Source organism: Durio zibethinus, chromosome 26 (assembly GCF_047325235.1).
Source record: "Durio zibethinus cultivar Kanyao isolate XHJ-2024 chromosome 26, ASM4732523v1, whole genome shotgun sequence".
In the NCBI taxonomy this organism is placed as follows: Eukaryota; Viridiplantae; Streptophyta; class Magnoliopsida; order Malvales; family Malvaceae; genus Durio; species Durio zibethinus.
This window is the reverse complement of record NC_143187.1, coordinates 6,563,179-6,694,917: the sequence shown is the minus strand read 5'-3', so window position 1 is coordinate 6,694,917 and position 131,739 is coordinate 6,563,179. Positions and strand designations below refer to the sequence as shown.

Genomic DNA, 131,739 nt, shown 5'->3' with positions numbered 1-131,739 from the left:
TGATTTTAAATTACACAATGAGGGATGAATTTCTTTCAACGAAGGATTCGGACCTGCATTATTCAGATCATGAGCCTGAGGAGCCGACATATTCCTCTAGCCTGCTTTTTCCCCTTCTCTTTCTTTCACTATTCCCACCTAGCTACGTTCCTGACTTTGGTTGCTTGGTCTTGATAGAACCAGCACTTAGCAAGCGACGATCTTGTATAGGTTGGAGTCAAAGTAATGCATAATATATTTTGTGTTAGTTTACACATTTCATTTAACATTTTAAATCAAGAATAAGCCAGAGAACTGATTGATTAGGGAACCATGTGTTTTACGAAAAGTCAATTCTTCCTATAAAATAATCACCGAAGGTAGTTAGAACTTAGAATATAGAAAGGATAAGCACGTTAATACCATCAGTCTTGGACTTGAGCTATTAAGAACCTTATTTCTCCTAAAGAATAGTCAGTAATCGTGTTGCACGGTTTCTTATTTAGTTAAGGTAAAGATTTTATAATTATAAAAAAAGATTTGAGAAGATTTTGAAAGGTTAATTCAATTGACCATGTCTTACCTTCCACATGGAAATGAAAATGTTGTATACGTAAAATTTAAAATTCCGACGTTTATAACTTTTTTTCTTCATAACATACAATTTTGGTTGGAAAAAAAAAAAAAAAAACTTTGAAGAGTCCACTAAATTTCTACATTAGATCACCGAAATTATACTGCAATTTTAATGCTTGCTCTGCATGGTTTAATGAAACTGAAAATTAAATCCCAAAAGTGGGTGTGATGGTCATGGGATTCCCTCTGGAGACAAAAAAAAAAAAAAAAAACTAAAGAAGAGAGGAGGTGATGAGTGGAGGCAGTGTGACATCGGATCAAACAGCCTTTTTATTAATTTTGAAGATGTGCTAAGTGATTTCTGCCACTCTCTCTCTCTCTCTGTGAATGGGTTTGCTTTGTGACAAGAGCATGATTTTTCTTTTTGGCCATGCTTTGTTTGTTTGTACCAACCAGGGCAAGGCAATAAAGGCTGAAGAGGGCCCCCATGTTTTTAGAATTTTATAAATGATCTTCTATGAGGTGTCTTTTCTTCCTTCTTCCAAAACATAATCTTTTGCTTAATCAATAAAAAATAATAATAATACGTTGATGGAATTGTGACCCTTGAGCACTTCGTACGTACCATTAAATTTTTTGGGTGAGGAAATTTCTTGCAAAAAAACAATCAATCAAATATACCTTGCTTCAACAAGTTAAAAGATGATGAGATAGAGAGAATTGTGGGATTTCTTTTGATAGATTTGAAGTCCACTAATAGTTATACTTGAAAAACACTTATGATATTAAGTCAAACTCATCATGCCTTTATATCAAGATCGACCCTCACTTCCTCCCATGCTTTGCTTTGCAACCTCCAAAGAGAAAAAGAGAATATGTATAAACCATTAAAGTTGTAGTTCAAAAAGATTGTGATTAGGGCTGAGAAGAAATGATTAAAGATACCCTTTGTCCCCCTCACCGCACAAAAATATCCCGTTACTTTGCTCATATACCTTTGAACACGAACTTCTAATACAAAACAAAAGACAAGATAAAATGATCATGTAAATTTAAACAAAAAAACATATTGGATGTGGTGAAATAAAGTATAATAATTTTGTGATCTATTAGTAAAATATTAAAATTTTAATTTTAATAATCATTATTTAAAATTTAATAACTTTAAATATAAGAAAAATTAAGACATTAAATTTAGATTTGATTATGTTATTTGAAAGCAATACAATAAATTATTAAAAGAAAGTATCTATAGAGTGCTAATGAGTTAAAAAAGTAGTCTTCCGAGGCATGCAATGGAATCTTATCGTATAATAATTTTGCCTTAAGATTATAAACATCTTGTCGGTTAAAAACATTAAAAACGGAGACCTCCTAATCACTTTTGATTAGTGGATAGATGGACATTGGACCTAAAAGATTTTGCTTAAGCATCAAGGCACACTCTCTGTCAATGATGTTATCACCCAATAAAATTTATTCCCTCCAATATCAGATCATCAAACATTGGAAGGGAAAGGGAAAAAAAAAGGCTCTCCCACCCAATCAAAGTTTTCAATGATGATAAATCTTAATTATTATATCAATACATGAGCTTCTGACTTTAGGTTTTTGGTTGCTAGATGTTAATAAGAGCCTTCAAAGGTCAGTGTCATCAAATCATTTTTTCTGATTTTGTTCATGTCAAGATCCAGGCAGGATCTAACCATTGTAATCAAGAGAAAATCTTTGCTGACAATACTCACCAGTACTAGTATTATTTTTCTTCCTGCCTTTCCCATTAAAAAATTGTATAATGTTTTGATAATTTGATTGCATCACTGTTATTTTAATTATATTTCCACCTAAGAAAACTATTCCAATAATTTTGTGCCGATTATCAATAATTATATAATTTAATTGTTGGGAAATCAATACATACATGCAGCATCCACACAAAATAGTAAGTTCAAAACAAAAATAAAAACATATAAATATATTTGTTTTGACTTAACTCAAAATGATCTATTTCAAACTTAATCTACTTAAAAATAAATTTTTACAACTGTAAGATTTTTTGAATAAATAAAGTTATCAAAAACTCTTTATTAAAAATTTAACCAAAAACTTAATTATATTTTTTTAATAATCTACTCACTTAGTTAATTTTTTTTTGTGTTTAATTATTAAAGATTATCAAACTAAAATCAAAATATCTTATTTATAAGGGTAAAACCCCTTATACATTTACTAAACTCTCCATATGAATACAATACAAACTCTTTAACTTTTATAACTTTACTCAACTTTTAATATGAGATTACGAGATTCAAGGTAAACCCCAACAAATCTTCCTTTGACTTGAATTTTCGAATACTTTAACAATATCTATAAAGCTGACATGCTTGCTATATTTTTTTCTTTTGTCTCAGGAATCCCAACAATTGAATCTCCATCAAGTATGCATAAGTGATTTTTTACCCTATTTCTTTGTAGAATCACAGTACCATTCTTATACACTTTCAACCGATCATTACTACCATAATATGTGTACACTCGATAAGCTAACTCACTCAAAATAGTCAAATTGTAGTTACAACTTGGTACATACCTTACTTGATGAAAAGTCTTAACAATACTATTGCAAGACCTAAGACGAACACTCCTAATACCTTGAATATGCAAATTTTATTGTTGATAACTACAATATCTCTATACTTCTCATTCTCTTTTAATCCCACAAAATAATTCCTATCATTATAGACATGGAATAGAGCAATTAAATCTAAAACCTAACTTTTATCACCTTTCAAAGTTTAAGTCTCATCACACAAGTTGTTAAAATGACTTCATCATCATCATATACAATAGTAGCAGTATCATCATTTTCTTCATTTGATTTCTTATCGTTATTCGTTTTTTTAAAAGCAATCATATCCCCTTTCAGCTTGTTGTAGTACATTTAGATATGTTCCTTTTCACTACAATAATAACATTTTTTATCTCTTAACTTGGATCCTCTTTTTGATCCATCAAACCTCTTATGAGTTACCCTCGATCAAAATCATTTACATTTAGTTTACTCCTTCCAGATGATGAGTTGTGTGTTCCTATAAACAATTCATTCTTATGCAATAGAGTAATTACATCACTAATTTCAAAGTAAATTTATCCACCAATAAAGTTTAATCTAAAAGTTTATAAGACTTAGGCAAAAATGACAACAAAATTAAAGTATTTTTTTCATCTTCTAACTCATTAACAGAAATAACCAATAATTGAGAAACTAATCTATTAAACTCATTCAGGTGATTATAAAGACTCGTACATTCTTTCATCTTTAAAGAATATAGATTCATATTTAAACATAATATGATAATCAACGACTTCAATACATAAATACCTTCAAGCTTATACCACAAACTCTTCGGAACACTCTCAATCAACATATTGTATTTTATCTCTGGAGCTAACGTCAATCTAATAGTACTAATAGTTTTCTTCTAAATTTTATTCTAATTACTATTAAATATTCCCTCAAGTTTACTACTCTCCAATGCCAAATCCAACCATTGTTGTATTAAAAAATCTTGAATCGTACTTTATCATAATATAAAATTATTATTTTCATCAAATAATGAAATCTCAAACTTTAGTATAGACATATTAGACAAACTTTTTTCAAACATTTTGAAATACATACAATCTACACGATCTCTTGAGCCTGCCCCTTCATATTTATTGAACCTCATACCATTTGTTGAGAAATCAACAACACAAAATATCAAGCTCAAAATAAAAATAAAAATACACAAATATATTTGTTTCAGCTTAATTCAAAAATAATATATTTCAAACCTAATTTACTAGCAAATAAATCTTTACAACTGTAAGAACTTTTGAATGAAAAAAATCATCAAAAACTCTTTACTTAAAATTTAACTCAAAATCTAATTACAAAATTTTAATAACTTACTCACTTAGTTATGTCTAACTATTTAAAATTATCAAACAAAAATCAAAATATCTTATTTATAAGGGTGAAACATTTTATACCTTTACTAAATTTTCGATATGAAATATAAGACAAACTCTCAAACTCTTATAATTTTATTCGACTTTCAATATGAAATTACAAGATTTAAGGCAAATCTCAACACTATTGATAGAATGTTGGATTATTACTTTTAATTATTAGAGATCAAATCTTAATAATTTTGAATAAAAAAATTTTTTACCGGCTAGCTATGGTTTTTTGCATATAATAAAAGATCATTTTTTGTAACGTAAATTATATGCTATTTCCTGGTCATAATCCTTATTCACTTATTTTTTTTCCTTTACAAAATTTGATTCTATTTGATTTTGCCTTATGCATGTCAATGTTGACCTTCTCATTGAAAATTAATGGGGTTATTGAAGGGCAGTGTCCAGCTTTTGTTAATTTTATTGGAACTTGATCGCAGTAAATGTTGTTTTTTCTTCCTACATTCTGGGATGGATTTACTGTCATCATTAGATTTATTACTTAATAAAGTATTGAAATCATCAAGTTTCTTTATATTTTACACCAAATGAAAGGCAAAAAAAGGAACAAAATTCTCAAAGTTTATTTTAAGACATGTAATTCATGACAAGAATTGTACTTTTGACCTGGCTCAACATGCATCATGGGATTGATACTAAAACAACTTTAATAAAAACTAGATACTAGAATGTTCTGTTTGAAATTAATTACTATTGTTGAACAGTCCCAGTAAAGCACAATAATTTATTCAACAAACAAAAATCAATTACCGGAGTGGAAAGGTGTTGGAATTTAATAATACCCTCACTTTTTATTATGAGAAAAATGTAGTATTAAGGTTTTTTAAGTCTAAGAACACTTTTTGGAAAATAAATTTTTATTTTGATCTAAAAATAAAATAAAAAATTCAAAATTCTATAAAAAAATCATTCATTTTTTTTTATTACTAAACCTTTGTTGCCATTACCTTGAAACTATACCTGATAATTTGTATTACCATATCGTATAAAATATTATGTGTGTCGTGTTTTATATAAAAATCACGTGTCATAATTTGTGTTAACACGAAAACATAAAATATAATTTTTTATCTTATTAAATCTATTTATGATTTTTTTTTAAATTTTAAACTGTGTTATTTCTGTATCTTTCATTCGTATTATATTTATATCATGTTTTAAATTATTAAGTTTATTTGAAATTGAAGATTGTTATGAATTTAAAAGATAAAAGATTAAGAAATAATGTCTTCAAACACCCAATGAGACCGTAAATTTTAGAATATGCATAATTTGCAGTTAGAATAGGCAGGGTGAGTTAGGTGTTCAATAATCATGCAAATTGCAAACACAATCTGATTCGAACCCACACTTTTATGATGTAATTTTACAACTTGGGTTAAAATGAAAGAATGAAAATGAATGAATTCAATGAACATTTGGATTTCACTTGGATTTGATATATATCCCAACATCAAATCTATTTGAATAAATCTTTTGATATTTGGTGTTTGTGGCTGCCAGCCTATAACCTTAACACCCATGTCCAAAGTTTATCTCTGGTTTGGTAAACATTCTTTGGCCTCACAAATATGGTATAAAATCACCTAATTAATCACCAACTGGTTGGTAGAGGAGTGGAAATTGATACCGGAAATATTGAGAGATCTGTGAATTAGATTTGGACTCGAGATAAGCAAAGAGAATAAAGATAAAGGAAAACAGTATTGCCGCAAAATCAAATACAGGAGTTTATGGATCTACACCAATGATGTTGACATAAAATTTTTGGTGAGAAATTGGATAACTGATCGCGGGGCCAAACTTCTGACCCCCCAATGTCTCAATTGTACGCTGCCAAATTCTTCAAAAATAACCACAAATTATTTGGTTTATAGGTGGTTTTACAAGGGAATCCTATAAAAACTGAAATGGAAAGTTTAAAGAAATGTGAACAGCCATATAACATTATTCACACTCATTTGTTTAACTTCTTTACAATCCATTATAAAAGATTAACTATGATTTGTTTGCATATTTGGCTCTAAGTCCTTTAGGTAAACCATAAGTACTGTGAGTGAGATGCCTCCAAAATGATATTTTTCCAGTGTCGTTTGAGGGTGTCAATACAGTGAGAGCTGCACTGATCGCTCTCCCAAATAGACTATATGACATCTATGGTAATTGGTAACTACAGGCTCTTACAAACAGTTCTAATTTCACATTTTTGTCTTTGGTCCTTCCTCCTCGTGACTCCTCAGGTGTTCTAATGGCTGGACTTTTTCATACAGCATCATCATATTCCGTAAGACCCTAAAAACGTGAAAACAATGGCCTCAAACAAGACTTAAAATCTGATCATAAGTACTACTTTAGCTATTTCTCTTTTATCTATGACTTTTGGCAACCTCAGACTTTCATTTTCTGCTGACAGACAACATTCCTGCCTTAGTCTTATTAAACATGTTCTTCTACCTCGAAAAAACCTAATTATATTGACCTGTTTTCCACATGAATTATATTAGATTTACAGAAAGGAAAATTTGCAGGCATCCACGTGATACAGTAGAAATGTTGTTTAAGGAACCCAAAAAAGTGTTCACTTTCTGCTAATCTGGGACCCCTTTGCTTTGAATTTATCGCTTTAAATTTTCATTTTGTTTCTATACATTTCGAAATTCTCGTTGCTTCCCTTCCTTCTTTGCCAACCGAAAGGGTTAAATTTTTCTTTTTTTTCATTTTCCTTCTTTCCAACGGTCGAAGAGTTGTCCTATTTGCCTATATTTTCATCAATTATTGCATAGCATGGTGTCATAAAAAGCTGAAACTTTGACGAAGAAGATTAGCATTTTCATTGAAAATATTAATTTCCATTTCTTTGACTAAAAATAGCCTACAAAAAGAGAAAAATGATTGCTCACCACCTAATTAACTGTCCGAAGGGTTCTGTTTTTGCTCCTTTAAACGCAGCAAAGTGCGGTTGTTGCATTGGACCAATCGCATTTTATTTTCCAGCTGTGTCTTACATTATTATTGCGCTTGACTTTAAGCAGCAGTGATTTAATAATATATTTATATAGCTGCCTGCATTTTTCAGCATTTTTTTCTATCATTACAATATTTGCAATTTACCCATATCTAAGTTGAAAATTTTACTGAAAATAAAAAAGGAAGATTTTTAATTAATTAAACTTTAAACTAAAAATAACCTAAATCTCACTACATTTAAAAAATTATATGAAAGCACATAAATATAACAAAAACTTTTTCGCTTATCATGATTAATTAATATTGAGAGATTTAACATTCATTTTAAAATTTAATAAATTCATGTTTAATTTAATTATTATCGATTACGTATCGTTAGGTCACATAAAAATTTTCTTTGATTAGACACATTAACATACACATTGGAAGATCATTGCCTGTTTCATCAGGTCTTCGAGAAAATTGAAGTAATACTACCAACTAATAATTTTTCTGCTTTCCAGAGTTTTAATTTCTAGCACTATCCTTAAATATTAAACTTTACAGTTAGAAAAAATTTTCCTAAAGGGGAAAAGAATGAACCCCATAACCGATAACCCCCCTGAAAAGTCCCCTAAACTGACAGATATGCCTTTGCCGCCATGAAAATAATGGCTTTAGGTAGGGAAGAGGACTCAGTGGAGATCTCCACTGATTTTATTAACACTAATCTATGACTAATATTATTCCACGTCATCTCTTTTATTTTTGACTAGAACACTGAGTTTTAGTAAAACTTAACTTCGGTTCCCAATATTTTCACCCAGCTCGGTGGTTGTCTTCCTCTGTTAATTATTACAAGGAGGTTGGTGACTGTCTGAGTGATGACTCGGTGCAAAACGAAAAAAAAAAAAAAAATCACTGTTTGTCTTTCTCTTGTGCTCTATTTCCCTTCGGAATTTGTCTAATATCTCTACAAATTAATAAAAAAAAAAAAGGTTTGAAACCACCATAGTCCAAAGCAGAAATTCATTTTCTAATTAAGAGAAAGGCCATTAATGTTGCTGCACGATGTGCTTCCTTTTTGGCCTGTGCTTGAGATAGCAAGGTAGAAATAATGGATGCTTATTTGCTTGCTTTGTCATGCTGTTGAGATTGGTTTCATGGTCTTGAGAGGCAAAGAAACTGCAAAGGCAGCATCAAATGCTCTATCACCAATTCCATTTATAGTCTAGAACCCAGATTTTTATGTCTTCTTTTCTATGCAAGTCCTTCAAGGCTTTAGTTGTAAAGAGTTAATGCTTTGTTGAACGGTGGTATTCTCATGCTATAGTTCTGGCCTATGGGCAAAATTGTTTCTTCAGTTTTGAGCTCAAGCTAGGGAGAAACTTATACACCAAGGCTTTTCAATTTGGGTTTCAGTAGTGAATTGGGTGAAAGGAAAAGGAAGACGTTAGTTTGACACTATCCCCAAACTGCAACATGTAATGTAATAATTAAGGGGATTATTTAAATTAAGCCATCGAAAAGAAAAAGACATTACACCAAATGCAATATATATAATAATAAAATGGTCCTAACTCCGAATCTTTAATTTCCATGGAGGTTCTTGGACTGAATCAATGTTCATCTGTCATTTGAGGTTTGTTTCAAGGGTAGTGGAGCCCTAATCAGTGATCTTTGAAGGATAATTCATTGACCCAATGGGAGGAGACCAGAGTTGACCAAATTATAATTATTGGATTCATTAACTCGGAGATTTTGGCATTGAGCACTTCATTATGAGTTTTGCTTGTCACTGGCCCCATCTGCCTTTCCCGTCGATGTTTTTCTATTTTATTTTCTCTCATTTTCTTGTTTTATTTATTTTCTTCCCTTCACCAACTTTCTCTTTTGCTGGCATAAATGATTTGGGCATGCACCCAGAGTAGAGCAATTTTGCAATTGATGTTGTTCTGCGTCTACAAATATGATAATCATGCCCTTTTCTTTTCTTTACTTTGTTTTGTTGCTATTCTTAAGGCAAACACAAAGCATTCTAGAAGGTAAGATCACAGCGATTCACACTCCAAATTAGCAACTGATAGTTTTTACCAAAAGAGTAAGATATAAAGCTTGAGCATTTGTTTCAATAATAAATATATATATTTTTAAAGAGTGGAATTTAAAATATTTTAAATAAAATATAAGATGAACTTTTATAAAAAAAAAGAAAAGAAAAGAACAAGATCAAATGATTCAAAAGTTCATGAAACTTTGATCAATGGCAAAAAATTAACATTTAAGAGGACCAAACTATGCAAAAAGAAAACTAGATTAAGGTGCTGTAGCATCAATACAAAAATCAATTTTGTTACAAAAAATTTATTATATACTGAAGCTTGATTATACTGAAAGTCAAATTTCATCAATAAAAAAAATTTTATTGACGGATTTTTAATATCATCAAAATATATCATACTTATACCAACACTTTATTTAACCATCGGTATAAATAAAATTTTTTAGACGGTATATAACTATTCATCAATATAAATATGTTATATACTGATAGTTATTAACATCACCGTCAGTATGGGCTCAAAACAAAAAAATTAGTGACTACAAAAAAATTGAATAGGATTATTCAATAATCCATTCACAAAATTTTGGAAAGAGATTGTTGAAGGCGTTTTCAACCAAAAATGCTTTCAATAATCTATATAAAATATTTTTTGTATAGATTATTTACTGACGGTCAAATTTTGTCAATAAATAAGATTTTTACTCATAAATTTTTAATACCGTCAGAATATACCATAATTATATAAACATTTTATTTAACCGTCATTATAAATAAACTTTTTCTAATGGTATACGACTATTCATCAATATAAATATGTTATATACTAATGATTATTAATGTAACCGTCAGTATACGCTTAAAACAAAAAAAAATTATTGGCTTACAAAAATTAAATAAGATTATTGAAGGCGTTTTTTTGTCAAAAATGCCTTCAATAATCCCTCTTAAAAATTTATTGAGATGATTATTGAAGATATTTTTGACCTAAAACACATTTAATATTCCCTTTGTAAAAAGTTATAAGGAGATTATTTAAGGTGTTTTTGGCTAAAAATGCCATAAATAATCTCTCATAAAAATTTATTGAGAAAATTATTAAAGGTATTTTTTGTCAATAATCCCTTACAAAAATTTTAAAAGGGATTATTAAAGGTGTTTTTGGCTAAAAACGCATTCAATAACCTATATAATAAATTTTGGGATGAGGCATTTTTGGCTCACATAAAAATTTTTTAGGATTATTGAAGGTGTTTTTGGTCAAAAACGCTTTGAATAATCCCTACTCAAATTTTTCTTTAACTCCACCTCTCATCGACTCTATATACTTAATCTTCACCTCCTACCAACTTTCTCCACTCGTCTATACTCATAACCTAATCTTCACCTTTCACCAACTTTCTCCACCTTTCACCACCTTTCACCACCTTTCACCGACTCTACAAACTTAAAGCTATCGACACCCATTTTGTTTTAAAGCTGAATTAAAGTTGAAGCATCAAGACTTTCGTTATTTTTTAAAAGTATTTTTTATTTTTTGCATTTCAATTTGTGTCATCAAGTATGCCTATTTTTTTGTCTTTCTAATGGCACTGGCTTTGATTTCACTATGTGGTCAAAATTTGTAAATGATGGCAAATATGTGTGGTTTCTCCAAAAATTGCTTACCCATGTCTAGATAGGATGAACTTAATATTTTCTTCAAAAAATCTAGGTAAGTAAACTTTATTACCATCTTTATGAACTTTGTAATTTGTCTATTTCCTAACATTTAAACAGTTAGATGAAGTTTCCTTTTAACTAGATCCAATGCTTTTTATTTTCAACACAGGGCTATGGTCATTTTCGACTTAAATGTACTAAATTGGAGGACTGTAGGTCCAGACGTTTTTGCCATGGGAGCTTGAAATTCTAGTAATGCTGAATCGCTCACTAGATACACTATCAACTAGGGCTATACCATTCATAAATATAAATGTTCTTTTTTTTTTTGGATTTGGTACAATGACGTTAATTCTTTAGTTATTTTAAATTTGTGTATTATAAAATAATTTGGTTGTTACTTTATTTCAAATGTTGTTAAATATTTTTATTTTTTTGTGTATTTTTACTTTATATGAAATCATATTATATTATGATTATAAATAAATTAATATTAATAATTAAAAATATAATTAAAAAAATATTTTTAACGACGTTTTAAAATTTATACCGATGTGTTTTACTATTAAAATATTTTAGGTTATACTAACAGTTATCATGGACCGTTAATAAAAGTTAAAACATATAAGACTATATTGATGGGTATTGACTGCTGGTAAAAGATATATTGACGGAGATATTATCGATGAAAGTTAAAAAAATTAAAACATATAAATCTATATTTATGAGAATAACCGTTGGTGAAAGGTATAATGTAAAATACACAATAATTATTATATCAACAGCTATATATATAGTGACTGACTAAACCTATCAGTATATCTTTGTTACATATTTTGATAGCTTAAAAACTGTCGGTATAAATTTATCATAATAAGAGATATATTAACAATTAAAAATTTATTAAAATAAATATTTTGATTGTTAATATAAGATTTATTATATTATATCGACGAATTTTTAAGTTTTACTTTTGATTTTTTGAATGTCAATAAAGAATAATTTTTTTGTAGTGGTAGTGCATGCAATAATAACAAATAATGAATTAAATGTTGTCACTGACAGCCATTTGCCGCCTCGGTTTTCATTGGATATACATCTTTGTCTTCGTAATACGAACATTATGCGCACGTTCTATTTGAAACTGAGAAAAAACCAAACAAAATCTTGCTCCGGTGTCGGCACAGTGCCAAATCTTTTTCATTCTTAAAGTAAGGAAAAATAAATCTCTGACTGCAACTCCCATGTCTCAAACTGCACCATTCACTATTGAAAAGAAAACATTCAACAGCCAATAGATTCATGCCGAATGGTGCCGAATGGTGCCGAATACAGGCCCACAACGCCTGGACCAAAAATGGGTAGAGACACGTGGGGTTGGGTGAACGATTCATTGAACAAATTCATGTTTTTTCAGAACATAGAAAAAATGGAAGAAAGGGCGCAATCTTAAATCTGCCGACGGTACCAAAACTCAACTGCCCACCTCTCCCAAATTAGGATTTAAAAAACTACTGACATGTGCACGTGCTTCCTCTCCTTATTCCACAGCAATAGATGGACTGTGTTTGCTTGTTTGTCTTTACAACACCATCATAAATAATTCATGCTTAATTGTCTTACCTAAAGTTTTGGTTTCTTATAATAATATGCAATAATTAGATAATTTTTATATTATTTCATTTTTTTATTATTAAAATTGATTGAACTCGTCTTTAGTTTTTTGATCTAATAATTAAGAAATGTTAAGAAGACATGTAAAAGTGAAGTTTGAATTTTATCATCTTCTATCCTCAATCTAATATATAAAAATAAAATTGAACTCAAAATTTTTAATTTTCTTTTATGATATGTATGCGAAATTCATTATTTAGATGCTTTTTTCCGTTTTAGAAAATCTATATATTATATGGTTTTTTTTCCATTTCGGTAATTTTTATATATTAATTTCTTTTAACTTTGAATTTCAATTATATATATATGTCACAATATATAAAAACACAATGAAACTTTATCCTTCCTATTTACTTTTTGAAAGGCAAAAAAGTTGAATTTTTATAGCCAATCAATTTTCAAAGAGCATTTGCGAAGTTGATTATTCCAAGTTGGAAATATTATACATTGGCAAAATCCACCTGACTGCTCCCAACTTCAGTAAAATATATATTTACAATAACCAATTGTACTATAGTAAACTATCTTATCCATTCAGAAACATATACGTTAAGGATAATGAGTAGATACCCATGATTATGTTGGTTTAATGATAGTGTTAAGGCACTGATGTCTTCAATTTGGTCAAACCCATTAACACATTAATGATAACAATTAAGTAGGTATTATTTTGCAGTTGGGGTATGTACTATAATTCAGTGTAAGTCTTTTTACAAAGAAACTCACAGTTTAGGGATAAGGAAAAACATTATAGATGTTAGGATTTGAATTTTAAATTTATTATATATTATTTTTTAAGAATAATTGTATGAATTAATTGAATTAAATTTAAAATTTTAATTCAAAGCTTTAATTAGTCATAATGTAAATACTATTTATTGTAAATAATATAAAATTGAAATAAACAAAACAGAGTTAAAATACAGGGAAAAAGTTAAAATACAGGGAAAATTTTTAAAAAATAAAAATAAAAAATCAATGTTCAAACCCTAATTATAGTTCAAAAGACAAAAAAAAAAAAAAATCCAAAAAACTCGATGTTTTCAATTCAAGATCAACTATGGCATTAAAATCTAGATTGGAGGTCGATATTCACGCATAGCGGGAATACTTGCAAAGATTATAAAGGCAATAAAGAGGAAGGCCGAAATCGGTTCATTGATAATCAAAGTCAATAAAAACCGAGTCTAATATTGAGACTCAATAGAAAGTCTAAAGAGATAATAAAGAAGACTAGCGTGGTTTAGTACGAAAGGATACAAAACTTTATTAATATTCATAGCCGTATTTTCCAACAGACTTATATTATATAAACGTACTCAAAAAGTAAAATTATCATATATGATAATATTTAATTCAATAATTAATATGTAATTTTTTTATTTAAAAAATTGAATTCGAATCTCTCAATTTAATAAAAAAATTTATCATGTATGGAAAAGATAAAAGCTGTAAGTTACAGAAAAAAGTTGTTCCATATATATGCCTAATCTAAAAAAGTTGAAAATTTTGATCCTCTCAAGTTGAAAATATTGACTCTTTTTTTGGTTATATCTTGAAACGAATGAGCCGTGTGAGTATTGCCCAGACGTACGCATGTTTGTACTAAAACGGGCGATTACTTTTTAAGGCATAGAACAAACAAAAGAAACATAGAAACAGGTGAGATTAGTTGGTGTTTTTCAAAGGAGAAATTATCAAATAGTAAAGTTTTTTAATTTTATAAGCTAATAAAAAAAAAAGTAAATCACTGTATAACTAACAAAACTTCCTGTGTAAACCAAAAGAGAAAGTTCTGGTTTCTATTAAATTAAACCCATATTCCCCTACATGTCATGGCAAATTGCTCTTAATTATTGTGCTATTTTATCAGTTAGTGCAGCATACAATCAGCAATTTTATGTTTTATTAATTTTTATCTGAATTAATTATTCAGAAAATTCGAGCATGATATATATATATATATGGTTTGATCTTATGAAGAAGAAATAAGAAATATAATTAAAATAATTAATTAATTCTAGTAAATTCCAACTGACTAACCAGTGCATAAGAAGATGAAGATGAAAAAGGAAGAATTTTCTATGCATGCATTGGATCCACAAAAATGTATATATAAATAATTTTTTTGGTTGGCCAAACTCTAGTATAATGATTAATGTTGAAAATATTCATTAATTAGCATGTTATGATCCTAGGCATGCACATGCATCATTTCCACATTAGTTAAAGACTTAAAAAGAGTGCTAACATGCAATATTGCAATGGAATTTTAGGGACCCCACCAAATAAAATAACCCATTTTGACCAAATCTTAGAAGATAAAAAATCATATCTGTATTTTCTCATTGCAAAATATTTATCACATGAAATTAAAATCCCATTTGTATAATCCCAAGTTTAATGAACTTTTTAAGAGGATTACTATGAGCTAGTAGTGTTACTGGTAATATCTTTACTACCACAACATGATCTAGAAGAAAGGGATTAAATACAATTATGTAGAAAAGTTTATAATAAAATGTATAAAAGATAAGGAAATGTCGAGCCAAATGCGTCTTATCAATGGAGAGGTGTTTTGTCTACCAAAATCTAAAGGGGTTTCTTATATGGGGTCCATCTCAGACGTACTAACCTTTTGCTTATTTAATACCACCTCACTTCTCCCCTCCAAAGCCCCCCTCCCTACTCAACTTTTCACTGCTTTTCTTTTTCATCTTCTTCTTCTTCTTCACTTCTTCTCTCTTTCAATTTCTTGTCCATCTAGTTATTTTTACATCAGCTCCAAGGGAAAACAAAAAATACTCCACAAATTAAAGGAGGGGTGAGCTGTTGACAGTAGTTACTAAAGTTAGTATTGAGGGTAGCCCTAGGATATATAGATAGACAAGTGGGAGGCATGAAGGAGAGTGGTAGGAAGCAGGGTGCATCCTCACCATGTGCAGCATGCAAACTTTTAAGGAGAAGGTGTGCCCAAGACTGTGTTTTTGCTCCTTATTTTCCTGCAGATGAGCCCCAGAAGTTTGCTAATGTGCATAAGGTGTTTGGTGCTAGCAATATCAACAAGATGCTTCAGGTTAATATTTCTACCACCACTTTTATTACTTACTAGCACTGACACACTGGGGGTCAGTTTGGGAGCCCCTTCTTCATTCCCAAGCTTTAACTTGACAAAGATTCTCTGATTAAACAATGTGAAATTTTATTTCATTCTACATTCCTAGAGTGCTCAGACACAGCTATGGCTTAATTGGGCATATAAATATACATAATCGTACTTATTTAAGTGCTTCTGAGAGAAATTTGCTCACTAAAAAACTAAGTTTTGATGAGTTTTTTTTTTTTTTTAAATCATCTGTTCTAAGGAGAAAAATATAGCTATTTCTTATTAAAGGATGAAGCATTTCCCCTGTAAATTAATGAGGTTGGCACTCATTTAGTAAAGCCAATGATGATTGTGATGATGTCTAGACATGATGCAGTTAATTTCCTGTTAATAGTCTCAATTTTTGGCACAAATTAGTAAAGATTAGCCTAGTAATGAGTTGTTTCATTTCATTTGTAGTAAGTAGGTGATATCTTTTTGTTTAAGATGAAACCAAAAATCAATCAACAGTTCCTGTCCCCTATATATAGAGCCTCTGGGTAACTTGTTCCATTGTTTCCTATTTGAAGTTCTCTAGCTGTATTAGGATTTAGGACCTAGCTAGAAACTCAAAATGTCTAAACATTGATGAACCCAAAATCACTGTGAGGGCTGTTTGGAGATCACGTGAAGGCGTTTCCTATGTTGCTTTTCTCATTGAAAATTACAGAAATAGGTTCACCCCCAAGTAGGGAAATTTTGTCGCAGAGAAACAGATCATTCATATCCATATTAAAAAAAAAAAAAACTAGTAATAAAGAATTGAGGCACCAAAATCTATTGCCCCAAAAGCAAATTTGGTGGCATATGGACAGAGGCATCTAGTAAAATACAAATCAGAAGTTGGCGTCTTGGAATCACCTACTAAAAATAAAAAAGTAAAAGAAAATGCCTTTTCATACTTTTTTTTCTTTGAATAATAGTTTTTATTTATTTTAAAGGGAATACTTTTGATAAATTCAATTATACTGAAAATGAAGCAGGGCAAATATATAAAAAAATGATGTCACCATGAGCTCATATTAGTTTGGGTTTCAGGCCCATGGGCTACAACTTTGGCCCGTTTTCCCTTCCTTTTGGGCCCTGCAAGCTGATAAATTGAGCTATCAAATTTGCAGGAGTTGCCACTGCACCAGCGAGGCGACGCGGTCAGTAGCATGGTCTATGAGGCCAACGCCAGGGTTCGTGACCCCGTTTACGGGTGTGTCGGAGCCATATCTTCACTACAGCAGCAGATAGACGCCCTCCAAACCCAATTGGCCATGGCACAGGCAGAGGTGGTGCACCTCCGGGTGAGGCAGTCCGCATCCTTTTCACATCATGGGTTCGGCCCTGCAAGCCCAAGTAATAGCGGTTCACCTGCATTCAAGCTCATGGGTTCACAAACCAAGCCCATTTTTGACATGGACATGGTGGTGGACCAGGCTAGCTTGGGAGAATCCATGTGGTCATGCTAGCTTAATTTTATATATATATATATATATATATATATGTCTAGGCTACATTTTTGTCACCCTACGCTTAATTTCCATCTTAATATAATCCCTAAATCCTTTATATACAGCAATTTAATTAGAGAACGAGAGAGGTGGTGGCAGCAGCGGTGGCGCTGTGGCGGCTGGAGTGGTGGTCAAGGTCATTTAGCTTACTTTGGTTTGAAAAGGGTCTTTGGTCATTGACTATTTATAATGTACATATATAATTTTAACTTTATATAATGGACTTTAAGCTGGTGCATGAATTTCTCCATTTCTTTCTGATTGATGGTGATGACCACTTATATTTTCCGCATTTGCTCAATACTTTGGTGGTGTTGGTTTACCTACCACCAGGTGCGCAAAATTTCCTTATCTGTTGTTCTTTGGATGAATTGCTTTTTATTGACCTAATAGAAATGAATTGTTATTCTTTGGATGAATTTCTTATCTCATTTGGTTTGGCAAACTGAATCTTTCAACTCAAAAAGAAGGGAGAAAGAAATGTGCAAGTGTTTCCATTGGTTTAATTGATAGAAATGTTATTGCAACTTTTTATCCAAGTTCAAATTTTCAACAGAAACCAATGACTTGGGAAACTAGGTATGGTATTATGTAGGAAAAGTCTAGCAAACAATTGACAAAAAAAATTAAAAAATAAAAAAGAAGCATATCCTGCTGTTTTCATGATGCAAACGAACTTTGGTTTCTTGAATCAACACTTTTGCAGGGAATGTCTTTTAACAGAAACGGAACTATCTCTCTTTAAATATAGAGACATACTTGAAAGCCTTGTCATTTGTCAAGCATGTGATTTATCATAATTGATCAGTTGGTTGAAGACTACTCAGCATCAAGCTAGGCTCCTTTTTGTGACATTAATTCTTTCGGTTCCCCAACATTAATCAAACCCATAATGATGAAAGCTTGTTGATTGAACTCATGGAAGCTATATCTACCAAAAAGGTCAGCAGTTTAGGGTGGTTAGTGTGGCTAATATGGATTCCCTCTTATGTAGACCTGTTGCCTACTTTTAATAATTTCTTTATTTCCATCCAATAATCTATGAAATAAGTGTTGGATATGTGGGTGCTGTCAAATAAACCAATCATGTCCATATCCAGTGTAGTTTAGAGTACTGAAAAATGGTGAAATGAAAGTTTCCCAGTTGTTTACAGCTTACCTCACATGGTGGGAGGAAAACACAAGCCCATTGGATCTCCAAAATTGCAAACCATTTACTATAGTCTCGACTCTCAAAGAATATTGGTAGCTTTGCACATTTTTAACACTACATATATACCATAAGACATTATTTGCCAGTAATATCTGATAATTGATTCATTTTTCAAAGCCAATGCTTAGAAAAGAGATCAATTTCCTAGTCATTAATGTTGAAACAAAAGCTAGCAAGAAAGTTAATTGGCCATGGAACTAAGAGAATCAAATTTAGGAAAGAGGAAACTTGTAAAGAATGCAGTAAAATTCAAATGTTTACACTAATTGATCCAAATTACTATGAGCTAAAAAATGTTGAAAACTGACCTAAACCAAATCACTACCTGTACCAGTTTCCTTTTGCTCCCCATTTGGGTTACCAATAGTAAAGTGGTGGGTGTATTTGACAGGAGGAATAAAGAATTAATACTCACTCTTCTCTTCTACCCCCTCTCAACGAAGGAATTTAGCTTGGGTTTGGTGGAATACACTTGCCATTATAGACTTCTATAAGTCAAATCACCCTCTCATTATGTCCCTTTGCTATGATTTAGACAGGCTAATTAACCCACAAACGCACTTTAATTTATTTGGACTCCAAAGTCTAAACACTAAAGAAGGTTATTATTATTTTTGAATTCAACAGAAAACTTTCCATCAAGTCAACCCAAGGGAAAAGGACATTTTTCATGCATGTCAAGGCTGCAATTCTGATTCCATCAAGTAACAAATTAGATTTGTTTTTACACTTTATTTGAACTTACTTTACTTTCACTGTTCTTTTCTCAAATAGTTACAATTGTGGTATCAAGGGTGACTAAAACTAAAATCAAGAAATTATTAGGGTGATCAAGGCCCAACTTTTATGCAGTCCAATATAATGTGGAAAACTGAACTGCAAACAGAAAAAGAAAATTGCAGGTTTACAACTCAAGTCAGGGTCCAATACAGAGGGCTCTAGACCATCGGACAACGGCAAAAAAAATGGGCTAACAATGAGACCCAAGTTTGCCAATTTCAACAGGATTGGTTTCCCACTTCTTTCTCTGTGAGGTTGCCAATGCAAAGAAGACTGCTGCCGTGCTGCTAATGTATTGGGTTTATATTACCTATAATCAATTAATTGTATCCGAGTATATAACAATCTCGACCATTTTTAAATACGAAGGTTTATGAATGGACTTGCCCTGGACTCAATGGCCCTGTCTGGTATACATGAGCTTGAAGGGTCAATCAGTTGTGTTTTTACAGGACATTGGTATTTGAATAAACTAAAATTTCCAATGATACTCAACTGGTCAACTCTAGACATTGTTCAAAACTAACGAAAAGACGATGTCCCACATTTATGTACTTCAGAAGAAATTCCGAGATACATGAAAACACAAAGAGCGGCCTCAACTTTTCCTTCACAACTATGTTGAAGTAGATTAATGATCATAAACTTTCAAGATGTTGATGATTTAGTTTGTAATACTTAGGTACCAGAGGAAGTTCCTGGCTCTCGATCAGTCAAATTGGTTTTGTTTGTGCCATAACAGGGTGAGAGGAGGAAACCATTGCATTAGATTTACACCATTTTTCAGTTCTCTTTTGGTGATTAAACACCTAAATTAATAGTACAAGATTTCAGGTATTCTAAGATTCCTGTGTGTAGCACATATTGTCACATGAATTTGGATAACAAAGATTGAAATGGAAAGTTGATCAGCTCCAAATGTTTCAATACCAGCATTACATACACTCAGAGTACAAGAAATTTCCCCAGGCACCTGTCTTCCTCTAACAAATATTCAGTCAAAGCACTCCTATCTTCCTACGTAGCTATCCCATCGAGTAATTCCATTCAGTCTCCGTACCCAAAAGGAATCAGAAAAAATCAAATCAATACAGCCAATTAGTTAATATTAACAATCATACATTGGAATGTTCCAATATTACCGGAAATGAAAATCACGTAAAACAATACTTCAATATTATAACAAAAATCAAGCCAAAATTTCTGTTTTTACAATTTCCTTGCGTTTTATCTCATTAATTTCACCATTTTTCTAAAATTTAGAATATTACAAGACAATAAGACAACCTATATCACAAGTTAGATCTGAATATGGTTAACATTTTAAAATTTCCTACATCCTAATTATATTTACATAACTGCTAACAAAAAATAAAGAAAAATTGTTGTTGACAGTTAAAGAGAAATAATACTATAAGGCAAGAACATACATAAATTAATCTAAAAAGACAAGGAATTTTTTAAGAGAAAGAGAGGAGAGACAGACCTGAGGAGATTACACATCCTTGACAACAAGGTCACCATTGATAAGCTCTCTGTAGGCAGCGACAGGCCAAATAAAGCCTCTAAAGAGAAGACTGGCAGCCAAAGGAACATCGATGATGATCTCCTTCATGGCTGGCTTCTTGTCATCGCGTATAGCAATCAGGTAGCTCCTTCCAACCCATCCGATCCATCCAGCGATGTACAAGAACAACAGACCTGGTGTGATGAACTCACCCCAGTGCCTCTGGTCACCATTGACTATCAAATGGGGCAACCCATCAGAGCCACAAAGCAACCCGTATTTCCCATAGTTGTCAAATCTTCTCTTGGTTTTCTCGATGGTTGCTTTGATAGCGAGAGCCGGTGCGCTGTCAGGGGCGTAAAGCTTCAACGATGATTCGAGCTTCTTGATCTGCTGCTTCTCACGTTTGGCGAATTGCTTGGACTCTTTACATGGTGTCAGCCCTGAAATGTCAGCTAAAGCAGGCAGTGGAGCTGAAAGAAGAATGGAAGAAAGAGCAAGAGCAGCTGAGAAGGCTTGGAGTGGTGAAGCTGATGGTGATGAACTCTTGTCTGAGGATGGAGTACTTGAGCATACCACCAATGATCTTGAAACTTTGGGGGTTACTTGGGAGTTTAGCATTGGCTTCAAAAGCGATTTTGAGAGATTAGTAGGGATTGTAAGAGACATCTTGGGGTTACTTTTTCTTTTTTTTTCGGTGGTTCCTCTGTCTTCTTTGTTGATGAAGAGAAATCAAGGAGGATTTGACAGGAGGGAGAGATGGGTTCTAGATTCTGAGAGGGAGAGACTAGTGGTGGGAGAAAGGATAAGATACAGGGATGCAAGAAAGCTGAGTTGGATGGTTGTGATTGGCTAAGACTGTTTGGTTGCGAGTTTCAGATTCTCCCTATATCTGTATGTTTTGGATAGATTGTTGTCGTCGGTAGGCGCGCTCTTCATGAGCCACGGCTACTGATTACTGTTGCAATATCTCTACACGTGTGATGTTTTTGAAGTTCAATAATAACAAGAAAATAAAGATTAGAGTTAGCAGAAAGAGGAACTAGTTCAACAGTGCATGCTCGAAAATGCAGCATAACTAAAATATAGAAGGCAGTGGGGGAATAATATGACCAAGGAAATGGAGTTTTCGGAGATTGTCTACGCTCACTATATTTTTTTTTTTTCTATATATTATGAAGTACATAAATGGACGGCCTCTTTACTTTCTCTTGATGCCCCTGCCATTGTGGCGACTTAAGTAACCCTTTTCGTTTCCAACATTCTGTTACATCCAACATAAGCGCCATTGTTAGGCAATCAAAATCAAACTAATTTAAGTACGATTCTAGATGTTTCAGTTTCCAAATGGATCATTCTCTGACCATTTATGGGACCAAAGTTCAAAATTATCAATAGCAACGGTCTAACATCAGTCTCACAAATGATTCTCGTGTGCATGCCTTCTATGCTCTTTATCTGCATAACTACTTCGACCCATTTTATGCCCATCTTCTATGGTGTCATGGTTGTAACTTGACATGTACTCATGACGCTTCTTCCCTTCTGGGTGCCTGTCAGGTGGGCTTCCACCTTTTCTCTTTCTGCTGTTCACCATCGGAGAAGTATCATCCAGCATTTCTCCTTCTTCAGCAGCTTCTGTTTCAAGCCCCCTAGATGACTGCCCCTTTGCAACAACAAAGTGGTTCCCTTCTCCCATTTCCCCATGATCCTTAACATGATCTGGATTCTCGGGCCTAGACCAGCTCTGTCTACGTTCTCGCTTGATTTTCTCACCTTCTACAGCCAATTCGACACCATCCTCTAGCTCCTTCTCAATAAGATCATCTTCATCCATGAAATCCTTTTTCTTCATTGTTTCCCCACGAGACTTCCTCCTTTTCTCAAGTGCAGCCTTCAGCTTGTCTTTGTCAATTTTGATAGCTTCTTTCGGGGACTGGCCAACTGGTCCTTCCCTAACGTCCAAGTTTCTCCCAACCACCCCACTAGCCTTACGTGACGCTCCATCATCTCTCCACTCACCTGTTTCTGCAATGTCATATCTTCCACCAGTTCTTTCCTGTTCTTCCCCAACTGTTCGCTCCATTCCAGACCTAGATTTATTTGAAACTTCCCTTATGTTCTCCTTCTGGGGCAATTGCTCAGGATGTTGATTATCCTTGGTTTCTATATCCATCTTGTGATCAGTAATAACACTGCCCATCTCCCCACTCCCATTATCATTACTTTGATTTTGAGCACTTCTCGATGGCATCCCATGATTGTCCGCAGATGAGTAGTCAGCTGTTGCCCGTGAGGATATTTGTTTTTCTTCACTTCCAGAAGGATGTTTAGCTGGGGCTCGATAAGACATACTACCGCCGGCACTTCCTTCTACTTCACTGCCCTGAGATGGGGGTAGTCTGTTTTGCTCATAAAGTTCCAGCATTTGATTGCTAACCTCTGCAAGATAAACACAGTGACTAAGTAGAATATCCAACTAAAGCTACAAAAAAAAAAAAAAGACACAAAAGGATAGCTAAGATTCACAGCAGCATCCATGGCATTTCACACTAGATGGCAATAAGCAAACTGCCTACCAAATCCAAAAGAATTACATTAAATAGATAGCTATAATCATGTATTTGGTGGGCCAATTTTAAGAGAAGCAACATTCAACAAATGCTATAAGCAAGCAAACACAAGCAACATCAGTTCCATTGGGGCCATCTAATAACTATCTAATTGTATTAACCAGATCTTTATTACAAAGTTATGGAGAGGAGACCAACCCTCTAATTGGCGTGGGGTGACATCAAATTCTTGCCACCAGACCTTCTCACCATCTGAAGGAAGCTTCACTTTGAGGAACTTGGCAGCAAGGAAAATGGCACCTGCCGCAATATGATGGGGCTTAAATTGCAGGCAGAGCGACGTCCTCAGCCTGCAAGCCGCTTTCCAGTGTGTCAAATGAAAACACAAGGAAGAGATCATAAACACTTGAAGAAACACCACTTAAACGTACCCATCATTGACAAAATTCCATGCAACCTGAGCAAGAGCATTCTGTGCAACCTTGAATTTCTTTATAGCCTCAACAAGAGGTTTATACGGGTGATGAACATTGAGGTCAAAACCCAAAGTGGCAAGTACAACCCTCTCCCCAAGTAAAATTAGCTCTTTTTGTTGCTCATACACTTCCTGCAAGAAATATTGAGGCTAATGAGTAACTCTAATAACTACAATTACAAAAACAAAAAATTAGAATAAAAAATAACTAGGATAATAAGAAATGCTATATTTTAACAACAATTAAAAGAAAAGTGACGTAGCAGGGAGATAGTTTAGCAAGGACACAGCTGTTGGAGGAAAAAAGTGGATTCTGAGAAAGAATTTTGAGTTCAAGAGGAACAGAAGAATAAATTCTGACATAAGCAAAGAGAACACACCAGAATACTGGCAAGGTATATGTATCAGACAAATTTTTTACACAAATTGGCAATATATCACACAATAACGGTGGAAAAATTTTACAAGTGACTAAAATCTCAAAGGTGAAGTCCTCATACTGTACCTTGCAAGGGAATTTTAGGTCATTAGATTTTATAAGAAGAAAATATAACTAGTGGGGTCAGTCTTATATGCCTATGGAATAAGAAAATGAGTGAAAAAGAAAACTAAATAAACACGAGAGCAAATGAAATGAAAAAGATTATACAAATGGAATGGAAAGTGAGAGCAGGTTAGGGAACCATCTCGCAAGTCAGGGTGAAAGAGACATGGCATGGAGGACAAGTGGCAACTCAAGCATCAGAAAGAGGAATGCAAATAAACTGGTTAAAATACTATTAATTTAACGAACACCTTCTGTTTGATCCTCTGGGCTGCAGCAGGATCTTTTTTGTGTATTATCTCATAGGAAACAAGAATAACATCCTTTAATGGACGAGGTGTCTCTTCAACCTTCCCAGCAAGGAACATACACACTGTAGCAATGGTCTGTCAAGCATGGAAATTAAGTTAAGCACAAGGTCATAAAAATGTTCTGACTCAATGCTCTTTCTTAACAAAATTTTCCATCAGAAATGAAGTTAAAAAGAGGTATTATGTTCACAGCTTATATTATAACACTTTTCACAGTTTTCAGTGTTCCACCATTCTAGTATGCAGACCGACATTATTTCATCCAAAAGAAATAATAATTGAATTAAAATTCATAATGAAATGGAATCAAAACATAAAGACTGCTCAGATTTCTAAAAGGAAATATCTAGAGTAAACAGATTTAGCTTAAATAAAGAAGTTTTAACAAGATTAACCATGATTAGAATAATAACTCACCCTTCTATCATTCTTCGCATGTGATTGTCGAATGAAGAACCTGTGACAAAAGATTATTGCTGTGGCTATTGTTACCTGGGGCCTGTATCAGGTAAGAAATTCAATCTGAGCCAACAAATATTGATGTGCTTATGAATACACTTAATGTCAGAATTGCAGATCTCTGTGTGATTAGAAAACAGAATGTCACAAGAACTCATTCACTCATAAGATTGTAAAAAGTAAAAGAAGAAATAATAATTACATAATATGCTTTCAGGTTTGATAAACTGTTGATAAATAAGACCTAGTTACATATGAAAAGCCCTACTGTATTAACACCCATTGTTTGCTGATGTAGAACACTTTTCCAGAAATACAATGCCAAACCCAGGCAAAAAATGACAGATATTCACACACACACATACAAAACACACAAAAACACAGACAATGAGCTTACACAGTTATGTGGATTAGCTTTTGCTAACGATAAAGCACATGAATATCAAAATAAGGCAAATAATCACAAAATGACAGACTGACAGACACACATGCATCAGTCTGCTTGCAAACAACAATCCGTCAAGATTCTTTCACTATAGAAGGCCATATAGATCCAAGTATAGCATAGCAAAAGGCATCCCATCCAAACCAGGAAATGTTGCCTAAAATGATCATTAGTAGCAGCTATGAACACTATTGACAGGAAAATGAAATATATATTATATTTTTAAAAGCATAATGCTAACATTTAGACCATTTCTTTGTTATAAAGTTATGATTAAGTGATTTCAAGTTCTACTTTCCATGCACCTACCAGCATTGAAACAATTAGGTAGTTGAAATAAATAATATCTCAATGTTTTACCATGGCGATATAACCATGTTAAATACACAAATTTAAGAACTTTCTACCTAAAATAAACATTAGAAGTTACTTCCACTTTTCTTGCTATAAACTTTATGGAAAAATTGAATACAAAAACTGATCACAGATGGCTCAATATTTTAACAGCTATCCTCCAAGATTCTTTCACTACAAGAAGCCATAGAGATCCATGGATAGCTTACCAAAAGGCATCCTATCCAAACCAGGAAATGGTGCTTAAAATGATCAACAGTAGCAGCTATGAACACAATTGACTGGAAAATGAAAGATGTACTACAATCTAAAAACATAATGTGAACATTTAGACCATTTCTTTCTGTTATAAAATTATGATTAAGTGATTTGAAGTTCTGCTTCCCATGCAGATACAAGCACTTAAACAATAAGGGAGTTGCAATAAATAATATCTCAACATCCGATCATTGAGGCATAACCATGTTAAATACAAAAATTTAAGAACTTTCTACCAAAAATAAACATTAGAAGTTAGTTCCATTTTTCATGCTATAAACTTGAAATTTAATACATAAATTGATCACAGGTAGGACAGACATGCATGAGCACACTCACAAACCATGCGCAAAATTACATTAACTTTCTATTTCCATTATAAATGATGCTTCATGATCAGAATGGCTACTAATGAAACCCAATATTAAAGTTCAACAGGGCAAATCAGTTCATATGCAGCATCCAACCAAAAAAAATACTCATCCAAATGTAAACCATGAACATACACTTTCAGCCTCATGCCCAAATCCTGCAAAAATGTACAGTATGATTTGCGTAAGTACGTCTCTTTCTTCAAGTCAATAACATCCCTTCTTGATGGGGAATTTTCTTCTATTTCTTTTCTTGAAAAATACCAACGAGCTACTTCCTCTTGCTTTTCTTGAGAATTTCTAGAAGGCCCGCTATCAGAGGTTGAATGATGCGAGGAGTCCCCAGGTAACATCCCTGCCATATATATATCTCTCCAACACTACCAAACCACCGCAAAAAAGACAACTCCTAATAGGAGCAAGACTTTATTTCTTCATAACCAACCTTTAGTATTATTCTGATCAAAGATATAACAACAATGTCAGAGATCATGTTGACATGCAGAACTAATTACAGTTTAATGACCAACAAAAGAAAAAACTCAACAGTGCCTTCATTCCAGTTTAATGACCAATTACATATCAAGCTAAACCACAGAACTTGTCAACAAAATAGCAAAGACATCATAACAAAAAACTGCAGATCTTCAATGACATAAAAAACTAGAATGTTCAGCATTGCCTAATTACATATCCCATCCTATATTCATGTCACAGTGCCCCGTACTGTACCAAAAACTAACTTCCCATAAAAGTTGTAGAAACGGTTAAAGCCAAATGGTTTTTGAGATTGAAACATACTGTAGAAGAATCTTACAAGATTCCATCATATTACTAATCAAATTCCTTTTGAAGGCATCCCAACCTTTTCTATGACATTACTTGATGGAAACCACAAAAAACCTCATTCTTCAACACTTAGGTAGCAAAATGAAGTTAATTAGAAAAAGCACATAATCTAATGCCATCATTCTTAAATACTTTCATTTGACACACTTGAAAAAAGAAACCTTATATTATTTACTATCAACAATAAAGAACAGGAGAAACATTGCATTATCGGTACATAGAAATTATAAATTGAAAGTGAAATTTGTGGGCATTTAAATAATGATTATCTTAAACCTATCTGTATGCCCATTAGTTCAGAATAGCATAAGCACATAATTTGGAAAGACTAGTAAATCTTTTATAAGAATAAATGGTAGTATCTGACAGTTATCAATAAATATTTATTAAAGCAATTAAAAGTATTAGGACGAACTTTGAAAATAATAAAAGAAAAGAAAAGGCATAACATTATCATCACCAACAAACATATACATATATATATATATATATATGAGTAGAATGTTAAATTTCTAGGGAATATTAAACATTCACAAAAGGGAAAGGAAATATCGCCGAATATATAAAATAGAGAGAAAATGTCCGAAAGATATAAAAAAATGAGATTTTGAATCGCAAAATAAAGGGAAAATCTGTAACTGATCTATAATTTTACAATTTTTGCTCTTAAAACATGATATTTATCATTTATCACTTACAGTAAAGCTTTAAAGAACAAAAAAGAAAGAGATGAGGGAAAAGCCGTGATCCAAAAACCTAGATCACGACGAACCCACTCGAAGGAGAACCAAATTCGAAGATTGCGATTTTGGAATCACTCAAATTCGGATATCAAATGCTGGGACCATAAAATTTTTCGAAATTTAGATCCGAAACCTTTATCTCTCGAATAAACTCCAAAATCAATCTTTTTTTTTTTTGCTTTTTTATTTTCTACATTTCTCTAAGATAATGAGATCACGAAAAAGAAGAAGCAATGACTGAAATCTAATAAATTTGAGAAAAAGAAAAAAAAGAAAAAAAAGAAAAAGAGAATAACCTGGAGGCGGAGGCCGAAGCAGGCTCTTCGCTGCTCTCTTACTGCTCGCTTCTTTTTTCTTTCTTTTCTTTCTTCCTCTTTTCTGTTTTCTGCTATATTTCTGCGCGTGATAAAAATCAAGCAAAAAATACGCAAAGAAATTTGAGGTTTATAGATTAAAATGGTTTTACGAATTTACATGATTATCCCCTTTCTTTTGGAATAAAGAATGCCCCTGAAATAATTGACCTAATGCAATTTACTCTTCATGTTAATAATGTAAATATACCCTTCTTTTTTCTATTGATCGTAGTAGCTACTAGTAGTAGTAGTAGTAGTAGTGTACTTTTGTGACCTATGATAATAACGTGTTTGTGTTTCCTCTTCTAAGTTTGCAATCCAATAAATAACTTATTTTATTTATTCTATTAAAAAATTTATATTAATAATTTGAAAATTCGAATTCGACATTTCCAATAAAAAATCATCAACCATTAAATTAAATATTTGAATAATTTTTTTATTTTTTAATTATAAAAACATCAAATAAACTGCTTTGTTCATTATAGGGAAGTATGAAAACATTGCTATTTACAAAATTGGGAAACATATCTATGTAAGAATATAGTATATCATTGTTCCAAACATTATTTGAACGCCTTTCCCCACCATTCTATTTATAGTCCAAATTCTCCTACAACATATCTTAATATGTTTACTTCATACTTTTTTTTTATACTGTATATATTAATATATAATCATCAAGTTATGATTTTATTGTGGAGGAGGGCAAAAAAAAAGCGTGAAGAGTAAAAAGAAATGAGATTGTTAAGCCAAACAATGCAAAAGCCATGGAGTGCCACTGTTTCGGCTTTACTTCAGTATACACAGAATTTCCAGTCAAAATGCTAGCCAATGAAGTTTATCCATGACTGAAGCAAGGAAATAAGAGTAGCATGGCATCAATACAACATTGTGTCCCAAACTTTCGACCAGTCATTATCTTCCTGTGGCTTAGCGGGTAACCAGCCATCCAGGTTTGAATAAGACATCTTGCTTAAAATCACGGCCAGTGATGGAAGTTGACTCGCCTTGTCGACGGAAACACTGCAGATAAAGCAGACGAAGTTTTTTTAAACAAACAAAGCTTCCATGTAGATGTAGCTTCCAAATGTAAATGGAAACTGATGTCACTTTGAACAACTAAAAAGGCTACATCAATATGTAACACTCTTTCACACCAAACCCTAGCTTACATTGGTTTGCAATTTATTTAGCAGATGCAGATGTTTCTTGGTAGAAATTTAAAACTAAAAACCATTGGAGTTTCAAAATGATAATTGTAAAGAGTTAAAGAAATAAATAGTCATTCATTCCTAGGAAACTTCGTATAGAAACATCACAACCCCACTTCTGATCCAAACTTTGGAAAGATGAAGAAATATATAATGGTTAGTCATCACCAACCTTGTAACAGACAACTGTATCATCTGGATACATGGCAAAAAGCTTGGTTCCAAGGCGGGCATGACAAGAATCACAAAGGCTCTCATCATTAATCTGCACAAGCCTTGATCTCTCTTCCAATCTAGCAAGCCTTGCATCAATGTGTACAGCACGGGATAGATAATGAGCAATCTGGGAAAAAGAAAGATCAAGATGCAGCTCAAATCATAAGCAGTAGGACTAGTCCAAAATATCTTACTTGTCCTTGACGGTGATGATGAAGTCGAGCTCTCAACATTCTCATTATTGTATCAGATGCAAGCTGAAGAGGCATGTCAGGGGACAGAGTCTGCAAAATAAACACTCAGACTACCCAAATCAAAAAGCCATATGAGAAAAGAAACAATGTACTATAATTCCAGCACAGATAACTAGTTAGGCCTGGCTACATGATAACATAAGAGCATGTTGCACACACGCCTGCAATGAATTATGCATGTGGGAGACAGAGAGAGGGCTAGACCTCTAATACTTGCAAAGGGTCCAGTGACTCTCCATGATTATGGAGAAGGCGAACAGCAGCCTTAAACATAGGCTCTTTACCATCTCGTGGATCCAAATACATATCAAGTAACCTGATATGATCATGTCACAAACAGATTAAATAATACAAAAAAAAAGGTTCACATGCATAAGCAGAGAAGTAAAGGAAAGAAATTATAAGGGGAAAAAAAACTAACTGCATATAGGCATCTGGTCGGCCAATCTCAGCACAATACTGTTCTGCTGCGTCGCTATCCTCTAGTTTCCTGACAAGTCATTGAACGTTAACAATAAGAACGCAAGAATTATTTCTATTATGTTTATCATCTGCATTCTTGATGGCTAAAGATTATATTTACAAATTGCCTACTGCACCTAACATCCTAATTAATATTCTGGGACTTATTTGAAACTTACAGGGCCAAGATTTGGAGCGCCAATGTCTCTTGTCCCAATCTTCTGTATAGAATAGCCTAACAAACCAAAACATAATCTTAAATTAGCAAATGCTAAATGCAACAACTATTCATAAAAACATTTGAAAAAAGCAATTTAAAAAAAATAAACAGTCAATCTAGGAGTTCTAGTTGAGTATAGCATTAAAAATTCAGATAACATAGTCAACTGAACAGTTCACGACAATATACAAAGTTCTAACAGACCTTTTCCAACCATAACTCTGAGCTTTCTATCAAATCAAGGACCTCTTCTGGATCATACAAATCTGAAGATTGTAAAAATATCTGCAATCGCTCCCGCACAGGACTTTGAAAGATAGAATTTCTTTGAATATCAATGGTTTTCACTTGCTCTTCCCTTCCAGCATCAGGGCTTTGGGAGCTGCTTTCTGAATCAAATGTTTCAATAGCTGACTTGGCAAGTGAAAGAGCATAGAATGTATGGAACCGAGTGTCATCAGAGTCTTGATCTTCAATTAACCACTGAAGGTACCTACATGGATAAGCAAGCTCAATGCAAAATTGATGCAGTGAAGGTCACATCTAAAACTAATAAGAAAGAAAACTTGTATATTAAAAAATTAAAGAGCTGATATGAACAAGGAGAATACTATGACCAAACAAATAGAAGATGTTTTTACTATGAATATAGGAAAGAAAGGTATAATGATAAAAAAAAATTGAAATATTTCAAGACAAGCTGAATAAGTAAGAGCTGCCAAAGCATAACCCTGTGTATGATATGCCTACAATGGTGAGAGGTCCTAGAAGCCAAAAGTGCAGTTGCTAATTATAATGCTTCAAAAGTATAATCCATAAAATGATTTATGCACATACCGTTGGAGAATCTCAACCTTTTTTGGATCAATTGCTGCAATCACTTCATCTGCAACAAGATACTAATTAATAAATTGTGCATCATCCAGAAACAAAATTTACTGCTGAAACACTATGTGTCACTGCACAATAGTATGGCTATTGTTCATGTCAATTCCAAAAATGCAATTGACCATGTACCAGAACCATAATCCTAGACAAATTATTAACTTAAAATGCAATCCACCTGGTGAAAGCTGATCTGTTCTTTTTTCTGATGTCAAAACCCGAAATGCAAGTATTGGATTTATTTCTGCAATCTGATAAGCAATTTTCAACGTCCATAATTAACCATTAAGTTAAAGGAGCAGAAAAACTTCAATTTACAAATAATATGATAGTAAAATCTATCATAAGAAATAATATTACATACCCATGCAAGATGCTGCAGAACTAAATCCTGATCAGATGAATCCTCAAGAATCTTTGATGCCTCAGTTGCAGCAGTCTCCCTACCAGTTGTTACACTTGCACTTCCATCATGTACACCATTTTCCACAGCAGGGTCTTGCCAGAGACCGGAGGAATAATTTCTTGCCAAGATGCGCCAAATAGCAAGAGCCTTTGAGTTCATCCCTTGACTAGCATATAGGAAGGCAAGTGTCCGCAAATGCCCAGAGCCATCTAATAAAGTTTCTAACTCCTCCTGCACTGCCCATGCAAGTTGTACAGTCATCCTTCAAGCAACCTCCTGACAACGGTCTCTCTGTTTTCCAATGCATTGGAATACTAAGATTCCACATTTTATCCACATTTTTTGCACACAGGGCATTCACTTAAGGCCTATAACCATAATTTGAACTTGATACAACTAACCAAGAAAATATGTATTGAAACCTGAAAGAACTGGAATTGTACCAGTCTTGCATACCAGTTATTGCTCCCACTCCAGCTTAAGAGTATATGTTAAATTCATGTTAGAAGGAAATAATTGTCTCTTAGTGTCATTTGTTTAAAATAACAAGCAGTTAAATTGATGAAAGAAAAGCCCTAAAAGATGTTCAACTTGAGACCAGATTTTCCATTTATTTGACCAGTAAATCTGTAAATGTTTTTTGTTTTGACAAGGAAAATTTTTCTTGGAACACAAATTTTAACCTTAAACATAAAATCATGCACAATAAATCTCTTTTTACTATATATTCAAATAAGAACAACAAAATCCTTACTCCTGTATTTGATATATTTTCTTCTTTTTTACATGTGAAATAAAAGGGTAAGACCAACAATGCTCTATGATACCCAGTGTTGAGTAATTAAAATACATTATATTTATTAAGAGTTTCTGACCTCCAAGAATATCTTCTTCTATTACCTTAAAACAATCTGTGCTTAGAGGTGAATCATTGATTCAACATTTTATTCATGCATATATTACCAGTGGCTTTAAGTAACCCACTCCAGCAGGCAGCTGATTTAATGCAGAAAGGATATGATTCCAAAACTAATGCATGATTACCAAATGAGATAAGCAAAGAAAGAAGCACATACCACAATACAGCAATTTTTGGAAGATGCCAGCTTCTCCATATCATCAACATAATCTAGGGCTCTATATAGGTACATTAAAAGTGTATCAACCCCCTCCTTCACTGACAAAGTCAAATCTTTCTGATGAGACACCTCTAGATACCTGTAGCAGGGAACAACAACTTAGATAATGTTTAAGGATATTCCAAGCCACAAGACAGCGCTGCAAAAGAATACTAAAAGAGGAACAAAAGAATTATCAAATTTCGATCAAAATTGGAACTCAAATAATTTCAAAAGCCCCTATCATCTCATCTTGGCAAAGAGAGAGGAAGCTGAAAAAATGCAGAAATTATATGAGTAAAGCACAAAAACAGAGTAAACTGGAAGGGCACCTGATAATGTTCTTAATTGCAGACTCCAGCAATTCAGCCCTGGTTGGTGGATTTGATAGAAAACGTTCATCAACCACAGTTTCTACACCTGCTTTTCTGAGGAAAATAGCCCTTTGAATAGCCAACAACCCATTATCCACAACATCTTCGAGAGGTACAGGAGGGGGATGCAAACCCCAATACCGGTTTCGAGGTACCTGAAAAGGTCAATTCAACTCCTATGACAACAAACCTTCAAAAACATTCACAAGGAGTTTCAAACAGTAATCAGAAAAGAATGATCATTCAGCAATTCAAACCATACCCAAGCCAATCAACTCTTCTTTCTCTTCCTTGTTCATTGACCAGCATTACAAGTACTCTCATAGATGAAATTGGAGTAAATAATTTTATGGTGACATGATTAACACATTATCACCCAGAATCACAAGCACTACTACAGAATGTACAAAATCAGACTGTCAAAAAAATGCACTTATAGAAGACATACCAGGAGTGACCAGCGATTTGGGTCTCTCATTATAAATGGAAATACTTCAGCAGGCTGCATTGTTTCTGACTGCAAAAAGTGATCCACTGCTTCCTCAAAGTGCAAGTCAAAAAGTAACAGGAAGCCCACTTGAGCATGAAAAATGGAAAGCATTTCCGTAGATATTTCACCTTCACACTCGAGCTCCTCCACCAAGGAGATAGCTTCCTTGAAATTCTTTTTTCTCAACAGATCTTTTAGTTGCTCTTCTGAAGGCACTTTCCGGTAGCAAATGACCTGGCAATATTTAGCATAAAGAAGGACAATGTACCACAAATTCTATATTATACTAACAGCCATAGAAATGCATATGGGTTCCAAACTGAGATCATGAAGCCTAGCCCAGAATAGCAGCATAAGCCACTAACATACTCACAATTAAATTAACAGTCCAGCTCAGATCAAAGAAGTCAATTTTCTAAGATGTGATAGGTTATGCAGCACAGCAAAGTTGATGCACTTAGCTTCTAATAACCAATAGCAATATATCCATAATATTTATTGAACCTTGAAACGTAAACTATCAGCCACTATGTTGCCAAAGTCTTTTTCAATCAGTATCAAAATTTCCAGGAGTATACATAAATATGTACTCAAATACATCAATCTCAAAATTCAAACATCACATCTCATAGAAAATGCATATGTAGGATTTTATTGATCATATGTACATTTCAAACAATGTGATAATATTGAGAGATTATTTTAACAAGCATGATTCACATACCTTTGTGGGAGTAGCAACAGCAACAAGTTCCCCACTACTGTTTTCCTCATCCGCAACAATACATTGCCCAACTCCTTCAACACCAAAAGTAACTACTTGAATGCAATTACCCGATTTCTTATGGTACAGCTCCATCTTCCCATCCCTCACAACTACTGCATATGACGACAAGTCACCAATCGAATCTGGACCACCCTTACGAAACACCAAGCTCCCACCAACAGGATGCCCAAGTGAATCAACAATCACCCCTACATTGTCCACTAACAACAAAACCTTCCACTCTCTCCAAAAAAGCTTCAACAATGGTGGCCTAGATACATCGGGTAATGAAAAAATCACACCACTTTGCCCCGTAACACATGAAAACAAACTATACCCATTAATCGAACCGACAATTATGGAATCATCAAGCCATACCATAGACTTCACTCCATCAAAACAATGCATTTCTCTTAGCATTACAAAAGAAGCATTTATAAAACTACTGCTTAAAACAACGTCTATTAACATCAATTTCCTACCAATAACAAGGGCAAAAACGTAATCACCTTCTCGATTCTGCTCTAATTCCCTTGTTTTGACTCCATTTGCCCTAACCCCTCCGAATTTATCCAAAATCCGTTGCCCTTTTGATAAATTGGATGAATTACCCGTTAAATCGGTGCTTTGGGAATGGGTGCCTCGGAATCTCCGAGCAATAACGCTAATTCCTTTTAAACCACCTAATCTTTTAACGGGTTGAATCAAAAGCGAATCCGTTAGAAACAAGAACCCATCGGATAATACTAAAACCACGCCGATCTCGGCAAGAACGAATATTGATTCCACGGGAGAGTCAGAAAGGGAAACAGTGCGGAGAAGGGAAACGTTTCGGGAAAGGGAAGAGGAGGAAACGGATTCGATTGGAGGTGGATTTGGGGTTGGGCTTGGGCTTGGGTTAGGGTTAGGGTTAGGGTTCAGGGAGAGTAAAAGGAGGGAGCCGTTTTGGGTACCAATGTAGAGGGTGGATTGGGAAAGAGAGAGGGAGCATATGGAAAGGTGGTGGGTTGGGAGATCGAAGAGAGCCAAGGGCTCGACGGCGGTGCGGGACTTGGGCTTGTCCATGGGAAGGAGGTGTTAGGGGATTGTGGAAGAGATCGCCATTGAATTTGCGCTGGAAAAGTTTGGAGACGAAGAGAAGAGTTAAGACTAAAACCGTCTTCAGGCCACCTACCGGTAAATGACAACTGAAGACTATTTTGTTTGTACCCGGGGGCGCGTTGGTACTTGGTCAACTTAGCTTATACCCTATGTCGGATTTTCATTTTTTTTTTAATTTTAAATTTTTTTTTATTACTTTTATTATTTGGATTTTGATGTTTAAAAAGCTAGTATTAAAGATAAAAAAGAAAGTAATTTTATATACATTTATAAAAATTTATGTAATTATAAATGTTAAATAAAAAAATAAAAAAAACCCGTATTTATCACCCACGAAGGTTAAGTCATTAGTGTTTTGTTCTCTTTTTTTTTTAATTTTGAGAATGCGTTTTGGTTCTTAAAAATGTTTATTACTCATTTTATTATGTCCAAAACATAGCTTTTGCTATTTAAAATTAAAAAACTTAAAACAGAAATAATAACAAAATTGGAATCTAAAAGAAGCTAAGAAACTTTGATTAATAAAATCATCAAAAGTGAAAAAAATTAAAGCTCTAACAGCTTGGGCCAATATATAGTGGCGTCGGCCATACCCGTAGGCCTGTTTGTAAACATGCCCGACTAAGCCCATTATTCAATTGGGCGTTGTTTGCAAGCCACGGCATTAATTAAAAATCAACTTCCCATGGCAATGACCGATTTAGATTTCTCCTAAGGTGCGGCAATGGCAAATACAAAACTATCCTCAACCTATATCCATTCATATTGGAAATAACGATTAAGTATAAAACAAAAATAAAAATAAAAAAAAGGAATACTGCATAGCTGTTTCTTTTCCACGAAAAAATAGGCAGCAATGACTATTTTTATTAGTCATGCCAGAGTTGCCCTCTTTCTTTTTGCATTTTTGACTGCAAGTAATTTTATAAATTAAGTATTATGAATTTAAAGAGAAATCTTGAATTTTATATTAAACATAAAAAAAATGTCATTAAAGTATAAAAGTATTTACACTAATTTTCTCTTTTGAGATATTTTTTATAAGATAAAATCGTGAAACTATGGAGTTAGAACGAATAATTTCTCACAAGAATATGAATCGTAACGATCAGGTTGATCTGAAACGTTAGAATGGTAAATGTTCGGGTCTTGGAGTCGTACGGATTAGAGCTTAAGTCTCAACACGTGACAAGTAGTATCAGAGTCAGTCCTATACTATTCGATCAACGCCAAGCACTTCGAGAGAAGTAGGCAGGGTGACCAACTTTCATGAAGAGAGCGTCACGAGATTGGGTGGAAAACAATGTCACAGACTTAAAGAGGAATCTTGAATCTCACATCAAACATTAAAAAAAAGTCACTAATATATAAAAAGATTCACACCACCTTTTTCTTGTGAGACATTTTTTGTAAGATAAAACCGTGAGATCATAGGCTAAAGCTGACAATACCTCACAATGATGTAAACCGTGACGATCAGATCGGATCTTGAAATCATACGAGTCGAAGCTTAAATCTCGACTCATGACATTAAACGAGTGACTAATACGATATGCTGCAATCTAAAGAAGAAAATTTGTTTGAAAGAGAGAAAGTTCTGGGTAGCGACGGATCTCTTTGAATCCAGAAACTGACCGTAGATGCCATAAAGTCTCAGTTTCTCGGCTTCTGAAACTGACGGTCTTGCCTTCGAAGCAATAGACTTCAGAACACCCTCATTTATGATTGGCTTTTTTCCAGGCTCATTGCTATTGACATTGTTCAAATGTTCAGGGACTGCAGCCAGCTGTGCATTTGTGAGAAGAGCTTGGGGGTCAGCTCCACTAAATCCATCTGTCATATAAGCTATGGCGTCTAAATCAACATCACTGGCCAATGGTAGCTGCATTATTTGTACCAAAAACAAAGAAGCCTTACAGAGGAAAGAAATGTAAAACATTAAATTATGTTAAACTTCTAGTTCCATATGTAGCAACAATTTTTTCATTCCTCACTCAGCTACATATGCTCACAATGTTGTGAACTTTTGGGAAACATCACTATCAGAAGAATTTATACTTTGGTTTCTATGATAAAACAGATGTAACAGAAGAAATCATAAGAAAAAGAAGGCATTAAAAAATTATGCATCGGTTAACAATTATCACTAACCTTTCTAGAAAGAACAGTCAGAATGTCCAGCCTCTCACGCGGAGATGAAATCACAGAAAAGGAGGCGATCAAGCCTACCTGTTCTCAACAATGCAGCATCAAGTAGATCGGGTCTACTGCTTAAGCTAAGAAATCAAGTCAACTTTCATGACAGGCAAGCAACTAATAAAAACAATGAAATAGGAAATTCATATATTTATGTAAACCCCCTGAAATCAAGAAATCAATTTGGACAAGAAATTTAAATTGTAAAAAATTTTGTGCTATTCGCAAAGCTATCTTCAGAATTAGTTGTTGAAAGTTATTGACTACCAGATCTATGTGCATTGGGACAATGCCTAATTAGTAATTAGTGAACCATAATTAATAACATTGTGGATAGAGATGTTGTTAACTGGAGATTAATGTAATACATATGGTTTTCATTGATGTTTGTAAATACTTGATTTTAGTTACTAATATTTTATTTTTATAAATTTCTTTAACTTTGTTAAAGTTGAAAGATAAATCAAAATAGATAATAAAATTGTTTCAATTGAGGATATTTTATGGAATTGTTATTCATAAAATAACTTTTTCATAGAATAGCCGTTCATGAAACAATTATTCAAGAAATAATGCCTTCACAGAATAACACTTTCATAGAACAGCTATTCTCAGAACAAACTCTTCAAAAAATAACAACAACACTTTTATTGAAAACTCTTTTATCAAAAGTTACTTCACTAAGAGTTATTCTATAAAAGATGTTTTATTGAATGTTACTTCACCAAAAAAATAAGTGAAAATAATCTTGAAATATGATAGAATTTTTGGGTTAATTCCACTATTGGGATGTTTCAAAGAATTTGATTTGGTTGATCAAATATAAAAATAGTTAAGAGATTTCTTTTTAATCTTTTCTTGAAATGTAAGTGCTTTTCTTTTTATATCAAAATAGATAGTGAACTTTTATGTGTGCTACACCTACAACTAAAAGATAATTAGACTTTCATTAATCAATACATTAACACATTTTGTAACAACTAATTTCCACATTATTCACTATTATTCATATTTAACATTTTTTATAAATGTCAATTTCACCATTATTAATATTCAATACTCAAAACATGTAGCTCCTATTTTTTAAACCTGTAAATAGGAGTTTCTAGAGTTCATTAGGGGGATTTTTGGAGACTTTTGGACTTTGGCAAATTTCTCACAACTTTCTCTCAAATTCTCTCTTTAAGTCTTTCTTTCTAAATCATTCTCGAAGCCTTATTCTCTTCTCTATTCAACCTTATTTCACCACTTACCACTACTTTCCACTGCACTCAATACTTCAGGGTCTGCTCCAATATTCATCTTTGTCATATTCTGATATATCTTGTTTTACTTGTTTGCAACGCTTCATCACCTCAACAGAGAAACCGTTTATATTTTGGTGACTCCACTAGGGAGGAACAATTGCATTAAGTAAAACTGTACGCAAGATGTTTACACTACTAAATGACATGAGCAACTCTACCAAATATGAAAAATCTTAATGCCACAAGAATATTCAATGATGGAGCAACAATCTAGTTAAAACGTTTACTCAATTACAAATATTTAATCTTTACCTCTTACTATTTTCAACTATCTAAGCATTTCTTTATCATTATTATTTAATGCATATACGTTTAAGAATTTCAATTAATTGATAAAAAAAAGTGTATGTGAGAAAAATGAAAAGTGTGTATCATTCCAACAAATGTCTATTCTAATGCATGTTCATTTATCAAATATTGCAAAAGTGATGAAAATATTTACCTTTTTATAACTTTAAGAAAAAAAAATCATAACCCTAAACTGTGTTGAGAATTTTCTTTAATTGTACATGAGATTAATCTTCTAAGTCAAATTAAGATACAAAATTAATATGGCCGCTATGTTGAATCCACTTTTATTGGCCACAATTTGCACTTCTTGCTTTGAATCAAATTAATCTCCTTAATATTAAGTTGAAAAAAAATTATCTGCTTAATATATAGTGGAGTTTAATCTTTTTCTTTATAGGTTGAGAATTTACCTCCCTAGTATGAAATTGAGAATCATTCCTTGGTCGCAACTTTATCGTTCATTCTTTAACTGCTACTTTATTGTTGATACTTGCTATCAAATGAAACTCCTTAGTATTAAAGTTAAAATTATCTCTAAATTGAAAATTGTTATTTGGCTGCAGTTATATCGCTCATTTTTTTGCGACAACTTTATTGTTTTTAAATGCTATCAAATGAGCTCTTTTAATACCAAGTTAAGAATTTTCTCTCGAATAAATTGACAATAAGATTATTAGCCACAACTTTATTACTTATTTCTTGGCCTCAATCTCTTAACTACTATGATGTAAATCATTTTGATACTTTGTGCCTATAACTTCACCGTTTTTATTTAGATTAAACATCTCTTTTGTATTAGGTTTAGAACTTATCTCTCTAATATGAAGCCGAGAGTTTTACTTGATTGCACATACAATTAAATTAGTATTACTATTATATACCTTACCTATCTCATAAGTGAACATATTATAATTACAATGAAATGCTAATATTATCAAGACTTTTCGAATATCAAAGTTGAAAAATCTAATGAATACTACACCATATACATATTATTATATCACATAGTTTTTACATGTTAAGAAGTTCACCTTGCTTCGAATATAATATCCATATGAAACATTTAAAAACTCAGAATATATTGGAGCAAAAACATCTTAAATCTTACTATTTCATTTAGTTTACGTTTAAATTCTTTCAATAAAAAATCATATGGTCTAGTACCAATATTTTATTCTTATAAATTTATCTAAAGTTGTTAAAGTTAAAAATAAATCAGAATAGATAATAAGGTTGCTTCAATAAAAGATATTTTATGAAATAATTATTCATGAAATAACTCTTTCACAAAACAGTTGTTCACGAAATAATTATTCAAGGAACAACTCCTTTACAAAACAACACCTTTATGAAACAACTGTTATCGAAATAACTTTTTCAAGAAACAACAATAACACATTTACCGAATACTCTTTCATCAAAAGCTATTTCATTAAGAATTATTTTATAAAAGACATTTTACTAAATGTTACTTCACCAAAAGAAGTGAAAATAATCTCGAAATATGACAAAATTCTTAGGTTAATTCCACTATTAAAATGTTTCAAAGAATTTGAATTGGTGGATCATATATGAAGATAATTAAGAAACTTTCTCTTAACTTTTTCTTAAAATATGAGTGCTTCTTCTTTTATTTCAAAACAAATAGTGAATTTTTATGTTTACTATACCTATTACAAAAAACTAATTAGACTTTCATTAATTAATATATTAACACCTTTTGTAACGGTCAATTTTTTCATTATTCACTATTATTCATATTTAACACCTTTTATAATTGTTAATTTCACCATTATTACTATTCAGCACTCAAGACATATAACTTCTATTCCTGAAACCTGTAAATTAGAGTTTCTAGACATATAATTCCCTAGACTTTTGGACTTTGACAGATTTTTTACAACTTTCTCTCAAATTCTCTCTATAATCCTTTTTTTTTCTAAATCCTTCTTGGAGCTTTATTCTCTTCTCTATTCAACCTTATTTCACCACTTACCATCACCCGTCGTTGCACTCAATACTTCATGAGCTTATCTAATCTTCTTCTTCGCCAGGAACTGTTTGAAAGGAAAATAATAATGAGAAAGCAGTCAAAGTTAACGCAAAATAATAATATGCAGCAAGCAAAAAGATACTGACTTGATTGACAACTCAATCAGTTACTCTTACTCCAGCGTTGTCAAGCCCGCTTTTAAGGGCAATGGAATCAAATTCATCAAAAAAGAGGAGGCATGGTGCTGCAGCAGCTGCCTTTGAAAAAATATGTCGAACCTGAAACAATAGGCATTGAGCGTGCACCATTAGTTACATTTCTTCAGTAGAAATGCATTAACATATTTCCGGAGCATAATGATGAGATGAACTTCTTAGTTGGTAAGGCATAATGTTTGCACAACTCAGAATCCTGGTCCCTTGGACTCTTGTTAACAAATACTACAAATTGCAGGTTTACACCAACAATAATATATTATCGCTGCCTACACCCTTAAATACAATTGTTAAATAGCATGTAACAAGAACTTGCGGCTACATTTCATTTTAGGCAAGGTAATTAATAATAATACAAGCACATTAATGCATTTACATGGCTCTTTCTAAAATTATTGTTTAGATCTGTTATTCTGGGTTTAGAAGGCAAAGAATCAGAAGGCAAAAACCAACCAATGGCAACATGAACAGCTCTATCAACCAATATTTCCTGAAACAATGAAATTCTTTGGTATCAATTTTTATGCAAAATTTTAGGATAAGCTACATGAAAGAGTATGCAATCTCTTTCCCTTAATATACCACAGAATGCGACTTATCCTACCCAATTTAAACTACATGCAGATTTAAAACATCTATAAAATTAGTAACAAGAGGGATAAAGATGCCAGTAATATACAGATGGAAGTAAGTGATAAACTTATCCAGAGGAGAAAAAAACATTAATGCCTCTTTAAAAAAAAAAAGAACTAGGCAGAAATAAATGCACACACACAAGAAACAAAAATACCAGATCATACGCGTCATATCCATCACATTTGGAAGCTACATCCATTAAGATATCGTCATGACATTGTAGGGAAGGCCTCTGAATTTCATGCTTCAATATGGCCCCTCGTTCGGAAGCAGCAGGTGCAGGCAGTTGTACATGAAAGTCAAACCTTCCTGATAATAACCAATTTCAAGAATGCAATACTATGAGAATAAGAGGAGATAAGGAAATTACAAAAGTCAAGGTTTGTTACAGTTGCAATACAAGTAACAGGAGGTTACGATCCTTAAACCAATAAAGTAAAGACGAAGACAAACCTGATGAGCTCAAAGACTGGGGGCCACTCTCCAGAGATTTCACAGAAGCTATAAAAGCTATTGGACCAATACCACAGGAGCTCTTCCTAAGAAAATCTATTAGCTGACCATGAACTATTAAAATAAAAATGAATCTAAGATATAAAAAAAAAAAGTTTGGATCAAGAGCTTACATTTGATGGAATGGAATCAACATCTGTTAAGGCTTCAGTACTACCATACAATGAAATGAGGGACAAGTAGGCATCACAAAGATATTTACCCCATATTCATCTATAATGTCGGAGAGAAATTTAATAAGTGCAACAACTGAGATTGAAGGTTGGGATCCTTCTGAGTCAGATGAAGATTCGATGATGCTATCAAGATCATCAAAAACAACAACTGAAGGTGCATGATCAAGATCTTCAGATATGAAACTTGAAAGTGCTTGTTGAATGGTTTGAGGCTTCTCTAAAGCAAGTCCTGAGCATCATATAAAGATCCTGCACGCACAGACAAATATTAAAATGAGGTTTCACCCTTGGAAACCACCAATCAGAATTAAAAAACTATAAAGCAATGAAGATTTTTTCCAGACAGAGTCAGCTATACTTACAACATTTCCAAATGTCAACAATGAGAAGGATGCATGTGCATTTTCAAATAATTTCTTACACATGTGCTAACAGGTCTTCATGTTCGTCAAGGGATTTTGCAACAGCTCTTGCCAATACCGTCTTTCCAGAACCCTAATACAGAAAGAATATACCAATTTTTATTCAAGTCAAAGTAATCAGAATTTGTACGTCAAATAAATAAAATAAAGCACTCTTAAGAAAAACAATAGAAGTAGATTCTAAAAAACATACCTTCAAAGAGTAATCCCTAAAAGAAAGGTAAATGAATATTATGCAACAGCCTCTTTATCACCAAACATAAAGAAAGAACAAAGTTGAGAATTTAAGATTGTCAAAGAAGAAGGTCAATATTACATGATATCTACTCCACAAAGACCTCTGGAAGATACTGTTGAAAATTTAAGTGTCGTTTTAGAAAAGATTAGAAATTCCAGGATGTGGTAAAATAGTAATTTCCAAAAAGGCTGTTTCATGACATTTCACACAGTAGGTGAACAAATTCAATTTTTTTATTTCTATTTATTAAACTTAACAAATGATTATAAATAATATTTTAATATTTCTTAATTAAACAAATAGATAAATACAACAAAATTTTTCATATGCGGATTCATTATTCACTCATTCCTCAATGACCAACGGTTTGAGCCATTTACATTTTTGCAAAAGTACATATTCCTTGACTCATTGCTGCAATAACGTAATAGACCTACTCAACCACTGATCAAAAGCTGTCCTGCTGTCCGCTTACTACTCATTACTTAAGCCGAGTGCTCTACTTATTTTTAAACTGAAGTTTTTTTTTAAGAAAAAAAATTGAGCATTAACCCCTTAAAAGAACCAAGGAAGCACCAATCAGAATCTGTTGCTGCAATATTTGCACCTTCTATAAAAGCCAACTTAACATAATCTACTTTCTAAACAAAAGAATGTAAGACCAGCTAAAACCCAGTAAACGGAATAAAAATATTATAACCATTGCGCCAAAGCAGTATTGGAGTTCCATATCAGTTGCTACGATCATCAACCTCACCATGCCGGTGAAACAATTAACTCAACTCTATACACCAGCCTCATTTAGGGCGGAGCTGAATCAGGCTGCATGCTTTGTCCATAATTGAGAATCTGTGATTTCGACACCATGTTGACCATAGAAGGAGTTTCATAACTATTTGTCGCACTAGTGCTTGTAGTTACAGCTTCTCCAAGTATGATTGTTGTTGAGTGGCCCCTAGTTGTGGCCCTCTGCCATGAGTGTGAGCTTAACCCTGAGAGAACATATGCCCGCCCAGTCTGTTCATATAACTGCATGTTTGCCATTCTCTGGCTGGTTTCTCTCAGCTCTGCCTCAAGCCAGTTGCACAGGCCATTCCCAGCTTGGGCTGATACTGAAGATAACAAAGCTATTCTTTGCTCTGACAGCACAACCTGCGCACTCTGTAGATCTCCCAGTTCAGCCATCCTTTGGGCATTTGCAATAGCTTCTGCCACAAAGAGACGATTCCTTTGTCGATCAACCTCCAAGCACACCATCCTGTCTGTAGGAGACAAAAACTCAGGTCGTCTTATCTCAACTCTCTCGCATCTTGACTGAACAACCTCCATTGTTGTTAAATCCTTGTTCGAGCACAAGACATCCATCAATGACATTTTATCTAACTTTTTCTCGCCTTCAGCAAGTGATAATGCTGGAATTGCGACGTATACCAGGAATTCCTTCTTTTCATCTGCATATAAACTTCCAACATCAATGACAGCTTTCTGCTCTTGATAAAAGATTTCACTCTTATATCTCCCAGAGTGAATTGAACCAATTTGCACTCCTGGAGAAATTGACTGTATTGTCAGTTGCACATCTTGAGCTACAACACTGAGAAGACCACCAATGCATCTAGCAAATGCATCCTGTAAAATGTCAATAGACTCAATAAAGGAATATGTGCCACCTGATATATCAGCTATAGCATGCATTGCATTGGAATCATGTTCTGAGCCAAACCCGAATGTGTGGACTGGGATGGTAAGCTGCCGGGACTCATCTCCAGGTGCATTATTCCGAGGAAAAATTGAAGCAGGAAAAAGGTAAAGATACTGCAAATTCTGCCTTGAATTTAAAGTGTGATTCTGTACACTGCTGTATAGCCTGTGAGTATCACCATTTAATGTATCATGCCCATCAGACAAGAGGATAATGCTTGCAATGGGATTATTATCACGTCGCTCGTTGAGAATCTTAAAACCTTTCCTAAGACCTTCCACAATATTTGTCCCACCACTAGAGGAAAGGGTATTGATGGCACAGATAGCATCATAGTGACCACTGCTGCCCATCCTTCGCAATGGCAAAATTCTACGAGCTGATGATGAGAAAGTAACTATGGATAACCGATCTGATGGACCCAAGTTTTGTATGATAAAGCAAACTGCGTGCTTAAGAAGGGCAAGCTTGCCAGCCATGCTGCCACTTACATCGAGCACAGCGACTAGGTCAATGGGTGCACGATCAAATTGTTGAACATCGACATGAAAAGGTGGAGCACTGATGCCAACAAGAATAGCAAACTTTGAAACAGCATCTGAAGCCAAGACAGCAGGAAACTCTGGAAATGCCTTAATGGTTATGGCTTGTGGTCGAGTGGATGATGAAGGGCCTGCAAGGATGGCTGGAAGCGGTTCATCGTCAGAAAAGCGATCAGGTTCCAACTGAGGCAGGGTTGGTTGATGCAAATTATGACGGAAGCCAGATGCAAAAGTATCTTCAAGTGGAGCATTATAGAGAGACACTCGGGCTTGGCCCATGCTATTTTTACACTGGGAATCAGCAGTAGAAGGGATATCTTTCCATTCAGAACGGCAAATGGGGCAAATGCGATTTCCATGCTGCACGTTGGTTGCAATACAATTGAAGTGGAAAGGATGAGAGCACTCAGCTGTGAAGATGGCCTGGCCTTCTCCCTTTTTCAAGCTTCCCAAGCAAATTGCACAAATCTTCTACACCCATAAAGAGAGGAATTAGGGGTAAAAAATTAAGAGTGTGATGCATGATAGTATTATAGTATTAACTTTACCATATAGCTAGTATCTACATCATGCATGAGAATGACTAGCACTTAACTTCGTATGAACGTTCCACAACATCAAAGTACCATACCTTGGATGATCCAAGTTGGACAAAATATTAAAAAAAAAAAGAAAAAGAAAGCAAGCAGTCCAAAAAGACATTGCAACATTCTTAAGAACGAAAACAATTTAATCCAACAGAATGGAAATAGACTTAAACTATAATGAATTGGATGTGTAGCTTAGATTGAAACATGCAAAAGTGCGGCGAGAAAGCTGACATGATTAGAAGGTTCAAAAACTTATGGTAAAAATTCAATTCATAAACATGGATTTAGGAACAACAAAAGTTCAAATCTCTTTTTTTTTTTTTTGGGGGGGGGGGGGTGGAGGGGAGGTTAAGGGGTTAGGGGAGCAGGCACAATTTGATGTAGTGTCAAGAGGGATGATGGAAAGAATTATGAAACATTAGGGCAAACTTACCAGTAATACCAACATATATTACCAACCACATAAAGACACTAAAGCTTCCATTTTTCACAAGTTGGTTACCTCTAAATTGACAGAAAATAACAGAATCAATATCAAGAACTTTGGTAGCATTAAGTTAATTAAACTCCCAACAATACGCTATTTCATTATTACCAAGTATGGACATGTATCCTGCTCATGGAAAATAAAACGAATGGAAGCAAAATTCAATGCATGATTTATACAATAGACAACTGGGACAAACATTATTCTCACTAGCCAAAAAATGGAAAGATAATTCAAAGTTTTCTACAAAACAAACAGTTAGAGGATTTCTTCCATGAGAATGATCGCCCAAAAAAAAAAAAAAAACGTCCATTTTGCTAAAACCAAAAGCTTTTTCGTCCAATTCCATATCCCAATCTTTTTTTTTTTCCTGAAAGATCAACCTTGAAGATGGAGGATTCAAACCCAATTATTTTCTAGTTTAGGCTTAGATGCACCTAAAGGGTGTGGCATTAACGTTTCATAGGCAGATGCCCTACTAACTCCACAGCATTTACAAACAAGTGTGTGGCATAATCCGTAATTTACTCCTAGGTTGACACTAATCACCGTTTCCAACTCAAATAATCACTCAATTTAACAAAAAGTGACCAAACTGAAATCTTCATATGCAAATTTACCCTTGTACCCTCACTAGCAAATGTAAAACAATGAGAAAAACAAGATAGAAGCAAGACAACTCTGTCAATCAACATTAAAAAAAAAAAAAAGAATTCAATTCGGTTAGGATAACTGAATAGCCGGTTTTTTCGCAGTAACCAAGTTTCACTCTTTCGCCGGGAAAAAAAAAAAAAAAAACTCCGTCGCAGCCAAAGAGAAAAAACAAAAAACAAAACAATAAATTCGAGGTGAGAAAGGGAATGCGAGGAAAACTGACCTTAGAAGATCGGAAACTGAAGCTGTAAGAGAGAAGAGAGGAAGAGCGAGAGACAGAGGAAGGAGAAGGCGAAGAGGCAATGCCGTTGGCTGAGGAACTGGAAGAGGAGGAGGAGGAGGAGGAGCGGCGGCGGTGCTGGTTGTCGAGGTGGTTAGAGATCTTCGGAATCAGGGATTTCTTCAACTTTTTCCATGTACTCGCCATTTCTGTGCAAAGAGAAAAAAAAAATTTATTGATGTTTTGAAGGGAAATTGTGTTTGGATTTGGAAATGGAATTACGAAAATGGCAATCGGCGTTTGTGGATATACTTTGGTTATCAAAAGAAAGAAAACTGAAAAGGAGCGTAAAGCTTAAGCGAGCGAGAGAAAAGGGACGAGGAGACTGGGGAGTTAAAACGAGATACAGAGAAATTATTTACGGGATTCGTTTTAGTGGAACTTACGGGCATCCGTTTAAATAGTGATTCTTTTTTTTTTTTTTTCTTTTTCTTTAATTTGGATTTCTTCCCATAACTAACAAGAGTACCAAAGGCAAAGCGTAATAAAGAGCTGTAACAATAAATCAATAGAAAAAAGTGACGAAAATTATATCCTCCGCCATCGGCTAGCGCAAATCCTTTAGAATATATTAAAAGAATTATAAAAAAATCTATATAAGAAATAATGGAAGATGTCCTCTAAAAATACATGAAATTAATTTTTTTTTAAATACGCTAAAGAGATGTGATAATTTTTGAAGTTCAAAAACTTCATCGAATTTTTTAAAAAATATAATTCGAACTTATCTCAATTAATTAATTTATATATTATTTTATTATTAAACAAAATAGTTTAACATTAAATTAAATGAAAATAAATTATTTAATAAAACAAATCAATGAATTGAATTAAATTAAATTTAAAACCTAAAACTTTATGTACAAACTTTACTCAAATCAAATAAGATAAACAAGTAATCTTGTCTATAAACACCTTAAAATGAAATTTGTGATTTTTTTTTTTTTTTTGTATTTTGAAGATCCATGGTTTTTATCTATTTATGGATCAGTATTAATTGCTCAATTGTTCTTAGCCATAAAAAAATTTTGCTCAATTGCTAATTGACTGACCATGGGGCAAGAGGCATATGCAAGACAATTGTCCTTTTATATGTTTTTTAATGGTTCATTTCCACATTATTTTTCACCTTTTTTTTTTTATTTCCGTTAATACGAATATAGATAAACAAAAATTTCACCAAAACTCTAGTAACATAGTCCGAAAATATTAAAAAACCGTTTGATTGTTAAATCTGTTAACCCACTGGTTGAACCAGTTATCAAATTGGATTTGACTTTTTAATTAATATTTTATTTTATAAATATTTTATAAATGGTAAATTTTGAATTTCTAACCCATTAAATAATAACCAAAATCTTAATCACTTAACTAAATATCTCTTTTTGTCCTGTTTTTATCATTTTAATATGTATTTAATATTAGGTTTAAAGCTCAATCAGAGATTTGAAATTGAACCATCTAATTAATTGAAAATCGAACTTGTAATATGACTCATCTGATTATTAAAACATTGCATAACTCTATCTATTTTTTCTCCCTCACATTTTTAGACAAGCTGGGTTGGGTTGATTAAATAAAATAATAAAAAATAGATTTGAATGTATTAATTTAGAAAACAATACAAGTATTCACAGCTTCCTCTTTAGAGATTACTATCATTATTAAAAAAATTAAAATATACATATTTAAGAAAATGATTCAATGAATGCTACAAAAGAGTGAAATGAACATAGACTTTGGGTTATCTCTTTTGTGAAGCTTTTGTGATATATATGTATGTTTCCTATGACATTGATACGAGTCATAGTCCAATGAAAGTTATTTATTATTTTGTGTGATGGGATTTTTTTATTTTTGAATAATTTCCAAAAATATATACCAAAGTTTCCTAGTGAGCTAGCCACCCAACATATCCAAATTGCTAGTCAGTTTGTTTGCCTAATAGACACAATGACTCCATGACGGTGCATGATGGATGATGAATGATTCGATGCTAAAAAATGTACACTGTCCAACACTTTGACATCAAACAACTCAAATTACTAGTAATTCATAATTTCATACAAACTAAAACATTTAATTTGATCTTACTATTATTTCGCAATAATCATTTTATTTGTGATCTCTCTTTTTTTTTTTCTATGTTTTAAAAGGTTCAAAAAATAATGATAATAATAATAATAATATTATTATTTAATTATTGTTCCTTAACCTTTTTTTATTTGCATTTTGATATTTAATGTAAAAGAAATAAAAATAACAATGAATTTAAAAACAATTGAAAATATTATGAACAATAATAATACTAGATAATTAATTAATAAAAATTACCACATCTCAATCCCATAGTTGACACTTATAGATGACACTCCAATTTGTAATTATCTTTTACATTATTAATAGATTCAATTGATAAAAAAAAAAAAAAAAAGTGTCAGCACCATAGTTAACACGTGGTACCTCAAACCAACTAATTGTAGTTATCTTTCATATTATGCATAGATGAAAAAAATATATTAAATATTTGCTGAGAGGAAATGAAACCAAATATCGTTATATTATGTTGATGACTTGAATTTCAGCAGCTTCAAACCATTAAGCCCCCAAAGTTGTACAAATGCCTATCAAGTTGACATTGGGCCTTGGAAAAGCCTAAAACCATAAGCTTGAGTTTCTATTACAAACTCTAAATATTCTGAGCCAAGGAGCCCAAAGAAACTAAAATGGGTTAATTTTCTGATGTTCAGCAAACATCTGTTGGATATGAATTAAGATTTTATTATTGTTTAATCAGGTTAAAATTAAGTGACAATTAAGTGATAAATTATTCTAAACACATAAGTTGATAGAAAAAAATTATTATTATTATATTTAAATTCTAATATGTTCCTCAAGTCAAATAATGAAATATTAAAAGAGAAAATACTCGTCAAATTCGAATTCAATAACTCTAATATTATATTAAAATTGGACGATTGATTATCTCAAAAGTTTTAAGTTGATAAAAAATGGCAACTATTATTATATTTAAGTTTCAACAAATCACATCATTTTTTTTTATAAAATTTTCACGAAATCGAATCCGAAATAATAAAACTCTGGTTTCCCCTACTGTCCATCACATGAATCTCATGGTGTGGTAAATTAATTAAGTACCATTTAAATACCCTTTCAATAAGTATATACTTGGCTCCATATGCGTCCACATGGTTATAATTAAATGTTTTGGTCCATATCAATTATATATGGGAGCAATTGCAACTTGCAAAAACAGCAGTAGTTTTCACATGAAATTGAAGAAAAGATTGAGTATAAAAAATATATATATAAATTAAAGAAAATATCATCTACGTCTCAGTGACTCAATTGACTATTGTTTCTTGTCATTTTAAAATCTAAGAGTCAAATATATTTGGTAGTTGATCCATATATGTGGTTTCATTTCTCCTGTGATTTCCAAATTCAACTCCCTTATTTTTCATTTTGACTAATATTTTTTTTTTTCGAAACACATGCAATACGTACTCACACACGTAAAAATTCATGTTTTCCTTTTCCACTTTGTATGTAATTAACAATTTAATTGTAGTAAAAATAAATTATGAATTTTGATATTATTAACTTACTTGCCCAAATTCTTTGATAAATTATAAATTACTTTTCACTATATGAAAAATGATGTTATTTATTTCTATAACAGTTTAATTAAAAAAAATACGACAAACATATTTAAAAGATCATTCGCATGTTCATTTATAACATAATTTTAAAAAATAATTATTTATAAATTTTTAAAAGACATGTAACCATAATATAAATGCAACACTCTTCTCCATAATCCGTTTCGAAAAAGATATAATAGATAACTTCAAGTTGTCAATTATAAAAATATCAAACCGAACGCAGATATTTAAGCTCTGTCATCTATATAGAATAATACTAATAATGGATGAATTATAAGTTCGAAGTAAAATAAGAAGTCAGTTTTCTTTTTCCTAATCAAGTAAAGAAGATATTTTATTTGCTTTGGTTTGCTGTAAGTATTTTTTGCTGTCGCCATGGCTTGTCTCAAGTAAGATAGATGATGATAATGATGATGATAATGATAATGATGACGATGACATTAAACGATTTATTTATCAAAATAATAATATAAAAAAAATAAAAGATGACACATATTTAAAATTAATTATCGATTATTTCACGAAATTGAAATACTCGAAGAGTTTGAACTTTCAATATATTATTATGTTTGTTTTCATGACCTTTAGCCATCAACAAGATCACTTAAGATTAAGAATTGGAGTCTTAGAATTAATTATTATATTATTAATTGATTTTCTAAGCTACTTAATTGCATTTTTGAAAGCATTGTCTTTCTAGATAAAATGAAAAAAAAATATATTTTCTTTTATTTACCAACGATATACTATGATTTGTTATAAAATTAATATAAACATTTTTCTTTTTAGGTGATACCTTAATAATTTAAGTTTAAGATTTTATTTTAAAAGTCACCAGCTCAAATAATAAGATTTATAAAATAAAAATATTAAGCATGTATCTCTAAATCAATTACTATGTTATTGGTGTTGGCATATAATTTAAAATTAATTAATAATTGATAAACAAGTCTAGTTGAATATAAAATTACAGATATAACAAATGAAAAAAATATTAATTATTTTTTAGATTAATTGATATGTAATTAAAATTAATGCTTAAAAATTATAAAAATTTACACATAATTTTTTTTTCAATTAGATATATAATAAAATAAAAAATTTTAAATATATATAATATTTATATATATAATTAAATATAAACTTTAATACCCAATTTAAATTAAACATTATACACCACTCAAAACTTAACAGACGTGTGATAAAAATCACCTCCAGATAGATTGCGGACGACGATATGTTTCGTTCTCCTTCCTCAACTAAAAAGTCAAACAATACATGTTAAATCAGTCGCCAATCGCCACCGTCATTAATTGGTTGACATGTCGGTACTTGCCATGAAATTAGTAGCGATGAAAATCTGCCGCCCGAAGAAAACGAGTACATTCATTTGAAAACACAATGAATCTCACATTTTGATTTTTGTCAAAAGTTAATTTGTCGTTTCTAAAAACTTTCAAAATTTTTGGCATTGTTTTCAGACTCCAATAATATATGAAGTGGACTGTTTTCTCACATATGGAATCCTAAAAGTTTAATTGTGGACAAAAAAAAAAAAAAAGATTGTGAACGAGAAAGGCACTTTGAAAAGAGTGCTTACTAACTTTTTATAAATTTTCTTCAACTAAGTACAAATTGTGACCCTTAACATAATTTTCCGTTCTTTTTTATTCGTCGCTGTTAAAAGTTGAATGCACAACCCCTTTATCAAGCTTCTTTTCTCCTTTTTTTTTTTTTTTAATGTTTCCACTCTCATATTTTCAACCATAATTTTATAAGCTTCTTTTTTTTTTTTTTTTTTTACATTTGAGAATCTTATAAATTGAATCTCAATTATTAAAATTAAAATGATTAATTTTTATATTAATGTCTTAATTTTTTGTTTTTAATTGATGAATTCGTTCATGGTTCGTGATGAATATATCAAATTATACAAAGAGCTATGAAAAAATTGAAACTTTACATGAGTGGACTAGGCATAATATTGGAGCTCGCTAATGCCTCCATGGCAATAGATTTGGTATTTTTGCCCTCGCACTTTTGGAAATGTTCTTATTTTGTGACCGTGTTTCCCTGTAACTTTTTGTATAATACACTCTCATTAAAAGTTAAAAATATAAAACTCTATTTAACGTATAAAATAATAATAAAATTAAAATTTAGTTTAATTGGTTTGTATTTTAGGTTTAAATTTTAATATTTATAATTTTAATTTTTAGATTGTAGCTTATTTTTATATAAAAGAGTTAAATTTTTTTTATGATGTGAAGTAATATATAAATTTAATAATAATCAATATTATCCATTTAATATATAAATTAAAAATTTATTTTTTATTGAAATTGTAATTATGTTATATTATAAAATTTTATATTTTAAAACTAATACTCATTGCAATAAATTTAAAAATAATTTGTTTTTTAATTTTTATAATTTTTTATTATGAATTTAATAAATTAAATTTGTTTTCTAATTCAAAATTTTAACATAATTTATATTATAAAATTAGTTTACCTATCAGTAAATATATTTATTAATTTAATTATATTTTATTATAAAATAAATAAAATATTACTAGTATTTTACAAATTACCATCTTTAAATAACATTAAAATCATTAAATTATATAACTATTATAACATACATGATTGTTTTTGTATTTTTAAATAAAATAGTATTTGATTTTTAATAATATCAAATATAATTATATTTAATTACTAAATATTTATAATTATTAATTAAATAAAATAAATTTAAATTATGAATAATAAAATCACCTTAATGATTATGTTACTATAATGATTTTATAAAACAAAATCAAACATCATAATAACTTATATGTCATCCAAAAGTCATTTAGAAAAGTCATAAGGATTTTTAATTATTTAAATTCCACATTGGTGAGCTTATTTAAATGATTCTTTAATTAATGAAAGGTGCCCCTGCCAATGGAATCACCACAAAAAAAAATAATAATAAAAACAAAATAAATGTGGTGCACAAAACATTAGCAAAACGCAAATGTGGAAATATCTTTTCCATTACTAAAATATATGATAGCAATGAAACCATTTAAATGTACACGAAATTAGGTTATCCCCTTAAAGAAAAAGCAAATAAATTTGTTAGGCAAGTTAGATCACTTGCACGGTTCAAATTTTATCAAGCTTTGAGTTTGGTTATTTGATATAACTCTTCTTAAGACAAATAACGAAAATTAGTGAAATTTCTAATTTTTTTTATACAAAAAATTCATAAATTATAAGTAAATAAAAAATTTTAAATATAAAAAATTTTAATTATATGATACATTAAGATTATATAAATTAAACTTTTCAATATAATCTTTATGCCCATTACATAATTTATATCATGTTTCGTAACGCAATTGAAAATTTTTTTATTTGAAGTAAAATATTCAAATCTTATTTGTTTTTTAATTAAAAAAATTATGTACTAATAATTTAATTAAATACTTGACAATGCAATGAATAGTTTTTTTATTACTAGCAAATAAAAATTACTTGAAACATGATTTTTTTTTTTTATCGACAAATGCCAAACGTGAGATTTTTCTTTTCTTTCCTTCGAATGGAAAATAATCCTGAAAAATAAATGTCATCCTAAAAAAAAAAATTTCATAAAACAAATTAAAACGCAAAATATTCCTGTAAATATTTTCAATTTTGCACTTTTTTATTTTGTAACGGCATGATTTCAGCATTTTAATTTTCGTATGCATTTGACAATTCACTATTAATGGTTACAATCTGCGAAATGGATGTACAAACAAAAATAGGCTTTTTCTTTTTATCGGCGCCCTTCAAAAAGATAAAGAATAGGGTCTATCTTTCCGGACAAAATTTGAATTTTCGTTGAGTGTTTATTTTTAAGTGAAATTTGTAAAATTATTTTATTAAAAATTATTAAATAAAATTATAATTAAAAAGTAAAATTAATTTATTGAAATATTTTATTATATAAATTAAATATATAAAATTTTTAAAAAATTTAATATATTTTTGAATAAATATTTTTAGTAAAAATTTTGATCAAATTTTTATATAAAAAGATATAAATTAAATTTAAATTATAAACTATATTTTTAATTATTTTTTAAATATTATTAATTTTTGTATTAAAATCTATTAATTTATCTTAACATAAAATTTATTCTTATCCCATATTGCTTAAACATTATGTTTTAAAATTTTTTTATCAAATACATTAATAATATAATTTTTTAATTTTACAAATAAAATTAAAATAATCATACATATCTCTCAATATATATTTAAAATAAATATATATAATTATTTTAACTCCATTTATAAAATTAAAAATTTCTATTTCACATCAAATAAATTTTTTGTTTCGAATTATATTTTAACTGCCTCTCTCCAAGTCCAACTCACACTTTCGCTTCTCTCTCTTAACAACTAAAAAAACGAAAAACACTATATTTTACAACTCCCACTGCCTCTCTTCTCATTTACACTCTTTTTCGATATATTAAAGCCATTTTCTTCAATTTCTTTGGAGTTTAGGGATTGGTTTTCAACACCCATTTCAGAGCTGTTTTTGCTTAGCAAAAGCCAAAAAAAAAAAAAAAAAAAAGAGAGACACTGTTGTATGGATCCGGAAGCCGGGTCTGTCACCCGGGAGTCTCGGCTGGTACTTTATTTTTTTTTTTCAAATTTTTTATTTTTTGGATTTTGATGTCTGTATTTGTTGTTTTGCTTAACTGGGTACTTCTCTTTAGTTGCTTTTTTTTTTTTTTTGGTTGTTCACTCTTCTTGTAGTTTTCATATGTTTGTTAGTTTTGGGTTCGGTTTGTTTGCTGAGAAAATGTGAAAGAAAAGAATAGGAATTTTAAGTTTGTGTTAATTTTGATAATATTTTTCTTATAGGTTTATCCAAAGTGAACTAAATGTGATAAGTTGGCTGAGTTTACGTTGCGTTTTGAATTTAATTTGTCGCTTAAATTTCGTTATAGTTATTATTATTATTATTATTATTATTATTATTCATAATTTATTGAATTTGGTTTTCTTCTCCGTTTGTTCTATTTTCCTGTTAGATCTTAAAATTATGTTTTAAATATATATTTCATTTCTTTGAAAATTTTGGAGTTCCAAAATTAATTAAAATTGTAATTTGCTTGTTTTTTTTTTTTTTTCTGCACGTAACTTGTTGTTGAACATGCTTGTTTTTTTCCTCTCATGTTCCATTTATTGAAAATATTTAGAAATCATAGCATAGAATTTTGGGGATTTTATTGTGTGCAAGAAAGAATTTTGATAATGAATTGAGGAAATTCTAATATGTTTGATGCTTGTTTAACATGCAGAAATTTTACAAAACAACTTTATGTCTTGCTTATCAGAGTTTTGGTGTTGTATATGGTGACCTAAGCACTTCGCCAATCTACGTTTACAAAAGCACGTTTTCCGGGAGGTTGAGCCTTCATGAGGAAGATGATGAAATTCTTGGGGTACTGTCTTTGGTTTTCTGGACTTTGACTCTAATCCCTCTATGCAAGTACATTATATTTGTGTTAGGGGCAGATGATAATGGGGAAGGTGCTTTCAAAAACCTGCATATTTTATCACCTTGTTTATTGAGAAAAATATCTCTGCACTTTGTAAGGATTTCCTGAAGGAAGCTTCATTCCTGCAGGTGGAACCTTTGCTTTATATTCATTGCTTTGCCGGCGTGCAAAGCTGGGTCTTTTGTGTGCTTCTAATGCACCTGGTGATGACATATCTGCTTATAACTCTGAACTACCTAGGAAGGAGACTGTAGCTAGTTCTATTTTAAAAGAGTTCTTTGATAAGTATCATGGTTCTCGGATTATGTTGCTTCTACTTGTGCTCCTGGGGACTAGCATGGTTATTGGTGATGGCATCCTAACCCCATCAATGTCTGGTATTATCTTTCTCTTTGGATGAATTGGAATTAGATTACCTTTATTCTTTTCAGAAGGATGAATTTGGAAGTTAGATATTTTACAGAGCATTTGATGTTGCTTTGCAGATGAACCCTATAAAATTGTATATGACTGTTACATGTTGCTTGATGTACTAATCACAAAAAGTTGCATCTTGTTACTTTATCATCTAATTTTTTTCTTCTCCTTTATGATTTCCTTCTGCATTTACTAATGAGTTGCATTTTTATACAGTTCTTTCTGCTGTTAATGGCATCAAAATTAAGGCTACTGGCCTTCACGAGAGTAAGTCAAACTAGCATTTTCTTTCTCCCTTTAGAGTGTAGAATTCCTTTCTATCGCTTCAGAGTCACTCAAATCCTAATTACATATATATCTACAAGCTAAGCCTTCCTGCATTCTTCCATTTACTAGTTGGAAATTTGCAGGAAAGCTTCTTGGCATATTACATTTTGGACAGGAGTTTCCAAAACTCCCATTCAAATGGAGCTAGTATAGTTTAGTTTCATCTTTTGATCGATATTATTGCTGCACATCCTTAATTTAGCTTCTCTCATGCAGATTATACTGTGTTTATTGCATGTGTGATTTTGATGGGGCTGTTCACACTTCAGCATTTTGGAACTCGTAGGGTTGGATTTCTTTTTGCTCCTATTTTGTTAGCATGGCTCTTTTGCATTAGTGCTGTTGGAGTTTACAACATAATATACTGGAACCCACGTGTTGTCAGTGCTCTGTCACCATATTATGTGTATAATTTTTTCAAAAAGGCTGGAAAAGATGGATGGAGTTCTCTTGGAGGCATTGTTCTTTGCATTACAGGTTTTTCAGTTACTCCTCTTGCTAAACCTATTTCATTTAATGTAAATTTGATTAGAGTAATGAATTTTATCTCTTTCAATTTATCAGGTGCAGAGGCCATGTTTGCTGATCTTGGTCATTTTTCCCAGCTTTCTATCCGGGTAAGTTCTTACCTGTTTGAGCAAAGTTTTAATAATTTGGAAATGAGTAAGAATCATAAATGCATGCTATATCTGTTCCTATCTACTTTGTTTGTCTCAAAAATTGTAAATGCCTTTGTGAACTTCTTTTATCTCTCTGTTTTCTATCTTTGTTCATTGGGTAGTTTCTCTGGCCGATTTTGCCTATTTCTTATGTCAAAGCATGACTTCAACTGATCTGCTATCTTGATTTCTATTAACATAAGTTTCTGATGAACAGATTGCATTTACTGTTGTTGTATACCCTTGCTTAATTTTGGCGTATATGGGTGAGGCTGCCTATCTCTCCAAGCACAAAGAGGACCTACAGAGAAGCTTCTATAAATCAATCCCTGGTAAATCCAATGAACAAGTCGAAATATTTCATTGGGGAGTGCTCCATATTATTGCTCTGCAAGCAAAGGGTGGTTTGATATCTGCTGTATTTTGTTACCAAAAAAAATAAAATAAAATAAACATGTAAATCATATAGATCACTGAGCACAATTTTAAAGGTTCATGGCATGTAAAGCCTGGATAAGTTTAAATGATACCTAATCAAGTCTGGTTTACTGCTGAGCAGAAAAAAAAAAAAGAAGTTTGGCTGCTTAAATCTTTTAAGTATCTGCTCCAATCCAATAACACTACATTTTATTGTTAATAATACTCTTGCTTTTTAAGTACTTTGTTGGAATAGAGGAATTAATGATATGCTAGTAAGGTTGAAAATAAGTGGTACCATTATTATCAGATAGTACATGGGATTGGGGCATAATCTCATAGCAAATTCTCCTCCCTCTTTACACAGAGGTTGTATTCTGGCCAGTTTTTATCACTGCAACACTTGCAACAGTTGTTGGGAGTCAGGCAATTATTTCTGCTATTTTCTCAATAATCAGCCAGTGTAGGGCTTTGAAGTGCTTCCCACGTGTCAAGGTGGTACACACATCAAACCACATACATGGGCAGATCTACATACCGGAGGTGAACTGGATCTTGATGGTTTTATGCCTTGCTGTTGTAGCTGGCTATAGGGATACCGACGTGATAGGAAATGCATATGGTACAATCTTGATTGCTCTCTCTCTTACCCCTCTTCTCCCTGCAGCTTACTCACTTATGACTTTGACTTGTTGCTATTATTGTTTTAGGTCTTGCGGTGATTACTGTTATGTTGGTTACGACCTGCTTGATGTTTCTGGTTATTGTTATGGTTTGGAAGAGGAACATTTTGGGAGCTCTAGCTTTTGTCATTGTTTTTGGATCTCTTGAGTTGTTTTACTTATCCGCATGCCTTGCAAAAGTTCATAAAGGGGGTTGGTTCCCTCTGATTTTATCCCTGATAGTTCTGTCTACAATGTGCATATGGCACTATGGGACTCTAAAGAAACAGGCTTATGAGTCACACAACAATGTTTGCTTGGACATGCTTCTAAGTCTGGGTCCAAACCTTGGTATAAATCGTGTTCCTGGAATTGGCCTAATCTACTCAAATGTGAGCACAGGGGTCCCACCAATGTTTGCCCACTTTGTCACCAATTTTCCTGCCTTTCATCGTATCCTTATATTTGTTACTCTTCAATCTCTTACAGTTCCAAAAGTTCCTGCCAATCAGCGATTTGTTATCAGTCGCATTGGCCCACCAGAGTTTCGACTCTTTCACTGTGTTGTTAGATACGGTTACAAGGATCAAAGGAAGGATAGTCATGATTTTGAGAATCATCTGATTGAAACTGTGGCAGACTTTTTACAGTGCGACAACAATGATAGTGAACTTCAAGCCTTTGGAAGGAAATTTGCGAATCGGCAGCAATCTAGTTCACCAGAGGATGTTTCTGTTTTGAGGCTTGAGAATGGAGTTAATGCTGGATCTAGCAAGAAAACAGTGAGATTTCGTAGTGTGGGATGGAACAAGGAATTGGAGGATCTGACAGAGGCAAGGGAATCTGGTCTGGCATATATGATGGGTAGCACTTGTGTTTTGGCGAGTGAAACATCTTCATATTTCAAGAAGTTTGTCATAAACATTGTTTACGGGTTCTTGAGACAGAACTGTAGGCGTCCAGCCACGGCACTTGGGGTTCCACACACCTCTTTGATCGAAGTAGGAATGGTTTATCGAGTGTAAATCCTGGCACAAAGTTTTAAAGAAGGTGATATTTTTTAACACAGAGGTTGATACTCGTGCGGTCTGGTATAGAATTGAAATGGAAAGGACCTGCTGATGCAATGAAGCTGCAAATAACTAATAATCGAACTAACTGCCTAATTTTACCACAGTTTGTAATTAAGGCATGTAATTAGCTTTTAAAGTTTTAGGTTTTTTTACATATAATACAGTTAGATTTGGAGGTTTTACAGATTTAGTCCTTTTAGGAATACACAAACACGTAATCAAAAATTTTCGAAGTCTCCTCTCTCTGTGCCTGCTCTTTGTTAGAGTTTGAACATGAAAAACAATCTTCCAAGGGCCATCTTTCTGTAACATCTTTCAGTTGTTTAATCGAAAAGTTTTTGCAGCTTTAAGGATTAGTAACATCAGCAACCAATTATGCATCATCAAATAACTGGATTAAACTAAATTATGCATTAGAAAATAGATTTATAGATGCTATAAATCATTGATTTATATTTCATCCAATATACACCGACACAATATATCTCAACTTCTATATATATATATATATAAACAATCCACTTTTCTCTACACCCAAAAAGATAGAGACATGGGAAAACAATTTTTTTCGAATGGAGCCCATTCTTATAATCCAATCTTGCACCTGGTGTAGCTTCAATTCTGTGATACCCCTATCAAACATTGTCTAAGTTGTCAGGATGGTGTGTGTAGAAGGAGGAGGAGGAGTTGCATCGGGCGGCGGAGCTGGTACCCCATAAATCTGAGGGTTGGTAAGGATATCTCGTCTCCCTTTAGCTCTTCCCAAGAAGTAACATCCAACACCAAGTAATATGCAGAAGATAATTAGTGGTAGAGAGATAACTACAACCATACCCATCTTCACTTCAGCTCTTCCCAAGATTTCTGTGTTTGTAGAAGTTCCTGTTTCTTTCGTTGTCTGAAAGAGTTTATGGGGGGGAATATTTATAAAGAGATTCCTGGCTTCTTAAATAAATAATCTGGTGGTTTCAGGTTCCGTCCAGGACAGAGTGGAAGAGGGGGGCAAGGGCTTTTAAAATGTGTTTGCTGTGTACAGCATCCAACGGTTACTTTTTGGGGTGGGGCAGACCAGAGATCCAATCCAATGTAGGTTTTGGGCATTTCCTGTGGAAATGATGAGTTGGCTTGGCTTATGAATGGGACTTTGTCTCCCCAATCGTTCCATTCCAGATTCTAGTTCTCCTGGGATGTTACTCCAATAAAATTATTCCTCCTCCACTAGTTGATTAGTGAAGGTTCTTCTCTATTAAATCTTTATTTTAGTGCTGACAGTACTTTAAATCAAATGTTGGGACAAATTTTTCCGAGAAGATTTTTTCTAAAAAGAAATTTCTGGTTTTGGTGAGAAGGCTACTATTGTGCGACATATCATCCTGGGAAAATTTTCGATTAAATATAAAAGCTCACTGTATAGTTGGTTCAAAAACATATATGATTTTATAGCAAAATGATAAGGAAAAACAACGCTGGAATGGACAGATTGATCAATTCCAGGAGTTAACCACAACATTATCTCCTCATTTTTGTCCGTTAGCCGGCTTTTGTTATGGTTATATTTCTCCAGCCTCTGCTTGTTCTCTACACTCTAAAATTCACTTGGTGAAAGTTTTCGATTTGACTTTTACCCCGTCAACTACAACCAATTGGGATAAATTTTCTAGTTTTTTCCTTCCAAAATCTTTATTGGTTTGGCCGGCAGCATGTTCTGAATTCCTTTTGATGTTTGTATTTTAGTTAGCCATTTTGTCATTTTCTATCCTCCTATTGCTTGCTTGCTCTTCCCTTATAATGGAGAGGAAAATGGGTCAATACTATTTTCCCCACCAGCCAAACAACTTGTTTAAATGCAGGTTTTGCACCCAAAAAAATAAACCAGGGTTGGGTTTTACATTCTTGACTTAATTTTTTGATCTCGATCTGTTTACTTTTGCAGGCAAGTGTACCACGAAGAGAATGGTCCGAGTTAGCAAATATTCCTGATGATGACTTTAGTGAGCTTCATAGGAAATTCCAGTAAAATAACCAAGTATACAATCTATTGCCAACGTATATTACAAGATTACTCAATTAAGACAATGTGACATGGTATTAGCAGCATGGAACAAACAACTCTCACCTTCCTTCTCCAATACTGTCACTGAATTCAGTAACATTTACTGGAGTGAGCATTGGTTGATATGCCCCAGATATAGTCTTGTTCTCATTTTTGATGTTGCTGCTATCGGATTCAATGGATGTTTGTGTTTCTTCACTCATAAAGGTGCCTGTTATGTCTTTAAAATCCCAGTCAGTTAAATAACTCGGTTTTGTTGTAACACTGCTCACTTCAATATCTCCAGCAAGCATAGCCACAACGCGAGACATGGACGGCCGCATTATTGGTGATGCTTGAGTGCATAAAAGTGCCACTCCTATCACTCGGAGAGCTTCATTTTCATCGAACTCCTCTAAAGTTTGATCCAGCAGACTCAGGCTTTGGTTATTTTCATGCAGGTTCCATGCCTGGAGACAACAATGCAGAAATAAATAATCATGAGCAAGTCCTTCAAATTTTAACAGGTACTGAACAAATCGTACTACAAAAAGAGAGATTTCCTTTCATTACCCATTCAAGAAGATAAATTTTATCATTTTCTAAGGTATTGTCAGAGTTTGGTCTACCACTGAGAATCTCCAATGCAACAACACCAAAGCCAAAAACATCAGCTTTCTCAGTGAGATGCCCACGCATTGCATACTCCGGTGCCAGGTAGCCACTTCAAGATAATTAAATTACATTGGTGAATAATGTTTGCTAAGAAAACTCCTTAATCTAGCTATTCGGGTACAGAAATGACATGCTATTAGGGAGGACTCATCAACAAAGGTCGAAAGCTTACATTGTTCCTGCAACCCGAGTGCTGATGTGTGTTTTCTTGTCATCATAAAGCTTTGCCAATCCAAAATCAGATATTTTCGGGCACAGCTCCGCATCGAGCAAAATATTGCTTGCCTTTACGTCTCTATGGACAATCCTTGGCCTAGACTCCTCGTGAAGATAAGCTAGCCCTCTTGCAGTTGACAAGCAGATATTGAAGCGGGTTGGCCAATCAAGATGCAAGTCATCGTGTCCTACATTTATGGTGTAAGAAATCTCATAAAGTTGTTCATTAATCAACAAAGAAATAAATTGACTGCACATGTATTACATTTTCTTGTCAAAGACTGAACAACAGAAAATAAAACTTGCAGATCTTTATCATTCCATTCAAATCCATTATCTTTTTTTTTTCTTTAAAGAATGTTCTCATACCAAAGAGTGCCTGATCAAGGCTTTTGTTCTCAAGATACTCGTAAACAAGAAGGCGCCTGTTTCCTTCAATGCAGCAACCGTATAGTTTGACAAGATTACGATGTTGCACTGCTGATATGGTAGCTATCTCAGTAACAAATTGATTCTTCCCTTGGTGTGATGCTACTGAAAGTTGCTTAACAGCTACAACTCTCCCATCAGAAAGTGTACCCTAAAATGTAGAACTATAATTTAGTAACATTGTAATAAATCATCCTCTCCCGGTAATTTTCATCATTACATGTCAAGCTGTTACCATTGTTACAATCTAAAATAGTTTACCTTGTACACAGGTCCAAACCCCCCTTCTCCTAACTTATTTGAAGGACTGAAGTCATCTGTGGCAGCTTTCAACTCAGAGTAACTAAATGTGTTTGGTCTAGGGCCAATACCAAGAAGCACTGCAGAGTCAAGTAAAGCAATTAATAGGCTTTAAGTTGGAGGGATTAAATGCAAAAAAACTTCTCTAATATTACCAATTGCCATAATTAGATATAACTTTGAATGACTTATGAATTTTGCTAGTGCAGAGGAAGCATCCCAATTTTAAAGACAGAAGACTTTTCTCTGTTCTTTAAATATTTTCGGAGAAATTAATCCAAAAGAATGATATTGAACGGAGATCTGAAGGTGAGAACAGCTGTTTGGACCTTGACTACAGCTACAGGGCACTAGATATGTAATTTTAATAAAATTTCCAAACTAAGAAGACTAAAATTCAAATTATTGAAGCTAATTTTCCAAGAAGTAGAGAACGCCTTGTGTCTCTCCGATTTTCTTATCAACACTTGACAGGGTACGACTTTCTGTCAATGTGCTTGAATCATCTTTCTGTCCATGGCAAGTATGTGCCTGTGCACTCAAGGCCTTTGAAAAACATTTTTGTCTATTGTAATAAACAACCCATTCCCCATTACTATCAAGAGAGTGTAGAGGATTACTATACACAGCATCCATTACTTCCCACCAAGCTGAAAAATGAAAAGTGACTCTTCCTCAAATTTCCTTCCATATCTTGAATGAGATGATTCATTATTCTATATCAAGATACCCCTTTTCTGACATACTATGACTACTATTACTATATATTTTGTAATACACAGATAACCTTACCTTCCTCATCATCATCTTCTTTTCTTCTCTTAACATAAATTATTGCAAATATAAGTATCAAAGCCACGAAGGCAACAGGAACTGCAATACCAACAATCAATGCTGTCCGGTTGTTCTCTTTAGGATTGCCTGGTGGTATCCCACTGACAGTCGGTATGAAATCTGAGCAACAAAATAGGGGTATTAAGAGCAGAAGACAAGCACATGAAGAATATATTACATAAAGATTCATGTGCTAAGGTGTCTTACTTGGAACAACACTAATAGCTGAAATGGATGGACCATAATAACCTTGTACTGGTGTACAGCAGGTCCCCTTACCAGCCCAAAACAGGTGAATTTCAAGATAGTTTTCTGTTACGTTGGCAGTGAAATTCCTAATTATTGCTCTTTCAACACCACCAGCCTCCTTTGATATATCAAAATCCCTTAAGTGCCGGGTTCCCTGATGAAGCATTGATGAGATATTATAGCAGTAAAATGTAATATTAATTGGACCTAATTGTGATCATAGAAACACTGCAAATGGAGGGCATGAATTGTATGATCTACAGTTGAGAATGCTATGAGTTTCTACTTTAAACGAAATATTACCTGAATATAAACATCAAAAACACGCCTTGCTAGACTCTCCCAAGACTGTGTGCTTCGGTCTGGGAAACCTGTTTCTGCAAAATACAAGTTTACAGTATAGGGCCCATTCTGAAGGCCTAGGCCATAGTATCTGAGTGATCCAGGGGATAGCCTTGAAGTCTGATACAGCTCCGGAGTGTTGGTACTTCTCACTTGTACCAAGGTGTTTTGCTCATACTGTTGACTTTGTCTGTCTGCAAACAACCCTACATTGCTAACTGCCCATTTCTGTGTACTGGTTACATTAAATGTTGCTGCGCCAACAGTTCCATTCTCAGCCTCGAATACTATCCCATCAGAAATCATCTGTGGACCACCACACTTGATTGAGAAGTTTGCGTCTGCCAATGCCAACATTGAAATATGTTAGCAAAGTACTAAGCATTTGTGATGATTAATCTATATATAATTAAAACCTTAATAACAGATGCTGGATCCAAAGTTTTAGCTAAGCTTACATCGTGGAGTATTTCTATTGCATGGAAAGCTTCTTTGAAGGCATTCTAATCTTGGTAAAAGCCTGCGAAATTTCAAACAACTTCTGGATTAGGAACTAAAAGAATGCATCACATAGCAGATATAATAGTAAGCATTTAGTTTCCTAGATATCTAGAAAGTTTCACACTTTTACTCATGGGGAAAATGTATAGGAGAGGGGCAAAAAAGGGAGCTACGTGACGATAACTTACTCTGTGTTTGAGCTATCAAGTGTGAAGTTGTTGGCCACAAAATTCCTACACAAAATGTCACGAAAAATGTCACGAAACAATCTCTTAACAAGGTCTTTAATGATAAGCTTTGAAGCTCTTCAGACAATGCGTAAACAGAGTACACCCTTAAATATTGGCATTGATTTGCAAATTGCAATTGGTTCCTTTTACAGTACGATGTCAACTCTAAGAAAGTAAGCTCCATTTGAGCACCAAAAAAGCCTTATGCTTCAAAGCAGTGTTAAAATTAGAAAAAAAAGGTAAGGAAGTATCATGGTTTGAGATACATACAGTTCTAAGCCTGAGTTTACCCAAGAGGGCAAGTTTCCTGATAGCAAATTGTATGATAAATCTCTGCATTAAGAAGTTCATTCGCAGAAAAGTTAAAATGTATGAACATATTACCACAATCAGGAAGATTTAACTGCTTTTAGTATTTGATGGTTCACTAGATAGAAGATGCAGCTTGGAAGTCAAATTTTTTCATCATATGAGATTTGACAACATCTTCGAATAATATCAAACTGATGCAATGACATAAGTTGGTTTGATAGAATGGCTTACATAGTCTGAAGAGTTTCACTCTTTTGGCTGGGAATGCTACCTGACAGACTATTGTTTCCAAGAAACCTGGCCATTTCAATAGCATGAAAGAGGAGAATAATATCAAGCGAAAAGCATATGGCCAGACCCAAAAGTCCAAGATAAAACTGACATAAGCTGAGATTTTCAACTATTGAAGGGATGGTTTTCCTTTTGTTGCTTACAAGTCTCCAAGGGAATTCATATTGAACAAAGCACTTGGAATTTGGCCTGTTAAGTTGTTGAAACTCAAATCCCTGGAAGAGAAAAGAAATTAAAAACATAAAGCAGAAGCAAATATCATAAATTACTGAAGCAATCAATTTACAAATAAAACTTACAGCTTTTGTAAAGATTGTAATTCTGTGATATAAGATGGTATAACACCAGTGAGTAAGACATTTCTTAGAACTCTACAGGAAATAAAAAGAAACAAAAAAAAAAAAAAATCTAGTAAGTCTGTTAGTCAATAAATTTAGATGAAAACATTCATTTTCTTTTTCAGAAAAAGAAACAGATGAGTACAGGAAGGAAAGAGTATGCCTAACTCACAAGTCAGTCAAACTCGTTAGATTTCTTATGAAATCAAGAGAAGAGCTCCCATTGTATATACCGCCAATACGCCTACATGATGTACAAGCATCAAAAACAAGTCCGTATATACATACATGTATCAATTATGAATATGCAGACAAAGGGAGAGAATCCTGCCGAGTGGGGGAGTATCTGGAAAAACAAGATATCTACTTACAACGATGTCAATGAGGTTAAATTTGTAAAACTGGATGGTATTGGTCCTTCAAAAGAGTTCCCTTCAAGTCTCCTGAACGAAAATTAACAGACTAGTCAAACTGATGAAAAAACTAGCCAAAGCTATCCTTTCCTGAATCTTGAGGCTGATTCAGAGAGAAATTTTTTGAAGATTTTCAACAACTTACAATGATGTAAGCTTTGTCCAGTTATTGCCAATGAAGTCAGGTATTTTGCCTGTGAAAGCATTGTCAGATGCCGACCTGAAATTCAACAAAGCTCACTGTTATTAGGGTAAGGTAAAGTGGGACAGTTTGCACGTACTCCTGGAGACAGAAAAGGCAACAAACACATAGAAAGGGTCACAATCTCAGTTCTTTCTTACACAGTTAGCAGGTTTTCAAGGTTAGCAAATGTTGAGGGAATCTCGCCATCCAATCCACCACTGTTAATATAACTGTCAAATTCAAAAACTACCGTCGTTATAATTTCATAGGATAAACCTGTAAATTCAATCACGTACATCCCTACAAAGAACTAAAGAAAGGTAGAAGCTTACAGTTGTTGAAGATTGACTAAATTACCAAGTTCCGGAGGGAGTGTTCCAGAGAAATTATTATTACCAATAGACCTGAAAAAGAAGTTATTATTACCAATAGACCTGAGGGAGTGTTCCAGAGAAATTATTATTACCAAAAAAAGCTAGACTAATTCTATTAATTGACAAGTAGACGTCATTAACTAATTTATCCTTTCATTGGCATATGGTAGCATTTAAGAATAAATGTTTGCTTAAAAACTGAACTATTTGATGCTTTATATGTCGACAAAAGGACTCATCCAGAGTTTCTTCAAGTCTTACAGCATATATAGGTCCTTGAGATTTCCAAGCTCCTTTGGAATGGGTCCAGAGAAATCATTGTGTGCAATTGACCTACACATATTAAAATAAAATAAATAATCCAAAGAATAGTGGTTTCTTGAATATAGGAAATTAGCAATTGTAATAGTAACTTGTATCAGTAACGCTTCACGTTTCAAAAATAAACCAAAATATTGTACCAAAAAAATAAAATATATACATAAAAATCAGAGGAAAGAACGATTTCCTTTCCATTCCAGTATGTCAGAAGCGTCACTGTCTATCATACAAAAATAGTGGACTTTAACAATTTATCGGTTCACCTTCATTATAAAAGCAATCCTTCCATGAAAGGGAATGAGATTAAATTTATGAGTTCCACTAGTCATTAGTTGAAAGATAATCAAGGTAATCTCATAGTTCAAACCAACTACTGGATAGGCTTGGAAATGGAAGCATTAAAGCAGCAGCCTGTTTTTCTCCCATTTTATTATGTTGTTAATTCTTAAATAATGTTATTGGAAACTTGTTCTTAAGGCCTGAAAACCATTACAAAGCTAGATAGATTTTGAAAATTTCCAGAGAAATAATGTCTACCAAAATAAAATGCTTTATGAGACCATCATTCAGTACTCACAGTAACCCTAGTCTAGACATATTTCCAATAAATGCTGGCAAGGGACCTGTGAAGTAGTTTTGATCAATCTTCCTGCATCACCAAACATAAAATGATTATAATCAGTTACTTTAAACTCTCTCAATGGAATGAATATAATTAACCATTTTTCATGACTAAAAGACATAACCTTACTGATAACTAAATATTACTCCATAAAATCTGCATTCACTTGGAAAATCTTAAAAAATCGATGTTGGTTGATACAGATGAAACATGAGAAGAAAAGAGAGATAGACAAAGGAATATTCTTACAAGAATGTCAGGTAAGGCAAATCCAAAAGCTCCTCCGGTATCACTCCTCGTCTATTCAGAGCATATACCCTCCTGACAAAAGTGCATAAACATGTAAACTTTTAGTGCAATTGACATGGATGTGGACTCAAAAACCTTCAAGCTCAACCAGTTCTCTGCCTTATTAGACCTCCTAAAAAGCTATTGATTCAAGTTATATGGAGAATTTAAATTTAACTGTTACTATAATAATAATAATATAAAGAGTAAAACAGGAAAAGAAGAAGAGTGAGAGGGGAAGCATATACAGTCTAGTGATGTGGCAGAGAGTGCTACTGTTGAAAGAACAATCGCATCTGATAGCAGGGTTATTATCACCATCGTCAAAGTCAGAATCACTTGTACTGAGAGCAATTCCACTGCATGGCTCTCCACTGATGTTCCATAAATGCCCTGCTTGTGTATCCCATTGTTGGAAGATTGAGTTCAATGCCGTCACTGTTTCCCCAGTAACAAAATAGTTGAAGACGAAAAAAAAAAAAAAACATGTTAGGAGATGACCAACAGAATTAATTATGGCTATGAATGAATAGATGACTCCATCAAAATTAATAATTACTAAAGTTTTGCACCAGTCTTTTCAAATAAGGAGAAGAAACTTATCCCATTTATTAATATTTATTTTAAAAAAAGTTATAGCATTAATATTTTGTGATAGGCACTTTTGGTCAAAAGTGCATTTATCTTCTCTAGCTATAAGCAATAAAGCATACAGTGAAACATGAGACCATTTGGAAGCAAAACTGAACTTTGATAAGATTTCTTTTTTATTTTTTATTAAAGGTCGGAGACACATTTTGACATGTAAATTAAACCCGTTCCCTTTCCCTTCCGACAAATTGTTCAAAAGCTTCTTAATTAAAAAGGGGAAATTAAGGAAAAGGTAATTGGTTTGCAGTTTCAAAAATAGAATGCTACAATTGATTTATTCACTTATTTTAATGATTAAACAATGTTTAATTTAAAAAAAAAATTCAATTCAAACAATAAGCTTAGTAGGAAAACAGAGATGAGTTATTTCACGTGCAGTTGTGAATCATAAAAAAGTATATAAAAATTTATTAACAACAGTTTTTATTATTAGATGATACTATTTTTTTTTATAAAATACTAGTTGATACTGTCAACCCCGTACTTAGCACAATTATACGACTACAAAGATTTTTCAAAGAAGAAAATTTTGTCATAAAAAAAAAGATTGAAAAATATTTATGTTGACATTAGTGATAAATTAATAAAAGTCACCGTTCATAAAGCAAAAGCTCAAAATAAAAAATTCATATTTGGTCAATGAAAATGACACATCTAACCTCTACAACTTGGCTGCGGTAAAGATAAAATATAAAATTAGAATCGCTTTTCACATATAGAAAGTACAATATCAGTACGGCAATAGTGTTTAGAAATACTTTTATAATTATGACACTTTATATTAGCGTTATATATTTGGTTATTATGATATCATTTTAATATAATTATGATATAATTCTATTTTTAATTAGTGAGAATTTTTTACCTATAAATGAGACACTTCTGAACAATTTTTTTTTTTAAAACAATAAATGAGAAACTAATTTTCTTTTAACAATTAACATTGAAGATGAATGAGAAAAAATTATTGGCAATGGACAAAATTCTTTGATCGATGATGTATCAAATTAAAGAAGAAAGTCAATTGAAGGCTTCAAGAATTTCGGCATGCTTACCGACTTTGATAAAAAAAAAAAAAAAAGAGGAGTTAAAAGCATGTGGCTAGCAATCAGGAGATGCAATGATATAATAGATGAAGACTTAACCGGCCGATGGAATATGTAATTACTTATACATGTGTGTGATTTAAAATCAAGTCAGCTTTTTGCACAACTTGACATATGGCTGGGATCATTTCTAATTAAATAACTGCAAGTTAGGATTTCATTTTCATATTTCTTTAACCACTACGTGCACGAGAGAATCCTTTAATTAGTTTGCAAACAACAATAATTTTATGCGAAAGGTTACTTCCAACAAGTTGATTAAAAAAGATATTTCTGAATTTGAACCAGTTTTAACTTGCCAGATCAACTTCAATGATAAAAGCACACCTGGTTATGAAATTGTCTGGATGAGAAAAAATGGATGACTGATATTCAATTAAACTTTCAATCCATGATCTGGACAACTCATTATATGAAACCAAAGGCATGAATATAACTATCATGTTTAGATAACAAACTTATGTATTATGATATTCGGATAATTTTTTAAAAGAAGTATAAAATGGTATATGTTTGTAGTTATCAGGCAAACGAATTTTCCGATGGGAAATAAACTATACAAAATTTTTTGAGAAACCCACCACTTCAAAAACAATACCCAATATAATTACCAGAAGACAGCTGAGATATCTGATCTAATTATGAGTTCCAGGGAGTATATATGTGAAACAAGTTATTAGCTAGATAGTTTCAGATTCAGTACTTGACATGGTGTTTCTCGATTACTTGTTCCACAGTTTTCTACTGACACGCTTGAATTTGCATAGTTTTGGATTTAGCTAACGACATAGATATATGAAGGGATAGAGAAAGTACCTTCCGAGGGGTCAGTGGTGGCATTCTGGGCGTTGGATTTGCCGCACGAAATGAAAAGAACGAAGAAGAAGGAGAGCAAGCATGCGTAAGAAGACGGTGGCTTCAGCCTTAAAATCATCTTTTTTTCTCTCTAATTCACAAATAATATGTTTTACGACTGCTTCTCTATCAGTCACCACTTATATTAACATCGAGTTGTACGGAGGCAGAAGAAGGCAATGACTCGAAGCCTGGTCAACATTAAGAAACCAAAAACTTGTTTAATGATGTTGGCACTACAGTGTCTCGGTAGTTTGCAAAATGATGCATTTAATATTAAAAATTATTTATATATAATTCTAAAAAAATTAATTATGTTATTTAAATAATTGAATTAAGTGCATAAATTAAGATATTTGGGTTTATTAAAATTTTTTTTTATTAAGACAAATAATTTTAAAAATTAAAAATTGGACATTTGGATACTTGAACTTATTTAGTAAATAAATTTATTTTTAATTTAATTTTTTTACATTTTTAAAATTTTAAATATTAATAAAATATTATTTTTATTTAAATAAGCATATTTGAACAAAAAAATAAATTTTTTAATAGATATGACTAAATAAAAAACATAATTATTCAGTTGTCATAATGTTTTTAATAAAAATTTTATGATTATTCGTTTATTATAAATAAATCTTTTTATTTAACTAATTTTATTACTTCTTATTCAAAAAATTTTAAAATTTTATTATATTTTATAAATATAATTATTTTTAAAATAATATTCTTCATATCCCATAACCATTTTTTTTTATTATTTTTATTTTCTCAAAATTTTTCTAACATCGTGCTCCCTATATATCTTCTCAATTATAATTGGAAGTCGGCAATACGCATGTAACTAAAAAGCCCACCACTTACCACGATCAATAGCCAGAAAGTTCTATACGCTGTACCTTTCAGGCAGTTGGCACTGCCTTTTCGGATGCAGATCAATATTAGCATGAACCTGATCCTTGCTTGGAGCTTTATCCAAGTTCAATTTATCATTCTTTTTTAAATTAATGGTAAGGTCAAGTCTAAACATATTGTCATTAATGGATTCTAGTTGAACATTGAAAAGATGTACCGTTTTTATACGAAAGTTTCCGCAAGTTGCTTGGATATGGTGGATTCTATGAATGCCGCATTTGATGCCTTTATTAATGACACTAGACAGCAGTTGAATTGCATAGTTGCTATAATGATGGAGTAGGATCAACTTTTACATTTTATCAGGTTCTTAAGTGAAATTCGTACGGTTTGATAATTAATCGCGATTAATGAGTCAATTGACAGAGTAATAAGTAAATTAAAAAAGGTTTTAAAAAGTGATGTTATTTACGCCTATTAATTTTTGAATTATTTGTAATTTTATATTCAATTTTAATTTTATTCATTGTCAAATTTATTTTAAGTTTAATATATTAAAAAAAAAAAAGAAGGGAGGTCGCAATCTGCAACGATAAACCCCACCCAAAAAAAAAAAAAGTTGAGCTAATTTTTCAAACTCACCTGGCAAGGAATATGAGAATATGACTGGCTACCTGAAGAGATGACTTGGTAAGAGAACACGAGTTGCAATAGTGGCTGATCTTTGACTTTGTACGGCTCCGTTTCTCATTGTTTGGGCTTTTCGTTTCCTTCGACGACAATTAAACCTTTGCACACTGATAACCAGCCATTTATACTATGTCGAACTAAAACATTTGAAAAACTGCTCCACGTGGCAGAAATGGTCTGCTTCTGTATTTCTTTTTTTCAAATTTCTATAAGAAACGCTTAAAAAACTAAATCTGAACATTTTAAATATAATATAATAAAAAAATATATAATTTAAAATTTTAATAAAAAATCTTTTTTAAATTTAATAAAAATTAAAAAATATATTATACATTTAATATATGAATACAAATTATAATTAAATAAATTTTTATCGTATACATATTTGCAGAAAGGAAACGTTGTTAGAGCGGCGCCCTGGACCCTCCCCAAATTTTGCAAACCCTTTAATGTCGATGGACAGTCAAATGAATGGTTGCTTTTAAATATTGTTCCATTAACGAGTTTAGCCATAATAGCTTAAAAAATTAGTAACTTATAAAATTGAATAGGTTTTTAATTTTTAAAAATTTTGTTATTTATTATTAATAATGAAAACCCTGACTCTATCATTTTTCGTTTTTGATATGATAACATGATGTGTTTTTTATGTAAGTGGTGTTGAAGGACAACTGCATAAACAATTATTTTTAATACTCCTAAGCCTTTAATATATATTATATATACTAATTATTTTATATATTTAATTTTAATTTAATTAACTCGCATGTTAAATATGTTATTTATTAATTTTATTTTCTATTTTTAATTTAATTTTAAACATTATAATTTATAAGGAATTAAAATCACATTATTATTTGTTTATTTATTATCTCCACAATCATTAGTCACAAACTCTTAAAAATAATAGATTTTTAATCAATATTAAATCACTTTTTGACATTCATGTAAACTTAAAAAAAAAACTAATTAATTTTTTAATTTTCTCAATAAGATTTCAACTTTTCAACTAAGTACTAAACTTGTGTTGTTTTTTTAGTTGTATATATCTTCTCATATTTTTTACTTTTTTTATTTTTTATGTTTGATAGAACTTCAAATAAATTATATTAATTGATCAAAATCTTCATTTTTTTTTAAGTATATGTGTTTGATACATATGTGATGAACGTGAATATGGAAGTTGGATAGTCCAAAAATAAAAAATAAAAATAAAAACATTAGTATATTTTTGTTGTACATGTATTGTATCTAACATTGACTCTCAAATTTGAATAACATAACAAATAAAAATATGTAATTTTAATTGGCTCCCTCAATGTTGCATGTCAAGTCCTATCACTGCATATTTCATACAAAATAAACACGATATCAAAGTATTAATTGATTGTCGTATCCGTGAAAAATGTTAAAACTTAAAACTTAACTCCGTTAGCACTTTATTTTTTGAGAAATTATCAAATATACTATTATTATAATTTTTAACTTCATAAAAAATATTAATAAGATGATACATATTTTTTAGAGTATATTTAAAATAATTAAAAATTAATAAAAAATAAATATATGTCACTGTATTATAATTAATTGTAAAATTAAAAAATTTCACTAAAAGTATGTTAAATAATTTCTTTTGTTTATTTTAACATATTCAGCGTTGAGCAGTACTACATTTTCTTTTGTATAGGACCTAAAGGATAACTAAATATCTTGTTATTGGAGATGATTTTGATTTTTTTTTTTGCATCCCTTACCCATCCCACTGAATGAATACAAGCGACTTGGCGGAGTGCGGTGCTACAGCCGTTCAGCTTAAAGCACAAACTCTGAGGGGGCAACAGATTGCGGACTTCCTGGCAAATATGGCGCATGCAATGGCCCCGGGCTGCTTGTTTTTTCAGCTGCCACCGCCTAGTCTTGGACACCAGCTTGATGAAGATACCAATGGTTGTTTGTACGTTTGGCTTTATAGCTAAACCGACATTCATGTAGGGGCAGACAAGGAAACGTCACATCTGGATCGTGCGATCATGGTTCTTTTATCTAGCCTCAAAGATAAAACCGCTGCTTCAGGTTGACCAGGTTGGCTTGCTTTGATTCAATCCCAGGATACGAAGGCTGATTCCATTTCTATACATTACAGCAAAAACTAAATACATCATCACATTCAAAGTTTTCTGGACCACCACTTCAAATAGATGTAATAAAACTGCAATCATAATATATATTTTAATTTCCATCGTTTCATTGGAAATCTCATCATCAGAAATAGTGCGTATTTTAGTGTGAACTTTCAACAAAATATACTTTTCTAAGCTCATTAATGGCCACGCAGTGACGACTGGCTAGGATCCCCAGGTTCAAGTAGATACTTTTATCATTGGATTGTCACAGCACATCATGCTTACGCACCTTGGGCATTAGACAGTTACAAATGTTAGCATATGCGTTCACACGAGCCACGGTGCTTGGCCTATTGGCTCGTGCCGAAGCAGGGGTCCCTCGGTCCTGCAGTATATAGGGATATATCCTCCATTTAACATTGCATAAAAACACACATAAATATGCATTCATATCATTTACCTACATTAATAAAAAATTATCTTTGCAAGAGTAAAGATCTATTTATATATTTACAAATCTAATTAAACTACTTTCAAGTGTTTCATTTTTTTGAACTTTTGAATTAAAATTAAATTCATAAAACTTAAATTTAATTATTTTAATCCAAAGAAAGAAAAAATAAATCTTCCAGTTAGCCATTTTGATTAAAATACAAAAAAAAATGTATAACTAAATAGACCCCTTCTCTCAAAATTGCTCCATTATTTTAAGCAAAAATTTGCCCGGTGAATTTTCACAAGGTGCAAAACCATTGCAGCTGACAATGCAAAATTTGACCGTATGATTTTGTGCTTACAGTATGCTCGAAACTTAAGGACAAAAAAACTTTAGCATCAAAATTCTTCATATTCATCATCGTCCCTATAACCGTACTCCTGTTCCTCGTTTCCATAGGAGTATAGATTTCCATTCTTGGGCTCAAACTCATCAAATATAATTGTCTTCCTCAAATCCACAAAATTCCAAATACGATGTTCCTTTGGACTGCGTGCATAATTTCACCTGGTGATGACATATCTGCTTATAACTCTGAACAACCTAGGAAGGAGACTGCAGCATCCAACGGTTACTTTTTGTGGTGGGGCTGAGCAGAGATCCAATCCAATGTAGGTTTCGGGCATTTCCAGTGGTAATGATGAGTTGGCTCGGCTTATGAGTGGGCCTTTGTCAGCCTAATCATTCTATTCCACATTCTGATTCTCCTAGGATGTTACGCCAGTATAATTATTCCTCCTCCACTAGTTGATTAGCGAAGGTTCTTCTCTAATAAATCTTTAATCTAGAACTAGCAATACATTAAATCAAATGTTGGGACAAATTTTTCCGAGAAGATTCTTTCTAAAATGAAATTTCTGGTTTCGGTGATAAGGCTACTATTGTGCGACAAACATCCTGCGAAAAATTTGATTAAATATAAAAGCTCACTGTATTGGTGGTTCAGAAACAAATATGATTTTATAGCAAAATGATGAGGAAAAACAATACTGGAATGGACAGATTGAGCAAATTCCAGGAGTTAGCCACAACATTAAACATTATCTCCTCATTTGTATCCGTTAGCCGGCTTTTGTTATGGTTATATTTCTACAACCTCTGCTTGTTCTCTACACTCTAAAAATAACATGGTGAAAGTTTTCGATTTGACTTTTACCCCGTCAACGACAATCAAGTGGGATAAATTTTCTAGTTTTTTCCTTCCAAAATCTTTATTGGTTTGGCTGGCAGCATGTTCTGAATTCCTTTTGATGTTTGTCTTTTAGTTAGACATTTTGTTATTTTCTATCCACCTATTGCTTACTTGCCCTTCCCTTATAGTGGAAAGGAAAATGGGTTAATACTATTTTCCCATCCTGCCAACCAACTTTTTTAAATGCAGGTTTTGCACCCATAAAAATAAACCAGGGTTGGGTTTTACGTTCTTGACATAATTTTTTGATCTCGATCTGTTTACTTTTGCGGCCAAGTATACCAGGAAGAGATTGGTCCGAGCTAGCAAATATTCCTGATGATGACTGAACTGAACTTCATAGCAAATTCCAACTAAAAAACAATATTCGCAAAATAACCCCAAGTATTTTACAAGGTTCCCATACGAAGTCTGTGTGGTCTGAATTTTAAAATATTGCCAACGTGTATTACAAGATTACCCAATTAAGACAATGTGACATGGTTTTAGCAGCATGGAACAAACAACTCTCACCTTCCTTCTCCGATACTCTCACTGAATTCAGTAACATTTACTGGAGAGAGCATTGGTTGCTCCACCCCAGATATAGTCTTTTTCTTACTCTTGATGTCGCTGCTATCGGATTCAATGGATGTTTGTGTTTCTTCACTCATAAAGGTGCCTGTTATGTCTTTAAAATCCCAGTCAGTTAAATAACTTGGTTTTGTTGTAACACTGCTCACTGCAATATCTCCAGCAAGCATAGCCACAACACGAGACATCGACGGCCGCATTATTGGTGATGCTTGAGTGCATAAAAGTGCCACTCCTATCACTCGGAGAGCTTCATTTTCATCGAACTCCTCTAAAGTTTGATCCAGCAGACTCAAGCTTTGGTTATTTTCATGCAGGTTCCATGCCTGGAGACAACATTGTAGAAATAAATAATCATAAGCAAGTCCTTCAAATTTTAACAGGTACTGAACAAATCGTACTACAAAAAGAGAAAGGTTTACTTTCATTACCCATTCAAGAAGATAAATTTTATCATTTTCTAAGGAATTGTCAGAGTTTGATCTACCACTGAGAATCTCCAATGCAGCAACACCAAAGCCAAAAACATCAGCTTTCTCAGTGAGATGCCCACGCATTGCATACTCCGGTGCCAGATAGCCACTTCAAGATAACTAAATTACATTGGTGAATAATGTTTGCTAAGAAAACTCCTTAATCTAGCTATTCGGATACAGAAATGACATGCTATTAGGGAGGACTCATCAACAAAGGTCAGAAGGGCTTACATGGTTCCTGCAACCCCAGTGCTGATGTGTGTTTTCTTGTCATCATAAAGCTTTGCCAATCCAAAATCAGATATTTTCGGGCACAGCTCAGCATCGAGCAAAATATTGCTGGCCTTTACATCTCTATGGACGATCCTTGGCCTAGACTCCTCGTGAAGATAAGCTAGCCCTCTTGCAGTTGACAAGCAGATATTGAAGCGGGTTGGCCAATCAAGATGCAAGGCATTATGTCCTACATTTATGGTGTAAGAAATCTCATAAAGTTGTTCATTAATCAACAAAGAAATAAATTGGACTGCACATGTATTACATTTTCTTGTCAAAGACTGAACAACAGAAAATAAAACTAGCAGATCTTTATTATTCCATTCAAATCCATTATCACTTATTTTTTTTTCTTTAAAGACTGTTCTCATACCAAAGAGTGCCTGATCAAGGCTTTTGTTCTCGAGATACTCGTAAACAAGGAGGCGCCTGTTTCCTTCAATGCAGCAACCGTATAGTTTGACAAGATTACGATGTTGCACTGCTGATATGGTAGCTATCTCAGTAACAAATTGATTCTTCCCTTGGTGTGATGCTACTGAAAGTTGCTTCACAGCTACAACTCTCCCATCAGAAAGTGTACCCTAAGACGTAGAACTATAATTTAGTAACATTGTAATAAGTCATCCTTTCCTGGTAATTTTCATCATTACAGGTCGAGCTGTTACCATTGTTACAAGCTAAAATGGTTTACCTTGTATACAGGTCCAAACCCCCCTTCTCCTAACTTCTTTGAAGGACTGAAGTCATCTGTGGCAGCTTTCAACTCAGAGTAACTAAATTTGTTTGGTCTAGAGCCAATACCAAGAAGCACTGCAGAGTCAAGTAAAGCAATTAGTAGGCTTTAAGTTGGAGGGATGACATGAAATGCAAAAAACTTCTCTAACGTTACCAGTTGCGATAATTAGATATAACTTTGAATGACTTATGAATCTTGCTATTGCAGGGGAAGCATCCCAATTTTAAAGACAGAAGACTTTTCTCTGTTCTTAAATATTTTGGGATAAATTAATCCAGAAGAATGATATCGAACAGAGATCTAAAGGTGAGAACAGCTGCTTGGACCTTGACTACAGCTACAGGGCTCTAGATATGTAATGTTAACAAAATTTCCAAACCAAGAAGACTAAAATTCAAATTATTGAAGCTAATTTTCCAAGTGAAGAACGCCTTGTGTCTATCCGATTTTCTTATTGACACTTGACATGGTACTACTTTCTGTCAATGTGCTTGGATCATCTTTCTGTCCATGGCAAGTCTGTGCCTGTGCACTCAAGGCCTTTGAAAAACATGTTTGTCTATTGTAATAAACAACCCATTCCCCATTACCATCAAGGGAGTGTAGAGGATTACTATACACAGCATCCACTACTTCCCACCAAACGGAAAAATGAAAAGGTGACTCTTCCTCAAATTTCCTTCCAGATCTTGAATGAGATGATTCATTGTTCTATATGAAGATGCCCTTGTTCTGACATACTATGACTACTATTACCATATATTTTGTAATACACAGATATCCTTACCTTCCTCATCATCATCTTCTTTTCTTCTCTTAACATAAATTATTGCAAATATAAGTATCAAAGCCACGAAGGCAACAGGAACTGCAATACCAACAATCAATGCTGTCCGGTTGTTCTCTTTATGATTGCCTGGCGGTATCCCACTGACAGTCGGTATGAAATCTGAGCAACAAAATAGAGGTATTAGAAACAGAAGACAAGCACATGAAGAATATATTACATAAAGATTCATGTGTTAAGGTGTCTTACCAGGAACAACACTAATAGCTGAAATGGATGGACCATAATAACCTTGTTCTGGTGTACAGCAGGTCCCCTTACCAGCCCAAAACAAGTGAATTTCAAGATAGTTTTCTATTACGTTGGCAGTGAAATTCCTAATTATTGCTCTCTCAACACCACCAGCCTCCTTTGATATATCAAAATCCCTTAATTGGCAGGTTCCCTGATGAAGCATTGATGAGATATTATAGCATTAAGATTTCTAAATGTAAAATTAATTGGACCAAATTGTGATCATAGAAACACTGCAAATAGAGGGCATGAATTTTATGATCTACAGTTGAGAATGCTATGAGTTTCTACTTTAAACGAAATAGTACCTGAATATAAACATCGAAAACACGCCTTGCTAGACTCTCCCAAGACTGTGTGCTTCGGTTTGGGAAACCTGTTTCTGCAAAATACAAGATTACATTATAAGGCCCATTCTGAAGGCCTAGGCCATAGTATCTGAGTGATCCAGGGGATAGCCTTGAAGTCTGATACAGCTCCGGAGTGTTGGTACTTCTCACTTGTACCAAGGTGTTTTGCTCATACTGTTGACTTTGTCTGTCTGCAAACAACCCTACATTGCTAACTGCCCATTTCTGTGTACTGGTTACATTAAATGTTGCTGCGCCAACGTTTCCATTCTCAGCCTCGAATACTATCCCATCAGAAATCATCTGTGGACCACCACACTTGATTGAGAAGTTTGCGTCTGCCAATGCCAACATTGAAATATGTTAGCAAAGTACTAAGCATTTGTGATGATTAATCTATATATAATTAAAACCTCAATAACAGATGCTGGTTCCAAAGTTTCAGCTAGGTTTACATCGTGGAGGATTTCTATTGCATGGGAAGCTTCTTTGAAGGCATTCTAATCCTGGTAAAAGCCTGTGAAATTTCAAAACAATTTCTGGATTAGGAACTAAAAGAGTGCGTCATATAGCAGAGATAATAGCAAGCATTTGGTTTCATAGATATCCAGAAAGTTTCACACTTTTGCTCATGGGGAAAATATATAGGAGAGGGGTAAAAAAGGGTGCTACGTGACGACAACTTACCTTGTGTTTGAGCTATCAAGCGTGAAGTTGTTGGCCACAAAATTCCTACACAAAATGTCATGAAATAATCTCTTATCAAGGTCTTTAATCATATGCCTTGAATTTCTTCAGACAATGTGTAAACAGAGTACACTCTTAAATATTGGCATTGATTTGCAAATTGCAATTGATTCCTTCTACAGTATGATGGCGGCTCTAGGAAAGTAAGCTCCATTTGAGCACCAAAAAAGCCTTAAGCTTCCAAGCAGTGTTAAAATTAGAAAACAAAGGTAAGGTAGTATCATGGTTTAAGATACATACAGTTCTAAGCCTGAGTCTACCCAAGAGGGCAAGTTTCCTGATAGCAAATTGTATGATAAATCTCTGCATTAAGAAGTTCATTAGCAGAAAAGTGAGTAGGATGAACAGATTACCAGAATCAGGAAGATTTAACTGCTTTTACTATTTGATGGTTCACTAGATAGAAGATGCTGGTTGGAAGTCAAATTTTTGCATCATATGAAATTTGAAAACATCTCATAATAATGCCAAACTGATGCAATGACATAAGTTGGTTTGATAGAATGACTTACATAGTCCGAAGAGTTTCACTCTTTTGGCTAGGAATGTTACCTGACAGACTGTTGTTTCCAAGAAACCTGGCCATTTCAATAGCATGAAAGAAGAGAATAATGTCAAGTGAAAAGCATAATGCCAGACCCAAAAGTACAAGTTAAAACTGACATACGCTGAGATTTTCAACTATTGAAGGGATGGTTTTCCTTTTGTTGCTTACAAGTATTCAAGGGAATTCATATTGAACAAAGCACTTGGAATTTGGCCTGTTAAGTTGTTGAAACTCAAATCCCTGGAAGAGAAAAGAAATTAAAAACATAATGCCGAAGCAAATATCATAAATTACTGAAGCAATCAATTTGCAAATAAAACTTACAGCTTTTGTAAAGATTGTAATTCTGTGATATAAGATGGTATAACACCAGTGAGTAAGACATTTCTTAGAACTCTACAGGAAATAAAAAGAAACAAAAAAAATCTAGTAAGTCTGTTGGTCAATAAATTTAGATAAAAACATTCATTTTCTTTTTCAGAAAAAGAAAAGCAGATGATTACAGGAAGTAAAGAGTATGCTTAACTCACAAGTCAGTCAAGTTCTTTAGATTTCTTATGAAATCAAGAGAAGAGCTCCCGTTGTATATACCGCCAATTCGCCTACATGATATACATGCATCAAAAACAAGTCCATATATACATACATGTATCAAGCATGAATTTGCAGACAAAGGGAGAGAATCCTGCCGAGTGGGGGAGTATCTGGAAAAACAAGATATCTACTTACAACGATGTCAATGAGGTTAAATTTGCAAAACTGGATGGTATTGGTCCTTCAAAAGAGTTCCCTTCAAGTCTCCTGTACAAAAATTAACAGACTAGTCAAACTGATGAAAAATCTAGACAAAGCTATCCTTTCCTGAATCTTGAGGCTGATTCAGAGAGAAATTTTTTGAAGATTTTCAACAACTTACAATGATGTAAGCTTTGTCCAGTTATTGCCAATAAAGTCAGGTATTTTGCCTGTGAAAGCATTGTCAGATGCCCACCTGAATTTCAACAAAGCTCACTGTTAATAGGGTAAGGTAAAGTGAGACAATTAACACATAGAAAGGGTCACAATCTCAGTTCTTTCTTACACAGTTAGCAGGTTTTCAAGGTTAGCAAATGTTGAGGGAATCTCGCCATCCAATCCACAACTGTTAATATAACTGTCAAATTCATAAACCACCGTTGTTATAATTTCATAGGATAAACCTGTAAATTCAATCACGTACATTCCTACAAAGAACTAAAGAAAGGTAGAAGCTTACAGTTGTTGAAGGTTGACTAAATTACCAAGTTCCGGAGGGAGTGTTCCAGAGAAATTATTATTACCAATAGACCTGAAAAAGAAGTTATTATTACCAATAGACCGGAGGGAGTGTTCCAGTGAAATTATTATTACCAATAAAAGCTAGACTAATTCTATTAATTGACAAGTAGACATCATTAACTAATTTATCCTTTCATTGGCATATGGTAGCATTTAAGAACAAATGTTTGCTTAAAAACTGAACTCTTTGATGCTTTATATGTTGACAAAAGGACTCATCCAGAGTTTCTTCAAGTCTTACAGCATATATAGGTCCTTGAGATTTCCAAGCTCCTTTGGAATGGGTCCAGAGAAATCATTGTGTGCAATTGACCTACACATATTAAAATAAAATAAATAATCCAAAGAATAGTGGTTTCTTGAATATAAGAAATTAGCAATTGTAATAGTAACTTGTATCAGTAACGCTTCACGTTTCAAAAATAAACCAAAATATTGTACCAAAAAAATAAAAAAAATACATAAAAATCAGAGGAAAGAACGATTTCCTTTCTATTACAGTATGTCAGAAGCGTCACTGTCTATCATACAAAAAATAGTGGACTTTAACAATTTATCGGTTCACCTTCATTATAAAAGCCATCCTTCCATGAAAGGGAATGAGATTAAATTTATGAGTTCCGCTAGTCATTAGTTGAAAGATAATCAAGGTAATCTCATAGTTCAAACCAACTACTGGATAGGCTTGGAAATGGAAGCATTAAAGCAGCAGCAGCCCGTTTTCCTCCCATTTTATTATGTCGTTAATTCTTAAATAATGTTATTGGAAACTTGTTCTTAAGGCCTGAAAACCATTACAAAGCAAGATAGATTTTGAAAATTTTCAGAGAAATAATGTTATTGGAAACTTGTTCTTAAGGCCTGAAAACCATTACAAAGCAAAATTCTTAAATAATGCTTTATGCGACCATCATTCAGTACTCACAGTAACCCTAGTCTAGACATATTTCCAATAAATGCTGGCAAGGGACCAGTGAAGTAGTTTTGATCAATCTTCCTGCATCACCAAACAAAAAATAATTATAATCGGTTACTGTAAAACTCACTCACTGTAATGAATATATTTAACCATTTTTCATGACTAAAAGACATAACCTTTCTGGTATGGAAACATTACTCCATAAAATCTGAGTTCATTTGGAAAATCTTAAAAAATCGATGTTGTTTAATGCAGATGAAACATGAGGAGAAAAGAGAAAGAAAGGAACATTCTTACAAGAATGTCAGGTAAGGCAAGTCCAAAAGCTCCTCTGGTATCACTCCTTTTCTATCCAGAGCATATACCCTCCTGACAAAAATGCGTAAAAATGTAAACTCATAGTACAATTGACATGGAGATGAACTCAAAAACCTTCAAGCTCAACCAGTTCTCTGCCTATTTGAACTCCCAAAATGCTATTGATTCATGTCAAAAGGAGAATTTAAATTTAACTGTCACTATAATAATAATGGGTTGAAATTATAGAGTAAAACAGGAAAAGAAGAAGAGAGAGGGGGGAATCATATACATTCTAGTGATGTGGCAGAGAGTTTTATTGTTGAAAGAACAATCACATCTGATAGCAGGGTTAATATTACTGGCCTCAAAGGCAGAATCACTTTGACTGAGAGCAATTCCACTGCATGGCTCCCCACTGAAGTTCCAGAAACTCTCTTCATGCAAATCCCATTTTTGGAAGATTGAGTTCAATGCCCTCACTGTTTCCCCATTAATAAAATAGTTGAAGACAATACAAAAAAAAAAACATGTTAGGAGATTACCAACGGAATTAATTACGGCTATGAATCGATGACTCCATCAAAATTAATAATTACTAACATTTTGCACTTAGTCTTTTCAAATAAGAAGAGATGAAACTTATTTCTTAAAAAAAAAAAGGGGTTATAGCATTAATATTTTGTGAAAGGCACCTGGTCAAAAGTGCATTTATCTTTTCTAGCTATAAGCGATAAAGCATACAGTGAAATATGAGACCTTTTGGAAGCAAAACTGAACTTTGATCAAACTTCTTTATTTTTTTTTTTAATGGTCGGAGATACATTTTGCCATGTAAATTAAACTCATTGCCTTTCCCTTCTGACAAATTGTTCAAAAGCTTCTTAATTAAAAAGGGAAAATTAAGGAAAAGATAATTGGTTTGCAGTTTCAAAAATAGAATGTTAACAATTGATTTATTCACTTATGTTAATGATTAAACTGTCACGTTTCGAGATCAAAACATAACACGATCACATTACTTTGAAATAAATCTCAAAGTAATACGAAGCTCTTTTTTTTTTAATTATTCTAAAATTCTTCAAAAAATTGAAATATAATATGCTAAGTAAAATCTATATATTTAATATAACTAATGATATATCTCTATATATCCAAATGTAAACCATATAAAAAATACAAAATTATTTTATAAGATCTCATTAGCCAACATTGTCTCCGACGATTAATTAATTTTTCCCATTTGATCTCTTAGGGTTTTACAAAATTAAACAAACTTATCATTTACTCATCTGTAAAAAAAAAGTAAAAAAAGAATTAGCAAATCATAGCTCAATGAATATAGACTCATACACCTTATCGGATCAAGCATTTTTTTCATACATATCATATAGATCATTCAAAACATTTATTAAATTATAATGTCAAAATATTTCAAAGATAATCGTTTTATCAAACATTTTGTAAATTTATAAATCAATATTAAAACATGTCAATTCATCAATTACAAATCATAAATCCCAATCAAATACATATTTTATACAAATCATGGATCAATCTTTAAAAATCATCGCAAATCATCTTTATATACAAATCATCATTATCATTTGCTTATCGTTAGCTATGGTCATTGCTATAACTTATGATATTGACGGTATCGATAATTTTATCCTCATGATTATTGCTAATTATTATAACTCACTAGCAAGGCCTTACGCTAACTACTATAACTCGTTAACAAGGCTCAATGATTATGTCTATGCTAACTATTATTATTCGTTAGCCAGAGCCATAGAACTAGTTCTAGTGTCGATGAATCTATTTTTTAGGGATATAAAAATGTAGTTATCATAAAAATATTTTTTAAATATAAATCATTTTCTTATTTCATTCATAAGCATAATCCATCGTTTATATAGATAAACGTAAAATAATCATGTGCTTGATCTTATTTTCATATATAAAAAATAATGAAATAAAACATTCATTTATTTATAAATATACATATATATATTCGAATATAAGCAAAGTGTGTGAGATTTTACTTATCTTTTTTTTATTCCACTACTTAATTTTTCCCCCAAAATAATTAATGATATATTCAAGATAATTTTAATATAGTAGAAATTAATCAACCCATTTTGAGACCAATGATACCAAAAATAATTAAGTTAAATAAAAATTAACTCCACTAACTAATACTGGCAACCTCACCTCTTTTTATTAAAATGACCATATCTTAATCTATCTAAATCAAAATTAAGATCTCTTCAATGTGTTAGAAACTGAACTTGACAAGCTTTCTAACCATATATGGCTTACCTTGTAATTCATTGTAGATTAATTATAATAATTTTTGCAATCCATGTCATATGCTATTGCTAGACAACATGTATACTTTCTAATAAAAATTACACATTTATTCATAGAAAACTCTAAATTCAATTTCACTTATTCTGTTGAAAAGTAGACCCAATAAGCTTTCCAAAATATATAACTTAATCTATAATTCCTTCTATAAAAATTAAGACAATTTTTGTAATTCAACAATGATACTGCTGCCTTACAGTCTATAGATCCTTAAGTAAAAATTAAACAACTCTTCATAAAAAACTCGGATTCGAGTTTCATTTGTTTCATTAGAAAGTAAATTCAACAAGCTTTTCAACATTATATAATGATCATAGCAATAATCTATCTATTAATATAGAATTCTATTTTGATTTACTATTGCAGATCATAACATCTCATCTAAAAGCAGATTTTTTCTTTCAATATTTGAAAATTCAAATTCTCACTTACAGCTTTTAAACTCTATTCAATAATCATTAATAAATCTTAAGAACATGAAATAAATAAAGCCTAATAATTTATCATAATAGATCATGAAGATTAATGAAAGAATTTTTAATTTTTCTTGATTTTTCTCTTAGAACTTCAACTTTAAATAAGAATAATCAACATGATATTTTTTCTTAAATAAAAAAAAAAGTATATACTTACTTTTAGAATATTAACTTGATTGTAACCTCTAATTTTAGATCTTATACTTGATTTTTCATGCTTTCCAACCCTAAGAAAAATAGGGAGGAAGAAGTTCTATTTATTTTTTATTTTACAATAGCTAAAGTTTTTTTTTTCTTTTAATACTTTAGTCTTTTTTTTTAATTAATTAATCTCTTAATAACTGATGAATTTTGATATTAATTTAGCGTAATTATACTTTAAGTTGGTATATTACATAAAACAATGTTTAGTTCTAAAAAATTCAATTCAAACAATAAGCTTAGTAGGAAAATAGAGATGGGTTCTTTCACGTGTAGTTGCGAATCATAAAAAATATATAAAAATTTATTAACAAAAGTTTTTATTATAAGATGATGCTCTTTTTTTATAGAATACTAGTCGATACTGCCAACCTATACTTAGCACAATACGACTATAAAGATTTTTTAAACAAGAAAAATTTTTCATAAAAAAAAATATAGACATTCTGATCAATTGATTAAAGTCACCGTTCGCAAAGACAAAAGCTCAAAGTAAAGAATTGACATTTGCTCAATGAAAATGACACATCTAAAGTCTACAACTTCGCTGCGGAAAAGGTAAAATATAAAATTAGATCGCTTTTCACATAGAGAGAGTACAATATGAATACGACAATATTGTTTAGAAATACTTTTATAATTATGAAACTTTATATTAGCATTATATATTAGGTTATTATGATAAGATTATGATATCATATTAATAATATTTTGATATAATTCTATTTTTAATTAGTGAGAATTTTTTCTTCTAAATGAGACACTTATGAACAATTTTTTTTTTAAACAATAAATGACAAAACTAGTTTTCTTTTAACAATTAACATTGAAGATGAAAAAGAGATAATTCTTGGCAATGGACAAAATTCTTTGATGATGTATCAAAATAAAAAAGAAAATCAATGCAAGGCTTCAAGCGTTTCAGCATGTTTACCCACTCTGACAAAAAATATGAGGAGTTAAAAGCATGGATGGCAATTAGCAGATAAGATGCTGTCATAGATGAAGACTTAACTGGCCGATGGAATATTTAATTACATATATGTGTGTGATTTAAAATCAAGTCAGCTTTTTGCACAACTTGATTTGTGGTTGGGTCCTTTCTAATTAAATAATTGCTAGTTAGGATTTCATTTTCATATTTCTTTAACCAATATGTGCATGAGAGATTTCATCAATTAATTTGAAAACGTCAATGATTTTTTACGCGAAAGGTTACAACAAGTTGATTAAAAAGATATTTCTGAATTTGAATCAGTTTTAACTTGCAAGATGAACTTCAATGATAAAGCACACCTGGATATGAAATTGTCTAGATGAGAAAAAAAATGGATGATTGATATTCAATTAAAATTTCAATCCATGATCTGGACAAGCTTATTATATGAAACCAATGGCATGACTGTTGCTTCACCAATAACATCAGGTTTAGATATCAAACTTATATATTATGATATTCGGATAATATTTTAAAAGAAGTACGCAATGGTATGTGTTTGTAGTTATCAGGCAAACGAATTTTCGGATAGGAAATAAACTATATAAAATTTTTACAGAAACCCACCCCTTCAAAAGCAAAAGCCAAAACTTATCAGTAACTTCTGTCGGAGAGCTTGGCCGAGACAGATCAGAGTTTGTGTTAAATCAGTGGATTCAATAATTGAAGAATAACTACCAAAAGACAGCTGAGAGATCTGATCTAATTTTGAGTTCCAGGGAGTATATATACGAAAGAAGTTATTAGTTAGATAGTTTCAGATTCAGTACTTGACATGGTGTTTCTTGATTACTAGTTCCACGGTTTTCTACTGACATGCTTGAATTTGCGTAGTTTTGGATTTAGCAAACGACATAGATATATGAAGGGATAGGGAAAGTACCTTCGGAGGGGTCAGTGGTCTGGGCGTTGGATTTGCTACACGAAATGAAAAGAACGAAGAAGAAGGAGAGCAAGCATGCGTAAGAAGACGATGGCTTCAGCATTAAAATCATCCTTTTTTTCTCTCTAATTCACAAATAATATATTTTACGACTGTTTCTGTATCAGTCACCACTTATATTAACATCTAGAGGCGAAAGGCAATGACTCGAGGACAAGTGAACTTTATGAAAATTTTTTTAAAAATATGATTTAATAAAAATTTTAAATCAATAAATTTATAGAATTGAATGTAAAAATAAATAATATATAAAAAATTATTAAAAATATTACTTATAATTTAAATTTAATCAATACTAATTCAACAATAAAATTTTATCAATATTTTTATTAAAAATATATATCTAAAAATATATATCAAAATTTATTAAAAATTTTTTAAATTTTATATACTTAATTTATATGACGAAATTACTTAATCTATTAATTTTGATTATTAATTTTAATTTTAATTTGATCGTTTTGACTAAAAACTTTAAGTCTGTCTGTAATACCCCAACCCAAATAATAATTGGGCTAGACTAATACTAAAGCCCATCAGTTTATTAAGACATTATTTAGTAAAAGAAAAAGGGCTAAAGTATTAGATTAAAGAAAACCTAACTATCGTGAAACAGAAAGGAAATAAAGTTCTTCTTCCTCATCTTCCTTAGGGTTAGAGAATATGAAAAATCAAGTTGGAGATTCACAATCAGAGGCTACAATCAAGTTAATCCCTTAAAGGTGAGTACATGCCCTCTTTTTATTTGAAAGAAATATCAAGTTGATTACTATTATTTGGAGTTGAAGTTTTGAGAGAAAAATCAAGAAAAATCATGAAATCCTTCATTAATCTTGATGATCTATATGGGTAAATTATTGGGCTTTGTTTATTTCATGTTCTTAAGAGTTATTGATGATTATTGAATAGAGTTTGAAGGCTGAAAGTAAGGATTTGAGTTTTTAAAGATTGAAGGAGAAATTCTATTTTTGGATGAGATGTCGTGATCTGTAACAATGAATTAAAATAAAATTTTGTATTAATGGATATTTTATTGGTGTGATTATTATATATCATTGGAAAGCATGTTGAATCTAGTTTCTAATGAAACAAACGAAAGTCAAATCCGAGTTTTCTATAAAGAGTTGTCTAATTTTAACTTAAAGATATACAGGTTGTAAGACAACAGCATCAGGGTTGAATTACGAAATTCTTCTTAATTTGTATAGAAGGATTTACAGATTAAGCCATATATGTTTGGAAAGCTTATTGAGTCTACTTTCCAATGAAATACGCAGAACTGAATTTGGAGTTTCCTGTGAATAAATATATAATTTTTATTAGAAGGTATACAGTCTGTTTGGCAGCAGTATATGACGAGGATTTCAAAAATTGTTATAACTAATCTACAAGGAATTACGAGGTGTGCCATATATGGTTAGAAAGCTTATTAAGTCTAGTTTCTAACGCATTAAAGAGATCATAATTCCAATTTGGATATATTGAGATATGACTGTTTTAATGAAAAGAGGTCAGGCTGTCAGTATTAATTAGTTAGGTTAACCCTTTGTGTAACTTAGTTGATTTTTGTATAAATGGTTTCAAAAAGGGTTGATTAAATTCTGATCTGTTGAAATGATCTTGGATAGGCTATTAATTTTTTTGGAGAAAAAATTAAGTGGTGGAATCGAATGGAGGTAAGTAGAATCTCACACACTTTGCTTATTTTCAAATCTATGTATATATTTATATATGTTTCTAAATGAAAGAATGTTTTATTTCTTTATTTTTGATATATGAAAATAGGATCAAGCATATGATTATTTTGTGTTTCTTTATATAAACGATGGATCATGCTTATGAATGAAATGAGAAAATGATTTATGTTTAAAGAATAATTTTATGATAGCTATGTTTTTATATCCCTGGGAAGTGGGATCATCGACACCAGAACTAGTTCTACGACCCTTGGCTAACGGGTAATAGTAGTTAGCAAAGACATGATTATACGACCCTGGCTAACGGGTAATAGTAGTTAGCGTAAGCCCTGGCTAACGGGTTATAATAGTTAGCAATGATCATGAGAATGAAATTGTCGATACGACCAATGTCACGGGTTATAGCAGTGATCGTAGCTAATGATAAACCAATGATAATGACGATTTATGATGATGATGATTTACGATGATTTTTAATGATTGATCCATGATTTGGTTTGATTATGATATTTGAATGATAGCATATTTTGCAATGATTTATGAAGTGACATATTTTGACATTGATTTATGAATTTATGAAATATTTGACAAAACGATGATCTTGAAATATTTTGATATTATGATTTGATGAATGTTTTAAATGATCTATATGATGTGTAAGAAAATGATGCTTGATCTGATAAGGTGTGTGAGCCTATACTTACTGAGCTGTGGTTTGCTCATTCTCCTTTTACTTTTTCTTTACAGATGATTAAGTGATAAATTTGATTAGTTTTGTGTGAAGCTAGAAGATGAAATGGGTAAGATTACTTAATCGTCGGAGAATATGTTGGCCAATAAGATTTTAAGAGGCAGTTTTATATTTTATATGATTTGTATTTGGATATATAAAGATGTATTATCAGTTGGATTAAAGATATGAATTTTTACTTGGTAGGTTATTTTTATTGAAGAATTTTAGAATGTTTAAGAAAGAAGGCTTCGTATTACTTTAAGATTTTCTTCAAGGTAATATGGCCGTGTTACGTCTTAATCTCGGGACGTGACAAAAGTGGTATCAGAGCTTAAGTTACGATCTTTGGAGAATTTTAAGAGGTAGATTATGATTTGTAGATTGTGTTGAGATTTTTTTTTTTTAAAGCTTAAGTTATATTTCTTGAAGATTTTCTAAGAATTCAGGTTATGAGATGTTAAGGAGCTTATAATATGATTTTGAAGATTTTCTAAGAATTACGATTATGATCTTTGGAGATTTTTAAGAATTTAGATGATGACCTCTAGAGAATGTGATGATCTTCCAAAGACATAGTTTAATCCATAGATTGTAGTGGTGAGTATGACTAAATGATTCAATAAATTTTTGGAGTAGTTAAAGTTTTAATGAATTTTGAGGAATCAATGATTCAATGGATTCTTGGTGTAGTTATTTTATTGATATTTATATATTGCTTTTGGATTTTGTAGTGAAGAGAAAGTATAATTACTCTGATATAGTGCGATTTTATAAGTTGAAGAGATTTTTGACGCCACTTATAATGAGATATATTTTATAAGTTAAAAGATTATTTAAGAAAACGATTTGGTCGTTGGAGATCCTATGGGTTTGAGAAAAGACTTTTGACTTAATGAGGTTTTGAAATTATTTGATAAATGTTAAGTGAATCATTGATCAATGATGAAGATTAGAATATGAGTGTACATTGTTGGAATTAAAAGTATAGAATATTGGAGTTGGAATGAAATGATATGTTGAAATTTTGATGCAATTATTTATAGATTATAATGTTGGAGAATTTATTTTGATGGATTTAGTCCAAAATGTTATAATTGTGGTAAATAGCTTTATATACGTAAAGAAGGATGTTCACTTGATTTGGTTCTACATTTTTATTAAGAAAGTATTTAAGGTTTGATCATGCGAGTTGGATGTTTATATAGTTAATTTAAAGTTTGATCATTAAATTCCTATTTGAGGTGTACTGATTTTTTTAATGGCTAAAGTGATTAATTTATGGTTATAGTTTTTAATTGAAGTATACTATTTGATTCCTTTGAATTTTATATTTATGGAGAATATGGCCTATTGTGGTATAAGGTTGTGTACTTAGCAAGAAATTAAAATTATGGTTATCCAAATGATTTAGTAAAGAAGTTGGTTTTAAAGGAGTAATCGATTTACAGAAAAATATATATGTTTTGGTTAAGAATGATTGTTTGAAATCTTACAAGTGCAAATGATTGTTTGAATTTTACAAGGGCAAAAGATTGGTTGAAATCTTACAAGTAATGATTTTATGTACTTGGTGATGTTGAACATGTATTTGATTTTAGATAAATTTGAGAGAACTTTTGAAATAATGTGATGCATTTGGCTATTGTTCATAATTATACTTTTAGTGTGAATTCAAGTGTTTGGAGTTCTTATTGGTTCAAACTTTATAAAAGAATTTCTTTTATGGATTATGATGCATAGTTTTTAACCTTGACATGAAGATGATAGCAATATATTTGGTAAAAAGAGAATTTGAGAGATTATGATGTTTGTAGGGATTATGAAGAATCAATTGTTATATGATAATTGGTATATTAGAAAGAACAATATTCGTAATTGAAGACAACTTTGATAATTAAAGATTTATGTTTGAATTTACATGGTGCAAATTTATGGATATAATCTATTGCATTGATATCATATGTATTCTAGTGGTTAATTGATAGAAAATTTTATGTTGTCGGTGGAAAAGAAAAGAAAATTTAAAGTACTATGTGATATATTTTTGGTGACAAAATGATTTGTTGATATTGTTATTCAAGGTTTTTATGGTTATGAACACATGGTGTGAAGCATATTACAAGGAATTTTGTGGGCACATGCTTTTCTTGTTGCAAAACGATGTTATGAAAGTTAATTTGTTTGAATTTTATTGGAAAGAAATATCAGAGTGCGCAGTAGAAGCCTGAATTGATTTTAAGTTTTAAATTGTTATGCTTTTATTAGTTAAGAAAGTGATGAATCTTTAATAAATAAAGAATATTGTCACCTTTGATGTTTAGTGTATATGATGAATCTATATTAAGAGAATATCTTAGTAAAAGCTATGTGATTGGATATGAGTATTTAGAAATTCAAGATGATATGAGTTTTAACATATTGAAATCTTTTTTTTTTTTTCGAATGATTGATTAGAAAGAACAAGTTTTTAGGCAAGATGATTATTTTTTTCAAAGTTCAATGAAACAATCATACGGTAAGAGATATGATTGCAAAATTAGAGGAATGAGATATGGATGTAAATCAAGTTTCAAGGACAAAACTTCTTATAAGGAGGGGAGAATGTAATACCCCAGCCCAAATAATAATTGGGCTAGACTAATACTAAAGCCCATCAGTTTATTAAGACATTATTTAGTAAAAGAAAAAAGGCTAAAGTATTAGATTAAAGAAAACCTAACTATCGTGAAACAGAAAGGAAATAAAGTTCTTCTTCCTCATCTTCCTTAGGGTTAGAGAATATGAAAAATCAAGTTGGAGATTCACAATCAGAGGCTACAATCAAGTTAATCCCTTAAAGGTGAGTACATGCCCTCTTTTTAGTTGAAAGAAATATCAAGTTGATTGCTATTATTTGGAGTTGAAGTTTTGAGAGAAAAATCAAGAAAAATCATGAAATCCTTCATTAATCTTGATGATCTATATGGGTAAATTATTGGGCTTTGTTTATTTCATGTTCTTAAGAGTTATTAATGATTATTGAATAGAGTTTGAAGGCTGAAAGTAAGGATTTGAGTTTTTAAAGATTGAAGGAGAAATTCTATTTTTGGATGAGATGTCGTGATCTGTAATAATGAATTAAAATAAAATTTTGTATTAATGGATAGATTATTGGTGTGATTATTATATATCATTGGAAAGCATGTTGAATCTAGTTTCTAATGGAACAAACGAAAGTCAAATCCGAGTTTTCTATAAAGAGTTGTCTAATTTTAACTTAAAGATATACAGGTTGTAAGACAACAGCATCAGGGTTGAATTACGAAATTCTTCTTAATTTGTATACAAGGATTTACAGATTAAGCCATATATGTTTGGAAAGCTTATTGAGTCTACTTTCCAATGAAATAAGCAGAACTGAATTTGGAGTTTTCTGTGAATAAATATATAATTTTTATTAGAAGGTATACAGTCTGTTTGGCAGCAGTATATGACGAGGATTTCAAAAATTGTTATAACTAATCTACAAGGAATTACGAGGTGTGCCATATATGGTTAGAAAGCTTATTAAGTCTAGTTTCTAACGCATTAAAGAGATCATAATTCCAATTTGGATATATTGAGATATGACTGTTTTAATGAAAAGAGGTCAGGCTGCCAGTATTAATTAGTTAAGTTAACCCTTTGTGTAACTTAGTTGATTTTTGTATAAATGGTTTCAAAAAGGGTTGATTAAATTCTGATCTGTTGAAATGATCTTGGATAGGCTATTAATTTTTTTGGAGGAAAAATTAAGTGGTGGAATCGAATGGAGGTAAGTAGAATCTCACACACTTTGCTTATTTTCAAATCTATGTATATATTTATATATGTTTCTAAATGAAAGAATGTTTTATTTCTTTATTTTTGATATATGAAAATAGGATCAAGCATATGATTATTTTGTGTTTCTTTATATAAATGATGGATCATGCTTATGAATGAAATGAGAAAATGATTTATGTTTAAAGAATAATTTTATGATAGCTATGTTTTTATATCCTTGGGAAGTGGGATCATCGACACCAGAACTAGTTCTACGACCCTTGGCTAACGGGTAATAGTAGTTAGCAAAAACATGATCATACGACCCTGGCTAACGGGTAATAGTAGTTAGCGTAAGCCCTGGCTAACGGGTTATAATAGTTAGCAATGATCATGAGAATGAAATTGTCGATACGGCCAATGTCACGGGTTATAGCAGTGATCGTAGCTAATGATAAACCAATGATAATGACGATTTATGATGATGATGATTTACGATGATTTTTAATGATTGATCCATGATTTGGTTTGATTATGATATTTGAATGATAGCATATTTTGCAATGATTTATGAAGTGACATATTTTGACATTGATTTATGAATTTATGAAATATTTGACAAAACGATGATCTTGAAATATTTTGATATTATGATTTGATGAATGTTTTAAATGATCTATATGATGTGTAAGAAAATGATGTTTGATCTGATAAGGTGTGTGAGCCTATACTTACTGAGCTGTGGTTTGCTCATTCTCCTTTTACTTTTTCTTTACAGATGATTAAGTGATAAATTTGATTAGTTTTGTGTGAAGCTAGAAGATGAAATGGGTAAGATTACTTAATCGTCGGAGAATATGTTGGCCAATAAGATTTTAAGAAGCAATTTTATATTTTATATGATTTGTATTTGGATATATAAAGATGTATTATCAGTTGGATTAAAGATATGAATTTTTACTTGATAGATTATTTTTATTGAAGAATTTTAGAATGTTTAAGAAAGAAGGCTTCGTATTACTTTAAGATTTTTTTCAAAATAATATGACCGTGTTACGTCTTAATCTCGGGGCGTGACACTGTCTAAATCTTTCTCAATGACTCGAAGCCTAGTCGGTAAGAAACTACAAACTTATTTTATGATGTTGGCACTAGTGCCGTGGTCCCAATATAAGTTCTCAATTATAATTGGAAGCAAGCAATACGCATAAAACTAATAAGCCCACCACTTATCACGATCAATAGGCAGAAACTTTGTGCTGTGCCTGCTAGCCAGCAGTTGAATTGCGTAGTTGCTATACTGATGGAGTAGGCCACACCATAATTTTTGCGTTTTATTATGTTCTTAAGTGAAATTCGTATGGTTTGATAATTAATCTTGATTAATAAATAACTTAATTAAAAAAAGGTTTTATAATTATTAAAATGATGTTATTTATTTTTGTTAAGTTTAAAATTATTTGTAATTTTATATTTAATTTTAATTTTTCATTCAATTAAATTTTAATATGATATTATAATTAAGATTTTATCAAATTTTCGTGTTTTATACTTACTATGATTTGTCTTAAACAGTGTTGTGCACGTTAATTATACCTTTAATTGAAGTTGAAATGACATAATACTTTAAAAAAAAAAAAAAAAAGAGGTCCAAATCTGCAAAGATAAACCCCACCAAAATAAATGTTCAGCTAATTTTTCAAACTCACGTGGCGAGGAATATGCGTATATGACTTCCTAAGTAGTTGACGTCTATTTTGGTGGCTGACTGTTTGGCTTTCTCATTGATTGAGCTTTTCCTTTCTTTCTACTGCAGTCAGTAGCATTAATTGGACAATTAAATCTTTGTACACTGACAACCTGCCACCTATTCTACGTCCAACTAAACATTTGACAAACTGCTGCAACTGACAGGAATTTGCCTGCTTCTTTAGTTGACTCAAGGTCCAATATCCTTGAATTTCTTGTTTTCAAAATTTCTAAAGAAATAGTTAAAAAAAAAATTAAATCTACCATTTCAAATATAATACAGTAAAAATCTATAAAAATGTATAATTTAAAATTAAAAAATATATATATTTTTAATAAAAATTAAAAAATATATTATATTTTTAATATATAAATATAAATTATGATAAAATAATTTTTTTATTATATACATATTTGATATAAAATAAATATAATATCAATATACAAATTATCGTATTCATAAAAAATTGTTAAAACTTAAGACCAAATCCATTAACACTTTGTTTATTTTAAAATATTTAGCATTGAGTAGTACTATATTTTTTTTTTGCATAAGACTTATAATTATTAATTTTACTTCTATACCAATTATATCGATAGATATATTTTAATTATATCAAAATATGATTTATTTAAAGATAATTTTTATATCAAATTTGATATCAGATAATATCAAATTTGTTATTTAATTTTTTTAACTTAATAAAAATAAAATCAATTGATAAAATAACTCTTAAAGGTTGTGTTTCTTTATACTTTATTTTAAATTTTTTATACTTTATTTTTTCAAACCAAAATCTATAAATATTTCAAATTTTTTCAAGAAAATAATTATACTCATTTTATAAAGTTTAACAATTCTAAAACCTTGGTTAATTTTTTTTATTTCTTTATTTTTATCTTAATAGTTATATAAAAATATTTATGTAAATATCATATGATTAGATTAAATATTTAAAAATATCATAAAAAATTTATGATATTATTTTTTATACTTTTAAACTTATTTATTTGATTTTTGAATATATTACATATCTATTTTGTATATTATTAATAATATTATAATATATAAATTCATATATATTTATAAATATATTTATATTAAATTAAAAAATCTAAAATAATATATCAAAATAACTCATATCAATATATATTATATTTTTTAAAAATATCAAAACGATATCCCATTCATTATTAACAAAACTTGATAAGACTTGAAGGATAACTAAATATCTTGTCATTGGAGATGCTTTTGATTTTTTTTTATTGAATCCCTTCTACTTGTGGAGTACAGTGTTACAGCAGTCCAGCTCCAAGCACACACTTTGAGGGGGCAACAGATTGCGGACTTATTGGCAAATATGGCGCAAGCAATGGCCCCGGTATGCTTGTTTTTTCAGCTGCCAGCGCCTAGTCTTGGACACCTGCTCGATGAAGGTACCAATGGTAGTTTGTGCGATTGCCTTTATAGCTAAACCGACATTCGGGTAGGGCCATACAAGGAAACCTCACATCTGGATCGTGCGATCATGGTTCTTTTTCTAGCCACAAAGTTAAAACCGTCGCTTGGGGTTGACAAGGTTAGCTTGCTTTGATTCATTCCCAGGATATGAAATATGATTCCATTTCTATCTATTTAAGCAAAACATAAATAGATTTTTCCACCGTTTCATTGGAAATCTCATCATCATAAATAGTGCGAACTTTCAACACAATATACTTTTCTAAGCTCAATAATGCTCACGCGGTGACGACTAACTGGGATCCCCTGGTTTAAGTAGGTTTTTTTATCATTGGATTGTCACAGCACATCATGCTCACGCACCTTGAGCATTAAAAAGTTACAAGTGCAAGCATATGCGTTCACACGAGCCACGGTGCTTGGTCTAATGTCTCGTGCCACAGAGTCAGGATTCCCTCTGTCCAGCAACATACAGGGAAATCTCCTCAATTTAACATTGCATAAAAACACACCTAAATATGCACTCATATCCTACCTTACATTAACTTACATTAATCAAAAAATTATTTTGCAAAATCACCGCATTTTTTTCAGCAAAAAGTTACCTCGTGTATTTTCACAAGGTGCAAAACCATTGCAGTTGACTTTGCAAAATTTGATCACATGATTGTGTCTCACAGCATGCCTCGAAACTTACCAACAATATAATATCGACAAAAGCACTCTGGCATCAAAATTCTTCATATTCATCATCTTCCCCGTAACCAAACTCCTCTTCCTCGTTCCTATCGGAGTATAGATTAGCATTCTCAGGCTCAAACTCATCACTATAAATTTCTTCCTCAGAACTACAAACTTCCAAAGTTGATGTTCCTTTGGACTGATGTGTTTCAATTTGCTTGCCACTGTTCGAGTCTATACCACCTTTCTTAGCCTGCCTTTTCAGTGACTTCCTCCTACAAGGAAATCAATAGAGTACGTTCATCAAATTCAGGAATAGAACTTTCTAAATAATATTGGATTATCTCAAAGAGTTGTTGATCCATAGTTTGATTCTTGTCTTTTCGGTATCAATTTGATTTCTGATCTTAGGGAAACTGCCGAGATCTTATGTCTGTCATTTTCCAATCAAAAGCAAAATGTTAGCATATTTAAAATGAACAGAAGACTAAACTCCAGGTCTTTCTTTAGCTGAGTCAAAAGCCAATGGCACTGATGATAGTAATATGAAACTGATATGGTAAAACAAACTAGAAGAAACTTGAAGGTAAATTTTGTCTGAGAGAAGTATGTTACCAAAGGTCAAGTCAATTCTACAAATACTTAAACAGACCAGGTAGAAATACGAATGTAAGATCCTACGACAAAACCCTCTAACCCCTTCATTGTATTAGAATTGTCAAGTAATATAAAATTTGTAAAGTTTCTCAAACTAAATACAGGAGATGCATTTGTAGTAATTACGATAAAATCAACAAGAATACAAACAAATTTCACACAATTTGACTTTTCTTCCACCATATTTCCAAAGTTTCTCATACTTTAGAATCTATTGAAACCTACCATCTACCTCTTCGACATGCTTCATACCACCTAATGTTTGTGTTAACAAACCATGGGTTCACAACATTGTTGAATTCTAAAAAGATTTCTGACAATTTCATGAACTGGTGTAAGCACACATGCATACAAGTGTCTGAATATTTTTACTAATATTTTTTCCTTCTTAGAGGTTCTCTTCAAAGAAGAAATTCAAAGCAATCTGGTGGATATTAATCAAGAGAGTATAGATTGTGCAAATATTCAGCAAAATTTTGTGTAACTATGTTGAATTGAAGTGACACTTTGGTTCAATTAAGGCATTTAATGTGAGCAATTGCAATTCTAAATTACTATAACATAGCACATAGATAGAGAGAGAGAAGGGAGCATACAGGGTCATTGGTTCGCTTCTCCAATGGATCATAGTTGATTTTTGAACTCAGTCTCTACAAAGGAGGAAAAAAAATCCATATCAATATGCCAAGAAAAATAGGACCAAAGAGTTACTAAGAAGAAAACCTAAAAAGAACTTTAAAAATATAAAGAATCTCGACAGGCAAATACATGAAATGTAGATAATTCATAACATTAATAGTGAAATTTTCTTCAGTGTTCTCAAGGAAGCATGCCACAACATTAGTTACCACTTGTCTATAAATAAATAAGACTTCAACAAAGAATATTTTACATCTGATTACATCTGAAGGGGCACTTTATATAGCAAACAAATTTTCTTATACTTTTCTGCTTTTCCTCTTCCTTTACTTTTTCCATCCTGCTAGCAACAGCTTTCCTAGCAAAAGATGATTTCTTTCTCGTTGCAGGTTTTCTTTCTTTCTACTGACAGGGAAATATGCTTATAAGATATGGGTGAATTAGAATAAGTAGCGCAAAATTAGAATCAGAAGCTAATCCAGTTTTGAAATTTAATTGAAGCACTGTACAGAGACCCTAATAATCCTCAATCAAAGACACAATTAGGATCAACAAAAAAGATTAGCCATGAATATCAAAAGAGCAATGGATATAATTAAAGATGCAAAAAGCAAAACTTGTGCCACGAGTTTCCAGTGTTGTTGAAGTGTCATTGAATTTATTGCACAGTTCAAGCTAAAACCACTACATAGACTCATTAAAAGAGGTTACAAATTTCAATGGAAGAAAAACAAAATGCATGGCCTAATAGCACTCTGAGAAAGTGATATATGATATAAGTAAATGTAAGTTCTAACATCAATACAAATAAAACAAAATGCATGAACAAATAGAAGTCTGGAATGTTGATAGAGAGAAGATGGATAAAAAAATGCGAAAGCTGTCATATGAATGTGAAACAAATATGACAACACCAATTAAGCAGTTCTAACATTGGACTCCATTGGTAGAGGTGAAGCATTGGCAGTTAGCATGAGCACTTGGATTTTGTGCAGTTTAGCGCTGTAGCATATACGGAATTGACAATTTGCAAATGCAAAGACTGAGAGAACCAAAAAACTTGTTCTTCTCATTTATCCCTCATTATATTTCTACGTTAATTAATTCATCTTTATCTTCATTCGCATTTCTTATTTTAAAACATGAACTACCTTTTAGAGGTTAGAAGGGGCATAAAAAAACCAAAATTTTAGTTCTAATCTAACGGACCGTCTTCTAGTGATCTGGTAACCAATTTAGCGTTTAGTTATGAAAAATTACAGTAACTATTAAACCAATATATATAACTCCAGCAGTCCATAGCTTCTCTCAGAAGATAAAGATTGCTTATTTCGATATTATCCCTCTAACCCAAGCAATATGCAAGAACAAAGGTATCCAAACAAATACTTTACAACTAAAGTTACCTAAATTATTTTCGCTAAAGATTCTACTTTTCTTTTTATGAACTTAGCCATTAAGGGAAAACAATAAATACCTTCAGCACCTGTGCCTACAAGCTTCATCCATCATTTTCAGGTGAAAGACAAGCAGCTGCCTTCACGAATCACTTTGCAAACTTATTGCTTAACAAGCTAGAATGCAATGCCACTTTGAAACTAGATTTATCTCATCCCTTACAGTCCAAGTATTCAAACAAGTAGGAAACTATCAGTTCCCTTCTCTCCAGAGGCGAAGCCAGGGAAATGGGTGGGGGCTACATAGTAATTTCTTGGGGAAGGGGGACCAAGTAATCTTTTTGGTGGGGTCGGGTACTGTTCTACAATGGTGTAAAAAAAATTTTGGGGGCTATGGCCCCTGCCTGCCCCCCTGGCTACGCCCATGTTTCTACCACTTTTTCATCTCTTTCTTCGAGTTCCAAACAAATGTAATATAGACTCAAAGACATTGGCATAATAAAAACTTAAAATAAAAAACAATGAAAGAAAGAGAGAGGGATAGAGAAGAAAATGAAATACCTTCGGATAATCTTTATTCATAGCTTCCCAAACCAACTTCTTGAAAAACATCTGTGTTTTGTTGTTAAGATATCCGATACGCATTTAGTATTAACTAAAATTTAAAATAAATAAAATACTAAAAAAATAATTTCCTAAAGTACGTACCATGTTTGGACTGCAAAAACAGCAATGGCCGCCTTCGGGTTTTTGGAGAACTAAACGAGAGATAAGCACTTGATAGATCGATTTTTAAACGCGAAAAATCTTTCGCTCTTTTTTTTTTTTTGGGGGGGGGGGGGGGTGGGGAGGGGGACGTAGGATTCACGCGTTCAGTTCTGTTTATAGAAAAGGCGCTTTGGTTTCTAAATTACTAAAATAGCCTTTGATCGTACACCGACTTTCCCTTCTTTATGGATCGCTTTCAAGCTGAATTTGGGATAGTATATGGGCTAGTACTTGGCGGCCCGGGAATTAAAGCCCGTTTGATTGACATGGACGGCTATTGGAAAGAATTATTTTTTGAAATACATATTTCAAAGAGTTTCATTTAAAATTTTCTTTTTGTCTCTTTTTGAAATAAAGAATGCATAATTTTTTTAATTTGTATAATAGTAAATTCATATTCACCAAATGTCATTTTTATGGCCTATTAAATTATTTAAGTATTCATTTTACTTAAATTTCATCTAAAATTAAATTTTTTAAAAATTATAAAATACACCGTCCTAATCAAAATTAGAGGATTAAGACATAATTTAAGGGTATATTTAAAAAATAATATAAAAAATACATGACCATCATTATTATTTTATGTTTATGGGATTAAAAAACTTTACCTATTGAGCATATATAAAATAATAATCATTGGATAAGAATATATACAAATTTTATTGAAAAGTCTAAAAACTTGAAACAAAAAACTTTAACCAAGTCATGTACTTATAATTAAAGCTATGTTTTGGTTGGTTGCACTTTCCAATCTCTTTATTATTTGCTCTTTTAATGTGAATTTATTTATTCACTTACTAATAGATGAAATGGTAACTTCAAACTTTATGACTAATTAATTTTAAATTCATGTAATACACAGATATGTAATCTTATATCTTATATATATTTATATATATAAGTTTTGGATAAAAAAATTCAATGTGAATTATCTATTTTTTACACGTAGACTATTTTGAACAATTGCCAATAAATTTTATTTATTTATTTTACATTTTTACTTTATATACCTTTTTATATTGGTGTGAACAAATTAGAGATTTAATAAAAAATTTTTGACAAAACTGATTTTTTTTTCTTTTACATTTTCATTGTTATTGTCTTATTTTATAAACACTTAAAACTGAAATTTTAAAATTAAAATTAGAAAGTAAATTACATTTGAATATCTTATTATTTTTTGTTGTCCAAACAAATTAAATTATTTACATATGACTATTCAATAACTGTATCAATTTTGGTCTCAAAATTTCATACAAGAATTTTGGTCAAAAACAAACCCAACAAACAATTTATATTACTATAGATAAAAAGGATCATCTATTTGACAGCTGTATTTTTTTTCTTAGGTTTTCTTTTTACTATTATGTTTTTAATTATTTTTTTTATGTCTTTGGAAGCTTCCATACATAGCTTTTGGGGGATTTCAATGTCAAATTGATTGCCATATGTTGTTTTCTAAATATTACGTGGTAAGAGTTTTTAACAGATGTAACAAGAGAAAAATATACCATGAAAAAAGAATACTAACAAAATACCCTCTTTTTAACCTTCTTCTCACAACCCCCAGCATCATTCCATTACTTTGTCTCTCTTTTTTAGATTTTACCTTTCATTGTTTTTCCTTCTTTTACTTTTTTTTTTAACCATATCTTAGGGTTTCTTTTTAATAAATTTATGAAGATTTTAATTATGTACGAAGACCTTCTTTATTTCTTTTTTTTTCCCTTTTTGTCTTATCTTCTCCTGTGATGTAAGTTTTGATCCTTTGATTTTAAATACAAGTTTTGATTATTTGTTTGTCATGAACTTAAAGATTACTAATTCTTTTTTTTAATTTTTAGTCAAAATTTCTAGAAACTCCAACCAAGAAATTTCCCACTCTTCACTCTTCTCACTCGTAACCCATTCTTTTCGTCACAAATCGCTCAATTCCAAACCCCTCATTTTGACTTTTTTCCATAGCCAAAGTAACTTTATCAAAAAAAAAAAAAAAACTCCCCTTTTTCGTTTTGTTAATATTCCAGTTTGCCACTAACCTTTGTGCGTTTTTTCCGATTTGATGGTTCAACTAGTGATGAAATGGAAGAAATCCATGAACCTTTCTTTGGCGATTTAATGGTGGAAGAGAAGAGCGGTGAATGTCATAACGTATAGATTTATAGATTTACTGTTAGACATAAATTTTAAGAATTATTATTATTATTTTTTTTAAATATGATTGATCACCTAACAAAATATATCTCATTTAAAAATGAATTCTAAAATTGACATAGGTATTTTTGAATAGTAAATTCTGATCCACGAAACTAGATTTAAGATTTGGGAGTATAATTACACACGATAAAAGTTATAGCATTCTCATAACGCACATCTAATGATGGTACCAGTTTGATTTTAAATTATTTAAGTCTTAATTATATTTATGATTTACTAAAAATATTTAATATTAAAAACTTATTTTAAAATTACTTCAATAGTTTTATAGTAATTTAAGATAATTCTCTCATTATAAAAGTATTCATGAAGACTAGTATCATACTCTAAAGAGACTTCATCATCAGATTTGTTAATATATTTTATTCAAAAATAATTAGTCAAAACCTCTAATAATTTGGTAAGATTTACTTTGATGCAGATTTCTCAATAGTTTAATAAGATTTCTTTATAAATTTATTTTTTAGAAAATGCATTAAATCTTTTAATAGTTTGGTAAGATTTAATGTAAGATGCAAATCCTCTAATAATTTGATAAGATTAAAATAGGATATTTTATCAATAATAATTTTTTTAAAAAATTGATTTATGAAATTTTCCAATAATTTGATAAAATGCATAAAAATTTAAATTCATAAAAAAATTCTTCAATACTTTGGTAGGATTCATGAATCCATTATAGAAATTTTTTTTATTTTTTATTTTTTGAATAAATAAATAAACTAAAATTCATAAAATAATGTATTGTTCAATTTAAAATAATAAAGGATAAAAATAATGGTAAAAAAAATATAAAATAAAATGACACTGGAAAAATAAAATCAAAACAAAAAATAAAAAGAAATGAAAGAAAATACCTGTGATAGGTTCGGTTGGAGCACAGGTCAACACGCAGGTTCACACAAGTCAATCGAATCCTAGCTATCCTAAAATGACATCGTGTTGTCTCTGTATAAAAGGTGAAATTTTATTTTTTTCTTCAATTGCCTCAGTCCCCCCTCTCTCTGTCTCTTTCTAACTTAATTTCTCTGATTTATTTCTAAAAGTTTCGTCAGGAAGTTCAAATGATCCTAGAAACTAACCAAGAACTCAGATTCCAACGATGAAATCTTCAAATGGTTGACGGAATCTTCAAATTTTCCCAAAAACACTAATGAACCCAGAAAATGGCCGTTGCCTTTTCTTTTCTAGCCACTGTAAGCTTCACCAGGAAATTCAAGTTTCCACTAGAAAAATTAAGCAAACCTAGAAAAAATAGTTTTTCGATAAATTTAAAACCTAAACCAAACTTTCAATTCCAACCCAAAAAAAAAACCAAAACTTTCCAGTAGATTTTCAAAAAAAATCACAGACTAAAAAAAATCTAAACTATTCCCAAAAACTTAAAAGAATCCAAAGCTTTCCCGATTTTCCCAAAATTGAAAAAAAAAATCAAAAACTCTTCTTCTTTTTTCCAAAAACCACAAAATAAAAAAAAAAACCTTAAACTTCTCCAAATGTTAAAACCTTCGACCCAATTTTAAAAAAGAAAAAAAAAAACCTTAAACTTCTCCAAATGTTAAAACCTTAAAAATCCAACCAATCTTCTTTTTGTCTTTTCAGAATTTTCTCCCTTTGTGTGGTTAATTGTTTGTCTATATAGCGATTTAATCCTAGTTAATTTCATTGATTTTCTGTAATTCTAGTAACCTAAGATTTAATTGTGATTTTATTGTTGTGAATTTGATTATGCATAAATCACGCCCAAAAGGATTAAATTCAAGATTTTCAAACTTTTCCTTTTTTGTTTTTTAGCTTTTTTTTTTAGAACTTTTTTTAAACAAGTAAAATTAAACCAAAAAAAAAAACAAACAAAAAAGAACAAATAAATCAAATTAAAGTTAAAATTAAAAATTTTCTTATTGGGCCTGAAACTTCCTAATTGGGCCCAATTTTCAGTCGAAGCCTGTTTTCATCCTAAAAAAATCTTGAACAAAATAAAGTGTCTATAATGAAGATGATGAAACAAAATGTAGCGTTGATTTGTTAATAGGGCTCATTGCTCCGTCCTACTTGCTACAATATTACCTTATTTGGTGAAATTTTGATATCCCTATGCTTTTCTTTAAAAATGTCTTTAATGAATTTTGAGATGTTCTTTAATTTTTTTAATTTATTTTTAAATAAAATTTATCTAATTAATATTTTTTATTTTTTGTTTTAGTGACAGGAATATGCATTAACAACGATTGTTCAAATAATTGCTTAATTAGATTTGAGGTAATTTTGAAAATTATTTGTTTTTTTTACTTATTTTTCAATTTTTTTTTGTTTTTAATAGTTATTTATTCTAATGTTTTCCTATTATTTTTTTAGAAATGTTATTGTTGGTTAGATGTGAATGCTGAAAAGGTTTTGTACAAATCATTTTGAAAATGGCTATAAATGGGGTAGCAATATGTTCTATCGACTACTTACCCTTTTAAACGCAGTTTAGTTTCCATATGATATAATCCATGTCTCATTTTGTTCATTGATCAATCTAAAGTTGTTTCTTGCAACAATGATTGTTGGATGCAAACAAGGGCCGGCTAAGTTTGATTCAATAATTCTTGACAATATTTATATATTCACGTAGTGCACTTAATTAGCATTGATGTGATTTTCTACTTTTACAACACTTCGTATGTAGAAATTTTGGAATTAGCTCAAAGCTCTTTCTTCTGAAATTAAAAAAAAAAAAGCAAAATAATGCATAAAAGTTTAGGATATACAACAATTAAATTTTTTTATCTTACATAATGACAGTAGAACTTAAAATTTTATAAGATTGGCCTATAATATATTTAACAATTAACTTAGAATGACAATGGAATTTGTAAAAGTTTGACCATCCTATATAATGTATTAATATCTAAGAAAAATATTTTAGTCATTTGCTTATTTGGTAATTAAAGTATGTTTTATTTAATTAATTGCTATCTGCTACTGGATGCGACGTTAAATGTGGAATTGGATACAAAATTAGTTAATTTGCTTTTATATGAAATAATTTTAATAGAATAATGGAGCTTATTGACTTTTACATTATTTGCTAATCTTATTTGCTTTTCTTCTTAAGATTTGTGTGAATTTTGTAATTTAGAATGCTTAAATGAATGGGACATTTCTATGCTTAAATGAATAGCATATATATTTTGCTAAAACTTATTTACAGTTTAGATGTTTAAATCCTTAATGATTTGTTAAGGTGAAGATGGGATGGTAAGCAGAGTTTTTGTATCCAATGCTATTATGGAGTTGCTTTTTGTTGTTTTAACTAATATGGATATTATGCCACCTAATTGGAGGCCAAAAAGGGATGAGGAAAGGAGGAAAGGAAGGAGGCTTAACCATTGAATGGTACAAAGTTCAATGGTTTACTGGCAAACCCATCAAAAAAATTCAGGTAAGTTTTGCGGTTGATAGAGTCTTGTTGTTGACTATACTTTCCATTGTCAAAGCACTTCTTTAAGTATCATCACTTTATCATTTCCTATTATGTATAGTTAAGATTCTACATAATACTGTTTTTACAACATCTTAGCATTCACAAATGCATGATATGACATTACATTGGACATTATCTTAAATCTATCACTATTATCATTTCTTACATGATGGAAATCAAGCTTAGATAAGACTGGCTACCTGAAGAGATGACTTGGTAAGAGAACACGAGTTGCAATAGTGGCTGATCTTTGATATACGGCTCCGTTTCTCATTGTTTGGGCTTTTCGTTTCCTTCGACGACGATTTTTAAACCTTTGCATACTGATAACCGGCCATTTATACTATGTCGAACTAAACATTTGAAAAACTGCTCCACGTGGCACGAAATGGTCTGGTTCTGTATTTCTTTTTCTCAAATTTCTATAAGAAACGCTTAAAAAATTAAATCTGACCATTTTAAATATAATATAATAAAAAATATATAATTTAAAATTTTAATAAAAAATCTTTTTTAAATTTAAGAAAAATTAAAAAATATATTATACATTTAACATATGAATACAAATTATAATTAAATAAATTTTTATCGTATACATATTTGCAGAGAGGAAACGTTGTTAGAGCGGCGCCCTGGAACCTCCCAAAATTTTGCAAACCCTTTAATGTCGATGGACAGTCAAATGAGTGGTTGCTTTTAAATATTGTTCCATTAACGAGTTTAGTCATAATAGCTTAAAAAATTAGTAACTTATAAAATTGAATAGGTTTTTAATTTTTTTAATTTTTAAAAATTTTGTTATTTATTATTAATAATAAAAACCCTGACTCTATCATTTTCCGTTTTTGATATGATAACATGATGTGTTTTTTATATAAGTAGGTGTTGAAGGATAACTGCATAAATAATTATTTTTAATACTCCTAAGCCTTTAATATATATTATATATACTAATTATTTTATATATTTAATTTTAATTTAATTAACTCGCATGTTAAATATGCTATTTATTAATTTTATTTTTTATTTTTAATTTAATTTTAAACAATATAATTTATAAGGAATTAAAATCACATTATTATTTGTTTACTTATTATCTCCACAATCATTATTCACAAACTCTTAAAAATAATAGGTTTTTAATCAATATTAAATCACATTTTGACATTCATGTAAACTTAAAAAAAAAAACTAATTAATTTTTTAATTTTCTCAATAAGATTTCAACTTTTCAACTAAGTACTAAACATGTGTTGTTTTTTTAGTTGTATATATCTTCTCATATTTTTTACTTTTTTCATTTTTTATGTTTGATAGAACTTCAAATAAATTATATTAATTGATCAAAATCTTCTTTTTTTTTAAGTATATCTGTTTGATACATATGTGATGAACGTGAATATGGAAGTTGGATAGTCCAAAAATAAAAAATAAAATAAAAACATTAGTATATTTTTGTTGTACATGTATTGTATCTAACATTGACTTTCAAATTTGAATAACATAACAAATAAAAATATATAATTTTAATTGGCTCCCTCAATGTTGCATGTCAAGTCCTATCACTGCATATTTCATACAAAATAAACACGATATCAAAGTATTAATTGATTGTCGTATCCGTGAAAAATGTTAAAACTTAAAACTTAACTCCGTTAGCACTTTATTTTTTGAGAAATTATCAAATATACTATTATTATAATTTTTAACTTCATAAAAAATATTAATAAGATGATACATATTTTTTAGAGTATATTTAAAATAATTAAAAATTAATAAAAAATAAATATATGTCACTGTATTATAATTAATTGTAAAATTAAAAAATTTCACTAAAAGTACGTTAAATAATTTCTTTTGTTTATTTTAACATATTCAGCGTTGAGCAGTACTACATTTTCTTTTGTATAGGACCTAAAGGATAACTAAATATCTTGTTATTGGAGATGATTTTGATTTTTTTTTTTGCATCCCTTACCCATCCCACTGAATGAATACAAGCGACTTGGCGGAGTGCGGTGCCACAGCCGTTCAGCTTAAAGCACAAACTCTGAGGGGGCAACAGATTGCGGACTTCCTGGCAAATATGGCGCATGCAATGGCCCCGGGCTGCTTGTTTTTTCAGCTGCCACCGCCTAGTCTTGGACACCAGCTTGATGAAGATACCAATGGTTGTTTGTACGTTTGGCTTTATAGCTAAACCGACATTCATGTAGGGGCAGACAAGGAAACGTCACATCTGGATCGTGCGATCATGGTTCTTTTATCTAGCCTCAAAGATAAAACCGCTGCTTCAGGTTGACCAGGTTGGCTTGCTTTGATTCAATCCCAGGATACGAAGGCTGATTCCATTTCTATACATTACAGCAAAAACTAAATACATCATCACATTCAAAGTTTTCTGGACCACCACTTCAAATAGATGTAATAAAACTGCAATCATAATATATATTTTAATTTCCATCGTTTCATTGGAAATCTCATCATCAGAAATAGTGCGTATTTTAGTGTGAACTTTCAACAAAATATACTTTTCTAAGCTCATTAATGGCCACGCAGTGACGACTGGCTAGGATCCCCAGGTTCAAGTAGATACTTTTATCATTGGATTGTCACAGCACATCATGCTTACGCACCTTGGGCATTAGACAGTTACAAATGTTAGCATATGCGTTCACACGAGCCACGGTGCTTGGCCTATTGGCTCGTGCCGAAGCAGGGGTCCCTCGGTCCTGCAGTATATAGGGATATATCCTCCATTTAACATTGCATAAAAACACACATAAATATGCATTCATATCATTTACCTACATTAATAAAAAATTATCTTTGCAAGAGTAAAGATCTATTTATATATTTACAAATCTAATTAAACTACTTTCAAGTGTTTCATTTTTTTGAACTTTTGAATTAAAATTAAATTCATAAAACTTAAATTTAATTATTTTAATCCAAAGAAAGAAAAAATAAATCTTCCAGTTAGCCATTTTGATTAAAATACAAAAAAAAATGTATAACTAAATAGACCCCTTCTCTCAAAATTGCTCCATTATTTTAAGCAAAAATTTGCCCGGTGAATTTTCACAAGGTGCAAAACCATTGCAGCTGACAATGCAAAATTTGACCGTATGATTTTGTGCTTACAGTATGCTCGAAACTTAAGGACAAAAAAACTTTAGCATCAAAATTCTTCATATTCATCATCGTCCCTATAACCGTACTCCTGTTCCTCGTTTCCATAGGAGTATAGATTTCCATTCTTGGGCTCAAACTCATCAAATATAATTGTCTTCCTCAAATCCACAAAATTCCAAATACGATGTTCCTTTGGACTGCGTGCATAATTTCACCTGGTGATGACATATCTGCTTATAACTCTGAACAACCTAGGAAGGAGACTGCAGCATCCAACGGTTACTTTTTGTGGTGGGGCTGAGCAGAGATCCAATCCAATTAAATGAATAGCATATATATTTTGCTAAAACTTATTTACAGTTTAGATGTTTAAATCCTTAATGATTTGTTAAGGTGAAGATGGGATGGTAAGCAGAGTTTTTGTATCCAATGCTATTATGGAGTTGCTTTTTGTTGTTTTAACTAATATGGATATTATGCCACCTAATTGGAGGCCAAAAAGGGATGAGGAAAGGAGGAAAGGAAGGAGGCTTAACCATTGAATGGTACAAAGTTCAATGGTTTACTGGCAAACCCATCAAAAAAATTCAGGTAAGTTTTGCGGCTGATAGAGTCTTGTTGTTGACTATACTTTCCATTGTCAAAGCACTTCTTTAAGTATCATCACTTTATCATTTCCTATTATGTATAGTTAAGATTCTACATAATACTGTTTTTACAACATCTTAGCATTCACAAATGCATGATATGACATTACATTGGACATTATCTTAAATCTATCACTACTATCATTTCTTACATGATGGAAATCAAGCTTAGAAATCAGATAATTAAGATTCAATTAATTGGGAGCCTAAATCAAACCAAAAACATTATTGGAGAGTTGGATTAAGTTCCTATTGGTGCGGATTGACACTTCCAACAGTATCATTCTTCATAAATTATCTTTAGTTTGCTTTGATTATGAACCTAATTGGCAATAATCGAAATGGTATTAAACTATTTAATAACAGGTAGCTTGCAACCTTGAATGTGATATGTTTGTGGTTATCCTACTCTTTCGTGTGATTTGAGTTGTTGTTTTGTATTTTCAATAAACCGGGAATTATTTTAACCAGGGTAAGGGTTCCTTTGGCATTACAAAGCTAGTGACATTACCTCATCATTAACTAAAGGCTAAAAACTAAAAATCTCTTTAAGATCTTAGAAGGATCACGGTTTCAAAATCTAAATGATCTATAAAATTTGGATTTGTTCTATTTGTTCATTCTTCTTACACCTAAGTTCTCTTTTTTTTTATTTGCTAATAGTAATATAGTATTGTTATTTGTTATGACCAGTTCTATAGTAATTTCACCTTTCCAGATAAGTGATGGGTGCTCAGGATGGACCATTATTACGTGAGATTGTAAATTGAGTTGTGCGCTAGAATACAAGTATTTCCTTCTTTTTTTGGCTTGTCTACTTTATTTTTGAGTTAGTTTCTTATACATTTTATGTTTCATAAGTTCTAATTGCTTTCTTCATCTTAGACTCTTTTAACTATTTCTACTTTTTTTCATGTCTAATATTAGCTATATCATTGTTTTGATGTAATTGCCAAGCTTGCAAAATCTCTCTAACAGTAGTCAATTATATATGGAAACTTGGATTAATGTATAAAGTGGAAGTCTTATGGTAATGATATAAAGTGGAAGTCTTATTGTAATGTATAAAGTGGAAACTTGGCTTAATGGGAATTATGTTTCCCAGAACTGTTTTATTGTAAGTCCCTGCAGGGGTTTGTCTTTTGATTTATGCACATGTTTTTCACATTAAAAAAAAAAAAGTGGAAGTCTTTTTTAGAATTGTGAGAATTAAAACTTAGAGAATAGAAGCTGAATTTGATTCTAATAATCATATATATTAACTTCTTATATAATAGTTAAATTTATAATCTTCTCATTTACAAGTATATCTGAATCTGTTTATTTAATTTATTTAATATCAATTTATTGAAAATAAAAAGTAACTCAATTAAAAAATTAAAATAAAATAAATATAATTAATGCATTGAAATATTATTAAATTTATAAAAAAATTAAATCAATTTATGTCAATTCAAAAGAAAATAAATATGCATAATTATAATTAATGCAATACATGAGGTGACTGCTAAAAACTATTCATATGTCAAAATAATAAGCCTTTAAAAGCTATCCAAATGTCAAAATAATAAGTCTTCCACATTAAGTAATTTTTTCTCAAAAAATTTAATTTTTATATATTTATATAAGATAATGTATTAAGCCTAGGCTTTTCAATAGGAAAAGCCGTGTAAAACCATGTTATTAAATTCAAATTTTGCAACTTTCACACATGCCATGTCAATACATTTTTTATTAATTCTATTTTAACGTCAACCAAATGACAAAATTTTCTCCCGTTAAACTAAAACTGCTGCTTTCTTGAAAGTTATAATAAAACTTACTAATTCAATCAAAGTTAATCACTTTGAAATATGCTAATGAAATCAAGTAGAGAATTGAGAAAAGAAATAAAAAAGTTACAGGGAAATCAAATGTATTTTCTAGTTTTAGACAGCCATGAAATGCTTTCTTCTTCAACGACCACCTAAACAAAATCAAAACCGCTTTAGATAAATCCTTGACTGAATGATCCATTTGATACCCAAAACCTTTAGCTCCATCAAACCCCTCCAATTCCCTTAACTAATAACAAAATCCTTAACAATCAAAATCTAATATGAGAGAAGATGAAGAAAAAATTCGAATTTTCGGTTAAAAAGGGCTAGCATCAGAGGTATAGAAGATGAATTTGAAGTTTCATATTTAAATCTGACAGTTTTTGTAAATAAAAATTAGAAGAAAAGAGAAAAATAAGATTTATGAAGTTTTATCAACTAATTTCTTTTTTTTATAACATGGTTATATATATTTTTTAATTCATTTTCATTTTAAAAATATTTTAAGATCACATTTTTTTTCACGTTGATACACATTTAGAAAATTTTTTTTAAATGCTCTCACAAGAATCGAATTTTAATTAACAAAAAATGTTTATATTTTATCAATTACAATAACCTTTTATGAATTTATTGATTAATTTTTTTGGTAGTAATAGTTTAGGAGTATAGTTTCTTAACAAATTTGGGTTGAACTTCCTTCCGTTACTTCTGTGACCAATCTTTTTCTCAAGTGGCTAATATATAAATGACATCCACAAAATTAGGTGGGAATCTATGATTCAATTATCAAGAAGAGTTGGTAGGTTAATTAAATTGAAAACAAAGCAAAGGTATTAGAAAAAAATTTTAGATGACAGTTTTTATATGAAATTTTTTATTGTGAGTAATTAAATAAAATTAAAAATTAAAATCGATAAATTAAAAAAAATTTTACAAATTTTATAAAAAAAAAAAAAAGTTTTGTCAAGTACAACAAGAAATAAGGCATGCTGTTCACACTTTTGAGTAGAAAACGACACAGCCACACAAGCGTAAATGATGCAAGCTCCATCAACGGAATTTGTACCATAACCACGCAATCAACGTTACCACTTTCTTCTCGCCTTTTTTTCTTGTATGATTCTCAATTTCTTGTCCATCAGTCATCACAATTACACATTTTTCTCGAGCTAAGTGCATAGAGTATGACGTTTCCTTTCGCCAAATTACATTATTGTTGAATTTGAAAAAAATTTTAATTTAAAATTTAATTTAATTAATTTATATAATATTTTTTAAAAATGATATTTAAAAAATTCATAATAAATTTAAACACTTAACTTTTATTTCATATCTCTGGATTTTTTTTAAAATTAAGTTATTGTTATTAATTAAAAATAATAATTACTCAAGTTAGGGACAAAACCGCAAAGCACAAATATAATAAGTACTCAATTGCAAAAAGGTACTAATTTATAATTAGTCCAATTTGTCGAATAGCCAATGTTGCTAATACATTTAAGGTTACCACAGTTTGATAAATATTAACTTTTAATTTTTTTTTCTTCATTTAAGGTTATATAGTTGTGATTTATGTTATGTATACGTTGATTTTTATATAAAAAATTTTAATATATTATTAATTAAATTTAAAAGCTCTGCTGGTTAAAATTTTCCACATATTAAAAAATAATAAATTCATATGATAAATAAATCGGACATATAATAACATTCTAACACCATTTGAAAAGTTTAAAAATTATTGAATGGTGTTTAAAGTACTCTTTTTTTTTTTAATAAGTCAAAAATATTATAGGTCTTTATACTTTTTTATTTTTAGGAATTTAGTCTCTTTATTATTATTTAAAGGTATTTAGTCTTTATAGTATTATTTTTTAAGAATTTTAATTCAACAGTTAACAATTTTCAAAGACTAAATTTTAAAAAAAAATAATATTATAAGGACTAAATTTTTTTAAAATAATATTATAATGATTAAATCACTTTGAATAATATTATAAAGACTAAATTCTTAAAAATCGTAAAGTATAGAGATTTATAACACATTTTAATCTTTTTAATAACTTAAACATTTTTTGAGAAAATTAAACATGATTGTTATATATGCCAACATTGGAGTTTAAGAAACTCTACAAAACTTAATGTAAACATGTGTGACATACATTTAATTTCACATACTAAAATCAATATATAAAATAATAAATGTTTAATCAACAACTATATGTCATGTAAAGTGGAGAAAATTATAAATATATATATAAATAAAAAGTGATTCTTTTGTCAAATTAGATGGATGAACAAATAAGAGTGTTAGTTTCATAAATTATATTATCATATAAAAATTCTATTATGCTAAATCATGCAAAAATTAAAAGGGCACTTTTCCTTTAAAGAATAAATTTCTAATTGGAATCACTCAAAAATATTACTTGAAAAAAGATGCCCATTGGGCTTTGCCTCCTTGTCAACAAAGAAAAACAAAAAGAAAAAGGATTCCAATCTTATCACATTGAAAAGGCAAAGTTAAGCCATTCCCTTTAGATATTGGCAGTTCATTTCATTCAAAAAGGAAGGAAAATGCAGTTCAAATTAAGCTTGTTTTTAAATTTTCGAATAGAGACAAAAGCTTCGACCATAGTTGTTTTAAAAATTTGAAAACCAAATATAATCGATGATGAACAGCATGAAAATAAAAAAAAAAGTAATTGATTTTAGCATAAAATATTAAAAAAGTCTTTGAATTGTTTTATTTTTTAATAAATATTTATATTTTTATTACATAATTTGATTTATATCCAAATAAAATTTTATTTTAAATGAAACATTAATTTATGTAAAAGACTAATTTAGATAGAAATTAAATATTAAATCCTTATTTAGATAAAAATTAAAAATTAAAAATTTATTTTAATCCAATAAAAATATAAAAATTCATCTAATAAAGTGATAAAGTTCAAAAAAAATTGTATAGTTTTAACCTTATCTTGTAAGAAATGAGAAATAAAAAATAGACGTGATCTTTTACACACATAACAACAAAATTAGCATGCTATGATTATACCAATCCTCAAAATTTCACACAACCAATTCAGGTTGTCCTCAAACATGCCACTTAAAGTTTCTTATAAAAATATATTGCATCCATCTATGTATCCCTTAAGAGATTTAGATTAAAGATAACAATAGAATAAATATTTATATATAAATTCATTTTAATATTCATAATATTCAAATTCATTTAAATTTAGTATTATTATTCGAATTCGTTTAAATAAATATTATTTATTTAAATATTTAAATTTATTAAAATATATATTTATTAAAAAAATTTATCAAAATATAAAATAAACAAAAATTTAAATTTATTATTAATTAATAAAAAATAAATATTATTTGTTAAGGCTCAAAACCTACCACGAATATAAAATTTTTATATATTTTACGTAAAACCACATGCTCATTTAGTCCCCAAACTATGCTTCTTCTATCACTTTGGTACTTTGAGAATAAAAATCCATAATTCAATACTAAAAGTTTAATTTAGTGATTAATTTAATCGATTAAATTTATTTTTTTTGATGAAAAAATATTGAATTCAAATTTTATTGATAATCATTTATTAAAATTATCTCGAATACACGATCTGTAATTATTTATCTTAAATTATTAAATATAATATATCTTATCCTAATTTAAAAAATTGAACAATTTATCTATCATAATTTTTTTTTTTATAAAAAAAAATTCAATTTCATTTACAAAATGTACATTTTGACTAATACCGTTAATTAAATATTTATGTGACATATTTCGGTCAATAAAAATATGTGACGTGTCATATTATTTTTTTTAATTTCAAAAATTTAAAATTTTAAAATTCATATAATTTTTTTTGCTTCTTTTTGAAACAGAAAATTAAAAATTAAAAAAAGTAAAAGAGATCGGAGTCAGGGAGAAAGGGGATGAGGGAATAAGGGGAGGAGGGAGGGGGGAGGTGGGAGGGGGAAGGGAGAAGAGGGAAGCGGAACGATGGCCTGCCGCAGATAGCATCTAGCCCACTAGGAGGTGGATCTAGCTAATCTGAAATAGGTTCGACCGATCTGTTTCCGCCTAATCGGATCTGCCTCCAGCAGACTTCCAGCCCTTTTCCTTCTACATCCTTTTTGCCTCCCCTTGCTCTAGTTGACGCCGCGCCCCTCCCATCCCCTGCCCTCTTCTCTTTCCCCCATTTTCTCTCCCCTCTATGCTTGTTTTTTCTAGTTTTATTTTTTATGTTTAAAACTAAAAATTTATAATTTTTCAATTTCTTAAAATTTTTCATATATTTTATATATTTTTTTAATTAATGACTTGGCAGTGGGTTCTTATACGACATGACAATGAATGACGTATATGATTGGTCATCAATCAATTCACGTCGTCTTTTTTTTTTTTTGGTGGAATTTAAGTTTAGGATAAAATGCTTGACGAAATTTTATTTAAATATTGAATTAACAATTTTAATTTTTTAGATATCAATATAATAAAAAATATAAAATATAAAAGTTATTTTTATATTTAATATTTTTACATATATAAATAAATAACGATTTCATATACCAATTTAAATTAATTTAAATATTAGATATTAAAACTTCAACTAAGAAGTTAATATCCCCACACGTAATTAGCCTATTTTTTAAAAAGTTTAATTTAGCTTCAAATTTCCAATATTAGCACGAGAAATCATGCATATCATGATTCAGGTCTAGTAAAATTCGTTTAATCTTTCAAAAGCTTTATCTAAAAGCCTGACTTGATTCGTAAGATTTAGAGACCTAAAAGAAAATCCAATTCACGAAGCAAACGAATAACCTGACCTTGAACAGATCGTGGCCATCGATCACTTTCTCTTAAAAATAACGCATGTACCACACCTAAAAATATTGATTGGTTTTCTCTCTCTTTATCCTTTATGCACTTTTCAAGTACTCTCATTTGTACCATAAGACTCTTTTATTGTTATCTCTCTTTAGAAATACTTTTTTATTCTCTCAGCTTTCTTCCTTCTTTCTTTTTGTTCTTTTAAGGGTGGTGATGAAGAAACTGATGCGGAGACTGTCACGAGTTACGGTTACTCACTCGACCCAATACTCAATGCTCCGATCTGAACAGCCTGATCCTCCGGTGGAACCCACCAAGCAAAGATCGGACGTACCGCATGGACATTTCCCGGTTTACGTTGGGATTGATCAGACGTCAATGCGGAGGTTCATCGTCAGTGCTGAGATGCTGCGGAACCCGATCTTCGTGGAGTTGCTAAACAGATCGGCCCAAGAGTACGGGTACGAGCAAAGGGGAGTGTTGAGGATTCCCATTAACGTCGTTGTGTTTGAACGTGTTCTTGAATCTCTCAGGCAAGGCCAAGAACCTTCAAATCTTGATTAACTTTTCTAGTTAATTACCAAGAAAATGTAGGGAAAAAATTAAAAAAAAAAAAGAAAGAGAAAGACTGTTTTTCCCCTTTCTTTTTTTTTTTTTAAAAGATATTTTTTGTTAGTTGAGATCCTTGTTATCGTTTGTACATAATGTGATGAAGGAGAAGCAGACTATGTTTCTGTAAAATAGCAGTTGTTTGAGAAAAAAAAAAAAAGCGAAAATGAAAATTAGTAATTCGCTTTCTTAAATTAAAGTACTTTTTTTTTTGGGTGAAATTCTATTATTATTATAAATAAAAAGAGGCAAGTAGTTTCCATTGTAATTTTTATTTATTTGTTTAGACAATTTGGATGAAATTTTTTCTTATATATGTTGGGGCAAAGATGAGAAAATTAGTTATGGTTTTGAGAGGAATTTGCCGGTAGCCAAGGGGAAAATTAGCATTTTTCTACTTTTTAATATTCCATTTTCTTTTCCCAATTACAGCTTCATTACTAGAGATTTACTCATTAATTTTAACTTCTGAGATGAATAATATTTTTTCCAAGACTATAAGAATCTATTTTCTCATTTGCTGAAGCTAAAGTAGTTGCCATAAATGTTTCTTCCTACTAAATCTCTAAATAAAAGCAATCGAATATTTGACTTATGGATATATATATTTGTTCAAATAACAGATTCGTTCTTCTTTCCAAAATTAAATATATATTATATACTTTTATATGTCTCATAATTTCATATGATATGAAAAATGAACCATAATTTCTTAAAATAGTATGAAGTCCTTAAAATTATAATTAAAACTTAAATAATTATCAATCTGGTTCACTCTCCGGTCTTTATTTTTATTTAGGTTTTGTTTTTTTTTTTCTCTCTCTCTTTGAAACTGAATAAAGAAACCGGTTTCATTTTTGGTACCCAAAATAGGCCCATTTGCCAGAAGAGTTGCTTTTAATTTCAAAAAAAGGACTGTACTTCACCATCCAAAAGTCAAATATTACAACTGCCATGTACGGAATTTCTTAACAGGCACCGTTTGGAATTCCAGTTTTCACCCTTTTTACCACTTTGGTATCTTAATTGTAAGTGTAATCACATTTCTAACCGAATCAAACTATAAATTTGTGCGTGTGAGTTTATAGCTGTATGAACAATACCACTTATCTTCCTCGGGTTAAAAAAAAAGAAACAATGTCTGACATTTTTGTATAATTAGAGACGTTAATGCTCCGTACTTTTAAGTTATCTTCCGTACGAATGTGAAAGATGTGTGTACTATTTCTTTTTTTTTTTCTGATTATTAAAGCGGACAGACATTGGTGTCTTTTCCTGAAAGCATGTGCCATGGAATACATAACGGCGGGCAGGCAGATAGCTTTGGGGCAGTTAATGTTGTGGTCACAAAGGCCACTCAAGTTCAACTATGTTTTGATTTTAATGAATGCGTTTCAATTGCGGTTCAACTAATTTTGTTCTTTTATTTCAAATAAATAATAATAATTTCATTCATTTGAGGGGCGTTTGCACGTGCGAGGGATTTGAATTGGCTGGTGCTTCATCCTTTCTTCTTCTTTACTACGAGGTAAAAAACCAAGAAATATCATTGCTTTCTTATTCTTTTTGGGGGTTAATTGTTGCACCTTAATGTCTCAACTCTCAATGGTAAATAGAGAAAATAAAGTTATTTAAGTTATCTGAAATATTTATGAAACTATCAAAAGCTATAGATTTGTTGATAAAGTGTTAAATTTTAAATTTTAATAATCAACTTTTAAATTATATAATTTTAAAATAAAAAAATAAATATAGGAAATTGAGTCGATAATTGAGATTTGAGAGATCAATTATTTCTTAATTTCAAGAGAAAAAGTCTATTTTTCATGTTTTAGTTTAGAAAATTTTACGCTTGGACACAAATAAAGAAAATAATTAAGAAAGATTAAGAAAATAATGTAAAATTTAAATAGACATAAATAAAGCTCAAAAAAGGAAATATTGGATTTGGATTATGAAATTAACCAAAAAAAGGTTTATAAGATGTTCAAATTTGAGATCTTTATTTTAACCCTGTATTAAAGAAATAGTTTGATGATTAGGCATCTTATAATCTTTCGATCAATTGAAAGAAATTAGCAGATGGAATAGGTTGCAAACTTTGTATTAATATATAGGCCTAAAATGGCTCAAAGGGCGTCAGCCCAAAAAAAATGAAAGAAGAACAAAACAGTCAGACGTCAGCCCAAAAGACAAAACTTGCTCGCCTCTGTTTCTCCTTTGAAGGAAGAAGGATCAGCTAAGTTGGTGCCGAAAGGTCATGGAAACGTAATTGGTATTTTAGTTTGTTGATATTACTATAACATGAACAACTTGAAGTACCTGTCTATGTACTAATTGCTCATATATTGTTTACCGAAGAGTAGTGAAATCTTAATTCTAATGACTTGGGTTCAGTCCTGGTAATGATTTTGTGCGGCTGGTAAATAAAAGGAGAAAAAAAGACTGTCTCAAGTCTTTGTTTTATTAATGCCCGAACCAGAAACTCACTGTAGACTGCAAAGTAAGGGCAACAAAGAAAAACAGTGCTGAAGGGGAAAAGAATTTAAGGTAAAAAAAAAAAAAAACTAGCTGTAGCACTATTTGATCCTTGAAATCTCGTTCATTAAGTTTCTGAAACATTCTGCATCGCATGGGATCCTAAGGATGCCGGGGTTTTCATAGCCAACCTCTTGAGCGACCATCTCAAGCAATCCAGCAAAGTATTCATTTTTGAACATATCGATGTGGATCAAAAACTTTGCACTATCTTTCTCCTCCGTCCCAACCATAACTGGAACATACCCTTTAGGAACAGCTTCACCCTGATCCCTCGCGTTGTCTATATCCTGCACATGCTTTAATCGTCTGTAAGAAGCTCTCCTTCTCGAAAATTGCCTCAGCATTTTTCTTTGTAATTATCAGATGCTGCTTCTCTTCCTTATTATAAACCCAATGCTGCAATTTTATCTTTATTTTACAAGCTATAGGAGGCTCATAAGCCGATTGGCTAATTGATTGAGTAATTGTAGAACACTTTCACTTCGTCAGCCGTACGTTCAGTTGAAATTCATTTGCTTGACCCAGTGTTGGTCAAATGCACCGATCGTACATTGATTTTCTTGCAGGAAATGTTTCCAGTCATACTTGTCTGTGTGTTTTTTCTTTATAATACCAAGTAGCTTTGAAGAACTGATTGGAAGGAAGTTTCGTTTGTACTATCAGTGTAGCTTTCATTGAGACTTTTAATCTGATAATTAAGCCATATTTCTTCGATGGACTGATGAACCTTCGTAATAATTCCAATAATTTATGTGCATGTTAAGGAAATTTGAGATGCTCGTGTAACTCCCACTTTGACCAGTTCCTCCAACAAGCACTTATTGTAACTGTTGTGAGTCCACACTTTCTTTCTTTTTTTCTCAATTTCGTGGTTCCCAAGTTTACACGAATTGATTTATTTTAGCTGTCAAGTTCTAGAACTAACATTGGTGTTAGTGAATTTTTTAGAAGCTCCAACTCATATCTATGCAAAAGATAATTACTTTCTATGTATCAAAATATTTATCATGTATTAATTTTTGTGAAATTTTTTTAAAAAAATTTGATTTTAATATGTTTAATATTAAATTTTAAATTTTAAAATTTTTTATAAAATTAAAATTTCATGATTTTTAATATCAAAAAATAAAAAATAAAATTTTTAAAAAATAATTTTAAAATAAAAAAATTTAAATATTAAAAAAAAGATATAACTTTTAGACATAAAAAATAAAAAAATAAGATTAAAGGATTACAATAATTTATGATTTGCATATTTTCTATTGTCACATCATCCATCATTCTCCTAATAAATCAATTTTATGTTAAAAAAATGAAAAAAAAAAATTAACTATTGAAAATTGAAACATTAACTAATTAGGATTCATTTTTGCAGTCTTCATTTCTTTCAATTATTTTGAAATTATAGATTAAAAATTTAAAACCTGATATCTGCATCATGGTAAAGATGATGATTGATTGTAAATATGTAGTAAAAATTGGGTACATGGCTCCTCCATACTTATGCGAAATGAATTAGAATCCAAGTCCCTACTATTGCTATGAATCACTGGACGGACGAGGTTTTGGGTCGAATAATTTTTGGATTGAAAATAAATTATGAGTTATTTTATATTTAAATTATTTTGATTTTGAAATTTTTTGTTTGATGCAGAAATTATTTGAATTAGGATAATCATATATTAAAATTATTTAATTTTAAAACTAACTTAATTTAATTTTGGATAAAATTTTTAAATTATTCAAATTTAAATCATTTTAAATTTGAGTTTAATTTATTACTTTTTCTTAATCAAATAATCAACTTAATTCGGAATGGTACAAGTTTTGCACGCTCAAGCCAATTTTATTGGCTCTAGAAAAACCCAATTTTTTTACATATAATAACAGCAAAAGTACTAATTTGGTTCTTTTTGTACTAATTCTCAGGTTTCCTTGTGATCCTACTTCTCAAATAATAAAATTTTACTTACCAAAAATAATAACAGTGAAGATAAATCTATTGGCCACCAGTCTGGTTTGATCTGGTCTAGGCTAAAAGCTAATTCAAACCTCCTTCAATTTTAGGGAACAAGGAACCGGTTGTTACTCAACAGTTCCAAGTTCCAACAATTCCTTCTGCATGACCCACCACGACCACGAGGAAGAGGAAAAATTCGGTGAGGACTGAGGAGAAATGGGATCAGTTGGTACGAACGGCCATGATGTGGGAGCCTACAGACATTGAAAAGGTGGCCTACTTTTTTCTGACCTTATTGAGAGCCCAGTCCCACTGACATGCCCTGTCGACTTGTGTGGGTTCGTACTTTATCTGCTTTATCCGACCCAACAACAGCAGAAAAATTTCTGACAACTTATTAGGCCTTAGGTTCTCCATTTTCACGAGCCCACTGGATCATTTGGTAATTGTTTGACTTGTGGCTGTACGGATTGTAGTTCTATTATTCATACTACAAAAGACCCCCAGACAAAATTCTTTTGAACAAAGTTTAATACCAGTACCAGTAATAGATATACAACACGGTTAGTACTATAATATTTCTTGAAAACCTCCTCCATCCGTCATAAAGAAAATTAATGTGGATAGCACATCATCATCTAATCCAGATGAGTTAGCTATAAGAGGCATTGTGAGAGACTTTAATGGATATTGGTTGTTTGGATTTGCAAGGAAAATCGAAGATGATTCGATTTTGAGAGCTGCGATGTATGCTATTCAAATGGGACTGATATTAGCTTGGGATAGAAAGTTTCAACGACTGATTATTGAATCAGATGCCCAATTAACAGTGAATAAGATTAAGAACAATGTTTGAATGACAGATCCTTGCTATTGTGTAATTCATCAATGTTAACAATTTCTCCGTAGAGATTGAGACTGCATGCTTCAACATATTTTTAGAGAGAGAAACTTTTGTGCTGATTATATGACTAGTCGGGTTTTTGCTCTTCGTCAGTATGTTTTAACTGACCCTCCCTCCATTAGGAGTTGTTAAGTTGATGCAGGAGGATATTTTAGGGGTAACACGACCCATGGTCTTAAGAATGTAAGTGGTATTCCACTCCACTCTTTCGTAAATTATTAAAAAAAAAAAAAAAAGAGAGATAGAATATTATAGAAAAATATTTATATTAAGCTGGCAATGCTCCCTGACATACTAAGATTGACGAGTTTGTTAACAAGTTGAAGTGTTAAAATCTCATAAAAGTTGAACATTATTTGGTTTTTTATAAAGAATTTCACAATCTAGAGATATAAGAAAATATTGTAGGTAATGAGTTTTAAATTTTAAAGCTTTTTAACATTTACTCTTGATTGCATGAACTAATAAAATTAAATAATATAAAAAAAATTACAATTAAAGAGTTTGGCTCGTGAATTTTTTTTTTTCGAAATTTAATTTTTCATTTTATGATTATTTAATTTGGTTCAGAAACATGTATTAGGAATCTTACAACGGCAATAGTGTAAAAAATGGAGATGCAAGGGAATGAAAACTTTTTTCTTTTTGAGATTTTTATATTCCGAAAAGAAAGTGGATGTTTTATCTTATTTACCCTTAGTTATATTTTCAAACTACATATACAACATTAGTTATCTTAAAAATATAATATTTTTAGATTTTTTTTATAATTTTATATCTTAAAAACATTTAAGATAAAAATACGATTTTTGTTTGAAATATATTATGAAAAAAATATCTTTCAAAATTAAACAAAACAACCCTTTTAAGATAAAAATAACACAATTTTTATTGAAAATATGAAAAACAAAATTTAAAATTTAACAGAAACAATATTTTTAAAATAAAAAACGAATCTTTGTTGAAAATATGAAAAATAATTAAAATTCTTTAGTTTTAACAAAAATAACTTTTTTAAAATTAAAAATGCTATTTGTATTAGAAAAATATTATGAAACAATTTTACTATTAAATATAAAATTTATTATTACATATATTATAAATGTAATAAAATTTAAAATACTTTTACTTAAATAATTTAACAAAAATATTAAATAATTTAACAATTACATGTTAAATAAATAAAATAAATAAGAATCGGTGAATGAAACACTTTTTAGGAGTGAGAAAAAAATCGAAAAATCTGAAAATTGATTTGAAATTATAATGTTTGATTCGGTTTGAATCGATTTTTTTCTTATTCGATTCAGATGAAGTTTAGATATTAAATGTATATCTTAGGTTCAGATCAAATTTTAGATTAAAAAATTAAAAAAACAAAAAAATCAAAACAAACCCAATTATATAATTTTCTTAACTTATATATATTTAAAATTTTACAACATAAAAATAATAATTTTATATCAAAATTTACTTAAATATATTAAAATTTTATATCACAATAATATATAAAAATTTTAAAATTAAAAATCGATAAATTAAATTGAACCAAACCTATAAATTTTGGTTTAGTTCGAATCGAATGAAAATTCGAATTCGGATCGAATTTTAAATTTTTATAATATTATACAATAATTAAAAAAAATTGAATCGAAAATCAAACCGTTATCATTTCTAATACTTTTATTATAAATATTATATTCATATAAAATTTACTTAATTAAATCATATAAACCAATCAAGCAATAAATAAATGCATAATTAAATAAATTCAAAACAAAATCAAATTAAATTCTGATGAAACTTTAAATTATACCCTTATTAAGAAATTAAATAATTGAATCTAGACGAAAGTTAATGAGAAATTTCATGACGAAAAATCATTAAATACAAATTTTAATGTTTTCAGATGTGGCATTCATTTAAACCTAGCCACAAAAACATAAAATATTATATGATTTAATGAGAATTCAACACAGTTAGTTATAAGTTTTGAATTTGACAAAAGAGTCTGGCTTTGAATGGCATCTTGAATCTCCATTACTTAATCAATGGCCTAGATTGAAGGCGTTTAATGGTTGCGTACTTTATGCGCCTACCCGTGACAGTCGTAAAAGTATAAAATCTGTCTAAACGTTTATTATGGGCAAAACCTGAAACTTCCCTCACGGACGGGGCAGTGGCAGCCTCTTGTCTTAGACAAAAGGATACAAAAAGCATTAAATGCCGCCATTAATGTCTGCTCTCCAATTTTTCTTCATTCTTTGATTTCTATCTACCAATTAATTGAAGATTGTTGAGAAGTCCATGTCATCCTTATCAATGTAATAAATCACAGTAATTAACTAAGTCACACGAGGATGATATGGTCATATCATCCAAAAATGGCATTACAATTCAGCATCATTCACATTCATAGTACAGTCACACGATTTTTATTGTTAGACAATTGGACGATAACTTTCTTGAAGTAGACTGTTATTTACTCTTATAAACTTTGGTTTGCTTTCAATTTTCTCTCCATTTTCTCTTTCTTCCCTTCAAGTCTCTCCCATTTTTGTGCTGTTGGGAACTGTCGGTGAAGAAGGCTAGACATGGCAGCAGAAGTTAGTAGTTCATTGGTGAGAGTATTGAGTGGACACATGGAAGAACAGCCTCAGATTCATGCTGGGAATTCTGATATATTGATTACAAAAGACTTGCTGGGAAGTTTGTCAAAAGCTGCTGCAACCAAAGAGATAGATCTTGAATTTAAGGTGAAATTCAGATTCATATCTTTCTCCTGTTGCAACTCGCAACAACTTATCTATGTCTATTTAACTCTCTCCGGTCGTGTAGTTTCAGTCACAATTAATTTGCTGTATAACCCATATTAGCTTTTAAGGTCAATTTATTAATATTGAATTAATAACAGAGTATTTAATACAGAGATAATTCTTTAACCAAAATTTAATCTTTGTTTTTTATGAAACATCTGACATCTTCTGATTTAGCCTAACCTGTGGTTCTTTAATCTGCTTATTTATAGAAGTTTTCTTCTCTGTAGTTCATGATCTAACCAATTTTTGGTTCTATACCGTTCCTTATACCATGCAGCCAGGGAAAGTACAGACCCAAAGATGCAGCTCATCACCAAAGTCGCCATTATCAGCATCAGCATCTTCTTCTCCAGATGGAAAGAACAAGAATCAGTTACCAAATTCGATTCAAGATTCCAAGCTTCAAGACTTGAACTTCCCCCCAATTAACTTCTTTGAAGACGCGACTTCCCTGGACTTAATGCTGCAGTCTTCAACTCCAAGCCGTTACCAAAGTGTCTGCACTCTTGACAAGGTCAAATACGCCCTGGAAAGAGCAGAAAAAGAAACCATGAAAAAACGTTCATTATCACCACCTTCATTGCGTCCTGCAACATCTTCATCAACAGCAGGAGTGTTTGCAGCTGCCTGCCCTGGTTGCTTGCAATATGTGATAGCTTCCATGACAAATCCTAGGTGCCCTCGCTGCAATTCTTTTGTTCCATCTGCCTTGGCAGTGAAGAAGCCTAGGATTGATCTCAATGCATCATTTTAATCCTTTTCTCTTTCTTTTCAAACATTGGTTAGAGATAAATTGCAACTCTATAACGCAACATAGAGTCGCTTTCCCTTCCAGTGCTGCAAATATTTTGATTCTTGTAAATTGAAAAATATAGGTTTAGATTTCTGGTTACTTTCAGCATAGGGGATCATTGATGATGATATCACATATATTTTCCTAGTTTAATTTTAAGTGTATTTGGGAAATAAAGAATTTTTACACCTCATGATCTTATTATATATATTACATATCTCAGACTCTTGTTTCTTCCCCAATTGATGCTTGGGAGTCACTTGTTCATTGTGAGAAACAAAACGCAACACCAAAACTCACTTCAGTTGCAGTAGTTTTTACACAGCAAAAAATGGGTCGCTATTATTTATACGTGACAATCCGCTGTTTTTTCAGGTCTCTTGTTTTTACACTCAGTTCTGCTTTTAACCAATATTAGCATTACAAAAGGGAAGTACAATTTGTTTATTTCATGTGGATTCTGCTTAATTTAGCTATATATTGGATGGATTAGAACACAAGATCATGTTTATTTGGGCTCGATAGCTGTTATTATCATTGTTAATTGAATGGAGTATAAGGCCGTGGGTCTAACATTTCTAATAATAATAAAGATATATAATTAAATCCAAATTACATATGATAAGACTTGAATTCGAAACTTAAATTTCCTTAACTAAAACAAACCTGATTGTTGGATCACTTTCAATTTTTAGTTCTTGATAGAATAAGCTACAACCAAGCAAAAAAGGTTGCCAAGTAAAAGTAAAAATAGTGGAATAATTGAAGGAATTCAAACAAAAAATAATGATTATCGTTGCATTAAAAAGGCAAAGTCTACATCGAAAAATTTAATGCAGTTTGAATCTCCATGTCGCCTTCATAACGACTGTGGACAGTTATTCAAGCACCCCATTTGCATTTAATGTTTTCCTTTGAAATGATTCGCCATCTGTCAACCATTTCTGCTTGCACTCATTTAATGCCAATGTCGTTTGCGCACGAAAACAAACAAGAGTTTGGTTTTTTGTTTTGAAACTTAGGACGAAACTCATTAATGGAAGACTTTGATTGATGCGAAAAAAAATTTTAATTCCAAAGGCAATCATGACATGGCTCGTGAAAAATTTATTGCCAAGGAAAGTTTGCATTCAGCGCAATTAGGATCCTTGTCTTCATTTGAAGGCAGCTTTGTTGGATTTGTAGTACTTGGATTTTGCCGACTTTAAATTCATCAAAAATTCATTCATTGCATCAACATGATTGTAAACTTTGAGATTTTTTCTTTATCCCTATTACGTAGAGGATAATTTTACCAATTAAAAATTAAGTTATAATAATTTAAATTAGATTAAATTTTGATTTAAATTTTAAATTAATAAATTAAAATCGAGTCAAATCTTGTTTGCTACTACATTCAGGTTGGATAAGATTAAGTTATTTTTAATTTAATGTATCTTACTTTCGTATGAAATTATACTTTATCAATCAAGTTATAAAATTTCTGCAGATTGGCTTGCTTCAAATGTTGGTCATCCATTTTTTTTTTAATCCTAACCTTACTAGTTCACCTAATGCAAGAAGATTATTCTCCTTGGTTGATGTTTATGCTGGAATCGTATGTACCCAAACAATTTATAAGAGTTGGCGATGATCGATCCTCACATGTTTCGTTGACAAATCAACCAAACCATGTGTAGCATTAATTTTTAAATTAGACAACGAAAGCATATTTTGTTTTTAATATTAATGTTAGGTGTACTAATTAATTAACCCAACAACTTAAAATGCAAATGCGTGTCACATACATATTTGACCTAGAACACATATTAATAA

General features: G+C 31.2%; 9 protein-coding genes, 1 long non-coding RNA gene and 3 pseudogenes across 24 annotated transcripts; 4 read left to right on the top strand and 9 right to left on the bottom strand.

Moving 5' to 3' along the window:
• Window positions 1–15,687: 15,687 nt before the first annotated feature.
• Window positions 15,688–17,819, top strand: LOC111318645 (LOB domain-containing protein 4). Of its 2 annotated transcripts, XM_022921517.2 has the most exons (3): window positions 15,688–16,001; window positions 17,189–17,362; window positions 17,635–17,819. In XM_022921517.2, exons 1-3 carry the CDS (start codon window positions 15,825–15,827, stop codon window positions 17,644–17,646), a joined length of 363 nt encoding a protein of 120 aa, XP_022777252.1. In that variant the 5' UTR covers window positions 15,688–15,824; the 3' UTR covers window positions 17,647–17,819. The 2 variants fall into 2 exon arrangements, with proteins under 2 accessions (XP_022777252.1, XP_022777251.1); XM_022921516.2 differs by having other exon boundaries at window positions 17,189–17,651.
• Window positions 17,820–20,306: 2,487 nt separating this feature from the next.
• LOC111274779 (photosystem I reaction center subunit III, chloroplastic pseudogene) lies at window positions 20,307–21,976 on the bottom strand (annotated as a pseudogene). The gene is made up of 2 exons (XR_016334152.1): window positions 21,049–21,976; window positions 20,307–20,614 (listed from the first exon to the last, which is right to left on the bottom strand). The product of XR_016334152.1 is annotated as a photosystem I reaction center subunit III, chloroplastic pseudogene (transcript).
• A 151-nt stretch (window positions 21,977–22,127) lies between these two features.
• Window positions 22,128–28,869, bottom strand: LOC111274778 (cyclin-T1-4-like). Of its 2 annotated transcripts, XM_022859682.2 has the most exons (7): window positions 28,748–28,869; window positions 26,995–27,317; window positions 25,390–25,471; window positions 24,913–25,047; window positions 24,074–24,249; window positions 23,841–23,992; window positions 22,128–23,511 (listed from the first exon to the last, which is right to left on the bottom strand). In XM_022859682.2, the coding sequence occupies exons 2-7, from the start codon at window positions 27,219–27,221 to the stop codon at window positions 22,487–22,489; spliced, it is 1,797 nt and encodes a 598-aa protein (XP_022715417.1). In that variant the 5' UTR covers window positions 27,222–27,317; window positions 28,748–28,869; the 3' UTR covers window positions 22,128–22,486. The 2 variants fall into 2 exon arrangements, with proteins under 2 accessions (XP_022715417.1, XP_022715418.1); XM_022859683.2 differs by lacking the exon at window positions 24,913–25,047.
• A 660-nt stretch (window positions 28,870–29,529) lies between these two features.
• On the bottom strand, window positions 29,530–36,384 carry LOC111274777 (vacuolar sorting protein 3-like). Of its 4 annotated transcripts, none has more exons than XR_016334150.1 (14): window positions 35,171–36,384; window positions 34,405–34,680; window positions 33,915–34,111; window positions 33,541–33,682; window positions 32,423–32,695; window positions 32,237–32,309; window positions 32,011–32,059; window positions 31,378–31,666; window positions 31,133–31,188; window positions 30,913–30,981; window positions 30,696–30,807; window positions 30,432–30,521; window positions 30,194–30,323; window positions 29,530–29,833 (listed from the first exon to the last, which is right to left on the bottom strand). XR_016334150.1 is itself a non-coding variant. In XM_022859678.2 (14 exons), the coding sequence occupies exons 1-14, from the start codon at window positions 36,275–36,277 to the stop codon at window positions 29,741–29,743; spliced, it is 2,997 nt and encodes a 998-aa protein (XP_022715413.2). In that variant the 5' UTR covers window positions 36,278–36,384; the 3' UTR covers window positions 29,530–29,740. The 4 variants fall into 4 exon arrangements, 2 of the variants coding, with proteins under 2 accessions (XP_022715413.2, XP_089611503.1); XM_022859678.2 differs by having other exon boundaries at window positions 30,194–30,364; XR_016334151.1 differs by lacking the exon at window positions 30,696–30,807 and having other exon boundaries at window positions 30,194–30,364.
• Window positions 36,385–41,841: 5,457 nt separating this feature from the next.
• On the bottom strand, window positions 41,842–44,421 carry LOC149511283 (peroxisomal ATPase PEX1-like). The gene is made up of 6 exons (XM_089755831.1): window positions 44,003–44,421; window positions 43,578–43,889; window positions 43,405–43,490; window positions 43,106–43,260; window positions 42,247–42,378; window positions 41,842–42,164 (listed from the first exon to the last, which is right to left on the bottom strand). Exons 2-5 carry the CDS (start codon window positions 43,598–43,600, stop codon window positions 42,259–42,261), a joined length of 384 nt encoding a protein of 127 aa, XP_089611957.1. The 5' UTR covers window positions 43,601–43,889; window positions 44,003–44,421; the 3' UTR covers window positions 41,842–42,164; window positions 42,247–42,258.
• Window positions 44,422–44,560: 139 nt separating this feature from the next.
• On the bottom strand, window positions 44,561–49,013 carry LOC111318644 (E3 ubiquitin-protein ligase WAV3-like). 2 transcript variants are annotated; one of them, XM_089755830.1, is made up of 2 exons: window positions 48,499–49,013; window positions 44,561–47,015 (listed from the first exon to the last, which is right to left on the bottom strand). In XM_089755830.1, the coding sequence occupies exons 1-2, from the start codon at window positions 48,700–48,702 to the stop codon at window positions 45,102–45,104; spliced, it is 2,118 nt and encodes a 705-aa protein (XP_089611956.1). In that variant the 5' UTR covers window positions 48,703–49,013; the 3' UTR covers window positions 44,561–45,101. The 2 variants fall into 2 exon arrangements, with proteins under 2 accessions (XP_089611956.1, XP_022777250.1); XM_022921515.2 differs by having other exon boundaries at window positions 44,561–47,012.
• Window positions 49,014–56,612: 7,599 nt separating this feature from the next.
• Window positions 56,613–61,583, top strand: LOC111274775 (putative potassium transporter 13). The gene is made up of 9 exons (XM_022859675.2): window positions 56,613–56,915; window positions 57,592–57,823; window positions 57,921–58,169; window positions 58,426–58,476; window positions 58,753–59,013; window positions 59,101–59,153; window positions 59,413–59,527; window positions 59,980–60,234; window positions 60,323–61,583. Exons 1-9 carry the CDS (start codon window positions 56,874–56,876, stop codon window positions 61,297–61,299), a joined length of 2,235 nt encoding a protein of 744 aa, XP_022715410.1. The 5' UTR covers window positions 56,613–56,873; the 3' UTR covers window positions 61,300–61,583.
• Window positions 61,584–61,772: 189 nt separating this feature from the next.
• LOC111318643 (uncharacterized) lies at window positions 61,773–62,325 on the bottom strand (annotated as a pseudogene).
• A 999-nt stretch (window positions 62,326–63,324) lies between these two features.
• Window positions 63,325–73,150, bottom strand: LOC111274192 (putative LRR receptor-like serine/threonine-protein kinase At1g56140). Of its 3 annotated transcripts, XM_089755775.1 has the most exons (24): window positions 72,872–73,150; window positions 70,547–70,736; window positions 70,260–70,331; window positions 69,966–70,037; window positions 69,329–69,400; window positions 69,026–69,097; window positions 68,852–68,923; window positions 68,655–68,729; window positions 68,468–68,539; window positions 68,269–68,340; window positions 68,058–68,129; window positions 67,902–67,973; window positions 67,699–67,764; window positions 67,426–67,488; window positions 67,114–67,158; window positions 66,883–66,944; window positions 66,386–66,765; window positions 66,041–66,236; window positions 65,792–65,953; window positions 64,961–65,079; window positions 64,640–64,850; window positions 64,227–64,458; window positions 63,953–64,103; window positions 63,325–63,849 (listed from the first exon to the last, which is right to left on the bottom strand). In XM_089755775.1, the coding sequence occupies exons 1-24, from the start codon at window positions 72,987–72,989 to the stop codon at window positions 63,460–63,462; spliced, it is 3,108 nt and encodes a 1,035-aa protein (XP_089611901.1). In that variant the 5' UTR covers window positions 72,990–73,150; the 3' UTR covers window positions 63,325–63,459. The 3 variants fall into 3 exon arrangements, with proteins under 3 accessions (XP_089611901.1, XP_089611902.1, XP_089611903.1); XM_089755777.1 differs by lacking the exon at window positions 63,953–64,103 and having other exon boundaries at window positions 63,678–63,849; window positions 72,872–73,032; XM_089755776.1 differs by lacking the exons at window positions 64,640–64,850; window positions 64,961–65,079 and having other exon boundaries at window positions 72,872–73,031.
• Window positions 73,151–78,605: 5,455 nt separating this feature from the next.
• Window positions 78,606–90,707, bottom strand: LOC111274774 (putative LRR receptor-like serine/threonine-protein kinase At1g56140). 2 transcript variants are annotated; one of them, XM_022859674.2, is made up of 24 exons: window positions 90,519–90,707; window positions 85,884–86,073; window positions 85,592–85,663; window positions 85,301–85,372; window positions 84,617–84,688; window positions 84,314–84,385; window positions 84,140–84,211; window positions 83,975–84,049; window positions 83,788–83,859; window positions 83,589–83,660; window positions 83,383–83,454; window positions 83,227–83,298; window positions 83,024–83,089; window positions 82,752–82,814; window positions 82,452–82,496; window positions 82,220–82,281; window positions 81,723–82,102; window positions 81,370–81,565; window positions 81,121–81,282; window positions 80,289–80,407; window positions 79,968–80,178; window positions 79,550–79,781; window positions 79,274–79,435; window positions 78,606–79,168 (listed from the first exon to the last, which is right to left on the bottom strand). In XM_022859674.2, the coding sequence occupies exons 1-23, from the start codon at window positions 90,628–90,630 to the stop codon at window positions 79,303–79,305; spliced, it is 2,694 nt and encodes an 897-aa protein (XP_022715409.1). In that variant the 5' UTR covers window positions 90,631–90,707; the 3' UTR covers window positions 78,606–79,168; window positions 79,274–79,302. The 2 variants fall into 2 exon arrangements, with proteins under 2 accessions (XP_022715409.1, XP_022715408.1); XM_022859673.2 differs by having other exon boundaries at window positions 79,274–79,424.
• A 9,502-nt stretch (window positions 90,708–100,209) lies between these two features.
• LOC149511282 (uncharacterized) lies at window positions 100,210–104,205 on the bottom strand. Of its 3 annotated transcripts, XR_016334340.1 has the most exons (5): window positions 104,085–104,205; window positions 103,938–103,988; window positions 101,937–101,990; window positions 100,700–101,116; window positions 100,210–100,459 (listed from the first exon to the last, which is right to left on the bottom strand). It is a non-coding gene; the product is annotated as an uncharacterized LOC149511282 (long non-coding RNA). The 3 variants fall into 3 exon arrangements; XR_016334338.1 differs by having other exon boundaries at window positions 100,210–101,116; XR_016334339.1 differs by having other exon boundaries at window positions 100,210–100,958.
• Window positions 104,206–119,506: 15,301 nt separating this feature from the next.
• Window positions 119,507–121,175, top strand: LOC111274772 (auxin-responsive protein SAUR71 pseudogene; annotated as a pseudogene). 2 transcript variants are annotated; one of them, XR_016334283.1, is made up of 2 exons: window positions 119,507–119,524; window positions 120,505–121,175. The product of XR_016334283.1 is annotated as an auxin-responsive protein SAUR71 pseudogene, transcript variant X2 (transcript). The 2 variants fall into 2 exon arrangements; XR_016334282.1 differs by lacking the exon at window positions 119,507–119,524 and adding an exon at window positions 120,259–120,402.
• A 7,292-nt stretch (window positions 121,176–128,467) lies between these two features.
• On the top strand, window positions 128,468–130,130 carry LOC111274771 (uncharacterized). The gene is made up of 2 exons (XM_022859667.2): window positions 128,468–129,068; window positions 129,409–130,130. The coding sequence occupies exons 1-2, from the start codon at window positions 128,907–128,909 to the stop codon at window positions 129,883–129,885; spliced, it is 639 nt and encodes a 212-aa protein (XP_022715402.2). The 5' UTR covers window positions 128,468–128,906; the 3' UTR covers window positions 129,886–130,130.
• Window positions 130,131–131,739: the final 1,609 nt, after the last annotated feature.

Excerpts from the sequence above, each read along its gene's own strand:
- LOC111318645 (XM_022921516.2), top strand. The coding sequence starts at position 15,825 with ATGAAGGAGAGTGGTAGGAAGCAGGGTGCATCCTCACCATGTGCAGCA. Across the intron at positions 16,002-17,188 it reads ATATCAACAAGATGCTTCAG|GAGTTGCCACTGCACCAGCG; the intron begins GTTAATATTTCT and ends TCAAATTTGCAG.
- LOC111274778 (XM_022859682.2), bottom strand. The coding sequence starts at position 27,221 with ATGGCAGGGATGTTACCTGGGGACTCCTCGCATCATTCAACCTCTGAT. Across the intron at positions 25,472-26,994 it reads TTGGGCATGAGGCTGAAAGT|GCCCCAGGTAACAATAGCCA; the intron begins GTATGTTCATGG and ends TACCTGATACAG. Across the intron at positions 24,250-24,912 it reads CCCAGAGGATCAAACAGAAG|GAAGTGTATGAGCAACAAAA; the intron begins GTGTTCGTTAAA and ends TATTTCTTGCAG.
- LOC111274777 (XM_022859678.2), bottom strand. The coding sequence starts at position 36,277 with ATGGACAAGCCCAAGTCCCGCACCGCCGTCGAGCCCTTGGCTCTCTTC. Across the intron at positions 34,112-34,404 it reads CAAATCGCTGGTCACTCCTG|GTACCTCGAAACCGGTATTG; the intron begins GTATGTCTTCTA and ends TGACCTTTTCAG. Across the intron at positions 31,667-32,010 it reads AAGGTTGAGATTCTCCAACG|GTACCTTCAGTGGTTAATTG; the intron begins GTATGTGCATAA and ends TTATCCATGTAG.
- LOC149511283 (XM_089755831.1), bottom strand. The coding sequence starts at position 43,600 with ATGTTGATTCCATTCCATCAAAT. Across the intron at positions 43,491-43,577 it reads TTGATTCCATTCCATCAAAT|GAAGAGCTCCTGTGGTATTG; the intron begins GTAAGCTCTTGA and ends AGATTTTCTTAG. Across the intron at positions 42,379-43,105 it reads GATATGACGCGTATGATCTG|GTTCGACATATTTTTTCAAA; the intron begins GTATTTTTGTTT and ends CTATTGTTTCAG.
- LOC111318644 (XM_089755830.1), bottom strand. The coding sequence starts at position 48,702 with ATGGCGAGTACATGGAAAAAGTTGAAGAAATCCCTGATTCCGAAGATC. Across the intron at positions 47,016-48,498 it reads TCAGTTTCCGATCTTCTAAG|AAGATTTGTGCAATTTGCTT; the intron begins GTCAGTTTTCCT and ends TTATGGGTGTAG.
- LOC111274775 (XM_022859675.2), top strand. The coding sequence starts at position 56,874 with ATGGATCCGGAAGCCGGGTCTGTCACCCGGGAGTCTCGGCTG. Across the intron at positions 59,528-59,979 it reads CTTCTATAAATCAATCCCTG|AGGTTGTATTCTGGCCAGTT; the intron begins GTAAATCCAATG and ends CTCTTTACACAG. Across the intron at positions 60,235-60,322 it reads CGTGATAGGAAATGCATATG|GTCTTGCGGTGATTACTGTT; the intron begins GTACAATCTTGA and ends TTATTGTTTTAG.
- LOC111274192 (XM_089755775.1), bottom strand. The coding sequence starts at position 72,989 with ATGATTTTAAGGCTGAAGCCACCGTCTTCTTACGCATGCTTGCTCTCC. Across the intron at positions 69,098-69,328 it reads CTCAAGGACCTATATATGCT|GTCTATTGGTAATAATAATT; the intron begins GTAAGACTTGAA and ends CTTCTTTTTCAG. Across the intron at positions 64,104-64,226 it reads ACTCGGGTTGCAGGAACAAT|TGGCTACCTGGCACCGGAGT; the intron begins GTAAGCTTTCGA and ends ATTATCTTGAAG.
- LOC111274774 (XM_022859673.2), bottom strand. The coding sequence starts at position 90,630 with ATGATTTTAATGCTGAAGCCATCGTCTTCTTACGCATGCTTGCTCTCC. Across the intron at positions 85,373-85,591 it reads TTGCCTTACCTGACATTCTT|GAAGATTGATCAAAACTACT; the intron begins GTAAGAATGTTC and ends TTGGTGATGCAG. Across the intron at positions 84,212-84,313 it reads TTAGTCAACCTTCAACAACT|TTATATTAACAGTTGTGGAT; the intron begins GTAAGCTTCTAC and ends TGAATTTGACAG.
- LOC111274771 (XM_022859667.2), top strand. The coding sequence starts at position 128,907 with ATGGCAGCAGAAGTTAGTAGTTCATTGGTGAGAGTATTGAGTGGACAC. Across the intron at positions 129,069-129,408 it reads AGATAGATCTTGAATTTAAG|CCAGGGAAAGTACAGACCCA; the intron begins GTGAAATTCAGA and ends TATACCATGCAG.